This window comes from Anolis sagrei, chromosome 2 (genome assembly GCF_037176765.1).
Source record: "Anolis sagrei isolate rAnoSag1 chromosome 2, rAnoSag1.mat, whole genome shotgun sequence".
NCBI classification, from domain to species: domain Eukaryota; kingdom Metazoa; phylum Chordata; class Lepidosauria; order Squamata; family Dactyloidae; genus Anolis; species Anolis sagrei.
In genome coordinates, this window is record NC_090022.1 from 143214589 (window position 1) to 143358767 (window position 144179).

Consider the following 144179-nt stretch of genomic DNA (forward strand, 5'->3'; position numbering starts at 1 on the left):
AGTATCCCACTCCCACCCCACCATGAATCTTTTTCATTCACTCTGGTCTGGATACAAACAATGGTGTTACCTCTGAGGATGCCTGCCACAGATACAGGCGAAATGCCAGGAGAGAATGCTTCTAGAACATGGCCATACAGTCTGAAAAACCTACAACCCAATGGTGTTACCTTTTTCCAGGGTGCTCATCCTGCCCCACCATTTGCACAGAAGCACCTGGGATTTCTGTCTTTTGTAAGTGAAGTCCTTCCCTGCTCTCTCTCCCTTTCCTCCATCAGGGCTACTTGAGGAAAAACTCAGTGGGAACTGGACGTATGACTAGCCCCCTTTCTCCAAAGGCAGAAGTGGGCACCTGGCCGGGCAGCGGGGAGGAGAGGGGTAGGAATCAGTGTTTGAAGTATTTTGCATTTTGGATTTTTGGATGAGAGAAACTAAACTTGTACTCTATTTTTTTTACAACAATGGCAATGTAATATAAGATTTTGGGGGGGGGGGGGGGATAAACCATGCTTTATCCTGTAGTTGTCCACAACAAGCACATCTGACTCTAGCAATTAGTCCCAACAAGAACAGATATAGTGAGAGGAAATTAACCCTAGACATAACAAAAGTTGCAATTCTTTTCAGCTAGCATGAACCTTCAATACAGCAAAGTTAACATCTACAGTCATCCCTTTTGAATTTTTCTGCTTTGTGGTTGAAGGCAAGACTCAGTGGGGCGGGAGGGAGGGAGAACTCAGCATGTTGTCTTGCTGCAAAATTCTATAAAGGGCTCTGGACTCCAGAGTCCATTGTGCTTTTCTCTTGTTTCTTGTTCTTTCTTTCTTTCGTGCTGCTCTCATTCTGAAATGTCGATCTGCACCGTGCATTTTCTGATTTCGATGTATGGTTATGAAAGCTGGCTTGTGAAAAAAGCTGACAGGAAAAAAAATCAGGTTGTTTGAAAATGTGGTGTTAAAGGAGACTTCTGTCAGTACCACGGACAGCCATAAAGACAAATGGATGGTCCTGAATTCTCCCGAGAAATCAAAATTACTAAACTGAGGCTATTGCACTTTTGACATATGAAGTGATATGACTTATTAGAAATGGGAATAATGCTTGATTAAAAACTCCATCACACTGAGCTGAAGAAAATGAAGGAAAGCAGGGGAAGGGTGGAGTTTCATGGGGTTCTGTCTTGAAAGAAAACAAAGAATTTACTCTCTCCCATCATACTAAGGTCACCTCCTCCAGCTTCTAACTCAGGCATTGGCAAACTTTGGCCCTCCAGATGTTTTGGACTTCAGCTCCCACAAATGTCCAAAATACCCGGAGGGCCAAAGTTTGCCCATGTCTGTTCTAACTCAAGTAAGGTTTTCCCCTGACATGAAGTCCAGTCATGTCTGACTCTGGGTTGTGGTGCTCATCTCCATTTCTAAGCCGAAGAGCTGGTGTTGTCCGTAGACACCTCCTAGGTCATGTGGCCGGCATGACTGCATGGAGCGCCATTACCTTCCTGACAGACCGGTACCTATTGATCTACTCACATTTGCATGTTTTTGAACTACTAGGTTGAAGAAGCTTGGGCTAACAGTGGAAGCTCACGCAACTCCCCAAATTCGAATCTGTGACCTTTCAGTCAACAAGCTCAGCAGTTCAGTGCTTTAAGAAACTGTGCCAGACAGGCAACGGCTTCTCCCATTTCAAGGATATCAACACACTTTTTAAAACAGGCATCTTTTAAGGCAGCATTGCCTTCAAGACTTTTTGACTGAAACAGAAGCATCTTTCTTAAGGTGGCACTTTCCGTGAGGTTGTTTGCACTGAGATTTCCTCCCATTGCTCCTCCAGAGTTTCGATTATTTCTCTTTAAAAAAAACACCACCCCATATTGTAGGAAGTAGTTTTAAATTAACCCTCATCTTTCCCAGAGCCTTTGCATTGGTGATCATAGGAAGTGGTTTTAAATTAACTCTTTCCCCAAAACCTCTGCATTGGCAATCTTAGGAAATGGGCATTTTGGCTCTTCCCATACACACTGTCATTGTTTTATTTACCAGTGGGCAACAATAGCAGGCAACATGGATTCACATTATGTGGGGAAATTGACCAATTTGCCCATCTCAGTGTGGGAAATTTTAAAATAAGCCAATTGCCAACCAACTTAGGAATCATCAGGGAAAAAACAACAACACAGTTGAAACTTGCATCGTGTGGAGGGCACAGTGGGTTGCCACAGTGGGTTCTTTAATGTGTAGAAATACTGATTTTACTGTGTGCAATGAAGTCCCAAGGATCCCCAGGCAAGGGCTAGAAAACAGCAAACACCAAATAGTGTTGGTACCTAACCAAACAACAATTCCCAGCATTCCATAGCATTGAGCCATGGTAGTTAAAGTGGCATAAGCTGCATTCATTCTGCAGTGTACAGACTGACTCTGAATTTTCCCCTCATTCTAATATAGCCATTTCCAACCTCACAGGGAGTGGGTAACATCAGAGAAGCATCTGGCTATGTCCCCATGGCCAGAAACACAATGATCACATCAGTGCTGAGGACCTCTGAAGTTGTCAGCAATAGCCAGCTGCTTTTCTAGTCCTGCCTACACCCCACAAGTGATGTGGTCCATGCTCCAGAGGCTGTGCGGCAATTCAGGAAGGAACTCTGGGCACTTTGGAGGGAGGTCGAGAATACCAACCTCCACAGAGCCTGAAAAAGGGGCATACTTCGGTATAAGGGAAACATATATATGCATCTGCCACTAACAGAAATCCAGCCACACACTTCTGCCATCATCCAAAAAGAAGGTTTTGTTTGTTACTCTCCTCATAAAGCCCCACTTCTGAGTTCTTCTTGTGGAAACATTGCTGAGATCAAAGAAATGTAGAATCTTAGAGTTGAAAGGGACTAGAAGAGCCACCCAACCTTCTGTCATGCAGGGGCACATAAATAAAGCATTCCTGAAAGATGCCTATCCAGCTTCTATATAAAGACCTCCAACAAGAAGAGGCCGCCACCCTACAAGGAAATGTCCTCCACAGTGAAGGAGTTCTTCCATTTAAAAAGAAATCTTCCAATTTTGAATCCACTGGGTCCTGCTCTAGTCTCAGCAACAAAGAACAAGCTGGTTTCATCTTCTACGTGATATGCCTTCAGATATCTAAAGATAGTTATGATATCAGTGGCCCAGGCTTAAAGTCTTTTCATATCGAGCTGAAATAATTTCTCCTCCCTGAGCACGACAACTTGGGATTTTCACCAGAAAGCCTTTTCAGATTCAGATTCTTTTTTTAAAAAAAACCCTATTGCACCTTGACTGATATTCAGATTAATTGGTCTTCACCGATTATATCAAGAGAAAAGAATTACAAGTATTTACTTAAACTCTTTTACAGAGGGGTGACAAATACTTGCAGTTGTTTAGCTATAGACGTTCAGTTCACAAAATTAAATACTTACAATTAATTAGATAACACCAGAAATTTCAGAAATGTAAATACACTTCATAATTGAACTGATAAGTAATAAAGGATTTCTGGATCTTCTTCCAATACATAAGGCCTCCATTCACAAAAAGCATGCTAACTCTCCAGTTAGATTGTATCAGGTGTTCTTGGAACTGGTTACACCACATTCTCTAGTTCGTCCTTCACCTCTGACCATGTGTGAAAATGTAGAAGTAATAAATAGCTTTGTAGTTGTCTTTCTTTATTACTTTTTTTGTTAAGTTAATGGAGAGATTTTGGAGAATGGGAGAACACTCTTTGAGAGTTCTTGGAGAACGGGAGAAGTTCCAGTAGATTGGAGGAGGGCCAATGTGGTCCCATTCTTCAAGAAGGGAAAAAAGGATGACCCAAACAATTACCGTCTATCAGCCTCATGTTGATATCAGGCAAGATTCTGGAAAAGATTGTTAAGGAAGTGGTCTGCAAACACTTAGAAACAAATGCAGTCTTTGCTAACAGTCAACACGGATTTATCAAAAATAAGTCATGCCAGACTACCCCTCTATTCTGCCTTGGTTAGACCACACCTGGAATATTGTGTCCAATTCTGGGCACCACAATTGAAGAGAGATATTCACAAGCTGGAATGCGTCCAGAGGAGGGTGACTAATATGATCAAGGGTCTGGAGAACAAGCCCTATGAGGAGTGGCTTAAATAGCTGGGCATGTTTAGCCTGAAGAAGGGAAGGCTGAGAGGAGATAATACGTGAGAGGAAGTTATAGGGAGGAGGGAGCAAATTTGTTTTCTGCTGCCCTGGAGACTAGGACGCGGAACAATGGCTTCAAACTACAAGAAAGGAGATTCCACCTGAACATTAGGAAGAACTTCCTGACTGTTTTAAACAGAGACTGGATGGCCATCTGTCAGGGGTGCTTTGAATGCAATATTCCTGCTTCTTGACAGGGGGTTGGACTGGATGGCCCATGAGGTCTCTTCCAACTCTATGATTCTTTGATTCTTTGATTCTATGATTCTATGAGAAAGTAATATGTATTTCTGAAATGTCTACCAATTACCGTGGCCAGTTTACCTACCCATGCTCTCCCAAGCATTGATGATTTCTTTGTTTCAGGTGCATATTTTGAGAACACACGTGAGTTTGGGAATACCCATGGATCAGAATAAGTGACTTAGAAGTAACAACCTTAGCATGCCAATCAATAGCTGCCAACTTGCATGCCTCTGTAAGGATTTAGGCTTGGATTGAACTCATGTCATTTCCTGTTAATCTTAGCTTCACGCACCACCCCCTTCTTTTTTTTTTTTTTTTATAAATTTTTATTGCATTTTAGTGTAGTTACAAGGAAAGTGGGGGAATAATTGTGAAGGAGATAGTAAAGTAGGAAATAATGATAGATATAGAGTGTTGTGTAGGGAAAAGGCCTACACACAAACGAAATAGCAACACAAAAACAAAAAGAAAAAGCAAAAATCAAAACAAAAAGAAAAAAGGAAAAAAAAAAGGGGGGGGGCTAAAAATCAAAAATTGGTGGACTTCCATCTGTTCTTTGAAGATCTATATTTATGTTGAAAAAAATAATATAAATGGAAAGGGAAGTGACATCCAAATCCATAGTCTGTGAAAAGTTTGTAGTAGAAGAATGAAAAACTTTCTTTTCAGATAATTCAATATGCTTTCCTGTGGTACAGTTATTTTTATTCTATATTGGTAGTTTTCAAGGGACGACCTCTATATTTTGCTGTTTTAGGTAGCTTCTCACCGAGTCCCAATTTGTCTGTTTTTTCGGTTTACCGTCATTCGGTGTCAGCCAGAACGTTAGTTCATCCATGTTCATTATTTCTAGTATCTTACAATGCCACTCTTCAATTTGTGGTATTTCGCTCTGTCTCCATCTTTTGGCATATACAATTCTGGCTGCTATAATCAGGTAATTGAAAATAATATCTTTATTTTTATCTCCTATTATATCGTACATTCCAAGTAGGAAGAACTCTGGTTCTTTCCTTATTTTTATATCGAGTATACTTTGTATATTATTATGAATTATATTCCAAAAAGTTTTTGCTTTCGGGCACGACCACCACATATGATAGAAGGATCCTATGTGTTGATCACATTTCCAGCATTTGTCAGGTGCCTTCTTGTCAAACTTTGAAATTTTTTGTGGTGTGATATACCACCTGTGTATCATTTTAATTTGGTTTTCTTTTAAATTGTAGGAGTAGGTGTATTTCATTTTCTGGTTCCAAATCTTCTCCCATTGTTCCAAACGGATTTGATGGCCTATATTTTGTGCCCATTTTATCATAGATTCTTTTATGTGTTCCGTTTCTGTTGTCCATTCTAGTAATTTTTTGTAAATTTTTGTTATTATTTTATTATTCGTCTTCATGATAGTATCCCAAAATCCCTCCTCATTTCCAAAGTTTAATTCTTTATCAGTTTTATAACAGTCCAGTATTTGTCTATAGTTCAACCAAGATAGAGTAGTGAAAGTTTCTTTGATTTCCTTTTCTTCTTTCAATGTAAATGTCCCCTTTTCAAATCTAATTACATCTTTGTAGGTGGGCCATGCTTCCCAGCCAAGCTCTCTTCGTTGAAATGCTTCCAAGGGTGACAGCCATATTGGTGTGCTATTGTAGAATCTTTTTTTATATTTTTCCCAAATTTTTATTAAACCAGCTCTAATATAATGATTTGTAAAGTTTTTTTCAATCTTAATTTTATCATACCATAAATAGGCATGCCACCCTCGTCTTAAGTCTGCCCCTTCCAGTGTTAGCACCTTCCTCTTTTTTAAAGTAGTCCAGTCTTTGATCCAACTAAGGCAACAAGCTTCATAATATGTTCTGAGATCTGGTAGTCCAAGGCCGCCTCTTTTTCTTTCATCTATTAGGATTAATCTTTTTATCCTTGGTTTTTTCCCCTGCCATATGAATTTAGAAATGTCCTTGTTCCATGTACTGAAGATACTCATATTTCTTATTATTGGTAAAGATTGAAAAAGAAATAGCATTTTTGGAAGAATGTTCATTTTAATTATTGAAATTCGGCCTAATAATGATAGTCTTAGGTTTTTCCAATTTTCCAAATCTTTTTTTATTTCTTTCCATTTTTGTTCATAATTATTTTTCATTAGTTGAGAATTTTTTGCAGTTAATGTTATACCCAGATATTTTATCTTCTCTACTATTTGAAGTTCCGTTAAGCTTGCGAGTTCCTCTTTTTTCTTTTTTGGGAGATTTTTTTGTCAAGAGCATTGTTTTTTTCTTATTTATTATTAAGCCTGCTACCCTCCCATATTGATCAATTTTTTCTAGCCACTTTAATATATTTTCTGTTGGATTATTGACAATACAAATTATGTCATCTGCATATGCCCTTACTTTGTAATTTTCTTTGTGAATTTTGATGCCTCTTAATTCCGGATCATTCCTTATACTATTTAATAGAGTTTCTATAGCCATTATAAATAGCAGAGGTGAAAGGGGACATCCCTGTCTTGTTCCCTTACTTATTTTAATACTTTTTGACTCTTGTAGATTTATTAACATTTTGGCTTCTTGTGTATCGTATATTGCATCTATAGCATTGATAAATTGATATCCGAAATCCATTTCTTTCATTAATAATTTGAAATAATCCCAGTTCAGATTGTCGAATGCTTTTTCGGCATCTAGACTTAGTAGGGCTAATTCTTCTTGATTATGTTTTTCGAAATATTCAATTGTGTTTAGCATAATTCTTACATTGTCTTTGATCTGCCTATTTGGGAGGAAGCCTGACTGTTCTTCTTTCACCCATTCACTTAAGAAAGTCTTCAATCTTTCTGCAAGGATACTCGTAAAAATTTTGTAATCGGTGTTTAAGAGTGAAATGGGTCTGTAGTTTTTAACATCTCGTGGGTCTTGATTTTCTTTATGTATCATTGTGATATGTGCTACTTTCCATGATTCTGGTATTTTATTTTGATTATTTATAATTCCATTCATCAATTTTCGTAGGTGTGGGGCCAATTCATCTTTCATGACTTTATAATAAGCGGCTGTGAAGCCATCAGGGCCCGGTGCTTTATTACTATCCATTCTCATTATTGCCTTTTTAATTTCTTCTTCCGTTATATCTTTGTTTAGATTTAATCTTTGTTGCTCTGTTATTTTTGATAGATTTTGTTTGCCCAGATAAGACATGACCTCCTCTCTTTTTATTTGGTCTTTAGCATAAAGTTTTTGGTAATATTTATAAAATTGCTTCATAATATCTTGATTATTTGTATATTGTTTGCCCTCTGCTACTATTTCAGTTATTATTTGTCTCTGTCTTCTCTGTTGTATTTTCCTGGAAAGCCAGCGTCCCGGTTTGTTTGCATGTTGGAAGTCTCTTTGTTTCATATATTTTAGTTGCTTAGCTAATTGTTCTGTTTCTAATTTCTCTCTTTGAGTTTGCCAAATTTTTAGGTCTTGTTGCATTTTTTTGTCCGTTGGATTCTGTTTTAGACTTCCTTCTAATATGGCAATCTGTTGGGTTATCTTTTCCATTTTTTGTCTCTTAAGTCTCTGTCTACGCGCATTTTGTTGGATAAGATGCCCTCTCATTACCGCCTTGCTGGCGTCCCAGATTGTTTGTAATGGCACTTCTTGAGAGGTATTAAGTTGAAAGTATTCCTTTAATATTTCTTTATTTTTGTTTATATCTCCTTCTGATTTTATGAGACTGTCATTTAATTTCCATCTATAAGTTCTCTTTAATTCATTAAATACTAGTTCCATGGGGCAATGGTCTGATATTGTTCTCGGTTGGATTTTAATTTTTACTGTTTTTGTGGATATTGTTTTTGATGCCCATATCATGTCAATTCTAGACCATGATTGATGACGATTTGAGAAATAAGTATAATCTAATTCTTTTGGGTGTATTTTTCTCCAGAGATCAATCAGGTCAAATTCTTGTTTCAGGTCTAGAAATTTTTGGGGCAGCTGGTTCATTTTATTCCCTTGACTCTTCTTTTTCTTTTTAGATTTATCCAATTTCGTTTCCATTACTCCATTGAAGTCACCAGCTATAATTAGACTATCAAAGTTCTGTTTGAGGAGATTTTCTCTTAAATCCTTGATGAATTTTGTTTTGGGGCCATTAGGTGCGTATATGTTGCAAAATAATATAGTTTGACCATTTTCTTTTATATTTATTCCAACCATTCTTCCCTCCTCATCCTTGAAAGCTAATTTAGGATCTAGTCTTGGGTTGGCATAAGTTACAACTCCTCTTTTCTTCTCTTTTGCAGAGGAGTAGAATTCTATCCCTATATTTTTTTGGGTTAGGTGTGAAACTTGTTTCTGATTTATATGAGTTTCCTGTAATGCCACTAAATCAAATTTCCCTTTTCTTATTTGGTTGTAGGCTTTTTTTCGTTTTTGTGGGGAGTTCAATCCATTAACATTAAGACTCCAACACTTCAATTGCATCATTTATTTTTTATTTTATTTGATCTCAGCCAATCGGTCCAAGTCCAACTTGGGGGGGTTCGGGGTCAAGGTCATCGTTAGAGTCGGAGACAGGAATCTTGCTCTCTTCGTGTCTCTGTCATTCGGATCATCTGGTGACATGTCTCTCTTCAGGTCTCTCATCAATCTTTTGTAAAAAGTTTTGGCTTTTTCTTCTGATGTTGCCCAGATTCTTTCTTCTTTATATGTAATCATCATCCCTTCTGATCTTTCCCATCTGAAGCGGATCTGATTTTTCTTTAGTTCTTCAGCTAGGAACATATATTTCTTTCTCTTCATCAGAGTGCTTACTGGGTATTCTTTTAGGATGAGAATCTTTTTCCCATTATAGAGTTGGGGTTTTTTGTTATTTTCTCTCAAAATTTCTTCTCTCAGGCTTCTTCTAGCAAGATGCACTATAATATCCCGAGCTACTTTATGTTTTTTGGCATAACTTGTCGTTATTCTGTAGGATTTCTCAACGTCATCCGATATCTCCTCTTCCGTAGCTCCGAGTAATTCAGCCAGTATCTTGCATATTTTACTTCTTGTATTCTCTTTTGGTTCTTCATCTATGTTTCTGAATCGTAGTTGGAATTCTGTCTCCTTTTGTTCTAGCCTTTCCTGCCTTGCTTCCAATTTACTACAGGTTGCCTCCAAACTCTCTATTTTTGTCTGTAGCGTGTCCTGTTTTTGTTTTAGTTTTTGTTCTTCTTGTTTAACCACACTGATGTCCTGTTGAAGAGAGTTGTAATTTTTTTTAATCTCACTTAATTCTGTTGTAATTTCATTCTTCATTTCCAGCATTTTTTCTTGAAAATTTGTTTGATTTTCCTGGGCGGCTTTTTGGCTTTCAGAAATTCTTAGTATTTCCTTTAATATATCTCTTAAATTTGGGTTGTCAGGGAGGGAGTTTCTTCTTTGTGGTAATTTTGGTTCTTCCTTTTCTTTTTCTGGTTTTGCTTTTGGTGTCGTCATTTTGTTTTGTATGGTATGAACTCAGTTAATGACTTTTTTATTGAATATATATTGAATATATATTTAATGTATATTCAATATATATTATTTAATTTATGTATATGATCAATTGAGTTTGATAGAATACGCACCACCCCCTTCTGAATCAGTTAGTTTGAAAATACATCATTTCTATTTGTTTGTCCTTAGTTGTATTGTTTTCAGTTCCACTTCTAATCACCATATTTGAAGAATATATGATGCTACGAACCTTTTTCTGTTTATGATAAACCTTAGTAGAGAGCTGGGCCTAAACTAAAAAAAGAGCAGCAACAACAACAACAATTTTTATTTGTGGTAGACCTTATGTTTTAAAGAAGGGGACTACACCTCCCCGCACACAGACAGAAGTAAAACCTCCTCCTCCAGCTTTTAAACTGAATTTCCCTTTTCTGAGTACATGTTAATTGCTTTTGTTTCCAGTCATCAACACAGGACTGTAGAAGCAGATTTCTCTTTTTACACAAGAGGTCATCCAAGAGCTACGTTGGCAGTGACTGCCTCCATCTCTTGAAATAATTCACTGTTTGTCAAAGACTCTGTTTGGAAGGAAGGAAAGATCCTCCATGATGAAAAAAAGTGCATAAGGGCCTTGATTCTTAAATTCTCCATCCTATCATTCAGTAGGGAAAAACAGATCTGTTAAGGCAGTATCCCATTTTTTTTTGTTTTGGTTGTTGTTGTTTTCAGCAATCCTGACTGAAGCTAATTAAGTAAATTTATATGGACCAATTACCTACACACAGTCATGTACTCTGATTCAGGATGTGGGTCAAAGAGATCTGGTTCAATCCGGAGTGCCTATACAGACATCCCAGAATTGGCTGCAAGCTCAAACATATTTTAGTCTTAATAGAAGTCTCACTTTATTAATAGAAGTTTCACAGTATATTTCTACTGCCGAACAGTTCTTACTTTTAGGAGGTTCTTCCTAATATTTAGGTGGAACCTCTTTTCTTGCCCGCACGGAAGGCTGAGCGAAGGAAGATAGATGCTTTTGAGCTGTGGTGTTGGAGGAAAGTTCTGAGAGTGCCTTGCACTGTGAGAAGATCCAACCAGTCCATCCTCCAGGAAATAAAGCCCAACTGCTCACTGGAGGGAAGGATACTAGAGACAAAGTTGAAGTACTTTGGCCACATCATGAGGAGACAGCAAAGCTTAGAGAACACAATTATGCTGGGGAAAGTGGAAGGTAAAAGGAAGAGGGGCCGACCAAGGGCAAGATGGATGGATGGCATCCTTGAAGTGACTGGACTGACCTTGAAGGAGCTGGGGGTGGTGACGGCCGACAGGGAGCTCTGGCGTAGGCTGGTCCATGAGGTCACGAAGAGTCGGAGACGACTGAATGAATGAACAACTCTTTTCCTGTAATTTGAATCCATTGCTTCAAGTCCTAGTCTCTGGAACATCATAAAACAAGCCTAGTCCATTTTCAATATTACTTCCTTCCAAATATTTGGGATTTTGGCCTGCATCGATAGGAGTCTAGTGTCTAGATCAGGGGTCCTCAAACATTTTAAACAGAGGGCCAGGTCACAGTCCCTCAAATCGTTAGAGGGCCAGATAATAATTTGAAGAAAGAAAATGAATTCCTATGCACAACTGCAATTATTTGTAGTGCAAAAAACACTTTAAAACAATACAATTAATAGAATGGAGAACAATTTTAACAAATATAAACTTAGTGTGTGGGAAGTGCGGGCCTGCTTTTGGCTGATGAGATAGCATTGTTGTTGTTGTGTGCTTTCAAGTCGTTTCAGACTTAGGTTGACTCTGAGCGAGGGCCGGGTAAATGACCTTGGAGGGCTATATCCGGTCCCTTGGCCTTAGTTTGAGGACCCCTGGTCTAGATCCAGGGAAGTCATGCTACCTCTCTATTCTGCCTTGGTTAGACCACACCTGGAATATTTTGTCCAATTCTGAGCATCACAATTGAAGGGAGAGGTTGACAAGCTGGAATGTGCACAGAGGAGGGTGACTAAAATGATCAAGGGCCTGGAGAACAAGCCCTATGAGGAGTGGCTGAAAGAGCTGGGCATGTTTAGCCTTCAGAAGAGAAGGCTGAGAGGAGACATGATGGCCATGTATAAATATGTGAGGGGGAAGTCATAGAGAGGAGGGAGCAAGTTTGTTTTCTGCTGCCCTGGAGACTAGGATGTGGAATAATGGCTTCAATCTACAGGAAAGGAGGTTCCACCTGAACGTGAGGAAGAACTTCCTGGCTGTGAGAGCTGTTCTGGGGCAGTGGAACTCTCTGCCCCAGAGTGTGGTGGAGGCTCCTTCTTTGGAGGCATTTAAGCAGAGGCTGGATTGCCATCTGTTGGGGGTGCTTTGGATGCGATTTTCCTGCTTCTTGGCAGGGGGTTGGAGTGGATGACCCACAAGGTCTCTTCCAACTCTAGGATTCTAAGTTCTTTTAGTCGCTACTCAAATTGGATTACATATTTAATCTGCATTTAGAAGACTGACTCTTCGTACTAATGCATGTTTTCCTCAGCTTCATATTGTGTAAAGATAGGTACTTAGTTTTCTGTTTGGTGTTTGGAATTGTTATCCGAAATCTCAAATCCTTCTGCTATAGTTCTCAATTGATCCAACGAAACACAAGGGAGCTGAAGGCAGAGACAGGAATTGATGTATTCAGCTCTGGCTAGATCAGACACTGGGGACAAACAGTTCCCAAATACGACATGCTTTCAAGGTACAAGGTATATAGAAAAACATACCCATCTGAGATAAGCCTCTCACAAGTATGGTAAAACATCAAAACATCCGGGCATCCTCTTGGCAACATCCTTGCAGACAGCCAATTCTCTCACACCAGAAGTGACTTGCAGTTTCTCAAGCCGCTCCTGAGACAATAAAAAACCTGGTAACATGACAAACAGAGGCTATAAGCGAACATTTACAATCTGTGACCTTATTGGGCGAAGGGGCGCATCTGCCCCTGGCTACTGATTGGCTAAAAGTTTAAATGTCCAGGAATATTGGCTGTTGATTGGTCTAGCGATCTGGTGGGAATTCTAATAAACTGTAATTGAGTGCATTTGAAGCTGTCTGCTGTCCATTTGTGTTTGCCCTCTGAAGGTTGAGAAAGAATGTGGGCTGGATTTGGGGACAATGGGTAGTTAATGGATTTACCTCTTGTGACGTGGGTCTTAGGAGATTCCCAGGTGTTAAGTAATGGGTGGCTGGGCATCTTGAAAGGTCTTAAGATTAGGACAATGGGTGCAGCTTGATGAGCTGACACTTCAAAATATATTGTGAGTCCTCTGTGAGTGCACTCTCCATTCATTGTGAGAGTGCCAGTCAGAAATGTGTGTTGATTGTGTATACTTAACTTGTGAATGGGCAAAGTGTGGGAAAGCCGATCTAGCATGAGTTTTAGGAAATATCTAAAGTTGAGGCCCCCGTGGCATCTCCTATTTAACAAGTGGTTTTTTTTTATAACAGAATTAATATATTTCTAATTTGCAAATCTGATTGCTGAGCAACCCATTTCTGAGGAAATCCCATTGTTGGGGGTGGGGGGTGGGGGTGGGGGGTGGCGAGGAGAGAGTTGCCTTTCTGTTGATTTCTAATTTGATCCTATAAATCACAAGCTTCCCTCAACCCATGTTTTTAGTTGTGTATTGCTGCTCACACTCATTCAGCTTCAAAGAAAGGCAAAGGTGGACCTCCTTTGGATAAATCTTTCCAAGAAAACCCCATGATCTTGAGGTTGCCATAATTCGGAAATGACTTAAAGGCACACAACAGCAGCAGCAGATGTCTTAGCATGGCACGGAGGAAGTTGTGCCTTTAATCCATGGGTTGGGAATCTGTGGTCCCGATTTTTTGTTAGATTACAGTCTCCATCAAACTTGACCATAGTACATGATGATTGGACATGGCCGTCTAAATCTGAAGAGCCATAGAATTCTTATCTCCTTTGTGTTTTTGTTTGTTCAGTTAAACTCTGTATTTCCACCTTTTGTAGCTGTTCAAAGATTTGGGGTGATAGGATAGGAATTCATTTTTGTCAAAATCTACAGAATGGCTATATACCCATTGCTATAAAAGAATGCTAGGAGTACTACAGTTAATCTAATTGCAATAGTTACTTCTTAATTCATGGACTGAGACTTGAAAGGGGGAGAGGTTTCTAGAATCAGGCAAGAACACAACAGGAGCGATAGTCATATGTCCTTTATTCCAGAGTTGCCTGTTAATTTCTTTTTGAAATGTAACAACAAAGTGCATATTTCTACATTGAAAGAAGAGCAGTTCGCTATCTCCTACAGCTAAGGGCACAGAAATACTGAGTGATGAATATCTCTGTACTATTTTTTATGACTCACTTGAAATCAGCAATCCAAGTCTGCTGAAATAGGAAAGAGCTCACAGTACTGAAGTTTGGGTCTTTGCTGACCTGTTTGCACCTTATTCATGCCTATGAGGCAAAGACAGCAAAGAGTCCTACATCTTGGGCTGAGAACTGCTGGAGTAGCCAAAAACCTGGTTTTATGAGTAGTGAGGTCAAAGGCAACAGCGCAGGGTAGCATGATTTCCCCTTTCCCACATCATCTGGTCTCAGGGGATAAAAGGCTGTGTTTTTTTTCCGTGCCAGGAGTGGCTTGGTGTGAGAGAATTGGACGTCTGTAAGGACATTGCCCAGGGGATGTTTTGATGTTTTACCATCCTTGTGGGAGGTTTCTCTCATGTCCCCACATGGGGAGCTGGAGCTGATAGAGGGAGCTTATCCAAACTCTCCCCAGATTTGAACCTCCGACCAGTCTTCAGTCCTGCTGGCACAAGGGTTTAACCCAGCGTTTCTCAACCTGGGGGTCGGGACCCCTGGGGGGGTCGTGAGGGGATTTCAGAGGGATCGCCAAAGACCATCAGAAACACACAGTATTTTCTGTTGGTCATGGGGGTTCTGTGTGGAAGGTTTGACCCAATTCTATGGTTGGTGGGGTTCAGAATGCTCTTTGATTGTAGGTGAACTATAAATCCCAGCAGCTACAAATCCCAAATATCAAGGTCTATTTTCCCCAAACTTCACTAGTGTTCACATTTGGCTATATTGAGTATCTGTGCCAAGTTTGGTCCAGATTCATCATGGTTTGAGTCCACAGTGCTCTATGGATGTCGGTGAGCTACAACTCCAAAACTCCAAAATCCACCAATCCCTCCCAGTATTTTCTGTTGGTCATGGGAGTTCTGTGTGCCAAATTTGGTACAATTCCATCGTTCATGGAGTTCGGAATGCTCTTTGATTGTAGGTGAACTATAAATCCCAGCCACTACAACTCCCAAATGACAAAATCAACTCCTCCCCCAACCCCACTAGTATTCAAATTTGGGCATATGGGGTATTTGTGCCAAATTTGGTCTAGTAAATGAAAATACATCCTGCATATCAGATATTTACATCATGATTCATAACAATATCAAAATTACAGTTATGAAGTAGCAACGAAAATAACGTTATGGTTGGGGGTCACCACAACACAGGAACTGTATTAAGGGGTCGCAACATTAGGAAGGTTGAGAAACACTGGTTTAACCCTTTGCACCACTAGGTAGAGGACTTACCTGCTAACCCTGAATCCTTGCTTGTTTTATTTTGTATCAAAAGTATTGCATAAATTAGTATAAAACTGATAAAAATAGAAGCAGCTAACTATTTTTTGACCAAAAACGGGTCAAATGCAGAGTTGCCTGTTCTGCTCCACAGTCACACAAGATGGAGGATTCTTCTAGGTAGAGCCATTTTGCCAGGTTGTTTTTTTGATCTTCCCACTCCACTTCTGAGTCTGTTCAGGGACTTCCAAGTTGCCCATTTTTGGTTTGCCCCTGGAGGCAGACCCTTGTGGGTGGCCATCCAATTGGGATTTCCTGGTTTAAGTGCCCAGAGGGATACTCTTGCTATTGCTGGGGGAATGTTAAGAGGAGTGGTGGTTCTCATGAAGCTTTTCCTTGATTTGAGTCTACAGGGAGGAGGCTAGTAGTCATGTAGTGGATGGCTTTTGCAGTGTTCAACCTTATTTATCTCCCAGTTAGCAGCAACTTCCTGTTGCACATCAGGGGGGCAATGCCAGATAGTTTGTAGAGTTTATCAACAGGTGTAGGTTAAGCACATTCTGTGATTCTTCTGCATGTTTCATTCAATGCTATGTTCATCTGCTTCGCGTGGGCAGACTTGTGCCAAACAGGGCAGGCATACTCAGCAGTTGAGTAAGACAAGGCCAGGGCTGATGTTCTTATTAATTTTAGGTCTGCACCCCATGTGCTGCCAGTAAGTTTCTGCAGGATGTTACTGCATGCAGCTACTTTGTGCTTGGTGTTCAAGCAGTGTTTCCTATGTTAGTGTTCGATCTAAGGTGACACCGAGATAGAGTAGGAACAATGTTCAAGCTCTTGGCCTTCCCAGGTAACCTTCAGTTTCCTGTTGGCTTCATGATTACGTAGATGGAAAGCACACACATGTGTCTTTGCAGGGTTGGGCTTCAGGTGGTTATCTTTACAGTAACTGGAGAGATCTTTCAAGGTATTAGTAAGTTGGATTTTAAAGTCGAAATCCTTGAATCCTTTAACATCCTTGATGTTAAAGCATTACTTTGAACTAGGATTGGTCACCAGTCAGCTAGGCCAGGAAGAGATTTTCACCAAAAGCTACTTGGGTTCCAGAATGATGGGGTTTCACTTCTGCCATCACATCTTGCCTAATGTTTCTGTTAACAGATGTTTCCTCTTTGTAACAGTTTTCACTTCATGTGCATTTGGGTGCAAAAAGGGCAGTTTGCCCTGGGGCTTAAAAGATGCACCTTAAGCTTAGGGGCAATTGTTTCAGATCTGCCCTTAAGGGCCAACATCACTTTACTCCATGCAGTGCTAAATGCTGCCAAAGCTGCAGCCTATAAAGTTGTGCCCAATTTTTAATCCATCCAAATTTTTGTCTGTCTAGTGTGTTTTATTCCACTTCTTTTGCTCTTTATGTCCATCTTGGCTAAAGCTGTAATAGCTTACTCTTTTAATCTATCAGATCAGAACTTAAAACATGAGAATATGGAACGTGTAAAAGTGTGTAAGAGAGCTCCATCGAAGTACTTTCATCTGATTATGTTGACACTGCCCCCCACTAACATCAAAAGCCATTGCTTTCAACACTGCACCCCAACCAAAGGCAACACAGGTCAGGGCACTGGGAAATGACTGCCCAGTACTCTCCCAGTCACAGGGCACATCCAAAATAGGCTCCTGCCTCATCTGCTTGTCCCAACATGCCCTTTAACCAGGAGTGTGTATCAGACATCACTTCCCAGTGCCCTGACCTGTGTTGCCTCAGAAACCCTTTCGTTGGACTGCTGCAAGGCTGAAAAAGTCTGGTTTGGAGGATTACATCTTAAATATGAGCTTCCATTAGTAGCTCTGTGTCGAACAGTACATTCTGCAAACATCTGCTGCTTATTTTTAATCTAGGTTTGGCTTAGGTAGCTAGCGGAAGAACACAGTGGGTAGCATGATATGCAGTCGTTATGAAATCATAAACTGGATTTATAATCTGGTATCTTTTAGGATTCACATTTAAGGTCTTTAATGGCCAAAGGTGACCTGCTCCCAACTTAACTTTTTGGCCAGGCAATGCCTCAGCCAAAGGGTTTCCAAGTCACTGCAGACTGGGGCACACTGGAACTCCACTGGTAGCCCTTTCCTGATTAAGCAGTGCATTGAGAAAAAGAGTTGCAGAAGGAGCTTTTTTTTTTGTCGTGTCAGGAGCGACTTGAGAAACTGCAAGTCGCTTCTGGTGTGAGAGAATTGGCCATCTGCAAGGACGTTGCCCAGGGGACGCCTGGATGATTTGATGTTTTTATCATCCTTGTGGGAGGCGACCTGTCGGTCTTCAGTCCTGCCGGCACCGGGGTTTAACCCACTGCGCCACCGGGGGCTCCAGAAGGAGCTAAAGGAGGGTCTTTTCAGCTTTCTCTTCCAAATGTGCCCCATATCTGGGAAAGCTCTACAGATGGTAGTTCCTAATGCATCTATCTGCACTCAAAAACTCCCACTTAGCTGAAAAGTTAGGTTTTTGGGGTTGGAAGATCTGACATAGCTATGTCCACATAGCGCTGGCATTGCAATTGCATCTGACTATACAAGATCTTGCCCAATCCTTCTAAGGGAAAACCCCCTGGGTCCATCTGTGAATGTTCCAGCGACGTTTCATATAACCAGTCAAGTTTATTAGATAAAATTATCACACATTCTCAACTGAGTATATGTAAGAGTTAATTTCTTAAGCAACAAGCTGTAAGTGGTGCAAGGATCAAGGCAGCAGAGAGTGAGAGACAAGCCACCTGGCTAACATTGTGTGGTTACAGCCAGAGTGGGATAGCTGCTAGGGGAATAAAGGAGCAAAAGTACTACTCCTTGCTGTGGGTTGTTGGAGCTGGGTTGTCGGAGAGGTTTGGAGAAGGGCGGTGTGTTTGGTGGAAAGAGACTGGAGTTCTACAAAGCTTGTGGATCAAAGAGAACAATTGGAATCTGTTTGTATATATGTGCTTTTTTATAAACTCTGCAAAAGACAAATGACTGAGTTAGCTCCTTAGTCAAAGGCAAAAGGCTACCGCGTCTGTGAGTGTCTACATTCATCTTCATTGTGACAGTATATGCCAGGTTTCACTGATATGTAGAAATCTGACTTGTGTAAACCATTTGAAAAAATAGTTCTGAGTCAACTGAAAATTATTTATCAATTAGTCATTATGCAAGAAAAAACATTATCAAGAGAAACAACTTGCTTTAGTGTGACAATCATTCTTCCATGGGAACAACTCAAGATGCCTGCTGCTATTATGGAAGCTTTTTCAAAAAAATTGTTTATATCAAAGGTTTTTGTGGTTTTACATTTCCTCAGTATTCTTAACAGGCTTCAAGATGTGGTTTCAAAAATACTTTAGTTGTGTTTGACACGTGCTTTTCAGAGTCCCATGTAAAAGATGTAATGGAGCAGCCTTTTCTAAGCAAGTGACCTCCGGTGCTTTGGGACCTTTGGCAATTCTGGCTATAGCTGATGACACGTGGAACCCAAAGCCTTTGTGGAAAGCATATGCGCTTCACCACAGGTATATCTGATGTTGTGTAGCCTTAAATTGTGTCTTGACCTATGGCAACCCTAAAGCAAACCTATCACAGGTTTTCTTGGTAAGGTTTTTTCAGAGTGGGATTGCCTTTCTTCTGATAACAGGGTTTGAATTCTGGTCTCCAACAAGTAGTCCTAGTCCAACAACCAAACCACAACACAGTAAAGTACGTGACTAGTCCTTACTTATAAATGCGCAGTACTCTGTTCTCTGCACTTCTTCCAATCCCCCGGCCCTGTACTACGCTGTTTTGCACTTTCCCAGGTCCAGTCCTCTTCATACCCAGATCATGTCCATCTTAGCATTCTGACTATTGGTTTTTGTTGTGTATTATTTGAGTGAGTTTTAATGCTGCTGTTTTATCCCTTTATGTTTTATTTAGTTATGTTTTATTTGATTGTTATGCTTCGCTATGTTTTATTTTTATCATGTTTAAGGGATTGTTTCGTTTTTATGTTCTGTGGACATTTTGTCCCATGTGTAAGCTGCCTCGAATCCCTTTGGGGAGATGGAGGTGGGGTATAAAAATAAAGTTATTATTATTATTATAAGCAAATAAAGATCCCTGAAAACTGAGAGGAAATCCCTAAACACCTATTATACATTTGAGTTAGCTCCTTGGTCAAAGGCAAAAGGCTACCACATCTGTGAGTGTCTACATTTATATTAAATTAAATTATTTATATTAAGAAGGGGACAACTGAACTTTTCAAAAATGAGAGATTAAATACAGTAAGAGCCCCACTAGCACGGTACTGTAGTTTAGATGTCTAGATTACAGCCACAGTGTATCAACTAGGCATGGGAAATTCATGGTTCTAAAGTACTCACAGAACTAGGGGGTGCTGGTGCTTTGCTTCTAAAGTGTTACTAAAGTTCTGGTGGTGGAAATTTCAGAATTCTAACAAAACTTTCAAAATTTCATTATAAATGGCAGTTCCCAATTGGTTCTGTCATAAAAATCGCTAATAACAAAATAATAAAATTTTGAAAGTTAGAGTTCTGAAATTTTCACCACCAGAACTTTAGCAACACTTCAAAAGCAAAGCACCAGCACCCTCTAGTTTTGTCAGTACTCTAGAACCATTTAGAACCATGGATTGCCCATGCCTAGTATCAACCATGAGCGACAAATAGGAATGAAGCCTCTTAAAATCAAAGCAACACATAGAAAAATCACCAACATGCCTTCAAATTGCACAAAATGTTTATTTGCATTAATCTAATACATTGATACCTTTGGGACTAGACTGAATTACAATTATTTTTGGCGAGTTTAGTTTTTTTAAGAAAAACAAAACACCTTTCACTTTTAAAAACAAACACATTAAAAAGACCATGATAGATCACCATAAAAGTAGCAGAATTAATTGGAGCAAGTTTAATAAATTCTGACAAAAGCAGAGAGATTTACATATATTTTAGTGGTCTTAACAGTTCTGGACTGGAACACCATACAAGAACACAGAAAAAAGAGGAGATATTCAAAGCTGGACATGTTCGTTGTTTTTAAAAAGTAAGCAGGGGAGAGACAACAAAGATGACTGAGGCATTCAGATGTTCCAAGACTGTCAAGTGTAAGCTATTTATTATTCGATTGGTCTATTCAATTAAATAAATCTGTATTGCCCCAGCCCAGGCATTGCAATACTTATGCGGGAATTATACTCATGTGAGCGCCTGCATTCTTTGCCGTTGTGCATTCAGATACAAGTGACACAGCTATCACTTCTCCAGAAACCTGTGTGTATCCTAAGCTGTGCTTCTCATGTTATCTGATGTTGGAGACTGGCATCCTGTCCCCTGGTCACCCAATATGCCATGGACCAGCACCATATTTGTGCCCATCGGCTCAAAGTGTTTCTTTCATTTCTGGAAACTTGCCAGGGAGCAGGAAGCAATGGCTCAAGGGCCCTCACTTTGTGCAGTACTGCTGTTGAGTTCTGAATAGCTTTAAAATGTCTCCGATGAGGGTCATCAGATAATACTGTATTGGAAGTCGGGGTTCGATGCTCTAGACTCATCAGAACATTTCTCTCTTCCTGCATCAGATACAAATGCACACACTTCGAGATATAAACAACCCACTTGCAAGTCTACATAATGTTAAATATTACCAGGGGTACCTCCCTCTACACCTCTATTGTACAGGCAAAATATCCAGAATAAAATCTGAAAAAGGCAACATGTTCGATTTTAGTTTTCAAAACACTGGTATGAAAAAGAGCAAGTTAGAAAAAGCATAAATTCAATCTTAATATAAGACATTCATAGTACAGTGGGACATGCTACAGTAACTGGACACCAATCAATACAATGAGGAGTCTAACATCTTGTTATTTAATGCACATTTTCTACAATCAAATTGCTACAGCATTTCATTGTCTGAGATGCTAAGGGAGCAGCACATCTAAAGCCCAGTTTGACTACTTTTAAGTCCCAGACTGATGAGACCTCTCAAGTCCTTTAAGTTTCCCTCCCTGAAAAGGCCATTTGGGTGTATGATGAACCTAACTATTAATACTCAAAGGTTATCAGCAACTTTTATAGGCTACGTTCTCAGAAATGGTAGGAGTAGCAAGGCTACAGCCAACAGGAATGATTTTCCAAAACCAGACCTCTTTAACACTGCAGGGATGCAATCCTAAACATACCTACTAGGGAGTAAGCCCCACAAAACACAAGGAGACTTATTTCTGAGTAAACATGCCTAGGATTGTGCTGTTTGATTATTTGAGCACCAAAGTGTCTTGCACACCATTACTGCTGCTTGAGAGTAGTTTAGATCTTGCAACTGTTAGTTGCTGGCCACCTGAATGAGTAGAGCCAACATTTCTGGAGTGCGTTCCCATCAACACATGCAACTGCCTCTAGAAATTGCATTGTGTAATGGATTCAGGTGTTATCTAGCACTGCCTGTGCCCTTAAAGCAGTGGTTCTCAACCTGTGGGTACCCAGATGTTTTGGCTTTCAACTCCCAGAAATCCTCACAGCTGGTAAACTGGCTGGATTTCTGGGAGTTGTAGGCCAAAACACCAAGGGACCCACAGGTTGGGAACCACTGCCTTAAAGAAACCTAGATTAGGTAATTCAGGTTACTGTTTAGGACAGTAGTTCTCAGCTTGTGGGTGCCCAGGTGTTTTGGCCTACAACTTCCCAAAATACCAGCCAGTTTACCAGCTGTTAGGATTTCTGGGAGTTGAAGGCCAAAACATCTGAGGACCCACAGGTTGAGAACCAATGGTTTAGGATAATAGGTTAAAGCTTAGCCAAGCCAATTGTGAAATTCATCATTATTGACCACAGTTTTCACAAAAACCTTTGAAAGAGGTATATCCGTCAAGACAGTATGTGGAATGTAACTCTTTCTTGCAAAGTTTCACTGCAGGTACAGCTGCACAACAGCAGCTGGGTATACTTTTAAAATACTGTTAAAAAACGTTTGTGATTATATATATATATATATAAAAGTCACAGCAGCACAGCAAGGGGGTGGCGAGGAAAGTAAAACATTATCCATGATCGTCACTTTATTAAATAGTGTGTGAAAAAGTGATAGAAAGCAACTTTTGTTTTAAAAAAAGGAACCAAGCCTTTGCTTTACATCAACTTCCAAAATTCAAAACTGGCATTTTAAAAAGTTTGTCATTTGAAGTTGCAGGAATGAAACTCATTAAATACATTTCTTTAAAAAAAACCCAAAGAATTTGTAAACATCAGGCCACTAGCCAATTTTTTTACACTGTTTTCCCTGTTAATGTGGAATGGATTATTGATAATGCAGCATGATGGTTTGAACCACAATTCAAAGTTAGGCATGCTGAATACAGCCTTCACTTTCTTAGTGGATATAATACAAGAAGGAAATGTTTCTGTGCAAGACAGGCTGAAATGAATAGGAGCTGTGTAATGCTCTACTTGCATTCGTCCTATTTATTCCAATAAGGGCTGCCCGAGGAAAAGTGCTTGGAGAACTGTGTGCCAAGCACTTGATATACAAACAGTAATTCTAGGACACATGTTTTTGTCATTTCAGTTCACAGTAAATGTGTTCAGAAAACAAAGTCAGTGCTTTTCTCCCTGTGCAATATTTCCTCCCTCTTCCCCAGGATTTCTTTTATACGTGTAATACTGAGTCGGAGGCATAGTGCAGGTTACAGGTTTGTGTGTGTGTGTCCATGAGTGTTTATTATCACAAGTGACGGATGATGTCGGCAGGGCTCTTGTAAAGATACTTCCAGATAGCGTAATAGTGAACTGCAGCAGCTGTGGCAACGAATAGGTGCCAGATGGCATGGGCGAAGGGAATGACCCCGTCACACTTGAAGAATATCACCCCCATGCAATAAATGAGACCTCCCCAGGCAACTTCCTGTAGTCCATCGGTGTTGTTCTGTGGATTAACAGAAATAAAAAAAAAACCTTTTGAGAAAAGGATGCCAACTGAACAACTGATCATATCACAGTAGTACCATTTCCGTTGAAATTGCATACACAGTAGAGTCTCGCTTATCTGACATTAAAGGGGCTGCCAGAAAGTTGGATAATTGAAAATCTCTTATAATATGGAGGGATTAAAGAAAAACCTATTAAACCCAAGTAAAAGCAGGACGGAGAGAGTGGGGGCTTTTGACATCACTCCTAGGCTCCTCCTGCACATGACCCCCCTTACTTGCCTCCCGCCTTCAGTGCCTGGTTGCTTGCTTGCTTGCTTTTCCTTCCCTATTCCCTAAAGCAAACATTTCCACTGCTAAAAAGAGAGAGAGAACCAGGCTGGGGCTTCGGTGGGGAGCAAGGCAAGGATGGATGCCAAGGTCAAGAGCGCCAGAGAGCAAGGCTGTTGGAGCAGCCATGGCAGTGGGCAGCCTCGTCGGGGCTCCCTCTTTACCTGCGCAGAGGTCACTTCCCTGAAGCCTCTCCTGGGCTGAATGTGAGGTCCTAAGGAGGAAGGAGATAGCAAGGAGAGGAGTCTGGAGCAGAAGCCAGAAACGGAAGGGAGGGAGGGAGGGAGGGAGGGAGGGAGGAAAGAAGGAAGGAAGGAAGGAAGGAAGGAAGGAAGGAAGGAAGGAAGGGGAGCCTCGTTGCAATTCTCTGAGGAAGAGCCTTGATTTGATTATTCCAAGCCGGAGGCAGCCAAGGAACACTGGATAATACAGAATGCTGGATAAGCAAAGGTTGGATAAGCGAGACTCTACTGTACTGGCAAACACTAGCTAGAAACAATTATATGTCACCAATACTGTGCCAAATGAAGTCCAGGTACCACATAGTTCCAGGTGGACGGTGAAATACTCAAGGAAGGTCACGAGTGAACATGATCAACTATTTGTCTGCATTGCAACATCTGGCATTTGATAGAATGCTGATTCTGAATACAGAGCTGGAACTTTACAATATCATAACAGACACATTCTTGGAAAATAAGTCTAGTCTCTTTTTTGAAGTCATCTAATTGCCCTTACCACACTTTGCAGCAATGTATCCCAAAGGTAACTGCGCACTGAGCAAAATGTGCTCCCTGAAATTACTGTCAATCAGTTTCACTGGCCATCATTAAAGAAGGAGAAGCTTCTCTCTGTCTTTTTGCCCTACTGCATTTAGAAAGTCTTATAAAACCATTTTGTTTCCCCTTAGCTGTGCCCTTCCCTCCTCTCTCTAAACTTAGGAAGCATCAAATGGCTCTGCCTTCTCTGTCAGGGACGTTGCCCCATCATTTTGATGCTCTATTTTGGGTATCAATTTTTGAGGCTTCTCTGGCATCATTCTCTCCTCTCCCAAATGACTTCTTCTCTTTCATGGGTCAAATTCAAATAAGTGCCAGAAGGATGGCCTTGTAAAGTCCAAAGAAAACCCTTACTATATCCTAATGGAAATTTAATTGGATATGCCAGAGTGAAATTAATTGTATTTTCTTTGAGTATCTGACTGACTGGGGTGCTTTGTTAACATTATAAAAATAGGCTACTTAAAAGCCAAGGAGAAAGCATTCCCTCCAGGGACAAGACTGAGTTTCTATCAGATAAAAAGCACATGGGAGCCATTGTGCCTTGTCTTTTCAAAAGGCAGCCTGTTTTCTCTCTGCTTCACACTGGTACACACTGCTTTGCCTGAGGGCAATCAAGCAATAACTCTTTAAGAGGATGTAGTTAAAAATAATTGAATGAAATACTGCAAGGCTGTTATTATTATTAATACTTTTAATATATCCCTCCCACATCTATCTATTGAAATGAGAAAAATTGGGAAGCAAATTCTGGGGTTTAAAAAGAGTGACCTGAAATCACATTGTGCATCAGCACGCAAAATATAATTTGGTTCATAAAAGTGCCAGACAATAGTGATTATGAATACGGTGGACGTAGTGCAGAACTCTGCATTCAATCAATATTCAAAATATTAGCTTATACCTTTTACTACAAGTGGAACAATCTTTAATACCCTACCCCAATTTAATTAGTCATATAATTAGTCATATAATTAAAAGCCACAATAGCTCATATCATAAGCCTTTGGGCCTCCGTGTACTAGGAACATGAGGTTCTGGCGTGAAAACGACAAGAGAGACCTCCATGCCCTCTCTGTGACCTTACTGCAGTGGTTCCCAACCTTTTTTTTGACCAGGGACCACTCTCAAACATTAGTACCAAAAGGGTTACGAATCAGTTTTTGGTCAACTTTAGATTTGGTTTGGTTATTTGGGGTGCTGATTCAGAAAACTGCATTGGATAGACCACATCAGCTCTAGTTTTTGATACAGAACAGATGTCATTCAGTAGTCGACATCTGCTCGCCTACAAAAAATCATATTTAATAAGTCTTGACACGATAAAGAGTTTTTCCAGAGACCAGTCGCTCTTGTTGCAACAGTGTAGTAACAGTGAGGCCGCGGACCATATTTTAGTTCTTGCGGACCACTGGTGGTCCATGGACCACAGATTGGGAACCAATCTCTTAGTGAGCGCCAATGGGCAAGATAAGCTCCACTTTGTAGGCTCAGCTACAGTCATTAACCCTGTATCCTCAGGACCCAAACCTGCATTTTCATTTATCTGCATTTGACAAAATATCTCCTTCCTAAGCATTTTCTAGTTCTCCAGATGATTCTATAGCATGCTTTTGCCAGAGGTTGATCACGGAGTTGAGTTGAAGGACATACCAATGATAGAGGTGTCCACTCTACACATTTCCTAGGTCATCTGGAATGATCCTATGATATGCTCCCACCAGAAGCTGGTAGTTTAATAGGGTTTGCTATTAAGCCAGTATATGGGAGTTTGTACTGTAATGATCACTAATGTAACTGTCAAAAATTGCTTAAAATGTACATTTTGAACATTATAAATTAACACCCATCACTCACCATGGAGGTCACAACTAGAGCAGGAGAAAAGCCCATTGCCAGGTAGAAGAAGAGCTCCACAATTTTGTACCTACAAAATAAATACATAGATATATGTGAGAAACCTATGGTGTGTGTTTTCTTGGTCCACATATAATTCTGGGCATATCTGAATTGTATCAAGCAAAATATTCTAATTCTTCTCAAACTGAATACTTGTTATACACCTTGATGGTCTATTTGTTTTGACTGCATTGGGCCCCTAAAATATGGAAAACGTTTCCGTTGATTCACCTTCCAGTTATCAATTGCTAAAGGATAATAAATACCCACTGATACTCAAAGAGATGTCTTTCTTCCCTAATGATACAACATGTCTTTAGTCGAGGCACACACACACACAATCTTGTAACAGCATGCTAACAGAATGAGGAGTAGCTTTTCTTCAGCTTGTAATAGGGAGGAAAATAAGGAAAAAAGAAAGACAACATGACTAATGAAGGGAAAAAAACCAGACAAGAGTCGATCAAAATTTGCTTTCCTCCTCCTTGCACGGTTTTAGCTTATTTAAACACACATTAGTCTCTGTAGAAATGAGATCAAATAACAGAAGTGTGCAGTCTGGCTCCATTCAGTGGAAAAGAAGATGGACTGCAGGAACAAATTTTGTTTCTCTGACAGAAAAGCAGGCTCTTCTCGCCCACTCATATTAAATGCTGATTGAATTATTTATCAAAAGGAAATCTCAAAAAGCAAGACACCGTTATTTTCTCGACAGTGGTTATGTGCCTGGTGATAGCGTGCTGAGAGACAGTTGGAAAAGGTTAATTTAATAGCTGAGCAAAAGAGTTCTCTTATTTCTCAAGAGAAATAAGAGAGTATTTTAAAGTTAAAATTGGTTTCTTTTAGCTAGGAAAAGAGTAACATGACTTTCTGCTCCTATTTCGAATACATAAAATATCCACATGTAATAAATAATCAAACACAATACACTTTATACTCATACATTTAACTACAGTAGAGTCTCACTTCTCCATCCTTCCCTCACCCAACGTTCTGTATTATCCAACGCAGTCTGGATGCCACCCGGATCCACATCTGTTTCAATACATTGCAATGTTTTGGTACTAAATACGTAAATACAATAATTACTACATAACGTTACTGTGTATTTAACTGTTTTTTCTGTCAATTTGTTGTAAAAGATGTTTGGTGCTTAATTTGTAAAATCATAACGTAATTTGATATTTAATAGGCTTGTCTTTAATCCCTCCTCATTATTCAACATTTTCACTTATACAACGTTCTGCTGGCCCATTTATGTTGGATAGGCAAGACTCTACTGTACAGGCTACAGATCTGAATAACAAGAATAGTGTTGTGATAGTGTGTTTATTAAAAACCTTGGTCTACGTGGGAACACATGCTACCCTCCAGACATTGCTACTCTGCAACCCCTATCATCCTTAGCCAACACTGCAAATGGTGGGAGTTAGCGATAGCTGTCGTGCAACAACACGTGGAGGAAGATGTAATTTCAAGTAATCACTGTGTTTCTTACTTTTCATGATAGAGAAATACATAAATCGCTCCTCCAGCAGCCATGAGCCAGATAAACCATCGCATATGTGATGCCAGTGGTCCAAGCTCACGAAGATTTAACCTAAAAACAAAATGAAGATGACTTTTGAAGCACTGAGTGGATATCCATAACTTTTTTGAATTCTATTTGCAGATACAACAAAAGGATTAACATCAGTCCAAATAGAGAAAGAAGCCTGAGAGAGACTCTAGTCAGAGGTCTGTTTGTTAACCCCAAAGAGAAAAGGCAAACCAAATCAAGATTTGAATGGTGAGTTGGTACTATATAGAGGACTCAAACCTAGTGGTGTTCAAAATAACAATAAGGGACAGTTAAACTGCACAAGTCACCCAGTGCAGACAATTAGAAAGTAGCTATTAACATGTTGTGTCCTGTCTAAATACAGTACAACCACCAAATCTTGCACTTATTACATTTAGTGAAAATTGCAGATAATGGGGAATCCTATTGAATGAATGACTTCTAGTAGACCTGTATCACAGAATTATACCAGAGGACCTAGGAAGTCCTTAGGGGACACCCCTATAGGCACCACTACGTCTTCTAACATAGCTCTACACTGAACTTCCAGTGGAAGCATAGTATAGAGTTACTTTGGAGAACCTAAGGAATACCTAGTAAAGGTAAAGATTTCCCCTGACATTAAGTTTTGTTGTGTCTGACTCTGCGGGTGGTGGTGCTCATCTCCATTTCTAAGCGGAAGAGCTGGTGTTGTCCATAGATGCCTCCAAGATCATGTGGCTGGCATGAATGCACGGAGCACCATTACCTGCCCGCAGAAGTGGCACCTACTGATCTCACATTTACATGTTTTCAAACGGCTAGATTGGCAGAAATTGGGCCTAACAGCGGAATCTCACCCCACTCCCCGGATTCAAACCGCCAACCTTTCTGTCAGCAAGTTCAGCAGCTCAGCTTGATAACAGAACATGTGAAAAAGATCTTGGAGTCCTTGTGGACAACAAGTTAAACATGAGCCAACAATGCCATGCAATGACAAAAAAGCCAATAGGATTTTGGCTTGCATAAATAGGAGTCTAGTGTCTAGATCCAGGGAAGTCTTGCTATCCCTCTATTCTGCCTTGGTCAGACCACACCTAGAATACTGTGTCCAATTTTGGACACCACAATTGAAAGGTGATGTTGACAAGCTGGAATGTGTCCAGAGTAGAGTGACTAAAATGATTAAGGTCTGGAGAACAAGCCCTATGAGGAGCAACTGAAAGAGCTGGACATATTTAGCCTTCAGAAGAGAAGACTGAGAGGAGACATGATGATGGCCATGTATGTGAGGGGAAGTCACAGGAAGGAGGGAACAGGCTTGTTTTCTGCTGCCCTGGAGACTAGGAAGCAGAACAATGGCTTCAACCTACAGGAAAGGAGATTCCACCTGAACACTAGAAAGAACTTCCTGACTGTGTGAGCTGTTCAGCAGTGGAACTCTCTGCCCTGGAGTGTGGTGGAGGCTCCTTCTTTGGAGGCTTTTAAACAGAGGCTGGATGGCCATCTGTTGGGGGTGCTTTGAGTGCGATTTTCCTGCTTCTTGGCAGGGGGTTGGACACAGTATTCCAGGTGTGGTCTGACCAAGGCAGAATAGAGGGGTAGCATGACTTCCCTGGATCTAGACACTATACTCCTATTTATGCAGGCCAAAATCCCATTGGCTTTTTTGCCACTCTATGGCACTATTGGCTCCTTTCTAACTTGTTGTCCATGAGGACATCAAGATTTTTTTCAGCTCTATGATTCTATGAAATATGTTGATCAGCTCTTCTTTTTTGTAGTGTAGGAACTTATTCCTGTTTTTTCCATGCCTCTGGTACCAAGGTTGCTGTTAAAGTAACGCCTAGGGACACGTTTACTTTGTTAACTGAAGTATGTTCGCACTGGTACTTGAGGGAAAGCAGAAAGGGCAAAGTCAATGAAAGGCCACGTTATTAAACTCCATGGCCCTCATCCAGAGGTGTAAGCACTGCACAGCCACATAAACAAAAATACGCAAAAGATCAAAGCTTGGATTTATTAAATGGGGAAAAAAAGATTTCTTCTCACCCAAGCAGATTAGGCCATGATCTATTAAGTCTGCAAAGGAGTCATGCTTCTAAGTACAAGAAGTGCCCGCTTATCTGATGGTTAGGGATTGGACCATTGTCAGAAAACGGAATTGGTTGAAATACATAAGTCAATCCCATGTAAATTTCAAGGGCAGGTTTTGGAGCCAAAATTATGGATTTTGATATGACCCGTGGATACATTTAAGGTCATTTTGCAAAGGGGGAAAAGCATGAAAGCTGCTTAGGGGGCCAGCCATCCCTGGCCGCCGCTGCCATTTCTCCGCCCAGGCATTTTAAAAAAACAGAAGTGCTTCTTTTGATTTTTGCCTATCTCCCCTGTACTCAGACAAGCAGATGGGTCCTTCTTTGATAAGAGCAGATAAGTCAACACAGGTTTTGGGGGTTCAATTTTTGACTCAAATTTCTAAACTTATGCATGACTATAGAGAATATATGTCCTTGCAATTTGAACTATTAAAATATATTTAAAACCTTGAAGTAAAGGTAAACGTTTTCCCTCGATGTTAAGTCGAGTCGTGTCCGACTCTGGGGGACTGCTCATCTCCATTTCTAAGCCAAAGAGCCAGCGTTGTCCGTAGATGCCTCCACGGTCATGTGGCCAGCATGACTGCATGGAGCACTGTTACCTTTCCACAGGAGCAGTACCTATTGATCTACTCACATTTGAATGTTTTCGAACTGCTAGGTTGGCAGAAGCTGGGGCTAACAATGGGAGCTCACCCACTCCCCAGATTTGCAAGTTCAGCAGCTCAGTGGTTCAACCGGCTGTGCCACCAGGGCCCCCCATCAAAGTACATATTTTAATCCTTACCATGGTGCATACGATGCTGCAATGAAGATATAGATCATCACTCGGTCACACATATGGAAACAGTGCTCCATTGTCCTAAAGGAAAAGGCAGAAAAAAAAGGAAAAGTTCATCTCAGATCTGGAGGGTACGAATACTGAGCTATTGAGATGATGTAAAGACCATCATGGCAAAGCAAAGATCGAACTGGCCCTGTGTTTCAATAATACAGGGAGCTTGCTTGACCTTACTGAGCGAGAATACTTTCTCCTAAGAATTTTGGAACTCAAAATTACCATCCAATGTTGTTTTTCTTCTCTGTCTGAGAGTTTCGTATTCTTCAAAAATATATGACTCTGAGTGCATTTGATAGCTCTAATGTGATGTGAAAATTCAGTAAAATAAATGTTAAAGATGGAAATATTCTCCCTCCAAAAAAGTCTTTAAACCTTTAAACAATTCAGAGGCAGAATGTATCTAGTCCTTTAGATAAATATCTGCTTCTTAAGCAAGATGTAATATCAGTCTGGAGGAAAAGATCTAAAACTTATTCTACTGAAAGTATCTTAGCAATTCAACTCAGGGATGTGGCAAATTAGAAGAGAACGGTGTCTGGTGCATATTCATGAATACTGATGGGCAGAAGATGACAATGCATCACACTGCTCTTCGGTCTTGTGGTTATAATACTAAATTTTCATTGTTTTACAGTGGTGCTATTAAACTAGTTTGCAGAACGAATCCTGCCTTGTCATAGTTTTTGGCAGTTAAACAGCCAGAACTCAGCATCAACAGCAGTAACTAAATCCTGGGTCAGTTGCAGACTTGCTTACATTGCCATTTGCAGTCATGAGTTTATCCAGACTGAAAACTAGAAATAGGCTCAGGCCAGAGTTTGATGACTTCAAGGATGTTTCATTTCCCTTGAGTCATATTCAATCTCCAAGAAGTTTAATCATGAAATGTATGAGTGAGCTGTTCAGTCTCTATTTTCAGAAAGCCCCTGAAGCCCTATCTATTCCAAATGACTTCTAATTGAGATAGCTTTAATATATATACTGCTGATTCACTGCTTTACTGTTGCGGTTTGTGATAAATTATTTTAAAGTATTGATGCCTATATTTCAATTATTGTCATCTGCAATACTGTACCAGTGTTTGGTTTATGCTGTTGACCACTGCCTCAAGAAGACTTCAGGAAGAGAAGCTCCACATCTCACTTTTGAGGATTTGATTAAAACATTCTCTCTAGGATTCTCTGGGTCCTCCAGAACCATGTGGTTAACTTTCATCATAGATTTACACTGGAGGACTTAAGAGTTTCATAGACAGAACACTCTTCTATGCATTTGTAGGTCTCCCAGCACAATTCTATGGTCAACTTTCAGCAACCATTCACTGGAGGACCTAGAGATTCCTAGACAGGTGTTCCTTCAAGTAAAAAATACAGGTTTTTTTATTTGTTGTTTTCCCACTTTTGCAGGGGTCCTGTGCCCTTAACCTGAGAAAATGTGGGGAGTCCAATGTTCTGTGGTTTGTTACAGGAATATGAATGGGAAGTACATATACAGGGGATCTGCAACTGTTTGGTTAAATCTAGAGAGAAGACCGTGAACAGAGAGGATGGTGAGAGACAAACACATCAATTCAAAAAGAACAGGGCTTCCTACTCAATAAGGTGAAAGAGCCATATAAGATGTATATGATACTACTGATACGTGGGTCACTTGCTTGATACTACAAGTAGAATGTAGTGAGAAGTAATGTGTGTTACATTTGCGGAGAAAACCCAGGCATCTGTCAGGGTGCTTTGATTGTGCTTTTCCAGCACGGCAGGGGATTGGACTAGATGGCCCATGTGGTTTCGTCCAACTCTTATTCTATAATTCTATCTAGGCCCCTTTCACACAGCTGAAAAATATCCCATATTTACTGATTTGAACTGGAACATATAGCACTGTTGAGAAGATGCGCAAACCAATTGTGCAGATGTGAATGATTATGGAGGAAATTAATCTCAGGCCTCAATTGTGTATAAGAACATATTATAGAGGAGGCCAATTATTAGTTGTAAATTAAGGTAACTGCCACCAACGTGAGGTATTTGAGGTATCACCGATGAGATCTGGCTCTACAGACGCAGGTTAGATGAGATGAGATGGTTTTAAACAAAAGATAACAAGTTTATTGTGTACAAAGCGTATGGTTGCAGGCTGTTAAATAACTTATAGAACTTTGAATATCACTTGGTTTTAATATAGTCCACTCTTTCAAATAACACAGCTCGTGGCCAACTTTTACTGAGGTGAAGCTCTTTAGTGAACAATGTTTCCCACTATAACTAGCCTTCCAATTTGATCTTTCCTTGATCAAATCTCTGATCTCTAGTCCTTCCTTGACTAGGGATCCTAACAGGCTTCCTTTAGTCTTTCTTGACTAAAGAAACTGGCCAGGTTTCTCTCTTCAGCCCTTCTAGACTCAAAAACCTCCAGCTACTCACACACACTTCTCTCCCAGGCTTTTCAAGCCTACACACTCTCCCACACACACTCACTCTTTTCCCAAAGATGCCTATATCTTTTCCTGCTTGGCTCCGCCCAGTTCTCACTCTCCTGAGCTAGCCTGCCTGGTCTCCTTGGCAACGCTCACTGTGGATTCAAACCAGATAACTCTAGTTTTAGCTACTGTTACAAACACAAATATATACTCTAACAGTTAAACACATACATAGTATCAATGACTTCTACACAACTGTGAACTCAGATATCCCAGGGCCCTTTCACACAGCCATATAACCCAGAATATCAAGTCAGAAATTCCCACAATATCAGCTTTGAACTGGGTTATCTGAGTCCACCCTACCCTAAACGTTTCTGGCCCAGCTTATCTATCCGACCGCATCTCTTCCTATGAACCCACCAGGGACTTGAGATCGCTGGAGCAGGCCCTTCTCTTGATCCCGCCTGCTTCAAAAGCACGTCTGGCGGGGACGAGAGATGGGGTCTTCTCTGTGGTGACCTCCTCGGCTATGGAACTCCCTACGTAGGGATATGAGATCAGCCCCTCCCTCCTGACCTTTCAAAAAAAACTGAAAACATGGCTTTTCGAGCAAGCCTTTGGAACCTCAGTATAACTTAGACAAACTTGAATCGGAAAATGACCGAGGAATGGCTATGACGATGGAACGGATGAGGACTGAACATGAAGACATAGTTCTAAAATTTTTTATTGCTCGCTGTTGTTATGTTTTAAATGCTTGTGATGTCTTTATTTTTTATTAATGCATGTATTTTATATATGGCATCGAATTGTGCCGACTGTCGGCCGCCCTGAGTCGCCTTCTGGCTGATATGGGCAGGGTAGAAATAGCGTAAATAAATAAATAAATAAATAAATAAATCCCAGTTCAAAACAGATAACGTGGGATTTTATTCAGATGTGTGGAAGGGGTCCCAATTCAAAGCAGATATTGTGGGGTTTTCTGCTTTGATATTCTGGGTTATATGGCTGTGTGGAAGGGCCCCAGACTGTTGACCATGGTGTTTGCCCTGGATCAAAAGAGAAGATGCAAGCAATGAGGGTGGCTTTCCCACAACTGCTGAGAAGCAGAAAGAGAACAATGAAGAACATAAGGAGACTTTCAGCCTTTGCAATATAAAGGAAAAACAACACAATATTCACTTTGTACCTTAAATGACTCTTTTTCCAGGAAATTATGTGAAACACCGTAGAAACGATGAAGAGCGCACACAGGCCAATGCCGTACATCCATGCTGTTATCTTTTCCCATTGATCATCGGAGAGTCGGTGGAGAAGGGTGCTACCCACGATGGCTGGAACAATGAGAAACTAGGGAAATCACCAGAACGTGTTATTTGCCATTCTCCCATGCCACCTTTCCTACTTCTTTATCATTTCTGCTCACTACACCTAGATCAAACCCCGCTTCTCTAGCCTTGGCTTCAAAAGGTGTAAATGAAAAGATGTGGCGTTTTGGAACATTAAAATTACAGCCGAATCCGTTGTCTCCTTTCTTCACCGTACAAAGGAGAGACTCCTGTGACCTTGATAAGTAAAACATTTCAGAATTTGCTTTCGCTGAAGGTTATAGAAATGCAGTGTCACCCCAAAAAACACAAAGCAGTGCCAAATTGTCAGCTAGTATACTGTATTTGGAATTAAAATCTGCTGAAACTACCACTTTGTTAAGCTTGTTGTGAAAACAGGAACTCCAAAAAGTGCTTAGGGAGGAACTACTGCAAAAAATGCAAACACAGTGATGTGTAACACACATATACACATTGTTTTTAAAAACAAGAACATTTACCACTAAAAGAGTTTCGACAGAGAAATCAACCCAATTGCCTGTGTTCAATACTAACAAAAACAACCTGAATTAGACTTAACAACAACTTTAGAAATAAGATCCCCATTTTAAGTCTTCAGACACCTCTGTCTGACTGATCTTCAGCACCACTCTAACTTGCAAAATGAGAACTAATAATATTAACACAAACACTACTAACTTTACCTATAGGGTCATTAGAAGTATTATAAATAAAGAATATGTAGGAAACACTTTCAAGGGCCTCAGCGCCTTAACGACTACTGATTTGAATCCCACTGCTAATAATGTAGGTCCGCTGAATCAATGAAATTCATTTATCATTCAACAACTGATTGCATGAGTTTACTCTAGTTGGGATCAACCAACAGGGTAACAGACATTGTTAGCTATTCTACAAACACCAGCTTGCATTTAAGCTACAAAGTAAAGCTCCACTTTGGCTTGAAAATGCCTGCATTGCGATCTTCCAGCCTGATAACTAGTCGGGTTATTCAACACTGTCTGGTTGGTATTTTGGTAGACCTGGTACAGCCGATGAGGACCTTCAATATCGTGCCTTCCACAGCACATGTCCAAGATAAGCAGGTGACTATGAGCCATAAGCTGATCAACACGTATTTGCTCCAATATGTATCTTTTCTTCAGTATGCAAACACAGTAGATGCTATAAATCATCAGCATTATGGCTGAAAATCAATCCATTAGTCTGATAAGGCAAAAGCTGCTCATCCTTTAATACCCTAGAATTTTTTTTAAGCCGGTACATATTTGACTGTTTGTCTGAGAGGTTTCTCTTGGTGGTCATGCAAACCTCAGCTGGCTCAGAACAACTCCAAAAGGAAGCACAGTGGCATTACGTTGTTACGTCAGTGCATGGACTAGTTTTTTGGATGCTAGAAAAAGAATTCCAATGTTCTGAGATCTGATGTAGCACATCTGACTTTTAATTGGGGAGCAACATTTTTAAAAGCATGCAAATTATACATCTCTTAAAGTATATGTTAGAAGCAATTCCAAAAGTATATTAATTTAAATATCTATTTGGGGAAAAGATCAATAAAAAAGATCAATAAGACAGAGGTGAAAATAGAATGCACTGAAGTAGATAGGAGCTTTGGTAATAAGGATGGCACACAGAGGTAGATGGTATAATGTGGATGAGAGAAGCAGGTTTTGGTAGAATGCTATCTTCCTATCAGCTTTTTAATAATGAAATGTTTGAGCATATGTTAATTTTCAGTGAAGGTCAAGAAAAAGTCTTTCAGGTGACTGTTCATATTGGTACTTTGGGGGTAAGAAGGAAACAAAACAACATTTACAGATCTGAATGTGGTGGAGGCTCCTTCTTTGGAGGCTTTGAAACAGGCTGGATGGCCATCTGTCAGGGGTGCTTTGAATGCGATTTTCCTGCTTCTTGGCAGGGCGTTGGATTGGATGGCCCATGAGGTCTCTTCCAACTCTATGATTCTATGAATGTCTTGCATTTATTGATGTTCATGGCCCACCAGAGAAAAAATACTGAGAATATCCTCCATGGTTATATATGCATGGACATTTAAGTTTCAAAAGAAGCACTCAAAACATTACTGTCACAATGTTAAACACACAGCCATATGAATGAGTGACCATGACGCAGAAGCAGAGACACCCAAACAATGGGTTCTCTGTAGTGATACTCTTACCACTTCACTACCTTTATCATAAAAAAACATGGCCTAAAATATTGAAGCAATGCCAAACATAGGCCAAGATCTCTGACATTTTGAATCACAGTATGTGTAAACCAGCATTCTGGATTCATGCTTATGGATTCATGTACAAGCCAAGGACAGATTTTGGAGCACCGTGGCAGAAAGAATAGTAAGACGAGATGGATAATGTTTTTAATTAGGAGCCGCAAATTACTTTTGTTTGGTTTTATACTATGTATTAATGTTTTAAATGTTTTATGATGTTCTTGGGCATCATTGCCTCTGTAAACCGCCCTGAGTTGCCTGAGCGCTGAGAAGGGTGGGATACAAATATAGTAAGTAAGTAAGTAAATAAATAAATAAATAAGATAGTGCTTCATTTAGGTTCTTCCAGGATGGATTATGCTCTTGTCTTTTGCCACTCTACTTAGAGGAGGAAAGTGATTCCTTTTTTGAAAAGAGTTAAGCTACAGTACGTTAAACATTCGACTTACAAATGACCCATAGTTAAGAACGGGGTGAGGCAACATGTAGTGAGAGAAATCTACCCCTCAGAAGGGAAATTCACTCCTGAAAGAGTTATTATCATGGGGAAAAAGGGTCTCCACTGAAGCTCTAATAGGTGTCGTAGTCATATTTGCAAGGCTACCTTAATAGGGAAGTATGAAACACAGTTGCTTCTTCATTCAAAAAGTGCTTTAAAAACATTTAGGCAATAAATATCTGCAGATTTGTGAATGAGACATAATAATATTTTAGCAATCATCCGTTTTTGGGGAACCTACTTTCATGAGGCTTTAGAGAATTTTTGCATGCTAAATATGGGTCAAAAAGAAGGAAAACGCTATAAATTAATAAAATCCAGTGGAACTGTTATAGTCCCAGAACACAAATTTATGTCAGCTGCTTAATCCACATTAATGACACTTCCAGGACTAGCATATAATCAGGGGTGATTTAAAACACAATAAAATCTGATGCAGACGGGAATTTTAATGATTTGGATGTCACGTGGATTTTGCTGCCAGGAAGTCAGTTAACTTACCGCATGAGTGTAACAGTTAGCAGCATGTTCATAGCAAGTGGGTTTGTAACGACTGTTCGCTGGGGCTGGATGGTTCATGAATCTGTCAAGATAATCAAGATTGAGAGGTTATACATAAGAATACCTATTTATTGGGTTTAACATGAATACAATGTTCCTATATTTTATTTATTACAGGGTTTACAGTTACGATATTATTGAATATCAAAGTCAGGACTGTCCAAGCCACTGTTCTTCTGTGTTTTGTTGTGAAAGTTGGACAGGGGAAAAAACATGTAAAGGGAACATAACCCCATTTGAGATGTGATGTTGAAGGAGAGTTCTGCAGGTAACATGGACTGCTGAAAAGAGCAATAAATGGGTCCTAGAGCAAATCAAGCCTGAATTATCCCTAGACACCAAAATGACCAAGTAGGGACTGCTCTGCTTTATCATGAGATAATATGACTCACTAGAAAACACAATAATAATTGGCAAGGTAGAAGGAAGCAGGAAGAGGAAGAGGGTGGATAGAGTCAACCAAGGAAGCCACATTCATGAGTCTCCAAGACTTGAGCAGGGTTGTTAGTAAAAGCACAGCTTGGAAGTCTCTCATTTATAAGGTCACCTTATGTTGAAGCTAACTTGGTGATACTCAACAGCAACAAAACACAATTACATTGAAAACTGTATTGATATAAAAATGGATAACACAATTCCCCATGTAAATTCAGAATAGTTTCAAACGGTGGTGAGGATGTATGTGGTCTCCAGATGTTAATGCAGCTACCACAATTCATCACTAGGATAGTTGAAGTGCAAGAACAAGTGGAGGATTGCATAATTCCCACCTCTGCTTGAGAAGTGTGAAATAAATACTTCAAGACATTTCAGCGTATGCATGGGCAAAATTTTTTGCCCTAGGGCCACCATGTTGGCCTGGTTGCAAGTGCTGGGCTGGGAGGGAGTGTGGGTGAGGCCAGAAGACATGGGACCAGGGTCTCGAAGGACTGGGGCCAGGAAAAGGAAGGGATTTCTCTTTTTTGGGCCCCAGGAAGGCAGCAGTTAGTCTTCCTCAGGGACAGAGGAGGGAGAGAAACATGCCGCTGTCAAGCACACTTGGCAGCAGCAGGCTCCTCTCCCCGACTCTTCTCCGGGCCCTAGGAAGGCAGTGGCCCACCCTCCCCCGGGCCCGGAAGAGGGAAACAAACACACCGCTGCCAAGTGCTCTCCACAGAGTGCTTGGCAGAAGCGTTTCTCTGCCTCAGCCCTCCTCTCAGTCTGGGGATGCGGCCGGCCACTGTGCCCATATACTGAAAAGGAAGCCGAAGCAGACGGGGGTCAGGGGGAAGAATCCAAAGGGGTCCATCCAGCCCGCAGGCCCGTGTTTGCCCATGCCTGTTTTATTTATTTATTGTTTATTTATTTACTATATTTATATACCGTCCCTCTCAGCCTGCAGGTGACTCGGGGCGGTTCACAGTTGGTACCAAGACCATAAAATACAATTAAAAACATTAAAATATTATAAAACCATAGCAAAGTCAAAACAACATATATCATTAGCATCTCCCTGCTGAAAACATTGGCCAATCACATCGTTTTAGCAGCATAGATATCCAAGTACCAGCCTTAAAAGAGCATTATACTTCCCAATGTATTTAATGGGATTTGGGGTCCTGGAACCAAACCTCGCCAGCCTCTGTCTTTTTATTTACTTCTAGGACATGCACTTAATTTGAATATTTGTCTACAAAAAAAACCTATAGTACAATTGGATGTTTTATGCTAGGAATTATTGAGATCATTTTATATGGATTTTTTAAAAATAGCTCCTTTTGCAGAAAAGATGTGCATACTATACATATTTATGTATAAGCCCAGAAATGTTAGTGAAAAAAACCAACTCAAAAAACATGGGTTGACTTATCCATGGGTCAGCGTAAGTACAATACCTTAACATTTATCAAAAAAGAAACAATTGCCATGTCTGAATAAAGCGGCAAAATATAAGAGCTCAGTCTGTCCTAGCAGAACCTATAAAAAGCAACAATCTCCTCTACTCCCTCCTCCATGGCACTACTTCTGGCCTTTTTGAATGCCAGAGTGGGTAAATGATGGCAGGGGCCAACAAGACAGCATTGGTGCTGTCCCCTCTCCACATGTAATTCATAATCCCCATAACCTGCTCTCAGCCTACACATGGTCAATTTATACATGGGTGTTTTGGACATCAACTCCCACAATTCCTAACAGCTGGTAGGCTGTTAGGAATTGTGGGAGTTTAATCCAAAACACCTGGAGGGCCAAAGTTTGCCCATGCCTGGTATATACAATACTCAAACATTGTTACTCCGTGATAAAGATAGTGTGAATTCCAAACTTGGGTCCTGTTTTTGTCCATCTGTAACCAAAATTTGCAAACATGCCAGAAAAGAACCACAAATGAATTGTGGTTGCCAAACCCTCTGGGGAGACACGGGCACTTCCCCTCTAGATGAAATGACCCACAACTTATCCATGGGTCATACAAAAATCCATAAGTAAGACCCCCAAAACTAATCCTCAAATTACACGTGAGGTCGATGTATATATGAGGAGATACAGTACTCTGTTTCCATCTTTTTCTTTACAAAAAAGATACTTCCCTTCAATTCTAGAGAGATGTCTTTTCTATTTTTAAAAAAGTTTGCAGGCAGAGTACATCTTTAAGTGAAGCAAAGGGACGTCACGTACAACAAAGGCAAGGAAATGAGCCTTCATACCAAATCCATTATGTTCTACCAGTCAAGCCACATAGGACTTTACATAACTCATTGCTCATGTGTGCTGCCCAGAGTGCACACTGAGAACAGATGAGTCATTTTAAAATAGCTTTAGAAGCAAGGAAAAAAACAGGGTTTTGCATAATTGCTTTTTAGTACCTTCCTCAGTTTGTGACAGACACACTGAAGTGCCCTATACTTCAGAGTCTACCTTACAACTGGGGAAAAATGCAGTCTAGTGACCTAAATGAGGAAGGTGCTGATCCAAACTGACCAACCCAAGAGTAGAAAGCTACCTTCTCATCACAGAAGGGATCTGGAAGTACTCTCTGTAGAAAGAAAGGTGCCAGGGATGGATTTTGGCAGATTTTCCTTTCATCTTGCACCATCTCTTATGCTAATCTTAAGGGTTCCCCAGCCTTCTGGAAGAGCTTTATCACAGGGCATAGGCGGCTGAATCAAGAAGAGAAAAAGACCAAGGACTTCATCACACTAGAGAATGAATCCACTTTAAATCCGGTTTCTGCCTCCTGCAGAATTCTGGGTTTTGTAGTTTTGGGAGGAGGCTTTAACAGTCTCACTAAACTACAAACCCCAGAATTCTGCAGGAGGCAGAAACCGGATTTAAAGTGGATTCGTTCTCTCGTGTGATGAAGTAGTAAGACTGCTTTCCCATCCCATTTCTGAAGGAAAGGAAGAAATCCACTAATCATTAAACACCCACAGCAGTAATTAACAATCCAAAATGCACTTGGTTGTCATGCAAAGCCAGGTAAAATCCAGTCTTTCTGTCTTAATAGAGGGACGGGCAAGTGGAAGATAGTGGGAAAGTTGTTATTGCATGTGCTCCAATGTGGACTCTTGAACTAATTTCAGGAGCAAACAGTTTCTTGAGTTGGGCAAAACGTATCCACCTTGGGCAATACGTGCATATGTATCACTTTCCCTAGTATTATCTACTGCTGTTCTGGTTCATCTAGTCTTCAAATTTTAAATACCCTAAGGGCACCAGATCCTGCCTGATCTTGGAAGCTTCGCACGATCAGCCCTGGTTAGTACTTGAAATGGAAACCACGATGGAAAACCAGGTGGTGTAGGCTATATTTCAGATGAAAAAAAAATGGCAAAACTACATCTCAATATTCTTTTGGTAAGAAAATCCTATGACATTTTTGGGGTCACCATAAGCTGGCAGATATCTTGAAGGGAGAAACACACAATGCTTAATTTTCACCTTGCCTGATTCTGTTTCCTTCCTCATCATCCTGCTTTGCCCTGTCTTTCCTAAAAGAAAAAGGTGGTAGTGAGGGCAGATTGGTGGTGTCCTGCTTGTGTAAGTTGTGCAATTTAGGATATCCCAGCAGTATTGTTTGGAGTCCCAGGATATCAGCTTTAAGACAATTTGCCACAACCCACAAAGTATTGTATAAACTGTTGGATTCAGATAAAGATCTTCCTTATCTGCCCCTGAAAATGCAATTGCTGGGGTTGGGGGAAGTTTCTGGAATAGGATGTAATGTACCAATAGAGGATCTGTTGCAGGAGCTTACAATCTAGTCATGCAAGGAGAAGAATTAGAGACACACAAAGAGTGAATGTGCTAAATAGCATTTTGCATTTAAATTCCAATGAAGCCCAGTCAGTCCTGCTGAGATTTATATTCCAAACAATACGTAAAAAGGGCTTACAGACACTGTGTACATTGTGGTAAGAGAGCATAAAGCTGAGGTTGAGCCTCAAGGTAACAGATGTATGCCACCGCAAGCAAAGCTAAACAAATTAAAGCCCTCTAACAAAGCAGCAAAGTTCCTTTGTTTAAAAACGTAGTGCATTAAATCTGGTGTTTGTAATGACTTTCACACGCTCGGTATTGTTTCTTAAATAAACAGATGATAAATGCACTTTTCCAAACAACAGGAAACTATTATCCTTTCTGAAAGGCTAGAATTGTCACTGAGATAGAGCCAAAACATTTCTTTGATCAATATCTGTTTCGGTTACATGACCCCATATCGGTTAAAACACAGAATACCAAGAAACATCAGAATAAAAGTATAGTATGACTCCAATACCTGCACACCATAGATTATGTCCCGTCAAGGCATTTTCTATGGCTCCTTCCACACAGCTAAATAAAATCCCACATTATCTATGTTGAACTGGGATATATGGCAGTGTGGACTCAGATAATCCAGTTCAAAGCAGATATTGTGGGATTTTGTGCTTGATATTCTGGGTTATATGGCTGTATGGCAAAGGCCTACGTCTCCCGGTGCAACTCTAAGGTATCTGTGGATCAGAATTCCTCATTTCAATAGGGTCTCTATTATCCAGTTTTGCATATCTACATGTAGACCGGGAACATATCCCCCTGATGATATAGGGATCGTATATCAAAGCTTCATAGGGCCCTTCCACAGAGCCCTATATCCCAGAATATCAAGGCAAAAAATCCCACAATATCTGCTTTGAGCTGGGTTATCCGAGTCCACACTCAGATAATGTGGGATTTTCTGCCTTGATATCCTGAGATATAGGGCTCTGTGGAAAAGCCCACAGTCTCCACTTTCCATAAAACCAATCTATGTTTAATGTTTATGGAGTGTCCAGTTTCATTCAAGTTTCAAATGCTGCAGCTCTATTAAGGGCTACACCCTTAACATATGTGCAATTTGGGGAAGATGCTTGCCATATGGTATCTTATGCTATGATTAGTCCAGAAGGAAGGCCATCAGTGACAGTGGACCTAAGTCTCAAATTTGTCCATTCACCAGAGTAGACATATGAGGTGAATCTGCATAATGGTTGATTTTTCATAATGAACGAATAATGGAGCTTTGCATATTTTGATGTACAAAAATAGGAAAATACTGTCTCCTGGATACAAATTGGGGGGGGGGGGTGTCAAGCATAAACCTTGGATTGAACAAATAAGAGTTGGGAAGCTGTTCATATATGCAAGATATGATAGCTCAGGGTCAGCTGTACTTCCTAGTGCATACATTTTCCGATTTCTCTCTAAATTTACTAGTTTTAGCATCTGGGAGGAGAAAGCTATCATTATACCTGCTAAATTTATCATCTCCTTTGACAGCCCATTTTCTTTTTATTCTGCAGAGAGATGATGTGTGCCATCTTTCCTCTACCACCACATTCAGCTGCAGAGAATTATTTGTTACATATATCTGGCAAAGAATTTTTTAAAAACTACATTAAAGGGTAGCAATATATAGCATTATGTTTGGACTGTGTATGATCTTTTACCAATATGACCTTCATCAGAGCCTGCCATAGATGTGGGTGAAACATCAGGAGAGAATGCTTCTGGAACATGGCCAAACAGTCCAGAGAACTCACAGCAATCCAGTGATTCCGGCCATGAAAGCCTTCAACAACACATTAAATACAACATACTTTCTTTTTTAACTTTACTAAAGCATTTACAATCATGATGTCTATCTCTACTACCAGCTCAACTGCACTACCCCACCACTTTCTGATAGAATAAATGCAAAATATTTCTATACTATCAATTGTTCGGGTTCATTTTCAAAGTGGAATAACCATTATGTTGCTTCGGTGTCAGGAGGGGTCTAGAAAGTCTACCAACTAATATCATGTCAAAAGTTCTCAGCTTTATTTGGAGCTGTTATATAAAAATGGCCATCCAGTCCAACCCCCCCCTGCCAAGATGCAAGAATATTGCATTCAAATCACCCCTGACAGATGGCCATCCAGCCTCTGTTTAAAAGCTTCCAAAGAAGGAGCCTCCACCACACTCCGGGACAGAGTGTTCCACTGCTGAACGGCTCTCACAGTCAGGAAGTTCTTTCTCGTGTTCAGGTGGAATCTCCTTTCCTGTAGTTTGAAGCCATTGTTCCGCGTCCTAGTCTCCAAGGAAGCAGAAAACAAGCTTGCTCCCTCTTCCGTGACTTCCTCTCACATATTTATACATGGCTATCATATCTCCTCTCAGCCTTCTCTTCTTCAGGCTAAACATGCCCAGCTCCTTAAGCCGCTCCTCATAGGGCTTGTCCTGGCTGAAAACATTCTGGTCTAAGCAGGCTCCTCAAAATAGAAAATGTGTACAAAAACAATCATACATACCACAGTGCCATACTTATCACCTATCTCTGTACTGAAATCTACATTTTAATAATGCTATTCTCAATTCATGAACCAATAGTTTTACATTTTTGTATCCAAAGGAGTATTTTCAAGACCTAATTCAAAATCAGAATGTAGTAGGGGGCAAAAGAAAACAACTGATATTTCAGCATATCTGATGTTAAAATTTCAGAGACAATGCTTGTGAACAGCAGCCAATCATGCTCATCTATCTATCCATCCATCCATCCATCTATCTATCTATCTGAGATGTATTTCTCAACAACTGAAAAAGTAATACTGGGAAAGAGAAATCTCTTTTTCTCTGAGATATTAGCCACACAATACAAATCAAACATTTGTATTAGTATCTTGGTCTGAACAAATACATATGTGGTCAAAAATGACTCGGTTGAGCAGGATCCTATTTCTGTCTCCCTTAGAGATGATTTCCGAATTGCTTTTACTTTTTTCCTCTGCCTCTCTTTCTCCAGTTCTACATCATAAAAAATGCCAAAACAAGCCCAGGAATTCTGTCTTATTGCAGCGCCAGTCCTGTCGTTCAGAAGGGAAAAAAAAGAGAGAGACTGGGAAATATACTGAAACATGAAAGAGAAGCTGACTCCAACCAAGATGACTATGACAAACGCCGGATACATGAACTTTCGCCTAGTTCTACAAACCTCATCTTCCGCAGTGATCTATTTCCTTTGTAAAAACAAAGCAGTGTGACCTTTGTCTGTCAACAGATGCCTAGTTGCTTTTCTCAGCACTCAAAAGAGAAAAGCCACAGCATCTAGTTTGCTACATATAGTATATTTGGTTCTCTGTATCTATGGACTGTGTATCCCCATATTCATCCACCCAAGGCTTCAAGATATTCTCCCACACCCACATTCCCAAAAGCAATCTTTGTTTTGCCATTTTATACATTTTGTATATAATGGGACTTGAGCATCCATGGTGTAAGGGAGTGGTTCTCAACCTGTAGGTCCCCAGGTGCTTTGGCCTACAACTCCCAGAAATCCCAGCCAGTTTACCAGCTGTTAGGATTTTTAGGAGTTGGAAGGCCAAAACATCTGGGAACCCACAGGTTGAGAACTACTGGATTAAGTTTTGTTGTTGTTTATTCGTTTAGTCGCTTCTGACTCTTTGTAACCTCATGGACTAGCCCACGCCAGAGCTCCCTGTCGGCTGTCACCACCCCCAGCTACTTCAAAGTCAAGCCAGTCATTTCAAGGATGCTATCCATCTATCTTGCCCTTGGTCAGCCCCTCTTCCTTTATCCTTCCATTTTTGCCAGCATCATTGTCTTTTCTAAGCTTTTCTGTCTTCTCATGATGTGGCCAAAGTACTTCATCTTTGCCTCTACTATCCTTCCCTCTAATGAGCAGTCAGGCTTTATTTCTTGAAGTATGGACTGGTTGGATCTTCTGGCGGTCCAAGGCCCTCTCAGAACTTTCCTCCAACACCACAGTTCAAAAGCATCTATCTTCCTTCGCTCAGCCTTCCCTATGGTCCAGCTCTCACATCCGTAGGTGACTATGGGGAATACCATGGCTTTGACTATGTGGATCTTCGTTGCCAGTGTGATGTCTCTGCTCTTCACTATTTTATTGAGATTGGTTATTGCTTTCCTTCCAAGAAGTAAGCACCTCCAGATTAAGGTATATAATACTATATAAAAAAACCAGTGCAATAATAATGATGTGTAATAACAGATGTCCATATTCTTTGTAATCCCCACTGCCTTGGTTTTCATTCTCAAAACATGTATATCAACAATGAAAACTTGGGGTGCCTCTAAGCCAGGGGTCCCCAAACTATGGCCCGCAGGCCAGATGCAGCCTTTCAAGGTCATTTACTTGGTCCCTGCCCTGAACTGTAGAGTCGTTCTAAATATGAAAGGGCTTGAAGGCACACAACAATTACAATCCTAATTAACTTAACTGTCTCATTAGCCAAAAGCAGGCTCGCACTTGCCATTGAAATACTGGTAAGTTTATGTTGCTTAAAATTGTCCTTCATTTTAAATATTGTATTGTTCTTTCATGGATTTTTTAAAATTACAAATAAGATATGTACAATGTGCATAAGAATTCATTAATTTTTTTTTCAAACTATAGTCCACCCCACCCTCCAACAATCTGAGGGGCTGTAATCCAGCCCACTGTTTAAAAAGCTAGAGGAATAAATGCTGTAGAATAAGTGCAGTATGACACACTTTTAACTGCTATGGCTCAATGCTATGGAATCATGGGAGTTGTGGTTTTGTAAAATTCTTTAGCCTTCTCTGCCAAAGAGTGCTGGTGCCTCACCAAACTACAAATCCCATGATTCCACAGCACTGAGCCACAGCAGTTAAAGAGGTAAAGTAAAGTAAAGGTTTCCCCTTGTCTTTAAGTCTAGTTGTGCCCAACTCTGGGGGGTGATGCTCACCTCCATTTCTAAGCCGAAGATCCGGCATTGTCCATAGATGCCTTCTAGGTCATGTGGCCGGCATGACTGCATGGAGAGATGTTACCTTCCCGCTGAAGCAGTACCTATTGATCTACTCTCATTTGCATGTTTTCAAACTGCTAGGTTGGCAGAAGCTGAGGCTAATATTGGGAGCTCACCCTACTCCTCAGATTCGAACTGCCAATCTTTTGGTCAGCAAATTCAGCAGCTCAGCGGTTTAACCTGCTGCACCACTGGGGGTTCCAAAGTGGTATCAAACTGCATTAATTCTCCAGTGGAGATGAACCCTTACTTTGGTCCTCCCCTATCACAAAACACCTAGAGCAGAGTTTTTCAGCTAGAGTGGTGTAGAAACCTAAAAATCACTAGTGATTATGGGGAAAAAACATATTCCTGAGCTATAAAAACAATAATTTAAATATAAGGGTTCTCTAAAACCTGACTCCTTTAGGGTAAAAAGGTTAAGAAAGACTGGTGAAGAAAGATAAGGAAAAAGCAGAAATGCAAGAAGACTTAGAAAGCATCAATAGCATGATATCAATGCAAGGAGTTGAATTTCAAGTGCCTTTCTGAGAAAACAACACAGGCGTTGAGTGTTTGACTTCCTCAGTTCATTACTAACATTTCAGGAAGAAAGGCAACGAGGAAATTATGGATAATCTAAGACTGTGGAGGATTAGAGAAGATTTGTGACAGGTGAGAGACAAAAATCTGTGGGCAGACCTATTCTGAATGTGATTGCAAGCGCCTGGAGCCTGCAATGCTCTAGTAGAAAGAGGAGCGGAAACAAATATTCTCTAGATAAAAGGATTTGCTCCCAAGGGTTCACTTCAATTCAAGACGCAGATCTTCACATTCCTCTGCCTCACAAGGAGGAACAAAATACTTCCTCACCATTGTCTCTACAGCACACAAATACAAAATACAGTAGAGTCTCGCTTATTCAACCTTCGCTCATCCAACGTTCTGTATTATCCAATGCAGTCTGCCTCCTGCCCAAATCCACAGCAGTTTCAATACATTGCAATGTTTTGGTGCTAAATTCGTAAATACAGTAATTACTACATAACGTTACCATGTATTGAACTGCTTTTTCTGTCGATTTGTTGTAAAACATGATGTTTTGGTGCTTAATTTGTCAAACCATAATGTAATTTGATGTTTAATATGATTTTCCTTATTCCCTTCTTATTATATAACATTTTCGCTTATCCAATGTTCTGCATGCCCATTTACATTGGATAAGAGACTCTACTGTACAAACAGGGCCCAAGTTACAAACATCCAACTCACATATGGCTCCGAGTCACAAACAGGGATGAGACAAGAGGAAGTGAGAGGAAATCTAACCTCTAGGAAGGGAGACTGACTCCTGGAAGAGCTCCTCATGAAAAGGTGTCACCACTGACGCTTTATCACCAATCCTTGCTTCCATGACAACCCAAAATTGTCAAAATCCAATTGTCACAGGGACAGAAAGTGAGGTGAAAATATCTAAACAAGGGCACAGACAGCAAAACAAACACCACAGTGGTGTTCACCTTTCCTTATGCTATCCAAAGCATATGTGTAGGTATACATGTGTATATAATAATAATAATAATAATAATAATAATAATAATAATAATAATGCTTTATTTGTACCCCGCTATCATCTCCCCAAGGGACTCGGTGCGGCTTACATGAGGCCAAGCCTGCAGTTCATCAATAAAACGAAGGCAGTAACAAAATAATCAATAAAAACAGTAAAATAAATCTCAAAACAAAAATAAACAATAAACACTAACAATGAACAATAACATACTAGCATTTAAAAAAATTATGGCTGGGCCAAATGTAATAATTTAAAAATAATGCTGGGCATGAACAAGGTAGGGTATAACTAGGATAGGGCTTTCAAAGAAAGATGAGGGCACGCAGGCGATCCTAAATCAATGTTAAAGTGCATTTGAGGACATATTGCTAAGAGTTTTCCCTATTCTGGGAAGCACACTGGAACAACCACGTTTTCAGGCTCCTCCTAAAGACTGCCAGCGTTGGGGCATGTCTGATGTCCTTAGGGAGTGAATTCCAGAGTCGGGGGCCACCACTAAAAAGGCCCTTTCTCTTGTCCCCACCAATCACACCTACGAAGGAGGTGGGAGCACGAGCAAGGCCTCTCCAGATGATCGAATACACACACACACACGTTTGAATGGAATTATGTTTAGAAAAATGTACCTGTTCCAACTTAGGTACAAATTGAACTTAAGAACAAACCTGCAGAACCTATCTTGTTACACCAGGGACTGCTTGTATCTCTGCTCATTCATCAAACGCTTCATATATTGGGAAATCTTTCCAGGAAATAGTTTATGGAAGAGTAGGCCCCTTCCACACAGCTGAAGAAATTCCCACATTTTCTGCCTTGAATTAGGATATATGGCAGTTTGGACTCAGATAATCCAGTTCAAAGCAGATATTGTGGGATTTTCTGCCCTGATATCCTGGGTTATATGACTGTGTGGAAGGGCCCCTAGAAAGAACCTCAAGGTCACTGCTGTTTGAGCCTGGAAGAAGTTCTCAATGCTCAAAGAGAAAACGACTTAAATTATATTATTTCGACCCCCAAATCTTCATATTAAAGTCTCGGGTCACACTGTGTAACACACTGGAATTAAAATTCCCCATCTTTCTTTACTATAATAGCGGCAATCATAAATTCAATCTATATTTACCTGTAAAAAAAAACCCAATGGAATATCATTACTCATTCGTATACTTTAAGCATTGTGTCCAACTGTATTTCTGTAACTCTTAAGTAAAAGAAGGGGAAACTATTTTACCAACACAGCTGCCACATAAAACCTTTAGATAAAATCAAATATGGTAACAACCAGAATAAAGTCCACCAGGGGAAAAAAGAGCTGGGGAAAGATTCCTATTCATAAACACGGCTGTAGAATTCCTTGCCTCTTTCCAAGTTTCAGCATGAAATTACACATCTCCCCTTTCCTTTCCGGTTTTAAAGAAACATCCCCAAACTTCTGCTTAGACTTATGTATACGCAGCTGTGGCTTTAGATCACCTTTGAAACATAACCCAAAAAACCTGGAGGAACCTTTAAAATAATTTTCAGGTTTTGGGGATTGTAATGTATTATTGTTTTCATGTTGATGTCTTTTATTTTATGTATGGCATCTTGGTGTGCTATTTTGTAAGGTGGAAGATGGTGGCAGGGTATAAAGTTTATTATCATTATTATAATTATATATTAAAATTGCATAAAATTATAATATCTACAATTCAAAAAGTGTATTATTTTTTCCAAATCACAACCTTTTGTGAAACCTGAGCTGCAAAACCCTGCTTTAGATCGTTACCAATATAGAGAAGAAGAAGGAAAAAGAAACATTGGCACCTTCAATGTGAACGCTCTGACTCTCCAGGATATATCTATATGAGGCAAAGCATTTTGGAAGGATTTATTGGGAGTCAGCCAAGACCCCTGTGCCTCATGGGTTTCCAAATATGGGATTCACAGAAACTGGACACATATCCTTTTATTGAGATCAGCCAACAACTCTTACTTATGTGTACATACACACTTTACATACCAATTTTTCTGCCTGCCTGCCTGCCTATGATGTATTTCTCAATTACTGAAGTGGTAATACTGGGAAAGAGAAATCTATTACACTCTAGTATAATTAATCTTAAATAACAGATCCTCGCCCCCGCACCTCAACACTCACTTTGCACTATATTCCATTTATGCCATTATTATTACCGATATTAAAATCTATTACAAGATGCAAGCTCCATAATTCTGGAAACCCCTTGTCACCCCCTCCCACTTTGCAAACCACAAATGCTAAGTAAAGCAGATCAGAATTTGAAACATGCATTGAGAGTGGGAGAAGGAAAAGAAAAATCTAGTTTTACAATACTCCTCTGCTCCACTGATTAGATCCACTATGGAAAGAGGAGACTTACAGACCATGTTTAGAAAAATGTACCTGTTCCAACTTAGGTACAAATTGAACTTAAGAACAAACCTACAGAACTTAAGAACAAACCTACAGAGGAGACTTGCATTACAGACCACTCGAGAGACTACACCAGTGGTTCTCAACCTGTGGGTCCCCAGATGTTTTACCAGCCAGTTTACCAGATTTTAGGATTTCTGGGAGTTGAAGGCCAAAACATCTGGGGACCCACAGGTTGAGAATCACTGGCCTACAGGAAAGGAGGAAGATAAATATGAAGGTTGGGTCAGCCCTCCAGGTGTTTTGGACTTCAACTCCCACACAGCCTACTGGCTGTTAGAAATTGTGGGAGCTGAAGTCCAAAACACCTGGAGGGCTGATCCAACCTTCATATTTATCTTCCTCCTTTCTACTGGCTGTTAGAAATCGTGGGAGTTGAAGTCCAAAACATCTGGAGGGCTGAAGTTTGCCCATGCCTGGGTTAGGTAAACTCAAACAGAGAAGCCAGGGCCCTGAGTCTGCAAGACCTGAGCAGGGCTGTTGAAGACGGTGACTTGGAGAGCATCTACACTGTTGAATTATTGTAGTGTGACATCAGTTTAACTCCCATGGCTCAATGCAATGGCGTTCTGGGACTTGTAGTTTAGAGAGCTGCCAGCCCTCTTTGGGCTGGCAGAGAAGGCTGAAGATCTTGTAAAACAATAACCCAGAGGATCCCATAGCATTGACCCTTAGCAGCTAATTCAAGAGTTTAGGCACATTAATTCAATAGTGTCGCTGCACACTAGAAGGTCTCTCATTTGTGTGGTCACCTAAGTCAAAACTGTCTTGAAGGCGCTTTGTGTCAATCATGAGATTTAGGATTTTTTTTGGGGGGGGGGGTCAAATTTGAAAAAAACACACACACACAACCACATATAGATTTCTTTCCTAATTTCAATCAGTCCCATCCCAAACCCTAGTCTGACAGACGTTTTGGACTTCAACTCCCAGAAGCTTTGGCTGATCTTGGATACTGAGAGCTGAGGTCCAAAAACACTTGGAAGACCAGAGTTTGGGAAATGCAGGCCCACTTCCCAAGTGTCTAGGGGTCCTTCCACACAGCCCTATATCTTAGAATATCAAAGCAGAAAATCCCACATTATCTGCTTCAAAATGGTTTATCTGAGTCCACACTGCCATATATTCCAGTTGAAAGCAGATAATGTGGGGTTTTATTCAGCTGTGTGGAAGGGGCCCAGGACTCTGTGACGTATTAGGGAATAATGCAAGCAGATCCAAGTAAGGCCTTTTGCAGCTGACAGATGGTAATTTTGTCTGCGCGATTGTTTTTAAGTACAAGCCAAGGTCTTTAGGCACTGCACCCAGAGTGCCAGTTACCACTGGGACCACCTTGACTGAGTCTTTATTATTGTTTTACTGACACACAAACACAGCATGATACAGCAAATGAGATATATATGCTGGATTTCGTACCACAAAATCACAAGTCGAACACTTCCCAAGCGTTTAGGACTGTGTGATATTATTATTATTATTATTATTATTATTATTATTATTAGAAACACAAGATGAGTCCACAGCAGACAAGATCACTGTGTGGGCTGTTGTATTGGATCACATGTCGGACACTTCCCAAGTGTCTAGGACTGTGTGATGTATAGGCGAATAATGCATGCAGATCCGAGTAGGGTGGCCTTCTGCAGCTGGCAGATGGTAATTTTGTCAGCGCTGGTTGTGATTAAGTGCAGGCCAAGGTTTTTAGGCACTGCACCCAGTGTGCCGATCACCACTGGGACCACCTTTACTGGCTTATTACTACTACTACTACTACTACTATTATTATTATTATTATTATTGCTGGCCTGTGTTTGAACACAGCACATGCAATGGCCAAGCAAGGCAGGGGTGGGGGCCAGTATTAGGAAGTCACCTCCATCCTGGAAAAAAAAAGGCATTGTTTCCAGGCTTCCCTGGCAACCTGGGAGGCAGCGAGCTGCACTAGGGAGAGAATGCAGCCTGCCTGTCACCGCGTTGCCTGCCATGGCTGGAAGGATGCTCTGGGATCCTGGGAGATGTAGTTTGGCAGAGCCTTCGGTGCCGGTGCCTAACCAAACTCCACCTCCCATGATCGCCCAAGCTGCATCCATGCTGCTGCTGCTACAGAGCGGCCAGGCAAAGGGATTCCCCGGCCGGAGAGACAAAGGAAGGGGCCTGCCAGTGCCGGTGCCTCCCCTCCCTCCCTCCCTGGTTCCCTCCCTGGCTGGCTCACCTGCGGAATCTCTCCTGGAGGCGCCGCATGGGTCAGCCGGGCCTGCCTTTCGGGGAGCCGGGGGTCGGCAGGGGGGGCTCCTGGCGGCTCCGGAGGCGGCGAGGGACGGGGTCCGGGCCCTCATTGGCTCGCCAGCCCCCAGCCCAGCACGCCCGCCAGGCCCCAGGCGCCCCGAAGAGGAGGAAGAGGGCGAGACAGAGAAGGAGGAGGAGGACCCGCTCGCAATGGGGTTCCCGCTCTCGCTCTCTCTCGGCTCTGCTCCTGGCTCCTGGCTTCTGGCCCGCCCCCCAAATGGGTGTCACTCCAGGCTGGCCGTGCGAGGAGGAGGAGGATGAGAAGAAGACCCGCCTCCCGCGGAGGGAGGGAGGGGGAAGGAGGAAAGAGAGAGGAAGGAGGGAGGGAGGGAAGAAGAGAGAAAAGGAGGGAAGGGAGAGGAGGGAGGAGAGGAAGGGAAGGAAGGGGGAGGAAAGAGAGAAGGGAAGAAAGGGAAGGAGGCATGGGAAAAAAGAAGACGAAGTCAGGAAAGGGATTGAGGAAAGGAGAGAGGAAGGGGGAGGAGAGGAAGGCAAGGCAGGAAGAGAGAAAAGAAGAGGAAGGAAGGAAAGGGAGTTGAAGGAAGAAGGAGGAGGAAGGAGAGTGGGAAGGAGAGTGGGAAGGAAAGGAAACAAGAGGGGAGGAGAAAGGGAAAAGGGAAGGTAGCAAAGGGAAGAGAGGAAGGAAAGGGAGGGAAGAGGAAGGAAGGAAAGCGAAGGGGAGAAGAAAGAAAAACAGTAGAAGAGGGAGGAAAGAGAAGGGAGGAAAGGGAAAAGAGAAGAAGAAGTCAGTAAGGAAAGGGATTGAGGAAAGGAGAGAGGAAGGGGGAGGAGAGGAAGGCAAGGAAGGAAGAGAGAAAAGAAGAGGAAGGAAGGAAAGGGAGTTGAAGGAACAAGGAGAAAGGGAGGAAGGAAGGGAGGAAAGAGAAGAGGAGGAAGGAAAGAAGAGGGGAGGGGGAAGGGAAAATGGAAGGTAGAAAAGGGAAGAGAGGAAGGAAAGAGAGGGAAGGAAGAGAAAGGAAGGAAAGAGAAGGGGAGAAGAAAGAAAAACAGGAAGGGAGGAAGGAAAGGGGGAAGAAAGGGAAAAGACAAGAGGGACGAAGGAAGGAAAGAAAGAAAGAAAGGGATTGAGGAAAGGAGAGAGAGAAGAAAGAAGGGGAAGGAGGGAGAAAAGGGATGAGAGGAAGGCAAGGCAAGAAGAGAGAAAGGAAGAGGAAAAAAGGGAATTGAAGGAAAAAGAGAAGAGGGAGGGAGGGAAGGAGAGTGAGAAGGAAGGAAAGGGAGGGAAAAGAAGAGGGAGGGAAGAAGACAGAGAGAAAGGAAGGAAAGAGAAAATGAGGGGAGGTAGAAGAGGGAAAAGGAGAGGTAGTGAAGGGAGGATAACAAGGCAAGGAAGAAAAGAAAGAAAGGGAGGGAAGGAAGGAAGGAAGGAAAGAGAAGGAGAGGGAAGAAGGAAGGAAAAAGAAAAAAGGTAGGGATGGAGAGAGGGAAGGATTGAAGGAAGGAGAAAGGGAGAGGGGAAGGAAGGAGAGAGACGAAGAAAGAAACACACATACATACCCTTTGGATATTGGGCCTGTGGCGACCCCATGAATTTCACAGGGTGTTTTTGGGAAAGGAAGACTCTCCACTGTAGAATGAAAGCAGTTTAACATCATTTTGAACTGCCAGCATGCAATGCTGTTGAGAGCCATAGTTTGAGAGGCACTAGCACTGGCAGAAAAGGCTTAAAAGCCTTGTAAAACTATAACTCTCATGGTTCTATAGCAATGGCAGTTAATTTGGTGTCAAACTGCATTAATTCTACAGTGTAGATGCACCTATTGTTGATCTGAAAGAGCACCCCTTTGGAAAATGTTATTTATCAGAAACGTGCATTAAAATACTAGTAAATGTTGAGATGGATCCAACGGTTCCTCTTTCTTTGATGGAAGGACGCTTTGGATTAGGCCGTGATCTGTGGAAGCATTTGAATTCTTCGTTGAGTTACATGTTCTATATTGTCAAGAGTGGCCTTGTGTTGTCACTGTTGTGCTCTTCTGTGACATCTCCTTGTGACAGCTGAGAATAACAGTCTTGGTTGCTCAGGTTGGTTTCTTTTTCCTTATGGAGAAGTGCTCTGTTTAATAGGGCAAAGTGCACATCCTAGAAGAGCCTAGCCATGCTGGCAAGCCGACAAAAATGCCATCATATGATAAGAGAATGGAGGAAAGAAAACAGCTCTCTGCTTGGCTTTTCTTATAAATCAAACTGAAAAGTATACCCATAACACTCAAAACATTCATTTTAGTTTGAAGAAAGCAACTAAAAAAGGAGGGGAGATCAGCGTAGGAATTAAATTCGTTTTTTCATTTTAAAAGCAGAAAATGATGTGTTGGAATAACTACATAAAAGAGTTCTACCAAAGAGGGATTGAAACCAGCTTGCACCACATTTGGAAAGTCACAGCTCATCTTGTCCTATTATGTTATGTTGAATGAATTGGGCTGACAGCTTGATCCCACGGATTTGATGCCTCCAAAAGCGTATTGTGGCACTGGCAACTGAAGCATGCCAACTAAACGCTGATTCAAGCATTATGTGTGTGTGTGTGTGTTTTATTGATGTCCTGAAACCGAGGTATCCATCAAAATTATAATGGGAATACATGAATCATGGCCATGCAGGTACACTATTAGTAAGAGGCAGAATCAGACATGCGAGTCTCTCCACAAAATAGCATCTCTGTATCATCCTAATAAAATGACTTGGAGTGCATCTACATTGTAGAATTAATGCAGTTTGATGCCACTTTAACTTCCATGGCTCACTGCTGTGGAACCATGGCTCCGCTTGCCCATAATATAGGGACCGGCCCTTATTGGCATTGCTAGCCATTATTCCCTTGAGATAATGTCATGCCCTAGCCCATTTTCCGTTGTTAGAACTAAGCAGATCAAGCTTTGTTTTAATTGTGTACCTTTCTTGGCAGCAAAACCAATTGGCTCCTGAACTAGCTTACAGCTACAATCCAAAAAAGTACAGCCTATAATGGGCACACAGAAGTGCTGTGGCAGATTGTTGTAGTCCTTGGCTGTTGACGTGCCAAGCTTTTCTTTCCAGAGGACGAGGTTCAAGATGTTGAAGATAGAAAGTTCACCCACCAATTAAGTGAAAGAATGCTGGCTTAAATGGTTTAGAGGTCACAACCCATAAATGCCAATAATCTTAACTCATTCCTCATTTCAATGGATAAGTCATTTCCTGCAGACTAATTCAACCAGACTAATTCAGCCATAGCAGAACACTTGATGAACCAACTTGGACACAGCATATTATTTGAGAATGCATAAATGCTGGACCACTCTTAACAACCACCATGTCAGACTACAAGCCACTGAAATCGACAATTTCAACAGAAAGGATGAAACCATGAAAACGAACAAAATATGGATACCAGTATTTAAAAACTCTAAAATCAGGACAATAATCAATCAGGGCCAGCGAACACTTCCCAACAAAGGATCCCCCAGGCAGGAAGCAGCCAGGCTTTGAAGCTGCAAGGCCATTCAATGCTAATCAAGGTGGCTAATTACAATATTAATACTTGTTTCAAGCAGACAAGAGTTCTTTCTCCCACCCTGGACATTGTTCCACAGATATATAATGATGATTGTTCCTGATGCTTGTTTTATTATTATTATGTTGCTTATGTTGTTTTTATATTGATTATTGCATTTTGAACTTGTTACGTTTTAACTGTCAACTGGGCTTGGCCCCATGTAATCCCGCTCCGAGACCCTTCAGGGAGATGGAGGCAGGGTATAAAAATAAAGTTGTTGTTGTTGTTGTTGTTATTATTATTATTAGTATTAGTATTATTATATAAACCCCCTTGTCTAGCTTCCAACAGACCTCACAACCTCTGAGGATGCCTGCTATAGATGTGGGTGAAACATCAGGAGAGAATGCTTCTAAAACATGGCCATAGAGACCAGAAAACTCAAGGCAACCAATTTTATTTTGTTTAAGCATATGTTCTAATATTTTACCCCAGATTTTTAAATATTTAAATTACTGTACACTGAATAGCAAAACTAACCCTTTTTTAAAACCTAGAATGGGGTAGATCTTTTCATAACAACTTTGGGTAAGAGCATGGTGCTGTTCTAAACAAACAAAGAACATACCAATATCTATCTGTCTGTCAAAAGAAATCTTTCCCATATATTGTCGAAGGCTTTCATGGCTGGAACCACTGGGTTGTTGTAGGTTTTTTGGGCTATGTGGCCATGTTCTAGAAGCATTCTCTCCTGACGTTTCGCCTGCATCAATGGCAAGCATCCTCAGAGATTGTGAGGTCTCACAACCTCTCAGGATGCTTGCCATAGGTGCAGGTGAAACATGAGGAGAGAATGCTTCTAGAACATGGCCATATATCCCAAAAACCTACAACAACCCAATCTTTTCCATACTAAAAAAAGAAGAAGTAAGATTATGTACACTAGTCAGCATTTGCATGCCACCTTCTTCATTAAATCTATATGGCAGTAGAAGGGAACCTGTAATCTTCCATGTGAGGTTGAAATTCCTATCGGCATCAGCAAGCATAGTCAGTTGTTGGGGATAGTGGGAAATGTGATCAATCAATATCTGGCAGGGCATGGGTTGGCCAGTACTAATATATGAGATTAATCCTCTTCCCCTCATGATAGTGAGTGGGAGGCAGTGGTTGACTTGCCCAAAGTAATTGGGCAAGTCAGCCAATTCCAGCACTTGATATGAGAGCCAGTATGGTGTAGTGCAGCGGTTTTCAACCTGTGGGTCCTAGGGTGTTTTGGCCTATAACTCCTGGAAATCCCAGCCAGTTTACCAGCTATTAGGATTTCTGGGAGTTGAAGGCCAAAACACCTGGGGAGCCAGGGGTTGCGAACCACTGGTGTAGTAGTTTTATCATTGAATTTACCCTTCTTTGCCCAAAAAAGGCTGGTATCTCAGCACACTACAAATTCCAGGATTCCATAGCATTGAGCCCTGAGAGTTGAAGTGATGCCATGCTGCATTAATTCTCCAATGCAGATGCACCATAGTGTGTCAGGAGGCCAGGGCTTGAATCCTTGCTTGGCATTCGAAAACTACTGGGTCACTGTCTTGAATTCTGACATTGGGCAAATCACACTCTTTCGGTCTCAGAGGAAAACAATGGCAAGCTTTCCTTGACTATATCTTGCCAAAAAAAAAAAGCTCTGAAGGGCCATCAACACAACTATGTTGGCTGAGTGGTAGCAAATCCAGATGAATGTTGTGTGAAATTACTGAATTGCTATTTAAAATACCTGTCCTCTTTATAGCAGAGAAGTTTCCAAAACTGAGTTGTTGTAGGTTTTTTCAGGCTATATGGCCATGGTCTAGAGGCATTCTCTCCTGACGTTTCGCCTGCATCTATGGCAAGCATCCTCAGAGGTAGTGAGGTGACCTCACTACCTCTGAGAATGCTTGCCATAGATGCAGGTGAAACATCAGGAGAGAATGCCTCTAGACCATGGCCATATAGCCTGAAAAAACCTACAACAACCCAGTGATTCCGGCCATGAAACAATACCATTTCCAAAACATTTCCTCATAATTCGGTGTTCTAATAGAAACACCCAAGGATGAATTTAGGACATAGACTCAAAATGTGCATGCCCTTTGGACATTTTTAAAAGGAAAAAAAACACATCACTGCCATTATTTATTTTTGTTGTACATCAAAGATTTTTGTTCCAGCCTTGTTTTTTCCACAAGCTTCTCAGTCACATTGAATTATATATGTGTATATTTTATATTGTGAGACAAAGATCCAGTGGAGTGACAGGCTTGTCTAAAACAGGGCCAGACACAAGGGATTTATAGTCATTCCAACAGCTGCCTTTCCATCTTTATTTTATAACCATAGCAAGGCCTTCACAACACAGACTGTTCCGGCCAAATGACAGGAAGATCAAGCAAGAGGAAAAAGCAAGAAGTGCTGCAATCTATTTTCCATGTTAAATCTGAAAGGTATCAGTGCAAGGAGTGAGTACAGGTCTCTAAACAAAAGCTCCTGAGAGCAAAACAGGTTTATATATATTTCATGCAAGAGCCCCAGTGAGACTGTGCAATAGCAATTAGAGCGATAAACATTCCACAATGAAAATACCGGTTTGGCACCCACATGCAACTACAGTAGTGCTATAATCAAATAGAAGACTCCGCAAGCAGAAGAAGAAGAATGGAAACCAAATGTCACGGGCAGGGTAACCTTATGTCATCATAGGTCCTTCTTGGTGGCCGTCCGTAGACTCCAGAACTACCTTTTCAGTGAGGTTAGCATGACCCTCTGTTTGCTGCCCTTGATTCAGCAGGTAAAGAGAATTATTATTATTATTATTATTATTATTATTATTACTATTATTATTATTATTATTATTATTATTATTATTATTATTATCCTCAGCTGCTGCAAGAAATTTGCACAGACGGACTGCAAGCAGAGGCACAACTCTGTGGCCCAAATGATTCGTTGGAACTTATGTCACATTGGAAACAATAAACATTGACAAAATCACAATCTGTCAACTGCAAAAGGCCACCTAACTTGGATCTGTGTGCATCATTTGAAAATACATCACACAGTCCTAAACGCTTGGGAAGTGTTTGACTTGTGATTTTGTGATACGAAATCCAGCATATATATCCCGTTTGCTGTGACATACTGTGTTTTTATGTCAGTAAAATAACAATAAGAACAACAACAACAACAACTCTGGCACAAGCTAGTAAAGGTAGTCCCAGTGATGATCGGCACACTGGGTGCCGTGCCTAAAGACTCTGGTCTGCACTTAAAAACAATTGGCGCTGACAAAGCTACCATCTGTCAGCTGCAAAAGGCCACCCAACCAGATCTGCATGTATTATTCGCCGATACATCACACAGTCCTAGACACTTGGGAAGTGTCCGACGTATGATCCAATACAAAAGCCAGCACAGTGATCTTGTTTTCTGTGTACTAATCTTGTTATATATCAAATAATAATAGTAATGATAGTTTTATTTCTTACCCGAGTCTCCTCGTGGCTCAAGACGAGTTACAGCATAGTTAAAACACATAAACATTGTAAAAATTCTATAAACACACATATTAAATGTATATGTATAAAAGATACATATTAGAACATATTTCCATAAAATACATATTAAAACACATGGAACAGAGATTGACTCACAGGGCATGAGTTTAACATTCATGATTAAAACTGTCTTGGTAGGCCTGCCGGAAGAGATAGGTCTTCAAGTAGCATTTAGATTCTGACAACTCATTTAGCTGTCAGAGCTCTTCCGGCAGGTCGTTCCACAGTCTTGGGACAGTCAATAAAAAGATCCTCTGGGTGATGGTTGCCAGTTGCATTCTGGCTGGTTGGAGTAGCCACCCCCCAGAGACCTAAGTACTACCTTGTTTGAATTTGAATTGTGCTCAGGTGGTTTTTATCCTTTCAAGTGAATGTTTAAATTGTTATAACATCCATTAATTCAGTTTTAATATTCACTATCTGTACTGGTCTTGTTTTAAATGACAAGTCACCTTGAGTCTCAGTTCTGTTGAAAGGCAGAATCCAGTCACCCCCTTCCCCCATGTGTGTTGTTTTGACTTTTGCAGATTTGATTGAAAATGTTACCTCAGGAAATGTTTGAACTAATCTCCCCCTGTGAACCAACTCGAAGATTAAGATCTTCTGGGGAGGCCCTGCTCTTGGTCCTGCCTCCTTCTCAGGGGCAACTGATGGGAACGAGAGACAGGGCCTTCTCAGTGCTGACCCCTCAGCTCTGGAACTCCCTCCCCAGTGAAATCAGATTAGCACCCTCCCTCTTGGCTTTCAGAAAAAAAGTAAAAATGTGGTTATGGGACTAAGCCTTTGGGCAGTAAAGTAATGCAGTACAAGAAATGAATAGGACATAAGTGCAATTGAAAATAAGAATGGCTTCAAATTACAATTCTGGGTTTTGTGATTTTAATACTATATTAAGATGTTTGTAATTCTATATTGAATTTTAAATGTTTGTTTATGTTCTATGTTTAATATGATTTTAAGGTTTAATTTATAGTTACATGTTATCGTTTTAGTTATTATTCTCTGGTTTGCATATATGTTGGTATTGAATTTTGCCGTTACTTATTGTACACCGCACTGAGACTTCCAAGGGTGAGAAAAAGTGGTATATAAATGCAGCAAATAAATAAATAAATAAATAAATAAATAAATAAATAATATTATCTAGGCCATCCAGTGTCACTCGATAGTCAAGGTCATCTAGTCATGCTGGAGAATCTGGAGATTTCTGGAAGGAACACCTCCCTTGAAATCTCTAGGTCCTCCACTGCATTCTGTGGTCAGCTTCCAACAGACACTGACCATTGAGCCCAGGCCCGTAGCCAGGATTTCATTTCGGGAGGGGGGCTGATTTTTTTTCAGGGGGTGGGTTCGGGGGGGGGGGGCTGAGTTTCGGGGGGGGGGCTGAGTCTGAGTGAAAGAGCGTCTAGCCTAGCAAACCTTTTGTATCGTTACCCCAATACATTGAGTATGGATATATTGAGTATGGTGATCAGATCATGATATTAATAAACCTAACAGTTTAAATAATGCACCAGTAAGGCCTTTTCACGAACCACCATGAGAATTTCGGGGGGGGGGGGCTGAAGCCCCCCGAGCCCCCCCCTCCCCCGGCTACATGCCTGATTGAGCCATACCAGAGGACCCAGAAGTTATTTGAGAAATGTTCTTTCCAATTTTTTTAAATAGTATTTTTTAAATTGTGGCTTTTCACCTTCATGGGGATCCTGTGCCTCTAACCAAAATGAATGTGGAGGGATGGTTCTATTAAACAACATACAACAAACTAATAACCAATTTTTGAAACAGTGAGCTATACTTTCCTATTAATACATCAGGTTTGTTACAAATGTTACATTCATATGCAGATGTACTTACAACGGCAATATGCTATCTGCTGGCTGCTTTCCAATAATACTCACTTTTCTGAGTCTTCTTTGGTCTCAGATGGATCCTTTTTAGTTAAAGATTTTCTTTTTTTACCCCAGAAGCGGTTGCGCATTTGATCGAGTAAAAGCATCAGGTAGGAATACTGTGGGTGATCTTCTAAAACAACCCCGGAGCCGTCAGGTGGCAATTCTTGCCTTCGCCAGTGTACACAATACGTTGATTCAGTCTTCTTGAAGATTGAAAGCACTGACATGCTCGAAAACAGGTCCGCCTACCAAACAGGTATGGGGTAAGAGATGAGCAAGACTTGCTCACGTGACTGTTTTGGCAAGTAGTGATTTTAAACAAGTCCCGGAGCATTTAGAGAAAAACATCTTTGTGCTCCTTATTTTGCTGGAGCAAAACCGGTTGCAAGCTGATCTCTTTTTTCCCCAGGCTGAAGAATGTAAAGGCTTTGAAAACAACAACAGCCTCATTATTGTCAGTCCAACAGTTTGTTCAGATTGGGTCCTCCAATATTTGCTCTGTGTGAGAGGATTCAAACAGCAGAACAGACTCTGACCCTTCACTTTGTTTATTCGTGTCGTGCAAAAATGGGAAACTATCTCTTTTCAAAAATTCATTTATCTACTGTGCTTCTCTCCCAATAGACCAGAGAAAGGAACCAAGAAAAATAAAATCAGAAAAAAGCGTGTAGCATGTGTTCATACGTCACAAGAAAGAAACCATAGAACGAAGTGCCATAGTTTGTTTAGCCATTTGTGCCGGGATCAGGAATTGCAACAGCGCCCTGATAGTTCACAACAGTCCATGGTTCCTGGGAATTTCTTCCTCCTCTTCTTCCTCTTTCTCCTTCTCTTCCTCTCTCTCATTCTCTTTCACTCTATGTATAGACTTACAGTAGATGCAAAAACAATCAGTCCATCTTACTGTATTTATATGTTCTTCTGCCAAGAGATTGTGTCTTCTTGCTCAATGTTTAGTCATAATGTTGTTGTTGTTTCCCTTTCACAAGGAGGCATTTCACAAGAGAGCTCCGCATTCTGAAAGATATATGGAAAATAAAATAAAAACAAATCCCTTTGTTCTTCTGGGGAACTGCAAGAGATAAATTGCTAGCTTCCCCACAGAAAGACCTTTTCCCCATGGGTCAGGAGATTATAATTTTCTTCTCCTATCCTTTCATTGTGGCTTGGAGATCAAGATGAAAGGTGGCATTCTTTATGGAACAAAAGGTTTCTATGACTTGGGCTTTCTGTGCTATGAAGTACTGCATTAGCAAGTGACACCAGGAAGCGCAAAATATGCATTCTTCGTTTCAGTTAAGGAAAGGTCACAATCTGATGTGTTAGAGAGGAAATGTACACACATTTTGCAAGAATTAATTCCAAGAATTGTTTTCTCTCAAGAGTAACAGAGGTACTGAATGGAGGCCAGCAGCTTGGCACAGATACCCACTCACTTATCCTGGAAGCAATATTTCAAAATAAATTCTGCACTTTCTGTGGAATTGCTTGTGGTGAGCTTTGAATTTCAATGACACTGCAGAATCACCTGGCTAAAACAGTATCGCAGATCTGTTTCTGGAAAAGGCAAAGTGTGCCAGAGACTTCTCTTGCCTTAAAGAATTAAGTTTTACTGGATTGAATGGCCATGTTCCAGAAGTATTCTCTCCTGACATTTCACCTGCATCTATGGCAGGCATCCTCAGAGGTTGTGAGGCCTCACAACCTTTGAGGATGCCTGCCATAGATACAGGCAAAATGTCAGGAGAGAATGCTTCTGGAACATGGCCATATAGCCCAAAAAACTTACAACCCAATGATTCTGGCCATGAAAGCCTTCGACAATACAATTAAGTTTTATATTCTATCATATTTTTAAATAGTGTATCACAGTTTTGGGACATGCTTTTGATTTTATGATTAATTCACAAGGTTGTTTGCTGACATTGAGTGAACTGTCCTGGAGCCTGACCTAAACTAAATTGAAACAGCCCACTTGCCTTTAGATTTATCTTCAGACTACCTTACTGTAGAAGACAGTAAGACAGTTTTTATAACACTCTTGATCTTTCTATACATCTCCTCTTTATTGAGCAATAGGAGCCATGGGAGACCTCTTCTTCATCCACATCCAAACTATAACCTCAAATATTTTTGGGAGGGAACAGAATTGAATAGATTGTCCCCATTCATTTGGAACAGTGGTTCTCATCCTGTGGGTCTCCAGATGTTTTGGCCTTCAACTCCCAGAAATCCTAACAACTGGTAAACTGGCTGGGATTTCTGGGAGCTGTAGGCCAAAACACCCGGGGACCCACAGCTTGTGAACCACTGCTCTGGAACAAGATAGGGGGATTTGTCCCATTCAGACTCTGTTGGACTGCATCTCCTAGCAGTCTTCAATCCTATGGTCAATACAGCAGTCCAACAGCTTCTTGATGAAAGTAACACTGCCTCTGTGTGATCAAAATTTACTAGGGAGAGGCATCTTTCAGTATTATATGACACTTGATAAACGTGGTTGATGTGAATGTACGCCGGTGCCTTTCAATGTCAGCAGCTGTTATTTTAATTCTCACCTTCATCTCAGACCTATTCACATATCTGGCAACCAAAACGGTTCAAACCAAAGAAAAGGGTGAGGGCTCAGTAATTTTGGAAGCAAAGGATCCATACTACATGTAGGTATATATAGGTGAGCCACAACTAGTTCAGCAACCATCTGCTAAACTGCTGGATTTGCCAGACTTGGAGAAGCAGAGATACATTCTTGAAGGTTAGAATAATCTGGTGGACATCCCGTTAGAATGGCTACAAGATTCTCCCTAGTTGAGCAGAAATGAAGGGGGAGCTGAAAGAAGCAGCTGAAGAGAAGGTGCTGATGAAAAAGCAGAAAGTCTGAAGGTCTGAAGGAGGCCATAAACCTAAGAGACCGGAAAGATGAATAGGTGGGAATCATTTGAACATCTGTTTCACTATAGTTCATTGTTATACTTCCATACACATTCCCAATGTGGGCTGAGTCTTTCACGAGCCTATTACAAAACACATTAACATTGAAACTATTGCCCAGTGACAAAACAAAACAAACTCCACCAGTGAGTCATTTCCTAAATGTTTATAGCTGTGTCCCTCTCCTTCCCCCACCCCACCCCTTTTTGTCTCCTAATATGTTTGTGGCAAGGATAAATCACACCGTGCAACTCTCCATCTACATTGGTTTGGATAATGTCCCTAAAGGAACTCACCAGGTATTCTTCTGTGTGCCAAGAAACATATTTGTTCTGTGTTGCCAATCTACTTGGCACCTGCCTAAAGTATGCTCCTGTCCTGTTACAGAATACTGTTAAACCAATAAAAGACATTGTAGCCCCTTCTACACTGTCATATAAAATACAGATTATCCACTTTGAACTGGATTATATGGCAGTGTAGACTCATATAATCCAGTTCAAAGCAGATAATGTGGATTACCTGATTTGATAATCTGGATAATATGGCAGTGTAGAAGGGTCCTCTGTGGGTATCATTACAACCAGAGATAAGTGGACTTCTTAGACAAACCAAGCATCCAGTGGCATCCATTTCCTAATTAGTTAGCTTATGAGGAAGGATTAAACATTTCCCCAACACTGTGGCTGTAATGAAAACCAGTCCTCTGCACCCCAAAGCATGACATGAGACCTTTTACAGCAAGGCTCCAGAACCAATGGCCCTCCAGATGCTGCTAAACTAGTATTCCCATCATCCCTCACCATTGGTCAGACCGTTTTAGATTGGTAGGAACCGAAGTTCAAAAATATGAAAAGGTCCACCTGGTCAGTGGATTATTTCACCATAGATTTAATTGCTAATTCTTCTATTGGTGATATCCTAGTTCTTAAGTGGATTGCATGTCATAGACTATTACAGATGAGGAAGTGCCCCACTAAAACACAGTCTGTCATGAACATAATTGGTGGCCTTAAGCAAGCTGGTATCTTTCAGTCCCTCCATCTATAATACAGAGCTCTAGTACTGACTTACTGTAAGGTCCTTATCCAAGGTGATGACCTTAAAATATGTGGGACTACCAACCAATTGTCTTCACCCAGCATAGTATGATGAAGGTTCTAGTACAGCACATCTTGAGGGCACCATAAGGATTGTGTAATCTTAGCTACTGTAGTGAATCTGTGCAGGAGTGCAGGAGAAGCGATTTCAAAAACTTCCCTCCATATTAAAGCCACCCCTTAATGACCATTCCTAGCCATGCCGCTTTCTCCCTTACCACAATTTCAATGTAAGAACCATTCACAAATGTGACTGCCAGTTATGAGTCCATATAGATCTGAACGTCATGTTCAGTGATTGGCAGGAGTAGAAATAATCAGTGTACATGATCTTAGACGTGAACCAATAAAATAAACTGTCCAACATTTTTTTCTCTCGTGTCAGGAGCGACTTGAGAAACTGCAAGTGGCTTCTGGTGTGAGAGAATTGGCCATCTGCAAGAACATTGCCCAGGGGACACCTGGACGTTTTGATGTTTTACCATCCTTGTGGGAGGCTTCTCTCATGTCCTCACATGGGGAGCTGGAGCTGACAGAGGGAGCTCATCTGTGCTCTCCCCGAATTTGAACCTGTGACCTGTCGGTCTTCAGTCCTGCTGGCACAAGGGTTTAACCCATTGCACCACCAGGGGCTCCACCTGTCCAACATGATGAAAGTAGACATACTAATTTCTACTAGTGGTTCTCAGCCTGTGGGTCTCCAGGTGTTTTGGCCTACAACTCCCAGAAATCCCAGCCAGTTTACCAGCTGTTAGGATTTCTGGGAGTTGAAGGCCAAAACATCTGGGGACCCACAGGTTGAGAACCACTGTGCTAGAAGAAAGGTTTGGGGACCAAACTCTTTGATAATGTGTATTGCATTTCTAGCTGTCATTCGTTTAGCATCAGCACACTATACTACAATAAAAGAATTGCCACTATCTCATTCTTAAGTTTTTCTAACTACTTGCAATTTTTGATTTGCAGCAGAGAAAATGGAAGCACTATTGGAACCAGGTTTGTCGGAGGTAACTTATCTGGTCTTAGATTGGACTCTTTGAGATGCTCTATGAATGCCTGGTCTGCCTCAAATCTAACTATTTCCTACTCTCCACAAGGAAAAATATTTTCTTGGCCAATAAGATATCAAATGGACAGCTGTGGAAAAATGATCAGTGTCTAACAGCTCTTTGTAACAACTCCAGAAATGGAAACAAAGTCAAATGCATTATTGATGGAGCCTTGCACAAGAAATGAGATACTGTAACACACATCAAGACCTTCATATCCATTCACAACAACGGGGTCCATCAGTTGAAGAGGAAGCATCCCATGAGAACAGAGCTTTTGTGTCTTAAATGCCAAAACATTCATCCTTGAGTCAGTGTAAGTTTTCTTTTTTAAAAAAAAGAATGCAAAAAGTTACACAGAAGACAGTAAAATGATATCCTAAATAATATTCCGGGAATTGTAGAGTCCCTATTGTGCTGAATTTCAGAGTAATGTTGACTTGTAGTCATCCATGCTGAAAGTAACTTTTCAAGGACTTTCCAAGGTCTGCTAACTCCAGAATAATCTTAACGCTTAGGTAAAGGTAGTCCCCTGACATTAAGTCCAGTCATGTCTGACTCTGGGGTGTGGTGCTCATCTCCATTTCTAAGCCGAAGAGCCAGCGTTGTCCGTAGACACCTCCAAGGTCATGTGGCCGGCATGACTGCATGGAGCGCTGTTACCTTCCCGCCAGAGCAGTACCTATTGATCTACTCACATCTGCATGTTTTCGAACTGCTAGGTTGGCAGAAGCTAGGGCTGACAGCGGAAGCTCACGCCGCTCCCCGGAATCGAACCTGCGACCTGTCGATCAACAAGCTCAGCAAATCAGTGCTTTAACCCACTGCACCACCGGGGGCTCCCAATCTTAACGCTTAGGAGACCTGAAAAGTTCAGACTGTGCATAGCTGCAGCCCTAACTGCTGGAGTAGTGAGATATACCAGAACAACACATAAAACAGGAGTTGAATTATCAAGTGCAGAAAGTTCAGAGTGTTGATATTGGCTTCTGAAAGTGGGCATCAAGCTCTGAGAGCCCTTTGTCAGAAAAATCCAACTATAATCTTCCAGTCTGCAAATGTCACTTTCTCAAGCTCTGCCCTCAGTAGAAAGGCCACCAATGATCACCTATGCTCTTCACTATGCTCCTATGGATTGGGCCCAGATCTTCCCTTTCATCTTATCCCATGGATTGGCAATCTTTCATTGGTAGGTGAGCCATTCAGTTTCCATTTGAACATCAGGGTATTGGATTTCCAAGTATTCAGTGCCTGGTGCTTGCCAGGTAGAAACTGAGTTGCTTGGCTTCCATCAAAACAGTGCTGGTGCTGCCAATAATGCTGCTTAAATATGTGGATTGAGGTGTAAGAGTCAAAGGATACTCGGGAGAATAGATTTTCCTAACATTGGTTGCCATTCTATAAATAGTGCCCAGCACTTACCTAATTTTGCTTTTGAGAAGCAATGTGGATTTTAGCTCAGAACTGTGCCCCGCGGATGTAGATTTAAAAAGACCTTTTCCCTTTAAAGCCAACCTGCTTTCATTTTCTTGTACAATTCTAATTTAAATCCCCTTTAGATAAAGCCTAAAAGAAAAGGATTGTGCTGAGGTCTATGTTAACACATCAGTAGCCTAACTCAGTTCTCACCCGTCTTTACACATACAAAATAACTACTCAAGGACACAATCAAATCACCCTGCGTTGCAACCCATTGACTTAACCATTGTTTTTTTTTTGTTTTTCTCCATTGAAGATACTGTAACTTCTGCTGAGAAAATTGACCTGATCTTTATGCGGAGTACTATATTAGATCATTGTGCCCCAAACTTTTAAGAGCTTCCCATTTTCCTAAGGAACTGGTCCACTTGACTCTATCAAATAGTTGGTCTATTTGTTCTTCAATTGGGATACTCCTTTGATCAAAGGTTAGGTATCTTTCCAAACCGATTCAGAGTGTCCACTCACAATCCACTTACCCACATGGCAGGTCTGATACTTTAGATCTGACCCAACAAAGGCAGCATAATGGTCCCAAGCAAGATGTGCCTCAGTATCCCATAAGGTCTTTTACAAAAGTTAAGGACATAAATCTTTGCATTCCTCATCCTAATAAATGAGAACAAAAAATTACTATAGTATTCTCTGCATTGCACCAAGCTATCTGAGCAGCTCTTAGTTGCTATTGGCACTTTGGTAGGTATTATCTGTACAGAAATTGTCTATGAAGAGAGTGTGATTTCCATTCAGGGAGCAGTGTTTTCTGCACAAAATATATTATTCCTTACCTAGGAAATAGGGTTTTTTTTTTTTTTTTTTTTGGCAACAAAAGAATGTGTTTTATGCTCAGAGAGAAAACATATGTCATTTCGGCACAGATAAATACTCACCAAAGAATATAGAATCTTATGGCAGCCTTGTAGTTGCTTCTGTTTTTTTTTTGTTAAGGTTTCTTTGTGAGAAACAGTATTTTTTGTTTTCCATGATATACATCACCAAATGCTAATGCCAAAAAATGATGCTAAGATGGAAGGAGACAACATGGTCTCCATATCAGATACCTAGAATGAGATTGTGAGCATTCAATGTAATTCTATCACCTCTCACATTTCATCTCCTTAGATGGAGAGGATCAATGCTTCAAAGACCTGTTCAATTTCTCCTTCAATACAAATCTCCAGGGACTACAATACCCTCTCACTTAGGAGTGATAATACTCCTACTATTATTGCTAGCAGCATTGGTGCTTCTCTTTGCTTTTTCATAAAAAGCCCACCTAAGAAAAGAAAGGAAGGAATTCAATCTAGGGAATGGTAGATCCAATAACGCTTTATGAGGACAGATATTGTATATAACCACTATTTTTTTTAGCTTGTCTGGTTTTTTAGTATTTTTAATTGATAGGGGGTTTATTGTTGTTTTGTGTGTAATGCAGTTAATTTTGTTGTTACTGATTTCACCTTTTTGTATTTTGCTGTATTGTGTTGTGTTGCACTGTTGAATGTGTCTTGCGAGCTGCCCCGAGTTCCTCCGGGGACATGGTGGCAGGATACAAATGAAGATTATTATTATTGTTGTTGTTGTTATTGTTGTTATTTTATTGACACATAAACAAAGTATGACACAGCAAATGAGATATATATGCTGGATTTTGTATCACAAAATCACAAGTCAAACACTTCCCAAGCATCTAGGATTGTGTCATGTATTTTCAAATGATGCACACAGATCCAAGTAAGGGGGCCTTTTGCAGTTGAGAGACCATGATTTTGTCAATGTTTATTGTTTCCAAATGCCGGCTGAGATCTTTTCGGCAGGGCATCCAGTGTGCCGATGACCACTGGGACCACCTGTACTGGTTTATGCCAGAGCCTTTGCAGTTTGATTTTGAGGTCTTGGTAATGGCTGAGTTTTTTCTGTTGTTTTTCATCAATTTGACTGTCACCTGGTATGGCGACATCAATTATCCAAACTTTTTTTCTTTTCCACAATCGTGATGTATGGTGCATTACTATTATTATTAGGACAGGGAGATACAATTGCATTTTTCTGCTGTGAGTAACTTTGCTGGTATGGGTATTATTACTGCTGTGACTTCTTGTTGTCATAACGGATTATTGTATTGATCCCCTCACCCCAAAAATCTGATCACATTACAACGCCAGGAAACGGTTGAAGTTGATTTTGTGTTTTTTTGTAGGAACATAATTGAAAATTCCAGTTCCAGTCCTAATGTTATATCAGATTGGCATTAGCTGACCCAGCACACAACAATAGTTGGTATGTGTGACATTCAGTTGCTGGAGCTACTTAGGGACCACTCTTCCTACACTCATCTTGTATATTGGTCCAAACTACCTAAGCCCTACACTTTGAATGCACTGGGATGATCTTTCCCTAAGCTCAATTCCAAAACCCACAAGTGTGCTCGATGGTTTGGGATGACGGCCATGGGAGCCCAGCACATCTGAAGAGCACCAGGTTGGGAAGGGCTAAACTGCGACACAGAGATCTCATGTGCCAATAAATCCAAAGATTTACAAATATTAAGTCTGTACAGTTGAATAAGGCAGTTTCTTTGTTTGAAACTCACACAAGAGTGGAAATACATTTATTTCCATGATGACAAACTTCAAAGTTCACACCAAGAAGTCCTAAATGATGACACTAATAAATGTAGGTGCTTAACAACCTCAGACTTCTGCTCAGAAACTCCCCAGGTATATTTGGTCCTGAGGAGGTAAAGCATCTGCTCTTCATTTCTATTTAAGGATGGTGATCCCCTTAAATCTCCAGATTACCTGTGCTTAAAAAAGAAAAAAGAAGCCATTGTCTGTGATTTCATAATGGAAGGAACACACATCCTCAAGTCAAAGTGCTCTTGACATGCTGTAGCTGTTGTCCAGCAGAGATGCTTTCAGAAAATCTTGCCAATCCTAATGTTATGACACAGCTACTTCCTGAGAGCATTCAAGACCAACAGGGAGAATCACCTTTCAAAGTGGCTTGCTTTTTTGTTTCACATTAAATCCGAATAAGAAAGCAATAAATATTATAGAAAGACACTAAAAATTTGCAATCCTATTAAAAGAGTTGAAATCCATGCAACTTATTTTTTTCTCTAATCTGTTTTTATCCTTCATTTCCTGCAAGGAAGTAAGACTTCCTTCATCCCACTTGACCATCAAAACAGACCACTCAGGTTCCTTTCTGGCTCTGGGCGCCATCAGCTAAGGTAAGCCAGAATGGGTGCCTACATTTATATCAAAGAACTATGGAGGCAAAAGCAGTTGGATGTGATGCGCTTCCTTTTGCATATTCACTGCCAGTTGTCTGCTCTTCATTGATTGAGCTCCTCGTCCCACCAGACCAGACAAAGCTTGCAGATTGGGATATAAAGCTAAGCAAGGTTATGTCATCTACCGTATTTGTTGTCTTGGTGGATGTAAGGATGCTACTTATGGTAAAGCTGTGCACCTTTTGGATTTTTTAAGCGCTCCATTTCAATATTTTCCAAGAAGGTACTTGGACAGCACATTTTCAGTAAAGATCAAGAAAAGCTGGTATGTTTTCCAAGAATTATAAGATGGACAAGAATAGCCAAGAAATGTAACATGCACACCATTGCTTTTACAGTAAGGGAGCCATTAGGCAGAAGGAAGGCTTTCTCCCCTTCTTGACACAGAGGGAGCAACATAAGGTCTGTGTGATGAAAGCCAAATAGTACAGTGTTTCTCAACCTTCCTAATGCCGTGACCCCTTAATGCAATTCCTCATGTTGTGGTGACCCCCAACCATAATGTTATTTTCATTGCTACTTCATTACTGTCATTTTGCTACTGTTATGAATCATCATGTAAATATCTGATATGCAGGATGTATTTTCAGTCACTGGACCAAATTTGGCACAAATACCTGATACGCCCAAATTTGAATACTCGTGGGGTTAGGGGTGATTGATTTTGTCATTTGGAAATGCTGGAGTTGCTGGGATTTATAGTTCACCTACAATCAAAGAGCCTTCTGAACTCCACCAATGATGGAATTGAATCAAACTTGGCATACAGAATTCCCATGACCAAGAGAAAATACTGGGAAGGTCTGGTGAACATTGACCTCGAGTTTTTGGAGTTGTAGTTCACCTACATCCAGAGAATCATAGAATCATAGAATCAAAGAGTTGGAAGAGACCTCATGGGCCATCCAGTCCAACCCCCTGCCAAGAAGCAGGAATATTGCATTTAAATCACCCTTGACAGATGACCATCCAGCCTCTGTTTAAAAGCTTCCAAAGAAGGAGCCTCCACCACACTCCGGGGCAGAGAGTGCCACTGCTGAACGGCTCTCACAGTCGGGAAGTTCTTCCTCATGTTCAGATGGAATCTCCTTTCTTGTAGTTTGAGAGAACACTGTGGACTCGAGCAATGATGGATCTGGATCAAACTTGGGACACATACTCAATATGCCCAAATATGAACACTGGCAGAGTTTGGAGAAAATAGACCTTGCCATTTGGGAGTGGTAGTTGTTGGGATTTATAGTTCACCCACAATGAAATAGCATTCTGAACCCCACAGATAGAATTGGACCAAACTTTCCACACAGGACCCCCATGACCAACAGAAAACACTATGTTTTCTGATGGTCTTTGGCGACCCCTCTGACACCTCCTCGCAACCCCCACAGGGGTCCCGACCCCCAGGTTGAGAAACACTGAAATAGTATTTAATTGTTGAGTTTTTGTACCGCATGAATGAAAATTTAGGTGGGGGAGTCTTGAGAACATGTTCTGGCTGCTAAGGAGCACAGAGCAAACTTTGGTAAAGTAGCCTGCACTTATTTCAGTTCTCGGTAAAGAGGGTCATGTCATTGCTACCTGCAAATCAAAGTCTTTTAATCTGAAATTCTAAGGGAAATGATTACTGTCAGTACTTCTAATGAGACTGATGGAAGGGATAACAGTAGTTTCAGGAGGCCAAAAGTTCAATTTTTTAAAGGTAATCTCAATGTGTTTTCACTCTTTCCAAATTCAACAGAGTTTATGCATGGAAGCAAGTTCAATTGAGACAAATGGTGCCTTCATCCAAGGAAATGTATACAGATTATGGTCTAAGGTTACCACCTTGTACCCATTTTCTGGGAGTGAGTCCTAAAGAATTTAATGGGACTTAATATTTCCATCTGGTGCTTTCATCCATGGAAATGGATATACTCTAGATAGGTATAGGTTTGTGTTTCCAAAGCTGCGGTCTAAAGTGTTTTTTTAAAAAATGTTTGCTTTGTTCTGTTTTAAACATTTGCACTATATTGTAATATAGACAAGGGGGATTACTCTAAATTGGCCATTATGACTGCATGTGATACTTTTTGAACTAAAGGGCCAAAATAGGTAGCAGTGCACACTTAGATGGGGAAATAGGTAGTAGTTACCAATGGGTTTGTCAAGTGTGCTTGAGGCAGTACTCCCTTAGTGTAGAGTCCAAATTATATGCAGATGTGACATATTCCAAGGGTGCATCTGCCAGTGGTTCCCAACCTTTGATCCTCCAGATGTTTTTGGATTTCATCTCCCAGAAATCCCTGCCAGTTTACCAGCTGTAAGGAGCTGTGGGAGATGAAGGACAAAACACCTGGAGGACCAAAGGTTGGGAGCCACTGATCTACAATGTAGAATTAATACACTTTATTTGCCAAGGCTCAATGCTATGGAGCTCTAGATCAGTGGTTCTCAACCTGTGGGTCCTCAGATGTTCTGGCCTTCAAATCCTAGAAATCCTAACAGCTGGTAAACTGGCTGGGATTTCTAGGAGTTGTAGGCCAAAACACCTGGGAACCCACAGGTTGAGAACCACTGATCTAGGATTTCTAGTTTGGTGATTAACCAGAATTCTTTGGCAGATAATACTAGACATTGTAAAACTACAACTTCCAGGATTTCATAGCATTAAGCCATGGAAGTTAAAGTGGTGTCAAACTACATTAATTCTATATCATAGATGCACCCCAGGTCCACAGCATCTCCAGGTAGAACTAGAAAATAACCCCATAAGACACTACCAGGGTCAGTTAGCACAGCCCAATATGTGTGTTGGAGCGGTGAGCAAGCTGTGTCATTCCAGAAGTTGCTGGAGACTGGTTTCTACCAGCCCTAGCCAGCATATCCTATGGGGAAGATTTCTGGGAGTTTTAGTTCAATAACATCTGTAAGGCCACAAGTAAATCGCCCTTCTTCAGCTACAGTGTCTTGAGCTAAATGGGTCAGGTTCAGTGACAGACAGCTTGCTCTTTTCCTACCAATTGTCATTTTGCCAATGAGACATGATGCTTATATAAAGGGCAAGTGCATTTAAAAAGTGTGGGGGTGGATGCAAATGGAGTACTTATAGAAAAAATCTTTTTTCTAGTAGCATTACTGAGCTGAAAAATAGCAGTAAATGCAGAAGTGTGTAGCCAGAAGTATGTAGCCCCAGTTGATCCACAGAGCCCTGCCAGAAGTGAGTGTGCCTCGTATGATGGGCAGTGTGGGTCTCTGTGGATCAACTGGGGCGAAGGCATCCTATGACGCTGCCAAAGACACATATGATCAAGTCTTTGTACTAGGAGAATGTGATTTTTCAAAGTTACTTGGTGGGTTTCTGTTGTTGATTTGAACCCTGGTCTCCTGGAATTCCAGTACTCAATCCACTACACTACAATGGCTCCCTTTAGAAACCTTAGTTAGGGTCCTGAAGAAACTTTAGGGGTCTGCATTCCTTGTGGTGCCAGTCCTTTGAATAGTTCACAAATGTCTTAGATGTCAAAACAGTGTAAACATCCTGACAGCATGAGCTGTTTGTGTGTGTGTGTGTGGGGGGGGGGGGGGGGGAGTACAGAACTTAAAGAAAAATATCCCCTTTGCACAACATTGTCCAGCATCTCCCAGCTGGCATTATGGCTAACTATACTGCGAAGGAGATTCTGGAAACTGTCGTCTAAATGTTCCTCAAATTAGATGTAAAGCAGGCCACTTAAGGGGTTAACTGAGTTAGGGGAACAGGAGAGAAACTCTAGAATCAAAAAGGTTTCAGAAGCCTTGACAAATGTTCCTTAATGATGAGTACTTTAACACTGTAGTAACACTAGAGTCTGAAAAATTAGTTAATTTATTTCCTTAAGACCAAGGGATCACTGACCAATCTGAAGCTGAGACATCAATGGCAGTGACCAAATATTTTTTCCAGTTGTAGTTGCTGGTGAGTTGCCAGACATTGTTAGGAATTGGCATTGCAGACTTCATCCATTCTTTAAAAATGATAATTGTTGTTTGGATCAGTGTTTCTTAAATTGTGAATCCCAACCAAATGCTCAATGTTGGCAACAGCAAAAGTTTTCTGAATATCACAAAGGACTTTGTCACATGGCTCATGTGGGGAAAAGGGGAGGAAGGTGAAGGTAACTCCCGGAGCTACCCAAAACACACTTTCCTCCCCGTGGTGGTGGAGGAAGCGCTTTTTGACACTTCCCCTCCACTTTGGGAGGAATGTAGGTGGGGCCTGCTGTACGTCTCTGATGACACTTGTCAGACTCCATCCAAGCTGCAGATAAATACCGCAAAACGGGGCTACTTTGCCCCATGTGAAGAGGTTCCTATATCAATCTGAAGATGCTTCAGTTGTACTTCATAAAATGGAAAAATAGGCTGTTTAGCAAGTCTTGCAAATGTTGATTTGTTATCAGTAAATGTTTGATTTATATTATTGTTATTGTTGTTGTTGTTATTATTATTATTATTATTATTATTATTATTATTATTATTATTATTTCTTACCCACCTCTCCTCATGGCTCGAGGCAGGTTACAACATAGTAAACACACATCATCATTGTAAACATTCTATAAAAGACATATATTAAAACATATATTAAAATACACCAAAATATATATTAAAATACACCAAACAAAAATTAAAACACAGTTTAAAATTCATGATTAAAACTTGCTGGGTAGGCCTGCTGAAGAGATAGGTCTTCAGATCAGTTTTATACCTGGGGCCATGTAAAAATTTCTTGGGCGAAAAGGGGTCACAAATGTAAAAGTTTCAGAAGCCCTGGTTTTGAGCATACATTTTGCTCCAAGAAAATTCCTGCAGAGTGCAATCCACCCAGAACAGGAACTTGTGAGTTTTACAGTACAACTCCCCAAATGTACCAGCGGACATGATCACTTGATGCTTGGACAGAGAATTCCGGGAGTTGTAGTCCAAAAGGTAACTTTCCTAAGCACTGTCAAATCACATTTTATTTGTTTTTCTCCCAGCGCATGTTTTCTATCCAAGTGATTTATAGGATTATACATTACACATGTCCAGAGCCATGTGTGTTCCTCGCTTATTGCTTGTCCTTTGGAATCAAAGGACAAACAATCCCTGAATTCACAGATGAAATCAGAAAGAAACAGAAACTGTGGGACATTGGCTTCTGGATTTTACTCAGAACCTCGATTTGTTGGTTCTCAGGACCACAACTTCCCACATACTTCCAAGATCACTGGTCACAGAGAATTCTGGGAAATGTGGTCTTCAAAACAGCTCTGACCTGGTATGAGATGTTTCAGAGAATTAGATATGGCCTCTACAGACATGCTCAAAGAAAACCATCTGTGTGCAGCCAGCCAGAGTCCAGTCTAATTTTATCTTATAAGTTTCCCTTTAGATGTTCAGAGGGCATCACTCAAGTTTTCATAGGAGATGCCAAAGAAGAAATGTCAGTGAAGGACTTTGTTTTTTAAAAATGCTGTTTTCTATATTTCTCACTAAGGATCCATTACCCTAAAATACAGATTTCCAATTATCTCGGTTTCCATTTCAATACCCTCTGACCTCTTTGAAGCACAATTTCATTCTGTCATGTTCCTGTATACATTTGCACTTGCTTTTGTAAAAAGGTCCTCATTAAAAAATTATATGCAATTTTGTATGCTTTTTCCTCTAACGGTGTGCATATTTGTATCAATTTTTGATTAGAAGTCTGGATCACAACATTCAGAGAAATGCAAAAGCTGAAGGGCAATTGCATTCTGGCTCCCATAGCAGTTTTGGAAGTACAAATTAGGCTGGTTTGTATTAAAATACGAAGCATGCAAATGTCTCTCCCATTTTTTACTCTGAAGCAGGAACCAAGAGGTGATTTCAGGGGAAGGCAAGTCAGGCTGCTTGAATGTCAACTCTTCATTCAGCTGAGACAAATAGGAGCAGCAGGAGAAGTCTTAGCATATCCTATTCTCCATAATAGAGAAGGAGGAAGCTACAACCATCATGGCTTTACCTGTCCAGCAGCTATGGAGGAACACTTTTCTGAAGCTTGGATGTCTCACTATCAAAGCTTGAATTTCCAGGACTCAGGGCTAAACTAAGGAACTTCAGGGTAATCTCATCCAGTGCAGGCCCAATTCCCATTTTTTGATCTGTTGTTTGGATAGAGCTTCAGTTCGTTCACCTTCATTCAAACCATTATTGATGACACGCATTGGTTTAGAATCAAAACAGGTTCCTTAACTTGTGGTGGAAAGGTGTAAAAGATTTGGCTGTCATGCTCCCCTGTCTATTTTCTGGTCTTCATCCACCAAAGCAACCAAAGCTATCTTTCTGTCTCATAGTCAGGCCTGGAACAAGATTGAAATGTGTCTTGATAATCCTTGTAACCAAGGATGTAAAAGATGAAGCAAAGGAAAGTGGTGCTAAAAAAAAAAAAAACCCCTCTAAGATCCAACAGTTGTAACTATTTTATGTTCATTCTAAAGGCTGGGTGGTTGAGAAATATGGTAAATCGTTGCTATGTGATGTGTAGATGAGGTGACCAGGCATGTGACTAAGGAAATGTGGATCCAATCCATGGAGAAGCAGAAGAATCAACAATGCCTTAGGGAACCAGCAGCTCTGGGCTGATGCCACAGCCATTTCCCCACCCAAGCATTCAAAAAGACCAGAGGTGCACTGTGTCAAAGAGAATAGCACTTCTTTGAGGTTCTCCTGGAATGGACTAAGCTCTTACCCAGAGAAACAAACAAAACCCACAACAGTTGTTTGCTTTCAAGTAATTTCCAACTTATGGTGACCCCAGGTTGACTATAACACAGAAGTAGCATGCCTTTGTTTTCCTCTGAAGTTGAGAGGGTGACTTCTCCAAGGTCACCCAATGGGATTCCATGGCTAGGAAGAGACCCAAACTCTGGTCTCCCAGTGATCTAGTCCAACACTCAAACTACTATATCACACTGGGTCTCATAACAATAACACCCCAGTGGATTAGGAGACCACCTTGTAAACCAGCCTTTGGCTTGGTGAGATACCATTGCACAAACCGACTTCTGAAGTACCTACGTCCTTTGCTTGACCAGACCCATTAAGTAGAACTGTCTTTATGATACATTGAGTACTTTTTAAATAGGACTCATCTAAGCATGCTGAAAAGTAAGTCATGAAGTAAGAAATTCACTGGTGTTTACATCCAAATATATGTTGGTTTGCTCAGAAGTAAGACTCAGTGAGTTCAGTGGGCCTTACATCTTCTGGTAAATGTGCCTAGACTTTCAGCCTCAGAGCTGTGGGAAGCTGCTGTAGTTACAAGTGAGCACATAACTGTTTTAACCATTACCCCATGGTATTGTATTGCACATTGCCAAGTGATCTCTACCTACCTGAAGCTCTTTCTCCTAATTAGTTTTCATGCACATCCTCAAACAGTAGTTAAGTTAATTGGCTGGACAAATTACTGTTTACGTTTCAGTATACAAAACAACGGAGAACATGGAAATGAACACTCAAGGGAGCGGGGCATCACTATTAACACGGAGGAAGGAAGGCAGGGCCACTAACCCAGTATTACTTGCTCATAGGCTGGAACACACCGGCTACATCTTCTTGTGGTTTTAAAGATTTCTGACAAACCAAACAAATTAAATTGGACAAATGAAAGCAAGAAATAGGATTTTAAAAAAGAATATGCACAAAAATAAATCTGACAATTTAAACAGATACAGGTTGCGTATTTCTTATCCAAAATGTTTGGGACCAGAACTGTTTTAGATTCTGATTTTTTGGTGGGGTAGAATACCTGTACTTGCATATATATATACATAGTGAATATTTTGAAATAGGACCCAGGTCTAAATACAAAATGTATTTATGTTTCATATACACCTTATTATACACCTAACCAGCCTGACAGTTGTTTTATAAAATATTTTAAAATAATTTTGTGCTTGAAACAAAATTTGTGTATATTGAAGCATGAGAAAACAAAGGTGTCCCTACCTTAGCCACCCATGTGGACAATTTTGGAGTATTTAAGATTTCAGGATACTGAACACTGTTACAAATCAATTATATTCAGATTTCTCTAAACACATCTAAACACAAATTTTTTGAATGGATTATCAGCAAACATACTATGGAAAATATCAACAGATCATGATCCAACAGTGATCCCTCCAAAATTGTTGGCTGCCTGAAAAAAAAAAGGCAATAGATATTTCCATGGAGTCAATTCAGGACTAATCCTGGATTCCCAGATTTATAGGAAGAACTTGACATATATGCCTGTATACTTTTAGGGACCATTTTCATGTATGTTGTAATAATGTAATAATATGCATTTCTCTCTCAAATGCACACCATTATATTATTATTATTATTTGAAACACAACAAGATGAATCCACAGCAGACAAGATCATTCTGCTGACTGTTGTATTGGATCACACGTCGGACATTTCCCAATTGTCTAGAACTGTGTGATGTATTGGCGAATAATGCGTGCAAATCCCAGTAGGGTGGCCTTTTGCAGCTGACAGATGATAATTTTGTCAGCGCCGATTGTGTTTAAGTGCAGACCAAGGTCTTTAGGCATTGCACCCAGAGTGCCGATCACTACTGGGACCACCTTTACTGGCTTGTGCCAGAGTCTTTGCAGTTCGATCTGTAAATCCTCATATCCATCATCATCATCATCATCATCATCATCATCATCATCATCATCATCAAGAAGCTGGGTATGTTTAGCCTAGCAAAAGGAAGGTGGCATAATAGCCATGTTTCAATATTTGAAAAGGTGTGGAAGATAATGCCTTGGGGTGTGCTGGAGTCCCTTTTTTGGAGGTTTCTACAGCGAGACTAGATGGCCATTATCAAGAATGTTTTGATTTTGTGCTTTTACATAAAAAGGAATTTGATTGGATAGCCTTTGTGGTTTTTCCAGATCTATGATTCTATGGAGCATTCCTGTTTTCTGCTGCTCCAGAGACTAGGGGTATATCTCCCTAGGGCAGGCTAATCCAGAGCATTTGTGCCCTGGAGCTATCACATACCTGCTGAATCTGGAGCCCTGTGTCCAGGCAGTCAGCTCACTACCTTTCTGACCTGTTTCCTTCTTCAAATGTCACTGCCGTAGCTCCTCATCAGACACAGAGCTCTCGATGAACACCTGACCATTCCCTGTCATTTCTACTATGGCTGCAGGGTCAATAACAGGTATACTGACACCCCTTTTCACTGACCGCAAGGTGCCCAATTCTGACCTCAGTAGATACCACTGCAATGGTCAGGCACCTGCAGGGAGCTTTGTGTCTGGCAAAAAGAGGCAGCAACAACACTGTCACGGCCCATCCCTTTCCCTGCATTTTAAAATAACATTTTACAAACATCACTTGTGTTTAAGTCCTATTTTTCAATAACCGTTACTTCACCACACTGTAGTAACAGGTAACAACCTTTTTTGTAACTTATTACTATAGAGCTCTGCCCTGATCACAAGGCTGCTGGGTGCTACTGGCATAAAAAAACCTCGGTTCCTCCATCTCTGAAAGCTCTAAAAGCAATCCTTTAAAAATTATTTTAGAACCAATTTACAAGGAGGTCAGGCAAGGCTGCATTTTATCACCCTATGTGTTTCATTTATTCACAGAACATATTGTACAGAAAACAGGACTAGGGTGAGTGAAAGCTGGAAGAAAGAATATCAATAATTCAAGATTTGGCCATGATACTCTATTGCTCACAGAAAATAGGAAGGCCTTTGAATGCAAAAACAGGGTCACAGCTGAATATCAAGAAAGGGGAAAAAAATCACAGATGATTTGCATAATTTTAAACTGGGAGATGAAGACATCTAGATTTGCCTAGCCCCAGCCAAATCCAAATCATTTTAGATATATGATTTGCTTTTATACTCACAGCTGCAAAGTGATCTATACATTTTATTCACCTCTGCCAACCAGCTCACCCCTCAACTGAAGTTCTCCAAGGTGTACAGGAGCTTGAGGATACCAAATGTATTTATTGTTTGGAATACGGCCCATATCTATAATGTCGTAAATCACAGAAATCTTCTGATCTCTCCCCCTTTCCACATATCAGAGCAATTGATCAACCCTACCCTGCCATATTGATGTCTAGGGTTCGTACCCAGCATGACATATCAGAGCAATTGATCATTCCTACCCTGCCATCAATATGTATAGGGCTTGCACCCATAAATCACCCAAAACCTTGGATGTCCCCCATTTCCCATACATTGTGCCACACTAACGTCGCCTTCCCATTTTCTGCTTCATTTGTGCCCCTCCCCTATTTGTCCTTGTGCTATGAGACTGCAAAGGGGTTGTCATAATTGAATAACATGTGATTATGACACTCAGTCCTGGGCAGCACTCTCTTTTATGTAAGATTTCAGGAAAACATTTTGGGAAGCTGACCAGGTGCTGTAGGATATATTACAGAGGAAGGAACCGGCAAAGCCACCTCTGAGGATTCCTTGCCTGTCAAATCTATGGGGTCACTATACATCAACAGGAGTCTTGAAGGCACAAAAACATAGAGTGCTAGAGATCTCAAAGAGTTGGGTAGATAGTGACTGACTACATTACAAAACCTCTGGTCTGGAGGTCTTGGGTAACTTATATAAATTGATCATGGTGTCTGTCACAGCCTGTCACTCTTTATGGTTGGGTAGGTACACCAAGGGCCTCATCATAAAGACCAGGCGAAGGGTCCCGCACACAGCTTCCTCTTGGCAACACTTTCCCCATCACATGGAGAAAGTGTCACGATGCACAACATGGGAAGCCTCCTGAATTGTGGGGAAAGCATCTGGCAATGCTTTCACTATGTTGGGGATTTGGCCTTCGCCGGAAGTTACATGATGCCATGCAATGGCCGATGTGGGGATAGGATGCTAAATTCCCCCAGTCTGATGTGTTCCCTAGAAATTGAGAAGAGAACTGACTATGAAAGATTGCCTAGCAGTCTTGGGAAAGTGCATTATTAATAAATAAAAAGCATCCTTCGTGTAGGTGGATTTGTAATTAGTTGACTCACTGAACCCAAAGGTCGCTCACCAATGGCTGCTCTTCATCCTGGAGAGAAGTGATCAGAAGATAGAGTAGCATTGGGTCTGTCCTGAGCCCATTGCTATTCTGCATCTTTATCAGTGACTTGAATGATGGAATAGAGAGCATGCTTATAAAATTTACAGATGATACCAAATTAGGATGTGTAGCTAAAACCCCAGAAGAAAGGATCAGATTTTTTAAAAGAAAAAAAAAACCCTTAAGAGGTTGGTTAGCTAACCTGGGGGATTTAGGGAGCCAAAGTCCAAGAACAGTACTTTTCCTGGCACTGCTCTTACTGCTTGGACTGTAAAATCTCCAGAAATGATCTTGGCAGGAGTCAGATTTATGTATCAGAAGAAGGAATGCTGTGTGAATCTCCCTTCAATCCCTTTCTTTAAACAAGAGAAAGATACTGTGTGTGTGAAGTGCAAAAACCAGAATAAGATATCAGGAACTCTCCCAGGAAATTTCACTGTTATCTTTTCACTCAGATAAGTTGGCGAAGGAAGAACCTTGGCATTCTTTGCATAGGTTTCTCAAGTAACAGCCTTTGAATCCCATCCCACCCACAAGTACATCCAAGGCCATTTCTGACACAATTCAAAAGTACATTCTTTTATATTTGAAGCACCCTCCATTTTAGATGGCCACGCAATTTTCAACTGAAAGGTTGATGCATTTCCCACTTCAGATTTTATACAAACACACTCTTCAACACATTTCAGCATACAAAGGTGGAGAAGCTTACATTACTTGGCTGCTTAAGAGACAGGGACTGATCTGCACACAGGAGGGTGTGTGGTAGAAGACATGGAAACATTGTCACATATGAAAACACCAACAATTTGAAACAACTTTCATCTCTTTATCCACTGCAGTGACCCTGGCTGATATATGCAAAATGGTTTCAAATTTCTCATATTTAATGCAGGAAAATGATTTTTCTGTGCAGTTTTTTTGGCACAAAATAAGTTCCAAATGGTAAATGGTTTTCAAAAGGGTGATTACTTTCTTTCAGCACAAACTAAATGATAAAATTGTTAGTTCTTATTTGTGAAAATATATTGACAATAGAAGGATTGTAGTAATTGAGATACCTTTAAGGATTATATGTCTTAGGCTGTTGCAGCAAAATAACATGCAACTAATGAGTTATGCATCTACAAAGGCTCATGTTGTGATCAGGGTTTCCAGGTTTGACTATCCCAGATTCTGAGATTTTAGGACCCAAGCCTGAGACCTAAGATTGACTGCTTTGGATATCGTATTAGTCCTTATGATGCTAAAATCATCATTTTGTAAGGCAGACCCCTGATTATGTCATCAAGCATCAACCATAGCTACATACACAGACACAGAGACACACTTTTCAAGGCAACACTTTTTCACTGAGATTTCTTCCTTAATTCTGTGAACTGGAGAAGGAGAGCAATGCAACTCAGGATCAGGCCTTGAGGCTTGTAGAACTTCACTTTACTATCTGAGTTCTGTTGATTTGTCTTTAATAGCTTTTTTAAAAAACTGGATTTCATTGCATGAATAACAATATTTATAACTTTTGTATTTGTTATGTTTTAGTTTTGTTTCCTTTACAGTTTAGGACATCTTGATCACCAGACTGGGAAATAGGTGAGATAGTCTTCTCCGCGGAGAGTTCTTGTTCTTCACTAAACTACAATTTGAGAATTTTACACGATGTTGTCATTTGCCATGGCAGTTAAAGTGGAATATAGAACTGTAACAGTATAGTATGATATATGAGTGGATGGATGGGTAACAAAAACAATGCCTTTGGGTTTCTGGCTTTCCCTTGCCTGCGTCACTATGTTAATTCTTTTCTTCAAGCCCAGCCAGCCTTTACTCAGACATGCAAAGTTAAGAACTGCTGGGATTGGGACTGATGCCAAGACTCTCCCAGTGCTAAAAAGCTGTGTTCCTTTGATGTCCGTCATTATGTAGATGCTACTTTAAAAAAACCCTGTTTCTTTGATGACAAAATTCAGTGTCAAGAAAGAAATTCAGGAATGAAAGTAAAGGTTTTTCCCTGACATTAAGTCCAGTTGTGTCTGTCTCTGGGGGTTGGTGTTCATCTCAATTTCTAAGCTGAAGAGCCGGCATTGTCCATAGACACCTCCAAGGTCATGTGGCCAGCATGACTGCATGGAGCTCCATTACCTTCCTGCAGGAGCAGTACCTATTGATCTACTCACATTTTCATGTTTTCGAACTGCTAGTTTGGCAGAAGCTGGGGCTAACAGTGGGAGCTCATGCCACTCCCTGGATTCGAACCTGCGACCTTTCAAACAGCAAGTTCAGAAGCTCAGGGTTTAACCTACTGCACCACCGGGGGCTCCTTCAGGAATGAAACCCAGTGGGAAATCTATGGAAAGATTTATTGACATTTCTGTTCTCCTTTAGTCTTCCTACTAGCATCACATTACAGCATGGGGAGGAGATGTAGTTCATGGGAATGGTATGTGATTTGTATGCAGAAAGGTTCAGCCTTCCACCTCTTCCAGTAGGACTGGAGATGCTGTCTAAAGTCCTGGATGGCCATTGTGGCCAGAGGTGACAGTATAGGTCTTCAAGTACTGATGATCTCATAGAACCATAGATTTGAAAGAGACCCTAGGGGCTATCCATTCTAGCCCCTTGCCATAGAGGAACATAGAATCAAAGCACTCCGATAGATGGCCATCCAGTCTCTGTTTCAAAGCCTCCAGAGAAGGAGACCCCACCACATTCCCTGGCAGCATACTCCATTGTCAAACAGATCTGACCACCAGGAAGTTCTTCCTAATGTTTAAATGGAATTTCCTTTCCTGCAATTCTTTTCCTGGACTAGTTAGTGGTATATTTGCCTCTTCTTTAGACAATTTCCACTCTGACTTGTTGGGCCATACAGGAGATTTTGTGGATATAGTGAGACTGGGACAATGGTAAATGTATTTGAAGGGGGAGAGGATCCTGTCTCTCTTTTTTATTCAGCAACAGATTTAAAAGCAAAGCAAAATCTCTTGATTGACAGCTGCCAATGGTAATCTCCCAGCCTCTCATCAGAAAATAAACAAACTGTTTACAGTTTCATGCTCATTGACCACCAACCTATCTACCCATGTTGGTTCGTTAGGCAGAATAGGCAGAATGAGAGCCTTGGAAGGAAAACAGTGTTTGTATATGTGTGCATGTGTGCGTGCTTGGAGGCAGAACTGGGTTCTGTCTCACTCTCGTAATCCTTGTGGTGCAATCATGAAGCCTGCAGACAAAGTCCAGTTATCTGGCTTGCCGCCACAGATATGCATGATGTGACCTTCACCTTCTTCTTACCTCCCTTCTGTGCATGAAGGATTGTAAGATCAGACATGACAAGGTAATGGGCAGATCATGGTCAGGCAATCAGGCCACTGAGCTGCTGTGCCAGTGTTGCCAGTCAGTTGGTGTGTGAACTGTGGCGGGACTTCTTGTCTGGCTCCTCTCTTGTCCTTGGCATCATCTTCTGAGAAGCAAGTAAAATGAGACTTTTGATTTGATTGTCCATCCACTAAATCAAGTCCATCTGTATCCATTTGGCCTTGGGACTAACTAGATGTTCTTCTAAGGATTTAGTCAGCTGGATTCAAATAATAGGGTGCATCTACAATGTAGAATTAGTGGGTCTGACACCACTTTAACTGCCATAGCTCAATGCTTTGGAATCATGGTAGTCACATTTTATAAGATGGTTTGGTTTTCTGTGCCAATTGCTGCTGGTGTCTCACCAAACTACAACTCCCAGAATTCCATAGCATTTACTTTTGGCTGTTAATGGTGTGGGGCGGGGGGGGGGGGGGGCAAACTGCATTAATTCTACAATATAGATACACCCATAGATTCTGTTTCTGTGACTGAACCTTCTCATTTCAGAACAAATATTTGTACTATCGTCATGTTTGAGGTTGCAGGAATTAAAAAAACAAACAAGAGAAAATGACTGCATAGAATGCTGTTATATATAGTTTGGAAAATAATTATAATGATGATAAAAATATCCATAAAAGCTCTTTTAGAGGCTAAAAAAAGATATCCTAGTGAGAATTTGGAAGAACAGAAACACCAAGGAGGAATGTTGTGTAACCTAATTATTGGAGGTGGCAAATTGAAGTCTACCAGATGTTACAAGCTACAATGAAAGGGTAGCCACTGTATTTTGTTTTGCAATTGCTTGTTCTCAAATAAAATAATTTTAAAAATAAAAAAGTTTTGCTTAAAAGACAATTAGCTGTCATTACTGTCAAAGTAGTTCATCATCAATTAAGCTCAATCTTCATATGTAACAAGTTACTTTTGGTTATGTTCAAAACATTGGATTGATATAATCTTTTTAACCTAATTAATAAAGCCATATGAACTCCATAATTATAAAAGTAACTAAACCAACAGTTAAATGTATACCTAAAAGGTCATAATACTATCGCTTTTAATACTATTGTTGTAATGTCACTTAATTGTGCCTTAGATACAGAGCTTGCAAAAAAAAATTTTTTAGACTACAACTTATAGAGTCTCCTTGGCTGAAGGATTCTGAATATTGCAATTATATGGTAACTTCCAGTGGAATTTGGTAATTTCAACAGGATTTGCTATTATAACTGTTTCCTGTTTCCCCAGTAAGATCAAGATGGCACCCTCCCCATTTATATGGATGTCATACAGTATACAACAAATTAAATATACTTAATGACAAAACATCTATTACCAACTCATCACACAAGGGGATTTGCCCTCTTACTCCTCTTTGACCATGGATCCTGCCAAGTGCAATCACATGAGGAAGGCCATGGCCCCACCCCATTGATGGCTGAAGTGGTGAGGAGGCGTCCCTAGGTAGGAAAATCGGGTTTTGGCTAGCTCTGATGGAGCTACTTGCTGTTTTGGGTTCTGGTCTGATGGGGAAAATGGCAATGCCTGTTGCCACAGTTTCCCCTGTCTGATGGGGGAAGAGACAGGGTGCCAACGTGCCTTGCCCTGATGCTCACATGTGCCCCCCCCCCAAACCTGACAGTAACCTCATTCTTTCATCCTCCAATCACCATCAGAATGGACCTCCTCCTTCTCAAGCAGCTAGTGCCCAGTAAAGCAGGACAGGAGGTTGGACTGCTTGGCCCTTGGGTTGTCTTCCAACTCTATGACTCTAAGAGACTTATGCTCTCTCACCCAGAAAATGTTCCCAACACATACCTCATTATTACATAATGTAACACAATTTGAAAAATGTTCTATTGCTAGTTTGAAAGTATTATTTCCTGTTTAATTCTGTGGTATGAACTTTGAAAGTTGTTGTTATACTCCAGAAATTGTTTTTGTGGCTGCCACAAACTATGTTGAATTGGTTGTGACTCTATGAGATATTCATTGAAAAACTATAGCAAAATGTGTTGCAAAAACAACGTTTTTTGCACTTTAATAAACCTTTTCTATGTTTTTATAATAGAAGCAATTAGGAAATGACATTTATAACTGAGGAACAAAAATGTGTTACATGGTGTTATTTGTGGTGTAACGCTAGCACTAATCTTGTTAACACATGTCCGGCAGAGTTATAATGTAAGCTTCAAATGCATGTCTCGACAGGAGGTCATGGGGGCAGCTTTCTGTTGTCTGTAGAATTATTTCTGTTGTTTCACTCATGTGGTGAAACTCAGTGAGAGATACTTTGCCCTTGAAAGCACGGAGAGCCTTCATCTTTGCTCCAGACTCACAGAAGGATAATTTCATCATGGATTTTCTCAGTTCCTTTTAGATTCTCAGAGCAATAGCTCCGAAACAGCTGGGCTTCAACAGACTGCAGGGGCGTATGATTATCAAAACCTTATTAAGCTCCTGGCTTCAGCTCCAGACAATTACCAGTCTTCAACATTGATTTCTGGGAGGATCCTTCCAAGCCACCACCTCAGATAGTTTTATGAACACCATCATCTTCTAAAGTGAGTGTTAAATTATCCCCTCTCGTTCTGGCAGATGGGGAAACTAGGCCACACGTCAATGTTGCCCACACAATCTCTGTAGCAAAGGAAGATCTTAATGATCTATGCCTCATGCTCTCAGCCTCTGTGAAATAGCCAGCAATGCTCAATGTGTACTCTCACCTAAAATGAGCTCATTCCTGCATAAAATGCTTTCCCAGAAAAGTGGCTCTTCATGTCAGAGTCTTAAGCATCAAGGCTGGTATTCTTTATTATGGTCTACTTCCCGTCTATTTTATGCATCATCAGGTACATAGCAGAGCTGCTAAGAAATTATATTTCAAGTTGAGTGTCACTTATCTAAAATGCTTGGGACCAGAAATGTTTTGGAATTCAGATTTTGGAATACCTGTATTTGCACATACATACATAACGAAATATCTTGCAGATGAGACCCAAGTGTAAACATGAAACACCTACCCTGAAACTAATTTCATACAATATTTTTGTGTACAAGATAACATTTGTGTACATTGAACTATCAGAAACCAATGGTGTCCCTCAGTCCATGTGGATTTAACAGCGCAATAGCTTTTTCTGAAGTTTCTGGTGACTTCTTTTTTTACACACCATTGAGCCACTCTATGGTGCACATTGGGGATGTGCATGTTGTGGATACTCTCTCTCAGGCCCATAGCCAGGATTTCGTTTCGGGGGGGGGGGGGGGCTGAATTTTTTTCAGGGGGGGTTTCGGGGGGGTGAGTTTCGGGGGGGGGGGCTGAGTCTGAGTGAAAGAGGGTGTAGCCTAGCAAACCTTTTGTATCATTACCCCAATACCCTCATCATGCATATGGGATATATTGAGTATGGTGATCAGATCATGATATGAATAAACATAACAGTTTAAATAATGCACCATTAAGGCCTTTTCGCGAACCACCATGAAAATTTCGGGGGGGGGGGGCTGAAGCCCCCCGAGCCCCCCTCCTGGCTACATGCCTGCTCTCTCTTCAAGTTGGCGTTGAACTGCATTATAGTATCTGTGTAGAAACACCCTTAATCACAGCCAAAAAATATGGTTTAGAGACCACTGAAACTTCACCATTCTAGCTGAATATTTAGGAAGACACTGGAAACAATGGATGTTATGAGTGATACTATGCAGGGCATGTGGCATATCTTCCTCTATTTCTTAAGCCATTATAGCGGTGAAGATGTTGCTTTGATATCGTGTGTTGCTGCTTCCAGTTTTACACATAAGAAAGTAATTCAATATTGTAAACAGAAAAACTCCTCAAACACAAACAAACAAAATTGAATCACAATGTATAGTCATGAATATGTGCATGTACTTCACTCTGGAGATGGTGCACACCTTTGCCAAGTGATTGGTCGTGCTTCTTTATGATTTCAGAATTTGTATACATGCATTGCAGATAAAGGCCGTGTCCTCACATGAAAGCTTTTGAGTAGGCTTCATGCCAGTGCTTACATCAAAATGCTTTTGATCTGTTGCAGACGAGCAGCAAATGTTCGGTTAGTCACACAGAGACATTTCTGTGAGGCCAGGAGAGCCCAATGATGCCCCCTCGACATCCCAAATGTCCAGCCATTAGTGCAATACTGGCACTAATCCTATCAATGGGTTATCACCTTCCTTTGCTGCTATTAGCAGTGGAAGAACAGTGATTTTTTTTTAAATAGCTGAGAATTTAATGTTTAATGTTCCCCGTTTGGAGGTCCTGTTCAAGGCCAAGCTATTAGTGTGTGAATTAATTCTATAGCATAGATGCACCCAAAGCCCTAAATGGGTTCCTTAGGAACACTGGCCTCAACTCCAAAAAGTTGGGCCAGGTATGGATGAAAGGCATACTATCTGAAGCAAGAAGGAAAAATAATGATATAAGACATACGTATTTTCTAGGCCTGGGCGGTTTTGTTCGTTAATTTTGTAATTCGTTAAATATTCGTTAATTTTAGCAATTACAAAACGATTACAAAACTTATTTTTAAACCCGGAAGTGTTTTTAAATATCGAAACGGCATGCGCCAAATATTTTTGTATTTCCGTCCATTTCAGAAATACGTAAGATGGCTTGGCTAGATGCTTGCTGGGAGCTCTCCTCTCTCTCCTCTCCTTAGCCCTCAGAGCCTGAAAGAGGAGGAGGAGGAGGAGGAGGAGGAGAGGGCGGGGAAGGCGCCGGCTGAGCAAGCGAGCGAGAGGGCGAGCGACCCTCAGCGGGAAGGCGGCCCGTCCCTCCTTCCTCACCTTTGCGGTGGGTGTGCTTCGTTCTCCCAATTCCGCACTGAAACCTTAGCGGAGGGCTGGGCTAGATGGCCTTTGGGGAGCCCCTTCTCCCAATTCCACATTGAAACCTTAGGAGGGGGCTGGACTAGATGGCCTTTGGGGAGCCCCTTCCTCCAATTCCGCATTCAAACCTTAGCAGAGGGCTGGACTAGATGGCCTTTGGGGACCCCCTTCTCCCAATTCCGCACTGAAACCTTAGCTTCGGAGGAGCCGGGCCCGACTCAGCAGCAGCGCTTGAGGGCCCGCCAGAGTGAGTGCCTGCCTTCCCTCCTTAATAATAATTTCTCCTCCCTATTCTACTAAATTAATAATTAAATTTAAAAATATTGAAAAAATATTGAAAAAAAAGGGCGCCATCTTTACAAAATGTTTTGTAAATATTAACGAAATTTCGTAAATACCGAACTTTTTTAAGGGAAAATTTTGTAATTATTTTAAATATCGAAACAAAAAAAAACCCCCCAAATACAAATCGATTTTAGAAACAAATTTTTGCGTTGTTACCCAGGCCTAGTATTTTCTGTTGCTCCCAGATAATGGAATGCAGTTGACATGTCAGATCCCACGCTTGCTTCTTTCCATAAATGTCTGAAAGCAATATCTTTTCAACATGGACTTTAAAACTGTTCAATGATTATTGCTGATTTAGGATCTCATCACATAGATGAGGTTCCACGTTCAGATTTGCCATGGCGAATTGGTGGGCATTGGGTCAATCCTGGCACCCTGTGCCTGCCTCTCAAACAGCGATGCTTCCCCACCACACATTAGGAAGCGTTGTCATATGGCTTCCCCCTTGCTATCCCCATTGTTCCTAATGGAACACGGGGAGGCTCCCATGTTGCCGACTCAGTGTCGTAGGACACTTGTCCCTCGGATGAGCCACAGAGCCCCACCAGAAGTGAGCCCATGTTGTTTGATTAGTGGCGTGGGGCTCCTTGGCTCAATTGTGGCAGAAGCATTCTACGATGCTGAAGTTTAGTGATATGATGAGGTCCTTGATGGGTTTATTGCTTAATGTTGGTTTATGGTGCTGCTTTTTTGTTTTATGTTATGCAAATTGTTTTTAGTGAAAATGTAACACAGTTTTAGTAATATTTTTAATTTAGTGGAAAGGTTGTGATAGAAATGTTAACAACAAGAACAACACCATTCACCAGATTTGGTGAACTGGATTGAAATCTGAGAAAACTGATGCTAAAATGAATCAGCCTCACAGATGCTGCTAGATTGTTCCTGCCAACACACACACTGTTTTTCTTCTTCTCTCCCCTTTAATGATGAAATAAACAAACACAATCATCTCTTTGAAATCATCATCATCATGTACAGAAGCCAAAAACACACACAAGAAGTATATGGAAATGCTGCATACAATTTGATTCTCGAAGGACTGAATGTACAATTCTTCAGTTCTCCTTATATTTAAATCTGGCAAAGAACTTTCTCCCCTCATTTCATACAAAGTGAAAGACCTAGAAGCTTTGGCTCACGTGTAAGAACTGAGATAAGAATTAACAAAGCAAAAGGAATCTTTTTATTCAGACCAGACACACTTACGAGTTTCCCCTGCTATCTGAAGAGCATTTGGGAAAAGTCTGGTGTGTGTGTGTGGTGGACAGCAAATCCTTCATCTCTTTATATCAATCATTGTTCATGAGACAGAGTCAAAGCCTTGAATTTTGAAACTTTCAGCAGGAAGCAAAGGATAGCTTCTGATTCCTTGCAGGATTCCTATTGCCACTCTATAGGGTGTTATTTCCCTTCATTCAACAAACAAGACAGTTAACATGTGATGACCCACACATGTAGAAGTTTCCTAAGATCAAAGTTTGCCTTGAAAAAGCAAAGCTACAACTAAATTTGGACACAAGAATATCTTTCCTATTCTCTGTTCAAGTCACCTGTCAGCTCATGATGACCCCACGAATTTCATGGGGTTTTCTTAGGCAAGAAGTACTTGGAGGTTGTTTTGCAACCAAAATACAACCAAGAGTCCCTGATCTTCACTGACTCACCCTGCTTGACTACCAAGATTATATGAAATTCTTTTAAAATGCTCAGATTAATGTAGAAACATAACATCATTTAGAGTAAACTTGCAAAAATAATACAAACTGAAGACACTGATCAATGCGTATTCGACTGTGGCATATTTCATAATAAAATTATATCTGGGTCTATTAAATAGGTTTTTACAGCATTTCCTTCGGGATTGGCAAGCTCAGCACTATATGTCCAAAACCAAAGCATCTTGTAATTAATGACTGACAATTCCAGAGCACGCTACAAAAATGTTTATGTTCTGAAAATACCTTTCTCCTGAGCTATTTGGTGCTGGCTTGAACATGAAATCAGGTATCTCAGACATCAGCGTCCTTTTACTGCCCCGGGCACCATGTGTCAGGGCAAAGTCTTGCCGTACAGAACTGAGATCAAGATATCACCCTCCTGTCAGCCTCCTGCTCTCTTGAAAACAGCAAGATCGTAAGAAACAGAAGAGATAACATAATGTCTGTACTCTTATGAAATATTATTGTGTGTGCATGTGCATGTCACATTTGTTGGGCAACAGGGATATTTGTTGTAGAGCAGTCTCAGTGGAGGTGGCACTCTTGAACTGTTGCTAGCTTGATTATTTTGATAGGAATCGAAAGAGCTGTCTATAAAGCCTTGATGGAGGTTGCATTTCTGGACCTCTGAAGATCTGTCATGAGTAAACGCTCCCCTTGAAAGTCCCACATTTAGGAGGCATAACAGGGCATTCTTAGATGTGTGCCGGTGGCTAAAACATGCATATTGTAAATAAAGAACATACATAGAAACATGCTTCAGTTTATCAGGAACAGTAGGCTAAATATGATAAATTGTACAATACATGCATGAGGAAGACTGCATTTAAAAATTGCCTGCTTTTCCACTCTTGTAACTTGATACAAAACATGAATGAGACGGAAACTAAATGAAATAAAGACTGATAATTTCTTCACATCTCTTCATTTTGAGCTAATGGTAGTTGCTGTACTGGTGAACTCTGAGTTGGGTAGGAAGAAGTTCACTAACATTTGATTCAGGAGTAGGTGGAAAAATATATACATAAAAACCTGTCTGTTGCTCCTGAAGGCAGGGCCATTTCATCCCTAGACTGGTATTTCTTTTAGAATAGATTCCATTTTCAAAGCTAGGTTTGCCCTTTTGCCTCTCAACTGCGTGCCAACCATCTGTTCCATAACACTGTAGTGTGAGACCTTCACACACAGTCTGTAGAGACTTATACAGATAATGATTCCATGCTTTAGAAGCATAGAGTTCCGGTTCCGGTGGGCAAACAGCTGTAAGATCTCAAGCTGTGCCAGCTGAGGAGTTAATCGAGCGAAATCTAAGGTGATCAATTCCCCAACCCTCCCAGTGTAAGGAGATTTGGATCTGGAACAACTAGGGGTCTTGAATGAGACCTTAATGGTCCAAATCGGCCTGAGGGAAGAGAAAGAGGCTGCGGGGCAACGAGGTAGAGCGTCGCCATTACATCTCGGCAAGCTCCCTCAGAAATAATATCCTACCTGATAACTAGGACCCTGGTATTGCCTCTGCAGGGTCCTAGCTTCCTTCCCTGGCAGAGATTGAAGCTCTCCCTGCCTATCTGCCTCATTTAATCAGGGAGGAGGCGGGGGGAGCTCAGGTCGACTGCTGCCTCTGCTGAGCCAAGGGAAACTCCTGCGCCAGTACTCCGGCTGGCAGCTTCTCCTTTGACATCGCAGGGAGGGGGAGAAATGCCCGCTAGCCCCTGCGAATAGCTTTCATCTGCCATCAGGGGAGTTGAGACACACCGCAGGCCTGCCGAGGTGACGCTCCTCCATTTGGCCCTCCTTCCTGTCGGGCCCATACCATCAGAGGCAGCCGAAGCTTGAAGCACTCCGCGGGCCCACCAAAAAGAGGCTTGGCCTGGCCTACAGAAGAGGAGTCTCCATTACATCACCACGAGGCTGCCCACCCGCCTCTCTGGATCCAGCGTTTTGGTCAGCGTCTGTTATTGCTGCCATCGAACTCATAGGAACATTCGACATCTGCCAACACTGCCATCTCTGGCTAGAGGTGTAAATAACAGCAATACTATCCACTGCCATCGAACTCATAGGAACATTCGACATCTGCCAACACTGCCATCTCTGGCTGGAGGTGTAAATAACAGCAATACTATTCATTGCCATCGAATTCATAGGAACATTCGACATCTGCCAACACTGCCATCTCTGGTGGGAGGTGTAAAGAACAGCAATTTATCCATTCTGCTGCAGGAAATGGTGCTACGCTTTTCAGCCATTGCCCACGTTATAAAGACCATCTCCCACTAACTGCACCATCTCTTCTCCTTGGACAGTCGAGAAGATACGGGGTCCGGGCTGAGGGTGCCGGTTTGCTCGTTCACGGGCTCTGCAGCTGGGTCCTTTGTTTTGATTCGACTGCCCTAGTTGAGTGACTTTAGGAATCGACGAGGGCACTGCTCTGTTAAAGCACTTTAACCCAGCACTTTAAGTCTGTTGGCCCTATTAGTACTGTGTCTTAGATAATATCAAGTATTACTGTTAAGCACTTTAACCCAGCACTTTAATTTTGTTGGCCCTATCAGTACTGTGTCTTAGATAATATCAAACATTGCACCGCTAGCCTGCACTTTAATCCGTCTGGTTTTGCCTGGTCCCAAACCATCATTACTGCTGCTAGACTGATTGCACTACAGCACTCTAGACAAACGTTGTGATTTACCTGGCCTTAAGTCCTTGCTGTGATTTACCATCTGTTTCGCGACAGCGCCCTCTCTGGCTGGAAGTGCAATAACACCTACCTTTTGGAGTCACTGCCCACAATATATAAGACCAACTCCCTCTGACTTCCATCAGATTCTCTGGACGGCCAAGAAGAACTAGGGACCTGGCCAAGGGGTGCCGGCTTGCTGTCCACGGGTCCTAGAAGTGGGGTCCTTGTTTTGATTGGCCCACTCTAGTTGAATGACATTGGGACATCTATGTGGGCACAGACCTTGAGCTACTGAATTATTAAGCACTTTAGTCCAGCACTGAGACCAAATGGGTCACTAGAATCTGAGCCATAGAAAGTCATTCAGTTCTGTAATCTAGCACTTTAATCCTGCACTTTAGTCTGCCTGGGTTGCCATAAGCTATTAACTGGTTCAGAGCCAACAAGCTGCTGTGAGGTGTGGTATTATAGCACTGTAGCGCTTTACTACAGCACTGTGAATTTCAAAATCGCCTGATGTCATCGCAGTTGTCATTTTTGGTAACGCTGATAGTCCTCTCTGTTAATACTACTCAAATGCACTTTACTGGAAGCAAGGATGGGGCGGACCCTAGGGGTTTAGAGTTTTATAACCACAACAATGTCTGTTATGATTATTATGCATTAACATCTGACACCGCAAGTGAGGAAGTGAGAGGGAACTCCCCTGGGACGGATGGTTCTATGGGTGTGGGGGCTGCTATAGAGGTGGTGACAGGTAGAGGAAGATACGGGAAAGGGAGAACAAACTACTCAATCCGATCCAAAATTTTCAGCAATAATTTGGCAAACCTAAAATGCTCTAAGAATGTAAGACAAAAACAAATCCGGCCCAAAATTTACAATAGAACATTGGCAATCCCAAAGATTACCCATATTACAACTTCACAATCAATTCGGCCTGAAAATAATAGGAATATATTGGCGATTCCAAAAAAAAATCCTCCCGACAAGATACAACTGAGATGTCAGGATGGTGGTCCTTCTGGGCTAAGGGTGGTGCTGTTCAATGCCAGGTCGGTAAATGGGAAGTCCTCCATTATTCGAGATCTAATTCAGGAGGAACAGGCCGACCTGGCATGTATAACGGAGACCTGGCTGGATGAGGGGGGAGGTGTGAACCTCTCCCAGCTTTGCCCGCCAGGTTACTCTGTCCAGCACCAGCCAAGGCCCGGAGGGCGGGGAGGAGGAGTGGCAGTGGTCTATAAGGTTTGTATTCCCCTAATCAGGTGCCCCATCCCACAATCATCTACATTTGAGTGTGCCGGCTTCAGGTTAGGTGACCGGGACAGGATAGGGATTCTGTTAGTGTACCGACCACCCCGCTGCACGACAGTCTCCCTTCCTGAGCTAGCAGGAGTGGTCTCGGACATGGCGTTGAGCTCCCAGCGGCTTATAGTCCTGGGGGATTTCAATGTTCATGCCGAGACTGCTCTGTCAGGTGCAGCTCAGGACTTTATGGCCACCATGACAACCATGGGCCTGTCCCAACTAGTATCTGGTCCCACCCATATCGCTGGGCACACACTGGATTTGGTCTTTTCGCAGGGATGGGGTGATAGTATCGGGGTGGAGGAGCTAACCATCGCTCCTTTGTCATGGACCGATCACCACCTGATTAGGTTTAGACTGACTGCTCCTCCCAACCTCCGCAGGGGTGGTGGACCCATTAGAATGGTCCGCCCCAGGAGACTTATGGATCCTAGTGGTTTCCTGACGGCTCTTGGGGAATTTCCCACCTCCCTGGCTGGCGACCCTGTCGATGCCTTGGTCTCTCACTGGAACACCGAGATGACTAGGGCAATCGACACAATCGCCCCAGAACGCCCCCTCTCGAGTAACCGAGCTAACCCGGCTTCTTGGTTTACTGAGGAGCTGGCAGCAATGAAGCGAAAGAAGAGGTGGCTAGAGCGCGTGTGGCGCAGTAACCCGACTAAATCAACCCAAACACATCTGAATACCTTCTTAAGGTCCTACGGTGTGGCAATAGAGGCAGCACAAAAAACATCTTTCGCTGCTAATATTGCATCTGCGAAGAATCGTCCAGCTGAGCTCTTTCGAGTTGTCAGGGGTCTGTTAAATCCGCCGAAAAGCGAGATCCCTGACAACTCTGGAGCTCGCTGTGAAGCGTTTGCTCGATTTTTCGTAGATAAAATTGGGCGGATTCGGTCGGGTTTTGACACCACTTTACCTGCAGTCTCTGAGAATGTAACGAGAGCATCTGCTTGTCAAGTTTTGTTGGATTCTTTTCAATTAGTTCAGCTTGAGGATGTGGACAGGATCCTTGGAGAGGTGCGGCCTACCACATGCATCCTAGACCCCTGTCCATCCTGGCTTATAAAAGAAGCCAGAGGGGGTTTGGCGGAGTGGGTGAAGGTGGTGGTTAATGCCTCCTTACAGGAGGGCAAGATTCCAGCGAGTCTAAAACAGGCTATTATCAAACCGCTGTTGAAAAAACCATCACTGGACCCCACTCAATTAGACAACTATCGGCCAGTTTCCAATCTCCCCTATTTGGGCAAAGTCCTGGAACGTGTGGTGGCAGCTCAACTCCAGGGATTTCTGGTAGACACTGATTATCTTGATCCGGCACAGTCTGGCTTTAGACCGGGACATGGAACGGAAACAGCCTTGGTCGCCTTGGTAGATGATCTGCGCAGGGAACTGGACAGGGGGAGTGTGTCCCTGTTAGTTCTCCTGGACCTCTCAGCGGCCTTCGATACCGTCGATCACGGTATCCTTCTGGGACGACTCACAGAAATGGGACTTGGGGGTACTGCTTTGCAGTGGCTCCGGTCATTTCTTGAGGGACGGTCCCAGAAGGTGTTACTGGGTGACACCTGTTCGGCTCCACAACCATTGTCGTGTGGAGTCCCTCAGGGATCTATTCTGTCCCCAATGTTGTTTAACATCTACATGAAGCCGCTGGGGGAGATCATTCGGAGTTTCGGACTGCGGTGTTATCTCTATGCAGATGATGTCCAGATCTGTCACTCCTTTCCGCCTGTCACCAAGGAGGCTGTCCAGACCTTGAATCGGTGTCTGGCTGCTGTGTCGGACTGGATGAGAGCTAACAAATTGAAATTGAATCCAGACAAGACAGAGGTCCTACTGGTCAGTCGGAAGGCCGAACAGGGTATAGGGTTACAGCCTGTGCTGGATGGGGTTACACTCCCCCTGAAGACGCAGGTTCGCAGCTTGGGAGTGATCCTGGACTCGCCGCTGAGCCTGGAACCCCAGGTCTCGGCGGTGGCCGGGAGAGCTTTTGCGCAATTAAAACTTGTGCACCAGTTGCGCCCGTACCTTGGGAAGTCTGATCTGGCCACGGTGGTCCACGCTCTTGTTACATCCCGGATAGACTACTGCAACGCGCTCTACGTGGGGTTGCCCTTGAAGACTGTTCGGAAACTCCAACTAGTCCAGCGTGCGGCAGCCAGATTGCTCACCGGAGCGACATACAGGGAGCATACCACCCCCCTGTTGTGCCAGCTCCACTGGCTGCCGGTTCAATTCCGAGCACAATTCAAGGTGCTGGTCTTAACCTACAAAACCCTATACGGTTCTGGTCCAGTGTATCTGTCCGAACGTATCTCCCTCTACGTCCCACCTCGGAGTTTGAGATCATCTGGGGAGGCCCTGCTCTCGACCCCACCACTCTCACAAGTGAGGCTGGTGGGGACGAGAAGCAGAGCCTTCTCAGTGGTGGCCCCCCACCTGTGGAATTCACTCCCGGGGGAAATCAGAACAGCACCAACCCTCCTCTCCTTCAGGAGGAGGGTGAAGACATGGCTGTGGAACCAGGCCTTTGGGCAACCAGGCAATTAGACAATGACAACCAAATAAGACAATCAGATGTGTGAGACCGGCAGGATTGTCGAAATGGAACCAAAACAGATCTTTGAGTTAATTGTACACTGATGGGTAGGAGGAAGTTCCAGGTTTGTATTGTTTTTACTGATTTTATCATTTTACTGATTTTATTGGATAATGTTGAATTGTGGGAATTTGTACTGTTATATTTTTTGTGATGATTGTTTGTGTAGCAGGCGTCTAAGTGCGCCTTGCAGCTGTAAGCCGCCCTGGGTCCCCTTCGGGGTGAGAAGGGCGGGGTACAAGAACCCCAAATAAATAAATAAATAAATAATAAATAAATAATAGAGGACATTTTTGAGTACACAACCTAGAAATGCCACTGTCACATCCTAGCAATGCCACTACAATAAAGAAGGGAAGGAGGGAGGAAATAAATTACCACCTCCACTATCACCCCCAGAATCTCTTTCTCAGCTTTCTTCCTCCCCAAACATGTTGAGATGTGTAGACTCAAACAGTCAATGAGAATCAGGTCAGGAAGGATTTAATCCACTCATGCCAGTGCTTCACTCATCAGAATAAGCGAGGAAGGATGAGCAAAACTGGATTAGTTCACCATTTTTGGAAGAAAGTGAAGTAACATGTTTTACCATAGCATTCCATCAATAAAACTTTAAAATCTTCTCAAAAAAAGGGCACCAATGTTTCATGCCTTCCTGTATCAAAAAGAATTCCATTCATAAATTGGGAATCACTTAGCCCACCCAAAGGAGAGCACAGGGCCTAAATCCAATTGTTATTATTAACTAGTCAATACCAAATCAGCGAGACTGTCAAAAGTGTTAACTCACAATTCAGCAAGTGATTCAGAGGTATAGCAATACAATTTTGGGACAAAAAAGTTTTCGAAGAGTTTTCTTTGTTAGCAATACCTCAAAGTAAAAACAGCAGTCATCATGCAAATTTGTAATATTTATAACATGATCACATGCCCTCATATGTTTCACAGATGAAAATCAGGACATGTGCTACCAAGTTACATCAAAGTGTGGTCCAGATGGTGAATATTATTAGTGAGAAGGAAAACAGAAGCTAGAAAAAAGGCAGAAGTTTGCTTTTACCCGAGCCTACTGGGCAAGATTTCTGTCCCTCTTCTCCCCTTCCTTCTTCTGAGTTAGCTGAATGTAAACCACTTTCATACTTTGAATGAAAGTATTTCAACCAAATAAGCCAGGATTAGGGGAGAAAGTAGAAGAGAGACCAAATGGTTCCGATGGAAACCCACTGAAAGAGCTTGGCCAAGTCACACTCTGTGACCATCCACTTGGTAGAATTGTAGAAGTTCAACACCACATAGGATCCCGCGGTGGCACAGTGGGTTAAACACCTGTGCTGGCAGGACTGAAGACCAACAGGTTGCAGGTTCAAATCCGGGGAGAGGCAGATGAGCTTCCTCTATCAGCTCCAGCTCCTCATGCGGGGACATGAGAGAAGCCTCCCACAAGGATGATAAAAACATCAAATCATCTGGGCGTCCCCTGGGCAACGTCCTTGCAGACGGCTAATTCTCTCACACCAGAAGCGACTTGCAGTTTCTCAAGTCGCTCCTGACACGACCAACCCCCCACCCCCCCCCAAAAAAAAACCACTACATAAACTTCTCTGGCTCTAGTTTGCAGTAGCACTAAAGCTTTCTGTCACAGGATAATAAATATTTCACAAAACTACAAATCCTAGAAATCCATACCATTGAACCATGGCAGCGAATGTGGTGTTAAAGCACTATGATTCTACAGTGTGGATACAGCCTCTCTCCATCTCAGGGGAAGGCAGTGGCAGCCCTCTTCTTAACAATCTTGCCACAAAAATCTGTGATAGGATTTTTAAAGGCATACAGTGATTTAGGCTGGGAAAAGGAAACATTCCTTATAGAAGATTTTCTATAATGTAAGCATATTGCATATCTTTTAATTTAGGGCTGTAAAGTTTACATCAAAAGTTTCAACACTACTGAGTAGTATTTGTAGAAAAGATCCAAAATCAAGTCCTGTGCTGGAACCTCATTGGATACATGGAATTTTGGGGGCAGATGATATGTGCCCAATTCAGTATAAAATCCAGGGATGACAGTTTACAGCAACAATTTCTTAACTGCAGTCTATCATGTGGGTAATTTTGTTTAGTGCTTTTGAAGTCCCCCCCCCCTCCACCCTTCCTGAATATGCATTATTTCATACACATGTATGTGCACGCATGTGAACTCTCTCTCACAACACATAATCAGATTTCTTGAGTCTTCTTTTTGGAAAATATACTTTTCCAAACAACAAATTATTCATGTTAGTCAGCTTTAATAATTATTTACTTTTCTACTCTATTGTTTGGAAAGTGCCGTGCCTTCACTATTCATTTGCTTAATCCATTAAAATGATTGCATGAAAGCTCTCCAATTCTGGGCACTTCTAACTGAATGTATGCATGAAATACAATACAATCTTGTAACCATAGGGAATAAATTCCAGGACTTCATGTGGATACAGAAAATCACGGAGAATAGCAAACATTATTGAAATGAAGACTTCTGACCCAAGAATACTATGGGGTCATGGTTGGGGATCTAAAATGGCCAAAAATGACATATTTTATCAGATATGAATATATGAAACTACAGATACCAGTCCCTTGTGGTTTAATTTGGTTTAAAAAATCCCTCAGATTGACCACAGGAATTTATTTACCAAAACAAGTCCTGAAAACAAACTAGAATGAATTCAGGTAACCATTTTCATCCACAAGTTCCTGACAGTGTTTGACAACCACTGCCTATTCAGACACCTTGGCCAGTGAGCAGATGTCTACACATGACCAACTATCATTGAGAACCAAAGAGACTTTTGTTGAGAATGGCCTCATCTCTTAATAAGTAATTTGTTACTCCCTGGTTGCACCCTCTTAATGCTCTTCTGTTAGATGTAATACTCCAAAAAACAAACAAACAAAAAAACCAAAAAAAAAAAAACCCACTTCATTAACTATCACATTAGCACATCCTCAGGTTGTTCCTTTGTCCAAGAAGCTCTATGAAGTTAACTGTCCCTCCGTCCTATCTCATCTTGTCCTTACAATAACTCTGTGAAGTAGGTGAAGTGGAAAGAGAGTGGGAGCAAGGGATGGACTGCCAGGTGGAGATTTGAATATGGGTCTTTCTGGTCCTAATCCAACACCTTGACCATTTCGTCACACTGTCTCTTGTAATCCCGGTTTATAGGATCCCACAACCCTGGGCGAGATGGTACTCTAGACACCGCTGTTCTTTTCAGAGGTCATTTACGAAGTGAAAGCTGTCCTGAACTTCTAGTCCAGGGAAACAGGCATGCCATCTTGAGGACACTGGCGGAGATCCTGCATCTCATTGGTGGGCTGCAGCCTTCCACCAGGTGTGTTGTGTCTCATCCTCTCCTCACAGACTTAACCCACTGTGTGCAGGATGGGCACCCTGGTCCACAGTCATTCTGTGGCCAGATAAGGACAAGGGAATGAAAGGGTACACGAGGGCAGCCCACTTGTTGTTTTCTGATTGAAATAAGATAGCTCTCCAAGTCTGGGCCCCCAAAGGTCCTTATGGGGGACCCTCTGGGAGTTCAGGAGGTTGCCTTTTTTCTTCCAACATGCAGTGGCATAAAGGAAGCCCACTGGATGCCCAGATCCACTCAATCTCTCCACATCTTTTCCTGGTCATTGAATGGCTACAGATAAGACTGCCCTGTTCATGCTCAAAAAAGGACAGGTATGTGTTGTGGGGAGAGAGAATCATACATGACGGAAGTGCTCAATTTCTCCATCCACCCTGACCCAAAAGCATGCAGTTATAGTATTCAATTATGTCTGGATATGTTGCTAACAGGTTGCTAGCCAGTGTTTCCTATGCCAAGTTGAAGCTCCAAGTTGTTAGTCTAGAGAGTAACATTGCCTTACAAAAGCATTGTGTCTGATGTCACATTTGCCCGACAAAAGATATCTACTTCTGCTGCATACACATTAGGCCTATTCCTGTCTTTGGCATACTTGAGATTTATCTGGTTGTGCCCCTCTCTTATGGTCCTCCAATGGTGGACCATAAAATGGTGTCCTTTAAAAAAAAGAATCATAACTACTTTGAAATGTGTTGCCATTGAATCCCCCGCCTCATTTCTTCCACATTTTTAAATCCATGAGAGCTAGGTTGTTCTTACTCCATTAAAACTCTAGCAATATCTCACACACACAGCCAAAAAGGACTCAGGATGATATAGCCAATTTTAGAGCATGTGTAAACACATAAACACACATACAACATGCCAATTTTGGCTTACCTTGCTCCGTTGTCCTTGTGCAAACAGGATGTAAACATGTCAGAGGAGGCAATCTTAGGCTAGACCTCAGGACCTCCGGAAGGCCTTCTCAAACCACTGTAGTCCTTTTTCCTGGGGGGCTGTTGGTATTTTGATAAGGGGGGGCAAGTCCTTTCGGCCACTGGTTGCCGGGATTTCCTTGCTGCATCACCATCAGCCGGATTGGAGGCTGGGCTTCTGTTGGGGTCTCAGGAGCATACTCCTTGCTGGGGTCTTTCCCTCTACAGTCATACAGGATGCAAGAAATCAGGAAAACCAAGAGCAAGATGACATAGCTAGCTACCAAGATGACCAGGTTCAAAGTCACAGGGTCAATTTCTAAATAAAAATCCATTGGAGCCCATAATAGTTAGCAGGATCTCCACGAACAATGCTGCCCATGCACAGACATGCATGCACTAGTGGAGCAGTAGCAGCTAACTGATAGATGTATTGGCTTTGCGGTAAAAATACTTTAATCCTGTGCACTCCTGTAGCAATGGATTTCCCCCCCTGGACTGCATGATTAAAGCTGCTCAGTTTAATAACTTAAGCTCCTTCTTTTAATACCATGTTGCCAGCAGTGACAGAAGCTAAATTTGAAATGTTTCAATGCAATGCGATATTCGGCTTTTTATGTGAGCCATGGATGTGTCCAGATTAATATTTTATTCTATTTTTTTAAAAAAATGTGGGGATAGGGTTCAGGTTCAGCCTTTGTCAGCTTCCACGTGTAGACTTTCTGTATTTTCTCCACCGTCTCTATATCCCAAGGGGAAAACCCCCCATTAAGGATCAAATTATGTGGATGGCATGTATAATATCCTATCCTATTTTGACCCATGAATCCTATGGCTTGATGTCCAATGTATCCTGCTGTGCTGATTGTTGATTAATAATTTTGTAATTGTTTTTAATGGGCATTAAAAATTTCATTTCTTATTTTTTTAAAGACAATTTGATACCTGAGATCTATTGGTAGTCTTATTTAGTGTAGATCTATTGACTAATCGAGGAGTCATCACATATGTGTGATGCATTTTAATGGGTCTACTCTAGTTGCCAATTACAATAGGATTGAGGTCAAAGTCTTTGAAGGGTAGCCAGAGGACTCATCCATCTGGAAATGTGATCCCCCCACCCTCATTTTTGTCATTCAGTCTTGATTAACCCTTTTTCTTGCTTCATATTCTGAGAATATACAACCGAGAAGTTGTTTTATGAAATGATTTTAAAGGTATTCCAAGCATAATTGCACCATTTATTGCAATCCTTTTGATCTGTTGTAGTATCCTTCAAAGATTCCCATTAATATGCAGTCATTTTTTGAAAAATGTTTGAGCTCATAATAAGACTTGAACTGAACTCATATCAAAGGTACAGAAGTGTTACAGGGTGCGGGTAAGTATAACAGCATCATAAAATTACAGCAAGAACATATTTATTTTTTGCTTTTCAGGTTATTTTGTTTTATAACTTAGAGGATATGAACATTACAGTGGGCCTTTGGTAGTCATTGGGGTTTGGTTCCAAGATCCTCCCAATATATACCAAAGCCTGTGAATGCCCATGTCTCATATTTTATATATATATATATATATATATATATATATATATATATATATATATATATATAGTATTTATTTATTTACCCCATTTATGCTCTGCGTTTCTCAACACTTGTAGGGAACTCAAGAGCTTACTTATATAGTCACCAATTTGATGCTATGTAAACATACATACATAATAAAATAAACATATATATTAAAACAATAACTAAAAACATTTTCCAACTCTATGATTTTTGTGCCATGTACTGACAAGTATGTCATAGCTGTCTTCTTTAATCTGTGTCCTTATTTTTTAAAATATACACCGTTTCTCTAAATTAAATGACATACAAGGAAAACAGCAATAGTAATAGACAGCTACAATAACATATGTATGATTATGAGCTACAATAATATGTGTATGATTATCATAGGTGATCACTGTTATGGTTGTCTTCCATAGGTAAAGTCTTGGTGGTGGATCCGTAAATGACAATGAAGGACCTATTCTGGATCTGCATGGCCTTTCACAGGGAAGAGATAGATTTCCAGGTGAAAGGTGGTCCCGACAAGAGTATGCTTGACACTCCTTCTTCCTCTTGGCATGATTCTCTCTTTCACCCTCTATTTGTGTGAATTAAAATCCATACCACTGGAGGTTACAGTTAGTTACAATGCTCAAGGGCCAGAGCTTCCCAGTTCTTAGTGTTTATTCTACATTTTGTACGGCTAGCTTTAAGCCCATATTTAAATCTCAATTTCTGTCCACCAACTTTTGGTAAAGTTGTTCCTCCACATTTGTGGTAACTTTTGTGGTTATTATTACTCCAAGATTTGAATAAAAACGTGCTCTGTGGGAATCTCTAGTCCCTCCAGTGTACCTCTAGGGTCAACTTCTTCAGGTATGCTGGGATCTCTAAGTCCTGCAAAGGGATTCTTAGGATCGGCTTCTGGTAGAAGTTGAGTTATGCCGGATGGCTTAAGAAATTCTTAGAGAGGTGTTCTCTCAGGTAAAACATAGCAATTTATATATGCAGATTTTTAATATGGTGAAACTGTGCTTCTTACCCCAACGAATCTGTAGGACTGACAGCAGAAGTGTCGATGCAGGAAGTTAAGCAATACCATCAGCTGGGATGCTTCCTTAAAGTTCATTCATAAGGTTTCAATGAGGAAATTAAAAAGTTAACTGTGTCCCGTGATAGGGCATAATGTTACTTTGCTGGTTCCACCTTCCTCTGTTTCACCTGCATCTTGGTGATATCACCACACGTCCCCCGGTTTCTAGAACCAGGAAATATACACAAGAGTGCGATCTTCCAAGTCTCCCTTCCCTGGGAGGAAATTTGTGCCAGATGGTGGGTGAGTCTCAATACTGATGTCTTGAACTCTTCTTCAGCAGAGCTCTTACAGGATGAAGTGACACCAAGACATTTCAACCTGGAAGTCCTTATTTGATTTTTTCAAGTAGGGCTAAGGTCCATCATTAAGTTAAGATCTTATATATAAATTACTGATTTCCAGATTTTAACAAATTATTTCTCTTGTAGCTGATATTAAAAAAAAATCAGGTTGTTATTGTAAAGTTTAACATTTGGACCTTTGTATATAGATGACTTTGTTGGTGTCTCACAACAATGTATTGATTTAGTCCAGTCTGACTCTGGGGGATGGTGCTCATCTCCATATCTAAGCTGAAGAGTCGGCATTGTCTGTAGACACCTCCAAAGTCATGTGGCTGGCATGACTGCATGGAGTGCCATTACCTTCATTCTGGAGCAGTACCTATTGATGTACTCATATTTGCATGTTTTTGAACTGCTAGGTTGGCAGGAGCAGGTGCTGACAGAGGAAGCTCACGCCGCTCCCTGGATTCGAACCTGACCTTTCAGTCAACAAGTTTAGCAGCTCAGCGGTTTAACCCATTGTGTCACCGGGGGCTCCAATCTAGCAATAAAGTTTGGGTCAGTAAGGGTACATGTGGTAGTAAATTTGTCATTGGACTTGGCCACTCTGACACAATTTTATAGAATGAGTACTCCTATTTTTTTCTACAGAGTTTCAGGCATCTCATAGAAGTCCAATTTCTGGGCTTGGGTAAATCATTAAATTTAAGTAAAACTGGTCTAAATATACTGTGGGGTTTTTTTTTGCTTTGTTTTTTTTAAAAATCTCTTTTCTATTTGAATGTGCTGGTCGTAATTAAAGCAGAGCTTTGAAGCAACTTGTAATTATGATTATCAAGTATTTCCAATAATGAAGGTATAATTGCATAATTACATTGCAATTATGAGTTAACAAGGGATAATGTCACCCCTTTAAGCAACGAATTATGTTTTATATCACCTTTGTTATGAACGTATAGTAGGAAGAATTTAAAAGAGGACTATAAAGGATCAGTGAGCATTATTATTTATTTGTGATGATTATGATGTTTATTTATACCCCGCTTTTTCTCTCCACAAAGGAGACTCAAAGTGACTTATATTAACAGCATTTCAATACAATTTAAAATCTACAAATATACAAAACATGAAAACAGAATTAAATATAAATGATGTTTTAAAAAACTAGTTAAAATGGATCACTGTGGCAAGAGCTTGATTTTCAAGGAACGGGCACAGTTGGTGCACAAGTTTCAATTGTGCAAAGGACTTCCTGACCACTGCAGATACCCCATCCCTGGCCGCCGCCACCATTTCCCTATCTAGGCATCCAAAAAGGCTAGAAGTGCCACCATGGCAGAGAGTGAGGAGGGATCAGTGCTTCTTTTAGGTTCTCCTGAAATAGATTCAGCTCTTGCCTTTTGCCACCCTACTAAAAGAAGGGAATGGTTCCTTTTTTATGAGTTAAGGTACAGTACTTACATTCATTCATGGTTAAGTTGACCCAGTTTTTTCGGTTTGTTTTCTAACTAAAAAATTTAGACTTATACATGAGTGTATATAGTACTAACATTCATACATTGACAAAACTGTAAAATAGACCTGAGCCAGGTCTGGTGGGAAAAGGGTTTTGGGATTCTGCTGTTTTACCACAAGCAACATGGGGATGGTTTACATGGAGCCACATTCCTGTCTCTGCCTGAGATCGGAAAGCTCTGGAGCTGAACTTTGCAGTCTAAGGGCAGGATCAGAGAACATCACTGCAAATGAGAATCAGGTCTTGGTTGTTTTGCTGTCACGAACAGACTCTATCATCACCAGGCAATATCTGTCATGGTGATAAATATTTCAGTTAGATCCAGATGTTCCTGCATCCACAGAGGCTTGCTTGTTAGTTGTCTCACAAGAAACTGAAAAGCAAAGCCTCGTTTATGTCAGAAATAAAGAATATTGAATTATTACTGTCTCGACGGCACCAGGCAAGTGCAAAGTTTATTGGCACTGTGAGCTTTTAGAGATAAGACATATAAAATGATTTCATATTCATGGATTTAGGTTTCTAGTTCAAAGAATGGATATGGAAGAAGACAGCGATTGAAAATGTCCATCAACTTCTATCCCATTCTGATTAAAATTCAGCATTCAAAATAAACTTACTCCCCCCCCCCCCCCCACGCACACACACATTGGCTGTACAGTCTGCTATAAGAAGAAGCAATTCAGCAACAGGCACTTCATGTATCTTTTGAAGACAATTGTTCTAAATGCCATTTTAAATCTATTTTATATATGGAGGTGAAACAAATTTTCAAGTTTCATTAATATGCCATCTAATGGTGACAACCAGAAGTGTTTTGCCAATGTAATCCTAATGTGATAACAAAGGGTGTTGTAGGTTTTTCGGGCTGTATGGCCAAGTTCTAGAAGCATTCTCTCCTGACTTTTCAACCTCTGATGGTGCCTGTCATAGATGCAGACGAAACATCAGGAGAGAATGCTTTTAGATCATGGCCATACAGCCCGAAAAACACACAACAACCCAGTGATTCCGGCCATGGAGGCCTTCGACAGTTCATTGATAACAAAGGTCTTTTCCCTTGAGGATTCCCCCAAACATGTAATTTTTAAAATTCTGTAGGTTACTACAGGTTTGCTAGTTTCAAGAAGGAATGTGTATTAACTCCCTTACATATGGGCAGATGGAATAAATACAGCAGTTTTGGCTAGAGACATGGTAGAAGAAAAGAAAAAATGGACAGCTCCTTCACTCACATTCATTCGCACATGGATTTTGATTTAGGAAGTTGTCAGTAAAAATGATGAAACTGTCTATGGCTCTTTGGTCTCAGGGCCGACTCCCTCTTTTCTGGTTCTCATGATGAAAGGGAGAAATCCCAGGGTGAGAATGCTGCCCTGAAAATGTGGGTGTCCTCCACCCCCCAGAGTTAGACTTGATATTTCTTTAATCTGAATGGTAAAATTTGTGCAATTGTGTTACTTGGTGTATCATTCTCAATTGGCCCTTATAATATTACCAAGCAATTGTCCCTTATGATATTACATTTTTAACACCATTACACCTCACTTCCTGAGACATCCGTTAGGATGGGTATTATCTCTAGTCTTCACATTTCGCCCTCAAAATGTAAAAGTGAAAGATTGACCCAGCCTTGAAGTCATACTCACAACTGCAGGATTAACTGGGACATCAGAGTTCAAAGCAATTCACAGCAGAAACACCCAACAGAAAGCATGATAACATTTGGATAGAATGCAAAAGTGTTTGTACCTGGACAGATTGGTCTCATTCCTTGGCTTCTGTGAGGGCTCCCATCATCTGGCTATAAAGTGGCTGATGTGATGTTGGTGGAAAATGTCAACATAATCCACCAGAGGATTCAGGGGACAATTTGGGACCATAGTTTGTTTAAAAAAATGAATGGCCCTAATAGGCACATTGTGGTCTAAGTCGGAAACTTTTTCCACCCCTGAGGCAGAAAGATTTTGGAATGAGAACTAGTTATGACATTTAAAGCCCTAAACTGTTCAGGTCCAGGCTATTTGACTGGCAACACCCCTTTGTACAAACCTCGCGCAGGCCCCAAGATCTTCATGAGAAGTCCTTCTCTCAGTCCCACTCCATCTCAAGCTTGGTTGGTGGGAACGAGAGAGAGGGCCTTTTTTCTCGGTGGCTGCCCCTCGCCTCTGAAATGCCTTTCTTCTTCCCAGGGAAGCCAAAACAGCCCTCGCCCTGCTGTCCTTCAGCAGCAGGCTAAACTCCTTCTTTTCAGTGGGCGCTTTTAGCTATGAGGATAGGTTTTTAATTGATTTAAATTGTTTATTTTTAATAGTTTCAATTTTTAATTCTTTTTTAATATTTCTATATTTTTCTACGTTTTAAACTATATGTTGTATTGCTTTGGCTGTTAGCCACCTTTAAGGAACTCAAGTTAAAAGACCATTCTCTGTAAAGTTAAAAATAAACAACATATTCTTGTTTCATTTCACCTGAAGAGTTTGTGTATCTCCTTAAACATTCTCACAACATTCTCACAAGGTGGTGGCCTATGAATCAATAGAAGGTGGCAGCAAAAAAAACTTATTAAATATTCGGTGGCAGCAAAGAAAAATATAATATACAGTGGCATATTATATTTGATCTCAATGTCCTTCCTTGTGTGTGAGGGTGTCCTGTGTCTCTTATCCCTCACAGCCTTGACTGGCCATACCTGTCATTCCTACTACTACTAGTAGTAGCAGGAAGTAAGCCTCTTTATTGAAGTATCACTGTAATTTTTAACATGTTGCCATCAAGAAATATACTGCTTTGAAATGTAAACCATCCTTTTGAAACATCCTATATCATTTTATTTTGTCCAGTTTAGCCTTTGGTTCTGAGTAATCATTGGTTCCACAGTTTTTGGAAGACTGTCTTTTCCTCCATGAACTCAGGCACATGTTGAATATTGTCTATCAAGGCTGTAGTCCTGCTCCCTCTGAGAAGGGGAGATGATGTAGGTAATAAGAGCTGAGTAAACACACGGATCACTTTTGAATTTTGTACCATCTTTGTTATCTTTTTGCCTTTCTTCTTTCTTGTTTGTTTTAGAATCAAAGGTCTTATTTTGGAGCTAAGAGGCAATTTCATATACTGTCTCTCTGTCATGATGTATGCAGGCATGCACATCTGCATGCATGCATTTAATTTGCAGTGGCACACTAGTAGTTTGGCTAAAGAATTACTAACAAATTGCCAGCATTGTGTAGTGGTTTGTTTGAGTGTTTGACCAAGTGTCAGGGAGACAATACTCTAGCCATCGATATCCTCTTGGGCAAATCACATTTTCAGCCTTAGTGAAAGTCAATGGTCCCCACTAAATAATAATCTTGCTTACCCCCCACCCACATGACTGTGTCACCTTAGGGTCACTGTAATTCAAAAATGTCTTGAAGACCTATGGCAAAAGTTCAAGATAGAACAAAACAAAACAGTTTATACTGCACTTTGTCAGTGGTGATGAAAACTATCACACTCACAAACTCACTGGCAACAGAGCTTTCTAACTGGACGTATACAAAGGTAGAATAACAAGTTTAGTCAAATGTAAGGGTAGCATTTTGTAAAGATGGGAGCTTCGTTGAACCTTTTCTGCTTGATTTTGGTTCCTTCCACACAGCCCTATATTCCAGAATATCAAGGGAGAAAATCCCACAATATCTGCTTTGAACTGAGTTATCTCTGAGTCCACACTCAGATAATATGGGATTTTCTGCCTTGATATTCTGGGATATAGGGCAGTGTGGAAGGGTCCATAGAAGCAGTCAGGTAGTAATCCTACTTGGGAGAAATCACAACATATATCCAAGAGGAAATGTCCATAAATGACTCCATCTCATCAACCAGCTGACTCAGGTTGAGTTAGTCATCCTTGTTAACAAGATAGGTTGATTGGTTTAGCTGCCTTCACCATCAAATAGCAGTCACTAAGAATAGCTGGGGGATATAGAAAAAGAAATCCACCAAAGCTTAGCTGGAAGCGAAAGACAAGAAGATGAGCAAAGGCGTCAGCAGTCTGGGTATATCCTGGAGAGGACAATAGCCCAATGATACAGGTAAAGGATTGGACTGGATTAGCTTGGCCTGACAGTGTCCAATTGTCTGTTGCCAGCATTATAAGAGCATAGAAGCCTCTAAGAGCTGGTAATCTCAAAGGGGCACAATGTACTAAGAACAATGAAGTTTTGTTGTGACATACCAGTATATGTGATAGGCTAGAGCCATCAGATGCATTGTGGATATTGTTAGATAATGGCCTATTTATTTTCCTCTTCTGAAGCCATATTTTTAGTTAGCAATGTTGTTTGTAAAGAATTCACTGTAAAGCTCAAACAGGGGTCCAAACATCTAGCAGGGCATTCCAGCAGAGTCTAATGGAATTTGTATCATTATTGCAAGACTGTCTGCTTAAGACCTCATCCTATAATGGAGCTGTGGTGGAGCAATGGGTTAAACCCTTGTGCCGGCTGAACTGCTGACCTTGAAGACCTGAAGGTTGGAATCTGCAAGACAGAGTGAGCTCCCATATGTAAACACCAGTTCCCCATGCAGGGACATGAGAGAAGCCTCCTTCAGGATGGTAACACATCCAGGCATCCTCTGGGCAATGTCCTTGCAGACGGCCAGTTCTCCCACACCAGAAACGACTTGCAGTATATTCTCAATTCACTTCTGACACGATAAAAAAACCCCTCCTCGTATAGTCTTTTTTAACCTTGACACCATAGATACAGACATCTTGTCTGATATCTCAAAATAAAGTTTCCAGAGTCAAAATAAAAAGCAAGTGTAAAATAGGGCATGCTTCCCATCTTTTTTTTTTGATGTCTCAATCAGCACTGTAGCATTGTCAGTTACCAAAATATGAGCTTTTGTCCTGAATGTATGATGATGATGATAGTGTTTATTTATACCTTGCTTTTTCTCTCCACAAGGAGACTCAAAGCAGCTTACATTAAAATCATTTGAATACAATTGAAAAACTAAAAATATACAAACATTAAAACAGAATTAAGTATATATGATATCACAAAATCACAGTTAAAATCCATAAAAACTTTGTAGTCTAAATAATATTTTCTCCAAAGTACATTCTCTTCAAAACTTTACATAGGTAATTCCATGAGATATTTTCAAAAGTTTTCTCCACATGTAAGGACACTTTATTACTATGATATTCCAAATATTCTATAATGATCAACATAGTTCTTACATTGCTCCTTAATTCTCTTTTTGGTAAGGAGCTCACTTTGCCTTTGTGAATATTATCAGAAATATGTTTCCTGTGTTCCAGAAATGTGAATATTCTCAGAAATGTGTCTATTTGCCAACTATTTTGTAGCTATTGCGTAACAGAGAGATAGGCCTGTAATTCTTTGTTACAGAATCTTGCATATTCAAGATTCTCCTGTTTAAGATATAAAAGTTTCGCATTCATTTCTTGAATTGTGAAGATTGAGAAATGCTATTGAAGCAATCTAATCTTCTACTGCAGCTCTTTATCAATATTTTTCTGTAAATTTATTTCCAAATCCTGTATTTCTTCCTCTAGCTTGCCATCTAAATACAGTAAGGCCCCCTCCACACTGATCCCAGATTGTCTGCTTATCCCAGATTATCTGGCAGTGTAGACTCATATAAAGCAGACAATCTGGGATCAGATCCTGGGATATAGGGCAGTGTAGAAGGGGCCTAAGACACATTAGAAAAAAGGAATTACCATGGGAAAAGGGATTAAATCCGAACAGATGCTGGCTGCTCTCTTCCCTCATGGAAGCCAGAAAAACATCTCTAAGAATATGAAGAAAGGGCCTCCAACCAGCCACATGATGGATTGTGGTGAATGGAAGAAACTGGTTGCTGAAAAATAGATCCATTCTGACTGCTACTTGTGGAGCTATTGTCTACATTTCTCACAATGTCCTGGAGTGATGCTAAACTGAGGTTTGTCCATTGCAGAAACATTTATGAGTTCAAGGTTGACCCTTTAGGAATTGTTGGTCTTCTTTATCTCTGGCTATACTGGTTGTGACTTATAGGAGCCACATTTGAAGGACTGCACATTTCTTTCCTCTGAGGTAGTGACATTAGGGCAGCCACATTAATAGCTGCCCTCCAGCATGTCTTCAAGCATGAATGGAGGAGAAAATGGTGATGTAGGAGGGCATTCACTAAAGGCCACTATGAGGAGGTTGTTTAAAATGGGACCCACACCTGCTAACTTCTGCAGGTTATCAGGACACTGATATTTCATGCATGGTTTTCCATCATCCAAGTAATTGATAAAGATAATGAAAGCACTATGCCCTGGACAGAACCCTATAGCACCCAACTAGTCACTTTCCTTCAGGCTGAAGAGGAGATACAGATGAGGACCCTTCTATCTGGTCAGCCAACCAATTACAAAGCTATCTAACAGTAGCAAGCAAACAAAGTTTATTGATTAGTCCACTGACCACATCAACATTAGAGACAAAAACAAAAACGTCCACAAGTAGACACTAATCACTATCCTAAAACTCCTGTAATAGTGAACGAGCATACATTAAAACTTGATTGAGTTAAAAGATAATTAAAAATATCATCATTAAAATGCCAAGGTAAAATTACATACCACAAAAGTTAAAAATGAAGGTTAAAACAGACCAGCTATTACACGATTCCAATCCAGTTCAAATATCTGTGTCACCCTACAGTTTACCCCAATTGCCTCCAGATATGCAGTTCTCAGCTGCGTTGCTTTATAAAGAAAAAGGCCCGTTTGGTGTGCTATCTTAGCATTCTGGCCAGCCATTGAGAATGTAGTTTTGATATAGGGATCCCAGTGAGTTTTCTGTATAACGAATGGTCCGAGGTATTGATTTCTCTTTCTTGTACAAGATACAACTAAACAATACATGTGTAATATCCTCTACCTCTGTCGCCCCACAGATACAGAATCGTCCGTTATATGGAACTTGGTTAAACCTTTCATGCTTAACCATTGTATCCATCTGTTCAAATCGGTTTCTAGTGAATACCCTCCTTAGATGTTTAGGCATTTCTGTCTTTAGGTATTCAGCTGTTTGAAATGTATGTTTGAAGCAACTTAACCATTTCAGTGAGACGGCTTTACTGTGGGTGGCAATGTCTTTCAGAGCCTCTCTGCCCTGTATTCGTTGTGCCACTATTTTTGGATCTAGTTCTTTTAGGAGATTTGGATATACATTTGGAAGTCCACAACTCCTAATGTATTTTGTCAGTTGCACTAGCCAAGAGGACTGATGTTGGTTTTTGGTCTGCTCTAATAGGCACAATTTGGTAGTCTATCATTTGCCATGGCATTTAGTTTTATTCAATATTTATATGCCCTAATTTTGGATAAACCATCAACTGTATATACTCCTGTTTCTGCTCTCACTGCTGCAGCTGGGGTCCTTTTATCCACTCCCAGAAAGTTATGCTTGAGATTGCTCTAATAATGATACCTGGTTTAGGCCCCAGACTTCTGCTCCATAACAGTAGCATTTTCTTCAGCCATCAGAAATTCAGAAAGATTGTGCTGATCAAGATAGGAGGATGGGATTCTGTGTGGATTGAACAGGCTGTTTTTGATGTTTTCATCCTGGTGCAATCAAGCAAAGTGTAGCTATTGCAGTCTTAACCGGAGAGCCGTTGAGTTCACAGAGGTGCAATGTCTATTCATAGCCAGTAGGTGGCAACAGAAGATTGCATGTATTGTGAAATCAGTTTCAAACCAAGTCCTTTTCCAGCAACCAAGAGAAACATATGCAACCCCAATTAGGAAAGGCATCCATTATTTTCAGAACACTTTCGGTCAATGTTGTCATTCCCTCATCAGCATCTGAAGAGCGAAGCAATTTTCCACTGTTATTGTTCATGGTTTATGGTACAGTACTCTCCTCTCCGGAAACGTTTAAGTGCAGTGGATAAACCATTTCCTGCTTCAGGGTGCATTCTTCTCTATTTGATCTGCAGTATATACAATCCATGAGAAAGTTGCCGCTATTCAAGTGATCACTTCAATAATGATCCTGTTTTGGCCAGCCTAAAATGAGAGAGGAACCCATTCTCTGGTGAACAAGCCCATCCACAATTGTATTCAAATAAAACAGTCACATTCGCCTCATTTTATATTGCTGGCCTTCCACTAGTATGTTCATTACTCCTCTCTTTTAAAAAATACTTATGCAACAAAGCTGAATAACTTAAGATGATAATCTAAAACTTTGTTTTTATGTTACTGCTTTTTCTGGCATTCACAGAAAAATTTCCATGCAAATAACCTTCGGCCTTTAATACATATTTTCTCTATGACATTAAAAAGAATAGTTACAATCTACTTTTTTCTTTAAAACTCTGTGGAGAAAGTGGCAAAGTTCCCTGAACTGTAATAGCACATTCCCGTATGCTATAGCTTTAAACATTCATGGGCTCCCAAGTCATCCTGACTCTAGGTTTTGTAGAGCCCTTGGGCAAGTTGACTAGTGAGTGGGCCATCCACTCTCCACTGCCCTTCTTGCCCATTTGTCCTCTTTTTTGGGATTCAGAGTGCACAACCGACAGATGGATAGAACTGAGGTAAGTCACTCACCTTCGATAAAACTAGGTATTAAGGAGAATGCATATTCTCTGCAACAAGCTTATTTTTGGTTCTCACAAAGGAATTTTTTCAGAGATACCAGCTTCAGCAACCAAGTTGGAAAATGTAATCCTTTCAGTGAGAGAGGAAGCCTTTCAATGAAAAATGCAAATACATAGGTAAGGATAGTCTTGTGCTATGACAAATGGACACCTTTCACCTCTGGCAGTAGACCTTCACTACAGTTTAGGCTTTCATTGGTCTCTGCAATGCTTATTCTGGGCACTGAGTCCTGGTGTTGGTCTGCTCCCATTCCTCTCTCTCTGTGTGACAGACAAACAGACAGAGACAGAGACAGTTATCTGATGAGCAGCCAGGTGGCAACCATGTCATAAAATCTAAGAGCATATCTTAACTAAGAGCTGCCAAACTATGTTTCAGTGTTGACCTATCTATCTTTATCAACATGCACAATTTATGTAATACTAGCCACCCCCTGCCATGCATTGCTGTGGCCCAGTCTGGTGATCTGGAAAATAAAGTAATGAGTGTTGGTTATCTAATTTCTTTATGCTTGTAGGTAAACAGTATTTCTTGTTGTTTCATTCTCAGTGTTGATGTAGGGATTGTCTGGTTCGCCTACATTGGAGCATGCAACATATAATTGTCCTTCTTTAGGGGTTCCTTTCAAATCTGTGATACTATATCTGTTATATACATATGTATGTATATGTGTGAATCATATCTATCTATCTATCTATATCTATGACTGGATGGCTCTTTGTCAGGAGGACTTTGATTATGTTTTCTTGTCCTGTTGAAGGGGGCTGGACTGCATGGCCTTAAGGCAGCTTTTCTCAATCTGGGGGTTGGAACCCCGGGGGGGGGGGGGGGGTTGCCAAAGACCACCAGAAAACACAGTATTTTCAGTTGGTGATCGGGGTTCTCTGTGGGAAGTTTGGCCAAATTCTGTTGTTGGCAGGGTTCAGAATACTTTTTGATTGTAGCTGAACTATAAATCCCAGTAACTACAACTCCCAAATGTCAAGGCCAATTTCCCCCAAATTTCATCTGTGTTCATAGGGAGCCCCCGGTGGTGGAGTGGGTTAAACCCCTGTGCTGGCAGGACTGAACACCGATAGGTCGCAGGTTCGAATCCGGGGAGAGGCAGATGAGCGCCCTCTATCAGCTCCAGCTCCCTTATGCAGGGACATGAGAGAAGCCTCCCACAAGGATGATAAAAACATTTTAAAAAATCATCCGGGCACCCCCTGGGCAACATCCTTGCAGACGGCCAATTCTCTCACACCAGAAGTGACTTGCAGCTTCTCAAGTCACTCCTGACACGACAAAAAAAATCTGTGTTCATATTTAGGTATATTGAGTATCCATGCCAAGTTTGGTCCAGATCCATCATTATTTGAGTCTACAGTTCTCTCTGGATGTAGGTGAAGTACAACACCAAAACTCAAGGTCAATGCCCATCAAACCCTTCTAGTGTTTTCTGTTGGTCATGGGAGTCCTGTGTGCCATGATTAGTTCAATTCCATGGTTGGTGGAGTTCAGAATTCTATTTGATTGTAGGTTAACTATAAATTCCAGCAACTACAACTCCCAAATGACAAAATCAATTTTTTTTAGTGATGTTCATTCCTTGGGTTAGTAGGTGTTTTGTGGCCAAATTTGGTGGCAATTCACCCAGCAGATTTTGAGTTATGATGTCACTCAAAATGAACAGAGCATTTATATATAAAGTGTGATTACAAAGAAAAACAAACAAAAAAACCCCTCCAGTTACAACATGTTACTGACATAACACACTACATTAACATACTATACTAAATATACACACTTGAAGCAAAAAGGGAAAAGACAACTTTCCAGCTAGTGGTTGTGAGTACAACAATATCTCTAGAACAGAGTGTTCAGAACTGCCTTAGTGTGTTGTCTGCACTGTGTAGGTGGATCATGCAAATGCAATGGGAAATGACAACAATCTTGGAAATGTATGTTATTATCATACAAATGATATATATTTAAAAACATAAATGAAAGGTTTTCATGAGATATATTGTGTCCCCATAGATTTCATTATTACGATTTATGTACACACCTGTAGCTCTTGAAAGGAATTTTTAAAACCTCTGGTTTGCTAGTAAAGCTGAATCGCTGTGTCACAAGATGATATATGTCTAAAAAGTGTGTCACCAACATGAAAAGTTTGGGAAGCTCTGCTCTAGAAATATACAGGAAATGAATTCTGACATATTATTTAATCCCACTGTTCTTCAAACTCTACTATTGATAATTTCCTACAAGAATCCCTGAAGAAAACAATTATAAATTCCCAACCCTTCTTAAAAACTACTTAATGATTATTTTCCTAATTAAAACCACCAATTTATCCATTTCAAAAGTTCTTAATTCGATTCACTAATCTTTCTGTGATGGATAGTAATTTTCTTCTATTTTTGTGCTCCATTTGTTCTGCCTGTTACTGATACTAGATGCTTGCTTAGTACTAATGTAGCATTCTTATATGGAAAAGAGAAAGTTGGTTGTCATCCACATATTGGAGCTACTGAACCCGCAAACTCTCCTAGTGGTTTGATACAACGTCCTTCCAAGGTAAATAGATAGGCCCCATCCCTCCCCGCTTTTCGTAGGTGTTTGAAGACTTGGTGGTTTCAACAAATCTTCGAGTGTGACCAATGCTAGCTTAGCCCAGACATTGTCCGGACATGGCTAGCTCCCTATATATTACCCTGGTCATTCTCCTAACAGGCCCCTGGAAATAGCCTGTCCCCGCTTTTGTTGTTTACCTATTACAGTACTGTACCCAAATGCCAGTCCCATCTTATTTCAATTTGCATCAGTCTTGACCCAGCTTTTTTAATTGTCCTGACCCATTCCTTTTCCATGCCCTAACACAGGGGTCCTCAAACTTTTTAAACAGAGAGCCAGATCACAGTCCCTCAAACTGTTGGAGGGCCGGATTATAATTTAAAAAAACAAACAAACAAAAAACATGAATGAATTCCTATGCACATACATATCTTATTTGTAGTGCAAATAACACTTCAATACAATAATTAAAATGAAGAACAATTGTAACAAATATAAACTTATTAGTATTTCAATGGGAAGTGTGGGCCTACTTTTGGCTGATGGGATAGGATTGTTGTTGTTGTGTGCTTTCAAGTAATTTCAGACTTAGTTGACCATGAGCGAGGGCCGAGTAAATGACCTTGGAGGACTGTATCTGGCCCTCGGGCCTTAGTTTGAGGACCCCTAACAAATAGACATAAAGAGCAGGCAGGATTTTTTCTTTCAATATTTATGTGTTGTTTGGTAATTCCATGCTTATGTTGTCGTTTACTGTTATTTTTTGTTCATGTTGTGACTGTATGTTTGATGTTGTTGCTTGGAAACCGCCCTGAGTCCCCCCTCCCCCCATTAGATAGAGTGGTATATAAATAAAGTTTTATTGTATTATCTTTCTATATATATAAAAAATGCTCTGTGCATAATGAGTACTTTAAAAACAAAAGAACCAATGAACAAAATCACACCAAATTTGGCAGCAAAACGTCTCACAATACAAGGAGTGACCATCACTCAAAAAATTATGATTTTGTCATTTGGGAGTTGTAGTTGCTGGGATTTATAGTTCACCTACAATCAAAGAGCATTCTGAACTCCACCAATGATGGAATTGAACCAAACTTGGCACACAGAACTCCCATGACCAACAGAAAACACTAGAAGGGTTTGGTGGGCATTGACCTTGAGTTTGGGAGTTGTAGTTCACCTACATCCAGAGAGCACTTTGGACTCAAACAATGATGGATCTGAACCAAACTTGGCATGGATATTCCATATGCCCAAATATGAACACAGATGGAGTTTTGGGGGAAATAAACCTTGACATTTGGGAGTTGTAGTTACTGGGATTTATAGTTCACCTAGAATCACAGAGCATTCTGAACCCCACCAAACCTCCCACACAGAACCCCCATGACCACCAGAGTGGGCCACAGCAACGCATGGCAGGGGATGGCTAGTTATTATTAAAAAGAAAAACAAAACCAAACTACAAGCAATTGCATAGTCAGGGTATCCAAACTAAATCTCCCAGCCCTGCCTTCTAAGTTTGCCTTCCAAGAAGGACCAGACCACCATAAAACAGTGACCCTGTGTTCCACCCCGCAATGGATAAAAGATATCACATTAAATAGTGTCACAAACTATTGAGAAAGTCATCAGAACCAACACAAATACATTGGTTCTCAGCCTAAGTTGTCCATCAAACTAACCAAAGACACCTCTATCTCACAACTGGACTTGAAGTCATACAGAAATGAATCCTGTAACTCTATTGCCTAGTTCCTATCGATACAGTGGGTCTAGTCTAATTATTATTTATTTATTTATTTATTTACTTTGCTTATATACCGCTGTATCTCAAGCCCGAAGGCGACTCACGGCGGTTCACAAACAGTAGAAACAGTAGAAACAGCAGTGGTTCCATACAACATATAACAATTGACTTAACACCTTATCCATAAATTACCAATAAGGAATTACAATGCACAATTATTACAAAAAACAACCGTACCCAATCTTCTCATCATCCAAGCGTAGTCCAGGTTCGTCGTCCATTGTTCCATTCCTATGTTCCATTACCAGATTGCACTAAATTACTCAAACGCCTGCACAAACATCCAGGTCTTCACCTTTTTGCGGAATACCATTAGAGATGGTGCTAGTCTAATGTCCGTAGGAAGGGCGTTCCACAGCCGAAGAGCCACCACCGAGAAGGCCCTATCTCTCGTCCCCGCCAGCCGAGCTTGAGAAGCAGGCGGGATCGAGAGCAGGGTCTCCCCGGAAGATCTCAAACTCCTCGTGGGTTCATAGGCAGAGATGCGGTCAGATAGGTAGCTAGGGCCGGAACCGTTTAGGGCTTTAAAGGCCAATGCCAGCACTTTGAATTCAGCCCGGTAGCAGATTGGTAGCCAGTGGAGTTGGCGCAACAGGGGGGTTGTATGCTCCCTGCGCTCCGCTCCTGTTAAAATCATGGCTGCCGAGCGTTGGACTAGTTGGACTGTCTTCAAAGGCAACCCCATGTAGAGAGCGTTGCAGTAGTCTAAACGGGATGTAACCAGAGCGTGGACTACCGTGGCCAAGTCAGACTTCCCAAGGTATGGGCGCAGCTGGCGCACAAGCTTTAGCTGTGCAAATGCTCCCCTGGTCACCGCCGAAACCTGGGGTTCCAGGCTCAGCGATGAGTCCAGGGTCACACCCAAGCTGCGAACCTGCATCTTCAGGGGGAGTGCGGCCCCATCCAACACAGGCTGTAGATGTTAAACGGCTTCATGTAGATGTTAAACAACATGGGAGACAATATTGGAACAACCAATTGGATTTAGGGCTATTTCTTAATATCACAATAGGCACTCGCTATATTCTGGAAATGGCAAGGGCAAAAATGTGTAATGAAGCTCTATTACAACTTTTTAAAGATCCAAACATTTCCCAAATGGTTTATAAAGTAAATATCCCTATCACAGGTCATGCAACTGGAGAAATCTGTGTCCACCTGGACTGAGTTATGTTCAGTGTCTCCAGTATTATTAATTTCTGAAAGTTTGAAAACTCAAATCCTTGGACACCTGGTCATCCAACCCAGCTGTTCACAGCTGTTCTTTCTATCTCATTTCTTCATTGTTTCCAGAAAACAATGAGGCGATCAAAAAGCAAAATAGACTTGTGCAGACAAAATAAATTTAAGACAGGGAGGGGCAGAGAGAAAGAAGTGCCAAGCTTTTAAACATTCTCACTCAAACCAAAATCAATGGAAAATAAATCAAGCCTGGACACAAACAGGAAATTGAAAAATTACATCAATGAAAAAGGCAGAAACATAGACGTCAAACAGTTGGCTGTAGATGGGGCACGGTGGAGATTTTATCGTGGTTCAAGAGGAATTAAAATAATTATATTTCAGTTCTGCAGAGTGTAGTGCTGTCTGTATGCCATTTTCCCCCCTCCTTATAGTTATAAGGAGCAGATTAACTCAAAAGCCCTTGTTAATAATTTTGGGGGGAAACCACATTTTTTCAGCTTCTCTGCCTCAGTTCTGTGAATCAGGTTAAGCAGTGCTCCTGCTGAGTTTTGCAGCAGTTTGGAGCTGTGAAACACAGCACTTATTATCTGTAGTGATAAAACAATTCATCCTAAACTTTACCGACTCCAGTGAATTTATCTCCAAAACAGTCTAAGAAAGCTGATGTAATTTAAAGAGGTTATATGGGAAAGCAGTGCTACTTCATTTATACGGGGAGATTTTCATGATTTATTTTTTATCCCTGAATTTACTGGAATAAATGGATTCAATTCTAAAAAACGATGTCACTGGTAAAGGAAATGACAATAGATACACCAGCAATGGGAGACAGGCATACATAATCTCTGCAACAGGAAGATAATAAAGCTATTGCTTTGGAGTCTCTCAAGTTCCGTGATTCCAGTGTAAAAGATGAAAATAGGTTTTCTGAGCAGAGATGCTTCTCTAAGTCCTCTGCACATGTCAGCCATAACAGTGTATTTTGATCCACCTGGACCATACCTAGGCATCTAAATCATGACAACAATTCAACATTGAATGGATTGATGTCCGCTGATTCAACAGGACTTCTCCTTACTCTTCTCCCTCTGCACCTGCTATGTCCTCCCAACATTTTCTCCAGTAGGTTCCTCAAACTCTTTGAAGGAAATATTAAACATCCATATAGGAATGTAGGAAGGGGAATCATGGTTTTAAAAATCTGTCATAGTTCATGTTTATACACTCCCCCCACGGATTACTGATATTATGTGTTACTGACACTGTTGACTCATACATAACATCATACCCAGACAGAGTTTCCACTAACCAAGAAGATACTCCTGCCCTTTGCACCAGTTTTTAAGCAGTTGTAAAAACAGACAGTATTCTGAAGTCTTTTAGACCGGGGCTCATAATAAAATTGCAGAAGCTTAGATTTTGTATTGTTGAAGGCTTTCATGACTGGAATCATTGGTTCCTTGTGAGTTTTCTGGGCTGTATGGCCATGTTCCAGAAGCATTCTCACCTGATGTTTCGCCTGCACCTATGGCAAGCATCCTCGGAAGTTGTGAAGTCTGTTGGAAACTAGGCAAATGAGGTCTATATATCTGTGAAATGTCTAGGGTGGGAGAAAAAACTCTTGTCTGCTTAAGGCAAGTGTGAATGTTGCAATTGGCCACCTTGATTAGCATGTGATGGCCTAGCAGTTTCCAGGTCTGGCTTCTTATTGCCTGGGGGAATCCTTTGTTGGGAGGTGATTAGTTGGCCCTGATTGTTTCTTGTCTGGAATTCCCCTGTTTTTGAGTGTTGTTCTTTATTTACTGTTAAGATTTTAAACACTGATAGCCAGATTTTGTTTATATTCACGGTTTCCTCTTTTCTGCTGAAATGAGCTTAGATTTTCATTATGATAGATTCAGAGTTTTGTTATCTTGGGTCCTCAATCATTCCTGTTTTTCAGTTTGCTCTGAAAAAAAAGAAGCTACACATATTAGGGTTGATGTAAGGAAGGGGAAAAAAGTAATCAACATGGCTTAAACCTAGCCACTGCTTTATGGTTCTGAGATAAATACAATAGTGAGAACAATTGGAGATTGTATGGTAGCAAATGATATTACTGAGACAGAACAGATATTGGTTTTGTGTTTTTGTTGTTGTTTTAACTGGCATTTCTCTGAAGAGCTTAACGTAATAGGTGGCCTTCTCCAGCTGATCTGCCTAAAGGAACAGGAGGAAAGAACCCCTTGGATTACAATTTTGAGAAAAGACATCTGTTCTTTATTACTTTGAAATAAACCAAAACAACATCTGGCCACTCTCTGCTGTCCAACTTAAGTCCGATTCTTTGTTTCCTAACAGGCAATATTTGTATAGGGTATGCTTTGTGCCATTTTGCGATTGCTCATTTAAAACATTTATTACTGGTAAACATGATTAAACACTTATGAAAAGACTGCAGTAGTATTTCTCGACATTTTGTCATTGGATCATGCATTTTACACAATAGTTGGTCATTTGTTCTACATGGACCAATTTTTTTTCTTTTTAAAAAATAACAACACAATCTCCATCAATTCATTTTTCTTCCTAATGTCCTCAAGCCTGGAATTTCCTTTTTATCTTTTACTTCCTTCAAGTTTTTCCTCAAGAGCCAAAGCAAAATGGAGCACGTGTCTAAAAGAATATTTGACTTGGACTAGAAAGTGGTTTACTAAATATATATAACTGTATAACCTCCACTATTCCACATATGGAAATAAGGAAAGACCTACAGTTGTCCCTCCACATTTGCAGTTTTGATGTATGCAGATTTTATTCCTGGTTTTTATTAAAAAATGTTTTCTCTGGGAATCACTAGGTCCTCCAGTCATGCTGGGTGGAGGACCTAAAGTTTTCTAGATATAACATTACTCTAGGAATCTCTAGGTTCTCCAATGCAGTTCTATTGTCAGCTTTCAGCAGTTATTCAGCAGATATTGACCACAGAGTCATGCTTGAAGACCTATAATTTCCTAGAGAGGTATTCTCTCAGTTAAAACATAGCAATTTCTTCATTTGTGGTTTTCCACTTTCATGAGAATCCTGTGCTCCAACCCCAGCAAATGTGGAGAGCTGACTACTAGACCTGTGCACTGAATTTGTTCCTTCTGTTTCCTCAATTTCTTTTTGTACCTTCAGTACTTTGGAAGTCCATAACAGTAAGGGCCCTCCTGGTATGAAAACCTGCCCCACATGAAAGCAATCAGGACCCGATCTTGGCTCCTCCTCTGCTTTTCAACATCACAGTTTAATCTTTTTTATTAATCTCCAGCAAACAAAAAGAAAATCCTTATTCTCAGTGAAAACTACTACCCTTCCAGGAAAGAGTATGTGTCTGCTAGCGTGGTGCAGGCCCAGGAGAGGAAGTGCATGTGCCCTTGCCTGCAGCATCTCTTGGCTTTAAGAACAAGCAGACTCCTTAAAGCATGTGCACCTGCCTGCAACCGAGCACTTCCCCTCTAGAGTAAGAAACAATTTAAATGCCTAAAATGACAGGAAGGGAAGCCTGGGAAGCCCCTTCCCCCCATAATGGATTGATATAAAGTGGATCTTTTGGCATCACAGAGTGAGAACAGATCTTTGCCCTCTCAATTTTGGAAGACTCCCAAAAATAGATTGGGGCCCCCACCAAAAGTCGGAACATGAAACGGATCAAGTTTTACCCGGATTGCACAAATCTACTGACTATGATATTCTTATTCTCATAGCTGGGATCACTTGCTGATCATGAAACTTTTCACTTCATTTTAAGAGGCAAACTTGTGTCTACAATATTGTGCCTGCATATATCATAGATGTGTGGCTCTCTCACTCCCCTTTGCATTTCAAAACTTTTGACATATAACTAATGTTGTACAGGGAAAATGGAACAGAAAGGATATAAATTATTTTTATGATGACCAACTGAACTTTATGATCTTTATCATTCCCTTTCAAACTGTTCATGGACTTCATGGGAGGCAGATGGATACAGAATGGAAGAGCAATTATGTCCTAAGAATAATGGTGTCACATTTGTCACCATAGGATTTAATGTTTTCTTAATTGCCTTCCAAAAACAGAGAATTCAACTCTTTTAGGATTGCAGTTTAGGATGAATCTACATACAGTTTGTATCTCAGCATCGTTGTGTAGTATCCATTTATTCTTTGCAAACACTTGTTTTAATTTGAACTGAAATGAGTTTAAAAAGCTGATTATATTCAGAATCCTGTAAACCAGGGCTTCTTAAACCTTTCTACTCGTGACCCCTTTTACCAGAGAATTTTTTTACATGGCACCAGTATATAATAATAATAATAATAATAATAATAACAACAACAACAACAACAATAATAACAACACTTTATTTATATTCCACCCTTCTCAACCCGAAGGGGACTCAGGGTGGATCACAGTACACATACATAGCAAACATTCAATGCCGCTTTGTATAGACAATACACAAACAGACAGAACAGGACAGGAGGTGCTATGGAAGGTTGGGCTCCAGTCCAGGGGGTGCTGTTGCTCCATTCTCTATGACGAAAAGCCATCAGGACTTCCTCCTTCCTCACCCAGCATTCTCTGATCTTCCTTTTTTATGGCGTCATAAAACATCTCCCCCGCTTTTTTAGTGGTACCTAATTTTTCTAATCACAGCTAAACCTGTTTTCGAATTGCTTAGGTAAACAATGAGCTAGGGCTGACAGTTGGCCGCTCACGGCAACCCGGGGCTTTGAACTTGCAACCTTTTGGTTGATAGATCTTATAATTGCTGATGATTTACCAGCTGTGCTAAACCTGGTAATAAATTAGCTTTTCATAAGGCATGCTGAACAGGCTGATTTTCCTTTTTATGAAGTACATCTGAAATCTTCAGCAGAATCCACTGGAAACACTGCACAACAGATTCATGGACATGTTTAAAACAGCCACTAAGTGGCATTCAGAAATTTTGCACTGTTGGCTAATTTTTTTTTGCAACACAACATTGAGCAAAGGGACCCCATTTGGGGTCAGGACCTACAGTTTAAAAAGCAATGGCCTAGAAAAACAAAATACTATTAATTGTCCAATGGCAAGACGGCATGCGAATTCTGACTGCTGACAATTGTTTAAAGCTTAAAGTAGCTGCAGGGATCTTCAATTCTGATCACATCAATTTTTCCAGGGGTTCTAACTTCTATTGCACCATTCAACTTGCCTCCACAAGTCCCATAAAGTGTATGTTTATTAACAGCTTGACACGATCAAGATGTGTATGAATTTTGATTATGAAAATGGTATGAGATATTCATCAGAGATCAGCTGATATGAGATATTCATCAGAGAGGCAAACTAACGTATCAAGACCAAGTTTAGATCTTAAGTTTAATGTTTTAATGAAGAGATGCAACTTAGATTAACTATTTTTAGCTGAATTAAGCTGAAATTCAAGTATTGACACCATTCCAAAAAATGTCAGATACATCTCCATCCTACAAACAAAGGAATGACAGAGGAATCAGAGGGGACACCTGTATGAATATATATGCGCCTGTCTGTCTTTCTGGTGTACCACACAACCCCTATATCAACAGTCTTATGTGGTTGTCTATCTCTTTTTGCTTGCTGAGGCACTTCAATTTTGACTGGCTCTTTTGTTTCATTGCTGGTGATGTTTTTCTTTGCCTCATTTTTGCTTACCATCTGACAGCCATGTGGATGAACGGCCACTTAGAAATATTTGCTTAAATAAAACAGACTAGGTGAATCATTAAAACAGTATCAAACAGAAGACTTTGGACTGGCAAAACTTCTGAGAACAGATTTGCTTTGTTAGTATGCTCCAGATGGTTGGGAGAACTCAGTGGAGATGAGCAGGAGCATTGGTGCGGGGAGAGGAAAGAAATGTGTCCACAATATTGAATGGAGTTTATGCAAAAAGTGCCTAAGTTACTCAAGGAGATGACTGAACTCTCACACACTGTAAACAACTGAACTGAAATACAATGTTGAGGAAAAAAGCTCAAAGATTGGGTATTACAAACATAGTTATTTCCTTTAAAGTGAAGTAGAGTTAATACAAACATATTAGATGCTCTCTCTCAGAATATCTTTGTGTGTATGGATTGAGTAGGGTAACTGGTGCACACTGGAGTAATTTGTTTTGTAGGTATACATTCAACCGTAACAAGTTCCTTCCTGTGACATTTAACATTGCACATGGACCACCCAGTCACATGGCATGACTTTTTTCATTTGGAGTTTTCGCTGCCTTCTAGCCATAGGAGTTCTGCCTTCAAAGCACTCTTGTTTTCCCAGATGTTTACTGTGTCTGAAATGTGGTCACTAAAAGCCAAGAGCGTATTTAAGAAACAAAAGAAAAACTGTCAAGAAGAAGAATAGACCAAGTAAGGGGTATTGCTGGTAGGAGCAGAGAGAGAGAAACCACAATGAGGGTTGTATCTGAAACATCCATTTTTTTATTATTTGGCTGGGAGTAGGAATGGCAATAATATTCACTCTCATTAGCTTCCTAGAGAAAAAAGAAAAAAGTTCTTAGTACTCTGGAAGGCCAGAGGAGAATTTTTCTTTATTTTCACTTGATATTCAGACATCTTGAAAGATTTTGGAAAATTATGCTTCACAGCAATACACATGGGAATTTTTTTTGAATGAAATTTGCATGGATTTCCCAATATTTGTGTGGTGTTTCTTTACAAAATTGCACATAAAACAGGAGTTTAACATGCAATTTGGTTCCAGAAGGATACTTCATGCAAAAATTGTTTTCACACAAAAACAATGTTTCCAGAAACACACTATCTGGTTTTCTTTGTCAAAAATGATTTCTAATGGTAAAATCATTTATTTTGCACACAAAAAGTATTTTTCTGGAAACATTTTGTGTGTGTGCAAAAACTGGAGATTTTCCCCTCATGAAAACCAGCAGTTTTTAGATACAACCCCTTCACCCCTAATTGTATATCTATGCAGAATAATTTCCTTAAAACACCTGGATATGTAAACCCTACACAAAAACTGCACTGAAATGTTTGCTTCTTCCACACTGAGGAGAGAACTGTGGAAATATTTGGAATTTACACATCAGAATGAAATCGTAGAGCATTTACATCTGTAAATGATGACAGAAGGACTGTACCTTTGTCTATTTATAGTCCTTCTTTGTGTATAGGCATGCCATTTACTACATTTTGATATCTACATTTGAAATCCTAAACTGTTTTATTCAACATTTACTATTTGATGGTGTTAAGCAAACTATGGAACATCCTCCAACTTTTATAAAAGTGGGACAAAACTAGATTAACTCAGTTTACCCACGATACACACAGGAAGTGGAGAAACAGTATGAAGACAACCAAGAGGCAACTCATCAAATTGAGGACCTTAAGCTGGGGAACAGTGGGGGCCTCTACGGGGCAGCAGAGCAAAACCAGTGGGCAGAGGGAGAAACCATTGTTCCATGCTCCACATCACCCACATCGCTCCCTTCCCCATCCCATGAGGAAAACAGTGACAGCCTGGCTTTTTCCTATACTTTCCCCAGCTTACTGGAGGAAAGCCTTCTGTGTTCTCTGGGCTCTGTCCTAGGACGCTTCCAGGATGGAGCCATAATGGAGCCCTGCCAAAAAGTAATCCTGCATCATGTGAATGGGCTCCAGTGGGCTTTGTCTTGGTTCTGTCCAGAAAGTGTCGTAGGACGGAGCCAAAGATGAATGTGATGTGATTTTATTGCCCATTTAGTAAAGCCCTAAATCATGTCTTTGAACTTTGCTAGATCTTTCTGACAATTGAAACCTCTTCTTTCTTAGCTACCTGTAATTTAATAACAGATCTCTGGAAAATCTGGGACTCTGGTAAACATCTATGATGCTAAGGACACAAAGAAAAAAAAGATAATGCTTCTCCATTTAAAAAGAAACAGAGATCTTTCCTGAACAGACCTGGCTTGGGTTGCGTTAAGGAGCTGACAAGAAAAAAGATTGTCTGAGGGAGGGCATTGCTACACAAGAAAAACACCAAGGAGTGCAGGCCACTTGATAGCATTGATATCACAATCAGGAGAAACTTCCTGGCTTTATATTTTCCATATAAACACTCCCAGCACTGGCTCAAGTTAATGGCTCCCATAACTGCCGTGCAGAAGAGGTCAATTGACGTCATGGTATTTCAGAGTCTTTCAGTGAAATGTGCTGAGCTTCCCTCCTTTATATGTTTGACCCTAAACCTCCACCAGATGTTCCACTCATTGTGCATGATTGTGTGCATATGTTTTCATGGGCGCACACACCCAGACCCTGAAGAACTGCTTGGCGGCTGGAAGCATTTGCAAATTTGCACTGAGATGGAAATAAAATCCTCTCTGACAAAAGCTGTTTTGCTTTGTTGTAGGTTTTCCCCCCACTCTGTTGGGGAGGGTCAGAAAAGCATATCCAGGTTGTTTCTGAAATGGTGAATCAAGCCATCTTTGAGGAATCAAAAAAGAGAGGAGATGATTTTTTTTAAAGAGAGAAACAAGTTCTTTTCCTAAAAGCTGTCAAGGTTTATGGATGGGTGGGTCATTGTTACTACTGATTAGTGCTGAAGCTGTTTTTTGTTTTCAATGGTTTCTAAAGTTTGTCCCTTTAGGGAACAATGTCCACATAGACTCACACTGCCAAGGAATTCCTGAGCGCCTGCCATAAAACTCCTCTGGGGAGAACTTTCATTTCTCTGTGAGGGCACTAGTCAGGGTTATTTGGCCTTGCAGTGACCCACCAATGAATGCAGAGTGTACCCTAAAACACAACAATAACTTCCTAGAAGCTTTACCTGAGGGGTGCACTCAAGTTTATGTCTTGCTCGCTTGCTACTCAAGAGCACCCGGAGTGAGCCCAGGTTCACATTCGATGGCAATGAGTTATAGTCCCATAGTCCCATGACTGATTTGGGGCACTCAGCTTGGGGACTTTGTGGAAGCATGTACTGGGTGCCTCTTTCCACAAACTTGGTACATACACCTGCAAGTCCACTTCTATCTACATATGTCACCCATTGGCTGCTATATCATCTTGCATTTATCAGGGTATTTAGGAATGACTGATCAGAAACCATTCATGGTCTGGGGTCTATTTTTAATATGAGGAAGAGATTAAATGCAGAATCTGTTTATAATCCTTGAATTTAGCCCAAAAATATATGAGGCAGTAACAAAATGTCTATAAACTAGCACTGTGTTATTGAAAAACAGCTCATCTTCTTGCGCATGAGACTGGAATGAAGGTCTTGAAAGAAAAACAAATATCATTGGCATACAGGAGTGAACTCTATCTGACTTTTCTTTTAGAATCATAATAGGGACAATTCCAGTTATAATTGTGACATAACTTTTATTTCTGTGATCTACTTCCTTAAAAGGTGAGCCTTTTTTAGTTTCTGGAATTTGTGGCTTTCTTGTGGCTGACTTGGAGGTTTTATGTTTAATTGGGATGTATTCTAAAGTGTTGTTGAACAGTGAATGTATGGTGTTGTTTTCTGGGAGAAATTATTTTCCTGTCTACAGACAACCATCTTTTGACCACCTTGAGATGATTCTCTCATTTCATCTATGGATTTGCTGGAATTCACCAATGTTTAAAGCTGCGAAAAGGGGTGAAACATATTGTGGGTTCCCTGCTATAATCATGCCAAGGATTATAAACACATTGAGCCAAACTTGCTGAGAAAATATTTCCTGAATATACAAAGGTCTGAAGAACACCCCAGAACAAGATCAACGGAAGATAATGGGATCAGGTTTATATGCATATCCCTGTTCTTGGCACTTCAAAGGTTACTTTATTGGATCACAGCTCCCAGAATCTTGCCAAAAGACTCAACCCATGGAAATGCCCCAAGTCTTTAGCTTATCGTTCCTAAAAAGAGGTGTTTCCCCCTTGAAATACCGCTGCCACAGTTAGATCTCAGACATTAAGTACATCCTAAGTTAGAAGTTTCAATGCTACGCTATTATTTTTTTCAGTAATCTGAGTTTGATTACATTACCATCTTGATGTCAGGATCCAGGATTTCCTGCTATAAAAAGCATTTGCGTTAATGGGCTGGCTATCAACCTGTGACAACAAGGGGTTGAGCAGGGGATGGCTGTTCCAGAACAAATGTCTATTGAAATTGGCACCATATGATTTTCAATGTCCATTCACAAGCTGACCCAGCACAATACTTCTGAGGCTTATCTTCAATGTAGATCTCAATCAAGGTCTCAGCATTAATGCTACTGCATACTACTGCGTTGGCTCTGTTTTTTATTGATGTTGTAGGGCATGTGTAATGGATTAGCCTACCTTACAAGGTTGGTGTAAAGGCAACAAACAGACCTGGCTGGGAAAGGCTAAGGAGAGCAGGGGGATGGAGCGATCGGGCAGCTTCATAGCTGGAAGAGCAGTCTGATTGCCTGATGCAATTGGAGGGAGTTGCTTCACAAACGGAGATGGGTGGAGTCACAGAGGGGGAAGAAGAAGCTAAGGCAGCCATACTTAGTTGAGTTGGGAGTTTGGTTTTTGAAGAGTTAGTTAGGAGTTTTGAAGGGGAAGGAAGGAAGGAAGAGTTTGGGAACTGTTTGTTAGAAAGATACTATTGAGGAAAATAGTTAAAGCCTTCAGGGAGAAAGAATAATGAGTTGAATGGGCCTCAATAGTGTTAAGAGTGCTGGTGTGGAAAGAGGATTCAAAAGGTTAATTTTAATGCATATGTCAACTTTTCAACTCATTCATTTTTTTTTTAGCCGAGACCAAATGAATAACTAGATACCAATGTACTCTCCCCAGCTTGTTATCATAGATAAACTCACATGGTGTTGAACTTTCTGCCCTTGTGACTGATCATTGTTTGTCAGTTCAAATCAGTGATGAATACTTGCTTCCATGTCAGTAGGGTTGTGAATCAGTTCCTAGTTTCACTTTGAACTTTAAAGAAAGCACTGAAGATGCTGAAGTTATTGGTGTATAGGCAATCCCCAAGTTACAAACAAGATGGGTTCTGTTGGTTTCTTAAGATTGTATTTGTTTATAAGTTGAAATAGGTAGATTTTTAAAGTATAACTCCATATATGTATGTATGTGTATTTATGTGTCTGTGGACAGACAGTTTGTTTTGCCATCTGTGCCCCTGTTCAGAAGATCGTCTATCATCTTTAAAGCATGGACTAAAATTGAGAGTGACTAGTCTGCCTTTCTTGCAGTGCAGCCACCCAGGACCACCAAATCTAATTCTGGCAATCTCTTTGTAAAACATATTTCTGAACCTTCATTGTCCTGCTAATTCAGCACTTAATGAGGTTTGAAGACTGGTGTGCTGACTAGATAATTGTTTCTATCTGACTGATCACTTGCTGCTGCTGCTGCTGCTGCTACTACTACTACTACTACTTATTATTATTATTGACTTTATTTATACCCTGTCTTTCTCCCCATGAGGACTCAAGGTGGCTAACAGTCCTACACTTCGGACATAGTTTAAAACAGCAGAATACAAAAATTAAACAATTAAGCAGTACAGTGTGGATTTAGACTAAAATGCAGATTAAAATATAATAAATACATTTAAAATAGCATTATCCATGGGCATATCAACATGATGTAAATAAACTAGAGACAAAACAATTTATGAGTGTGTTTTTATATGTGGAAAAGAAGTTACAAGGCAGAGGGTTTTGTGTTTGTGTGGAAAATAAGCTGCAACTCAGATTTCATTTTGAAAACTACAGCTCTCGCATCCTGATTTTCTTTCACTAGCTTTCAGTGCTGCTGGCAGTTATTAACTCCGTTTTCTTTTAAAAAGAAGCAGAAAGCAAACACCTACCTCACATGGCTGCTTCTGAAATCAGCAAAATGAGATGAAAAATGCCATTGCCTTGTATGAATTGCCCAAAGGTGGGGAACATGATGCCAGATAATGTAATAGGAAGAAAGAAAGAAAAAAGAAATGTTTCTTTTATGTTTACTGACAGCTCTGATTTATTAATCTTGACTTCATGGCCTTTTGTTTTCTCTGTCTTTACTTTGAAAGAACATGGCAAAACCAAGAGCATTGATGGAGAAAAAAGGAAGAGAGGAAGAAAGGAAGGAAGGAAGAGAATCTACATTGAACTGGATGAATGGACTGTGTCCCAGTGGGAGATCTAGGGCAGTGACTGAACTGATGTCAAGAAAAGACCATGGGAGACATACCAATACTGGAAAGCAGAAGTATAGAGCAAAGGAGAGTTAAAAGAAACAGTAGAACATAAGGAAATGAATGGTCTTGAACGCCTGTCTCAAACTTAAGGCCCATGGGCCAAATTTAGCCTGCCATGCCATTTTTATGTGGCCCTCCAGATGATTACGACTCCAGTATTCCTCATCACTAAACATAATGATGAAAGCTGATAGAGTTGTGATAGGAGCACCTGGAAGTCAGCAGATTGTTCTGCAGGGCTTTCAGATATGATGTCTGATGTTAAAATGCCATTTAACCTTTCCCCTACCTCAGAGCCACAAGCTTTTGGATTAATTCCCATCATCCTCCATCTGCATGGCAGATAATCAAAAGTGATGGGAAGTCTCATTTAATAATATCTGGTGACCCAAACTGGCTAAAAACTAAGGAGTATCAACCACTTTTGAAAGATTATATAGCTAGCCCTCTAGAACTATGGGTTCTCTATCTGTGGATTCAACAGTTTTTTGAAGGCAACCATAAGGCTGGTGTGGCCCTCAATGAAAATGAGTTTGACACATCTGGTCCAGAATCTGGTAAGGCAGCAGCCTGTGAAAAGTAGGACGGCTTTGAAAAAGTGAAGTCAATACAGCTTAATAGAGCAAGAAAGAAGACTCCTGGAAGAGCAAATGGCCTAAGAAAGAAGAGAAATGTGTGGTTAAAAGCTTGCAGAACAAATACTGTGCAATTGAAAGGATATTGCTATGTTTAATTAACCTGCTACAGTAACATTGAAAAATAGGTAAGAAATTAAGCTTTCATTTCTTTGACTGCCAAATTGCTTTAGACATAAAATGGGAAGGTGCCATTCAGTTTGAAGCTTTTCAGAAACTTTATATAGTCCTACCACCATCAGAGACATATTTAGTAGGAACATATGAGGGGGCCTTTTCAGTACTTGCTCCCAGGTTCCAGAAGTCCTTACTTGTTTGGTATTTCTTTGGCTTTTTTGCTGATGCAATGAGAAATTCTCTAAACTGATGTGCCACTGAAGTAAACTGCTGGATGCTGTTTCTTTTCATTAATGTGTTCTTATTAGATGAGTTTTGCAGTTTTAATAATTATTTTATTGCTATGCCACTTTTAGCCACTAATTTTATGGAAAGGAAGAAACAATATATAGGCAGATATACATACATAGATAAATGATAGACAGACAGATAAATAGATAGATATTTTGATATGAAAAGCCTAAACATTTAGGCCATGTATGAATTGAAATCCTTGTCTTGATTCTTAAGATAAATTGAAAACATCTTGCAAAAATTCTGGTTATCAAAGGTCATTAAAAAAGTAATCTCAGTGGAGAAAAATATCCAAGAAATCAAAAAACACATCAAATGCAGAAAGCTATAATGTCTTGGTACTATAATGAGAATTTTTTTTTAAAAAAAGATAGTTCCATCTGATTATCTGAGATAAAATAAAGGGCTGACAACTCTAGGATGATGGTTTGGATGCAATACAATATCATGGCTTAAAATTGTGTCATTTAAAGAGAAAATAACTGTGGTTACGTGTGATTGCTAGGATGAGAGGAGTGAGAGGAGGAAGAAAATTGGCTCACTATGGAATTCAGAAATGATGAGCAGTACACATGAAGTGAATCTGCAAGTAATAGGTATGAACTTGGATTGAAAACATATAAAAACACAAAACGTATCAGGTAAGAGACTAAACACAAGAAGCAGCAAAGAACACAACAATCAATGGATGCAATCTCATAAAGATCTGGTGAAGTGACAGCTGAACTTGTCTCTATCTTAGCAGCAGATACTATGGACTTCATGGTGCAGAACATGTGAAGCAGAAATGCCATCATCCAAGACTTCATCTTTATTTATGAAAAAGAAAACAACTGGTTGTAAACTCTTTAGCTTCACAGAAATATATTTTCAGTTCCTTACTAGATGCAGCAGTCTCTTTACACTGTTGTTGTTGTGTTGTTGTTGTTGTTGTTACAGCTGCTGTGTGCCTTCAAATCATTTTGCAATTAAAACAACCCTAAGGTGAACATATCATAGGTTTTCTTGCTAGGATTTGTTAAAGGGGTTTACTTTTGCCTTCTTCTAGGCTGAGAAACTGTGACATGCTCGAGGTCACCCACAATCAATCTGTGTTTAGAGAAAAATAGCCAACCCATAAGATTCGATCCACTCAGTTCCTTTGTCAGTTAGAATGACTTCTTCTTTGCATGGTATTTTGTGAACTCAGATCACCAGTGGCGCAGTGGATTAAACCCTTGTGCCAGCAGGACTGTATACTGACAGGTCACAGGTTTGAATCCGGGGAGAACGTGGATGAGCTTCCTCTATCAGCTCCAGTTCCCTATGCGGGGACATGAGAGAAGCCTCCCACAAGGATGGTAAAACATAAAAAAGTGTGTCCCCTGGGCAACATCCTTGCAGACGGCCAATTCTCTCACACCAGAAGTGACTTGCAGTTGCTCAAGTCACTCCTGACATGAAAAAAAATGGGCAAAAAACATAAGCATTGTCACAGTACTAAAACAGCAGTGGGCTAAACTCAAAAAATCTCTAAAAAAATTGTAGAAATAAGGAACACAGCCTCATGCCAGCCATCATGCAACATGGAGACTTCCTGTGTTGCACTGGCTCCAATGGAGTCTATGGCGTCAACATGGGTCCTCTCCATGAGGGTGATGCTTCCCCCGGGTGATGGGGAACACACTGCTGCAAGGGGGCAGTGCACGGGTGACAGATTCACCCTGATAACCCTCTCTTTTTGCCAAAATGCCAGGTAAAGCGGAGTGCTTCCCCTGGTCTTTTTGATGAGTCCCCAGGTGGGTGAGCTCTGTGCTCTTCCATGATCTGAGGAGATTGAAGTAGGGAGGGGAAAATTCAGTCAAGTATTTTCTGAATTAAATTGTAGTTCCCTGCATGGCCTCTAGTCCTGTTGGCTTACAGCTTCTGGGAGGTGCATCCAAAAAAAGAAAGAAAAAAAGAAAAAGAAATTTCTTTAATCCGAGGGTATTTCCCAGTTTCACAGTCCCCATAACCTTGCTGAAAAATGGAAGCGCATGTGGTGGAACAAAGTGGCCTGCACTTTGACCAATTTACTTACCAGAGCCCATACAGGTCCTTGATCTTATTCTAGGCAGCTCTTTCTGTTTACAAAACCTTAGCTGTGACCTCCAACTTACTGAGAACACAACAAAGGCTTTGTCCAGTGCTTTCAATGAAGCAACTGGACTCACAGAAGGTAGACAAATTTAGAGGTTCATTGTATCTGAACCTCTAAGGAACACTTGATAATCTCTCTCATATCTATTTAACCCCAAAGCTTTGCAATTTAGGGGAAAGGATGTTAGGGAACTGTGATTTTAGAGAAGAATGTCCCAATGTCAGATTGCATACTATGCCCTTTTCTATTTTCTACTTCCTCTAAACCTGTGATTTTTGGACGTCAATCATGGATAACTATGTTGTTGCTTTATGCCTTTATCAGATGAGACTATGAATAAAATCAAAGCTGAAAAAGAAAAAAGGGGGCTGGTTTATCTGCAGAAGAAATCCACACGAGCTCAGAATCTGGTGATATTTGCAGTTATTTGCTCTTTTCCCAAACATTTCCTCTTTGGTTTCTTTCTTTCAGCTCTATAACTGGACAATGGCATCATTTGTCTGATTCACAGATACTAGGGGACCGGTTTCTTGCCTAACCTGAAGGAACTTGCCTTTGGAGAGTCTGAACTGCAAAGCTTTCAAACGATTTCCTCCTGCATTATTCCCTTTTATCTGAAGCACGTGTTCCACAGCTGGGGCAGTTTTGAAAAAGGCAGGGAAGAAATTTAGCATAAAATCAACTCCTTCCTGCCTTAGTTTTATGTGGCTGGCTTTTTAATGGTTGTCTCATAGTTTCACAGCTGCAGTTTCAGGATATGGACGACCCTTTCCACTACAACTGCAGTTTTATTCTTCTTTCAGGGATGGTTTTCTCCAGTGCTTTTAGCACAGGGGTGGGAAATAGATGGCTATCAATGTATTTGACACTGTAGAAGGTGGAGTTTCATAAAAAAATAAAATAAATCCCACCCCATTCCTGAATTCCTGGCCATTGTATTGACCTTTCCCTCAAAGAACAGAGCCTTCCTGTCCTTAGACTGACCATTATCATCTGTCGCAATGGATCACACATTCTTAAACTCAAGAGAAAAAATATCTTCCACACTCAAGCAAAAGTGATTGAACTGCTGAACTCTATTTTTCCCTCTCCAAACCAGAACTCTTTTGGTAATTGATATTTTAAATCTTAAGCATATGAATACCTCTCTAGAGGTGCATCTACACTGTAGAATTAATGCACTTTCACACTGCTTTAATTGCCATGGCTCAATCCTATGGCAGTTAAAGTGTTTATAGACTGCAGCTTCCATCATTGTTCAGATGTTGTTGAACCAGATGCTCCTATCAGCTGCAGCTCCCAACACGGAAATAGCAAAGAGATTTTCAACCCATCAGCACCTGTACAACCACATTTTCCCTAGCAACCATTTGTTCTGGAGGCATCAATAGGTGATACTTGGCCAGTTTGTGAGCTGCATGCTGTCCAGAACAGCTATGAATGCGGCCCTACACAAAATCTTAAACTTACTTAAAATATTATGAGATCTTCAGATGTGATTTTTTGGGGTAACCTGATTGCACAGTTCTCGAGTGTAAACTTTGTAGATGACAATGGAATAGAATGGAGTAATCAGAGTTTATTACATCAACAAATATTATAGTATTATCCATATTTCACATTATAATTGCAAACAGTTCAGCCAGAAAACCTGCTCAACAATTTGAAAAGACTCTCCAAATGGAATGGCATGTAATTAGGATTATTAGGACTATTTTTGCTTAATAGTGGTGGATAATATCACAAAAATATTAGGCCTGGGTAACAACGGAAAAATTTGTTTCTAAAATCGATTCGTTTTTTGGGGTTTTTTGCGTTTCGATATTTAAAAGAATTTCGAAATTTTCCTTAAAAAAAGTTCGATATTTACAAAATTTAGTAAATGGTAAAAAAATTACAAAACAATAACGAAACAATAACGAATCGATTCGTTAATGGCGGCCGCGATCGCGCAATACACTAAAAAAACTTCTGAAGCTTCCCTCTCCCTCTGTTGTGACTGTTGGTGTGATATTATAATTTTTTTCCACTAATTAAACAAAAAACAACTATAAAACTTGCCCCAGACATGCAGAAATAATAACAAAACGACCTCAAACCAATAACGAAACGAATACATAACGAAATACGAAGCATTTACGAAATGAATTGAAAAATTCATTTCGTTTTTAAGTTGCTCCAGAATGGTTCATTATCGCTTCGTTAACAAAAAAAATAACAAATTTTTAACGAATTACGAATTAACGAAATGAAACCGCCCAGCCCTAAAACATATGTAAGGACCTTTTCTTTGTTCTTTGCTCATCAGCTATCAGTGTAATTTTATGTGTGGCCCAAAACAATTCTTCTTCTTTCAAAGTAGCCCAGGAAAGCCAAAAGATTGGACAGACCTGATTTAGAGGTTCCATAATGCTAGTGAAACATAACTCCGCAAGTTGATATTTACACTTATGCTGAAGTGATGTATGATCTTAGTCACAGTCTTTCACTCTGCAGACTTCTTTAAATGTGAGGACCAAAAAGGGTGAAGGAGGCTGGACGTTGTGACATTAAGAACTGGGACAAGTGGCACGGGCACGGTCTTTCTTCCCCTCTCCACAATAACCTTCAAGATAATGAGTCAAAAGCTCTACTTGGGGAAATATCATTTGTTGTCTGCATATCAAACTGATAGTAAGGAGACATAAACAGAAAAACACTCCTCCTCCCATCCCACCTCATTCACTGGAAATGCCGAATAGCTTAATGGGATCCCACGTCCTGAAGCCTCATGAAGAGAATTCATGCTTTAAGTTTACCCTTTGGTTTTGCTTGGGCCTTGTTAACCACAACATGCTGGTCCTTTGGACCAGGTTGCTGGCATGCACAGACAGACTGCAGCTGATGGTATGAATGGAACTTCCCTGCTTTCTTTGGCTGCTGCAGTCTACGAAAAGGAAGTCAAAGGAGGCTGCTGCCAGGCGAATCACTACCACCAGACAACTTTTTGATGTCTCCTTTTGTATCTGCATGACTGAAAGCAACCTGTTTTGTTTCTCCCTGCTTGCCCTCTTATCTCCCAGGCCCCAATTCCCTTGAATGTTGATTTGTGTTTTGTGCCCATCTGATTGCCAGTTTCCTGGTCATAACTCTGCTGTAATTTACATTCTTTGCCTTGGCAAATCTAACCCACATCTCTTTTTGTCCTCCCACCTCATCACAGGAATGAATTCAATAGCAACCTTCTCCTAACTAAAAACTTCTAGGTGATTTAGACTACAACTCCCACCATCCTTAGTCAACTGCCCTGGCTAGCCCTAACCATTTGCTGAGCATCAGTTTGCCACTCACAAGGACAATGACAATGACTTGCCTTTTTTCCAGTTACAAATTTAAGGAAGGATATAGTATTTAAAACAAATATGGTTTAAAAATTCACAGCACGTAAATATTTTTAAGAAACAAATGATTAAAATATCAAAAACCACTTAAAAGCATAAACCATTAAACCCTAATAGGGACCCATTCTTCATGGCATGTTAGGTAAAGGGTGTGTAAAGATTTTTCCCAGACATTAAGTCCAGTCGTGTCCAACTCTGGGGGTTGGTGCTCATCTTCATTTCTAAGCCAAAGAGCCGGCATTGTCCATAGACATCTCCAAGGTCATGTGGCCAGCATGACTACATGGAGCGCCGTTACCTTCCCACTGGAGCGGTACCTATTGATCTACTCACATTTGCATGTTTTTGAACTGCTAGTTTAGCAGAAGCTGGGGCCGACAGCAGGAGTTTACGCTGCTCCCCAGATTCGAACCTGTGACCTTTTGGTCAACAAGTTTATCAGCTCAGTGGTTTAACCCACAGCACCACATATTAATATTAAAAAATATGTTTTGAAAGTTTTGATGGAATAAAAAGCTCTTTATTTATCTGCAGAAAAATGCCAGTCTAACCTCACTGGGAAGGGAGTTCCAGAAACTTCCGTCTCTCATGTTCCCACCAGATCTACCTATGAGGGTTGTGGGACCAGAGAAAAGGGCCTCCCCAGAAGGTCTTCAAAACCAGTTGCTTTGTATGGGGGAACACAGTCTTTCAAATAACCTGGACCTGCACTCAAGCGATTTAATATAGTATTTCTGGCCCCACTCAGAATTATATTCCTGTCATCAGCTCTCAACCCCAATCTTCTATCCTCCCATCTCTTTGCATAGCACCAAGGTTACCATTCATTCTGATTAAGCAGAGGACAGCTTTGTGATGTAGAAAGGAAAGGAGGGTGTAGCCTGGCAAGAGAGCACATGCTTTGGAATCAGAAGTCTTTGGGTTCTCTGATAGCAAGCAATATAAAAAAGCAAAGCTGCAGAAGCCATGGGTCCTCAGAGTAGACAATGCTAACTCTGGCAACTGGTGGCTTCCATATCACTCAGGGAGTGAATTACCTTTGAGTTTTAGTCTGAATTTTAGTCTGAATTTTAAAGGCACAATCCAAGGTATTGAACACTGTTCCACAAATAGGTTCATCACCTTGGAGAGCCCCCTTAAAGTTCAGATAAAAGTAAGAGCAGATTCATCAGCTTACAAACATGGTGTGGAACATCTGTATCTATTTCCATTGTTCCAAAGATTTTGTTGTAAGAAAGACAATGAACTGAATTATCTAACCATAGCATACGGCGCGGGGTAGGGCAAAGGATCTAGGAAGAACCTGGGATCATTAATTTTATGAGAATTACATTTCCTCGAATCCCCCAGATCCCATGGCCTACCTCCTCTTTTCTTATATCATTAATGCATATATAAACTGAATTATAATTTTCATAATACCACAAATCATCTGCCCGAGATGGCCTCATTTTGACTAATAAGTTTAGTCTTACATCTTTTGTTGTAGTGCCAAAAGGTTTAGAAAAGCCAGGAGAGCAGGTTTTGAAATAATCTTCCCTTTCCAGCCCCAAATTCCTGGGTACAATTCTGTGGTGGCTATTAAATTATTAGTGCATTGGCATGTGTTTCTTGTACAGAAGGGAAAGAAAACAATTTTATGGCAGTTACATCACTGTAACAGATTCAAAATCATTTCTCATATCGACACATCTTCATAATAATTCTTGGTTGTGGAAGGGATGCTGAACGTTATTAAACTAAGAGCACATTGTATTTGAATTTTCTTTCTTGATGTGGGAAAACATAAGGGTGTGCACTGACAGTAAAATGTCAGTTCAGTTTCCGAGGAGAAAAACAGTCCAGTTCCCCACAAACGACAATTAGGGCCGAAATCCACATCTCATTTAAGAAATCCAAATCCCCAAGCCTCCCACTGACTATAATTGGAAATTAGCAAACACACACCCATATCCCATTTCTCAAAATTAGATGAGATTTGCAAGCATAATA

General features: G+C 40.8%; 2 protein-coding genes across 4 annotated transcripts; both read right to left on the reverse strand.

Moving 5' to 3' along the window:
* Positions 1-20263: 20263 nt before the first annotated feature.
* Positions 20264-104790, reverse strand: MMD (monocyte to macrophage differentiation associated). 3 transcript variants are annotated; one of them, XM_060763987.2, is made up of 7 exons: positions 104703-104790; positions 37964-38045; positions 34568-34728; positions 30903-30977; positions 27975-28076; positions 26435-26504; positions 20264-23467 (listed from the first exon to the last, which is right to left on the reverse strand). In XM_060763987.2, the coding sequence occupies exons 1-7, from the start codon at positions 104738-104740 to the stop codon at positions 23267-23269; spliced, it is 729 nt and encodes a 242-aa protein (XP_060619970.1). In that variant the 5' UTR covers positions 104741-104790; the 3' UTR covers positions 20264-23266. The 3 variants fall into 3 exon arrangements, with proteins under 3 accessions (XP_060619970.1, XP_060619969.1, XP_060619971.1); XM_060763986.2 differs by lacking the exon at positions 104703-104790 and adding an exon at positions 62579-62799; XM_060763988.2 differs by lacking the exon at positions 104703-104790 and adding an exon at positions 53515-53709.
* Positions 104791-105305, reverse strand: SMIM36 (small integral membrane protein 36). The gene has a single exon (XM_060763989.2). It carries the CDS (start codon positions 105073-105075, stop codon positions 104791-104793), a length of 285 nt encoding a protein of 94 aa, XP_060619972.2. The 5' UTR covers positions 105076-105305.
* Between the last annotated feature and the right edge of the window lie 38874 nt (positions 105306-144179).

What these genes read in the sequence shown, in the direction of transcription:
- MMD (XM_060763986.2), bottom strand. Translation starts at nt 62,799, where the DNA reads ATGTCAGTGCTTTCAATCTTCAAGAAGACTGAATCAACGTATTGTGTA. An exon ending in TGGAAAAAGAGTCATTTAAG is followed by an intron (nt 30,978 to 34,567) that starts GTACAAAGTGAA and finishes CTTTTCCTTTAG; the next exon opens with GACAATGGAGCACTGTTTCC. An exon ending in GCAGCATCGTATGCACCATG is followed by an intron (nt 28,077 to 30,902) that starts GTAAGGATTAAA and finishes TTTTGTTTTTAG; the next exon opens with GTTAAATCTTCGTGAGCTTG.
- SMIM36 (XM_060763989.2), bottom strand. Translation starts at nt 105,075, where the DNA reads ATGGATTTTTATTTAGAAATTGACCCTGTGACTTTGAACCTGGTCATC.